This window comes from Peromyscus eremicus, chromosome 4, assembly GCF_949786415.1.
Source record: "Peromyscus eremicus chromosome 4, PerEre_H2_v1, whole genome shotgun sequence".
NCBI classification, from domain to species: domain Eukaryota; kingdom Metazoa; phylum Chordata; class Mammalia; order Rodentia; family Cricetidae; genus Peromyscus; species Peromyscus eremicus.
The window spans coordinates 29,065,311-29,209,489 of NC_081419.1; the positions used below are offsets into that span (position 1 = coordinate 29,065,311).

A 144,179-nucleotide genomic window follows, 5' to 3' on the forward strand; every position below is an offset into this window, starting at 1 on the left:
AATTCAGGGATTCTAGCTGATGGATTCTGGGAGTTACCTAAAGTGCCACGGACCTCACGTAGGACTCAGTATACGGGAAATGGATAAACTTTTTGTGGGTCATTTGCTTGAGCACCTGAGGGACAGAGAGTGACCGAGACCATAGGTCACAATGCCTTCTGGAACAGTCTCTCAGACTAACCGTGTTCTCTTCACTCTTCTCTGAATCTAAATATTTTAAAGAACATGGATCAGACAGGAAGCAAGAGGATTCTGAAAGGGGAGTAGCCATAGCTTTCCACAGGAACTATCACTGTGGTGTGGGCCAGACCCTTTCGGTAACTTTTGTCTTCTAGTTCTTCCAAAGGCCAGGGACGGAAGGTGATATTATCCCCTTTCAAATCCGACAGACTGACAGAGAAATACGTACAAGGCCGTGTAGTGGATGTGTGGTCTGAAACTTGAACCAATGTCTGTCTGTCTTTAAAGGCCACGGTAAATCGACTGCCTTTTATTGTATTGTTAGTGTTTATACACACACATACACACACACTCTGTCCTCTGTCTCTTTTACACACACACATGCAAGTACACATGTGCATACATACATGTGTACACACTCATGTATACATGCATGCACCTACATGCATGCTCACAGATACATACGTATATACATATAGACACGCACACACACACACACACACACACACACACACACACACACACACCCCTCATACACATGCTCACATATGCACTCGCATACAATATTTGGGCATCAGAAAACTGAAAAGGCTATGAAGCTGTGTATTATTTGGAAGGCCCTGTCAAAGGTAAAATGTAATTCTGGGTATGAAAGCACTTTAAAGCTGGGAAGTGCATTATAAGTGCATGATCACAGCATTATTAATCAACCCAGAGAAGGGGGAAAATGAGCCATGCATAATTTCTGTATTTCTTCTTCAGTCAGGTGATGATAGAGCACCTGCCCATTAATCCTTGCCTTATTAAAACAATAACAGCCAATCCAAGGAATACACTGAAATTGATGTGTAGTTACAGCAAATCACCGTTTGCTTCAATGTGAAATGGAAATAGCACTATTTCAAGGCAGAATATATTCTCTATGGTAAATGTTTTCGACAGGAAATCCTGCTAGGCTTAAAACTTTAGAGCAATGTCAAATTGTCAGCTCAACGTTGAGGCATAAAGAGGAGCATGTCTGCGGAAGCGTTTTGCTGTAATGTCAATATGGTGTCACATTTGTTTTCAATGGGAAGACACTGCCTTTGTGACAACCAGTATTTCAAGAAAATAGGCCTTGGGTATGGGGGAAGCACATTTCCCTTGGACTGCCCCTCCCCCCACTTCTGGCTTGTTCTTCGGTGGCCTAGCACATTAACGATGAACTTGAAAACAATCCTGAGAGTGAGCGATGATATGTAGCCCTCCTTACATTGCCTTGGCACCCTGCCCATAGACACCAGCAGCAAGAGCCTTGATTTCATTTTAAAAGGAGTTAGAAGAATGTGAAGAAGGTCATAGCCATCAATCTGTTATCACTGTGCTAGATGGGATCTCTTTAAGGAGGAGTATGAGGCATATCTTAAAGCTTCCAATGAGGGTTCCAATGACAGTCCTCATCTCACCGCTGCCTAATGAAAGTGTGCAGTGTCTGGGAGAGCCCACATACACTGCACAACCAAAATGGTCCAAGAAAATGCTTTCATTCTGAATTGTTCCAGCTAGAGTCAGCAAATAGCCAATATATACAGCCAGACATGAATATGGAAGTAAGAAAGCACATTTTGCCATTCGATGAGGTTTTATTAACTTCACGTCCTGGTGAGTGGGGGCAGTAGCTGCCCCTCTGAGGCTGAACAGCATCTGTAAAACTGAGAGTGGATTTGAAGGCAGAGTGCAGCCTTGAGGGGTCTGAATGTCCCGGAAGGTACCCCCGCCACACTAGCTGTAGCCATGAGATTTCTAGGGAGTGTGTCATGTCCTTTGTCCTATTCCATTTGCTTTATTTTAAAGGATAATTTAGAAGATGAGTATATGGTACTTAGCATTCCAATCCTCCAACACAGTGAGATTTTGTCTCACTTTTAGATACATGCATATGTTTTTATATAATTAAAATTCTGATGCATTTTCAAATATGTTTTATTTATCACTGTTAATATAAACTTCTGCAGTTACAAAGTTTTAATATTAACATTTCATAGTCTTTTAATCTATCAAGTTGATATGCTACAATTTAACTATTATCTTCCTTTTGTATATTTAAGTTGTAAAATTTCCTCTAGTGAATATGACAGTGTAATAAATTCCTTTGTAAGGACACCTTTTTTTTTTATTTTCTAAGATGTTTTCTTAAGCTAAATTTTTGAAGAATAGATTTAGAGGGTCAAGGCCATTTTATTGTTTAAACAATTTACCTTTACAGGTTTGCTTTCCTGAGTGATGTCAAGTGATCTTCTTTTTATTTATCTTGTTGTTCTTGGAGAGTCCATACATGTATTAATTAATAGACATAGTATTGATTTGCCTAACCAAGTGTGATAATTGTATCAATAATGGCTCCAGGAAGACACAGAAGTCCCACTGTTGGTTTTTTTCATTCCTTCCCATCTCCAGACAATAACTCCCTTTTCCCCTAGTGTTAGAACCAACTATAAGTTCCCTGGCACAGGGACCTAGTGGACACTTCCTCAGAGAGTGAAATCATTGCTTGAATATTGATGGGAAATGTTCTTCATAGACATCTGCATTTGAATGCTTGGCCCCTCTTTTGGTCCCCAACAGTTTTAGGAGGTTGTAGAACCTTCAAGGGGGGGGGCTGGACAAGTTCTACACCAGCCCCCCTTCCACTGGAGGCCTCTTCTGCCTCCTGACTGCCCCTATGATGTAAACAGCCAGGCCATGGCCATTGCGATGGGCTGTATTCCCTCGACCCATGAACCCAATTAAATCCTTAAGTGGCTTCCTGTCAGATGTTGGGTCACAGGGACAGGAAAATCAACTAATAACCAGGGGTCACCCTTGTGGGACACAGAGCAGAGAATGGCTGGGGCCCAAGTGGTAAACAAACAAAATCAAAACCAGCCCAGCACGATAATGATGGGAAGTTTGTGTCCACAGCAGCACAGGGCACACACAGAATCTCATTTGTGTCATATTTCACATCTCTCTCCGAAAGGCCTGGAAGGCTTCAAGGGTTGCATTTCCTTTGTTATAAAAACTACGTCCTAATGAAAGAGCTGGAGACTTTGGGAAGATCATTCAGGAAGACGAGAGAAAGCCACAGGTCTGTGGGCTGTGCACTTGCTCCTTGGCAGTCTTGTTATCCACAGCACCTCTGGCTTTAGTGCTCATAACAACTTGTCCACTTCTCCAACCCTCTAACCTCCCTTAAGGTTTGGTGGAATGAAGTTTCCAGTGTCGGGTACACACTACAACCGTTTATCCAGGAAAGAACTTGATGGCCTGATAGCATTCTGGAAGGCGACTGAGGGCCTCTGGGCATTTGTGGATTTGGGGGTTTGTGAGTCTAATATAAACAAATTATTGATCATTAGATTTCTGGCTTAGGCTTGAGCACTGGGGCATGATTTTGGTTCCTATACCTGCATATAGGTTCACATTCAAATTAATGTCAAGTAGAACTGCTTTTAATGTGAATGTTCTCTTCCTCCCTCCCTCCCTCTCTCCTTTCCTTTTCTTTTTCTTCTTGTGGTATTGGGGCCAAACCCAGGCAGAGCATTGCATGTGCTAGTGTTTACTCTACCATTGAGAGCTACATCCTTAGGTCAATATGAAGGCTCTTCCTAAATGATTCCAACGTACTGTTTACATTCGATGACTGTTGCTCACAAATCCAGTCAATGAAGAAAAGTTACATGGGAGTTCTCCCAGGAACAGTGGTGGGCACATCCATTCTTCACTTGGAACATGGAAGGAAATCCTAGCAGATGGCAAGAGGACTCACGCCATAGTGAGCGGTACTGGCTGTATCTCCATTGGACAGCAGCATGTTTGGCTGACGACCATCTACCATGTTAATGTAACGGGACTCATCTGGATGCCACAGACCTTATGCCTTTGTTGGCTTCAACCTGTTCTTTTGTTTGTGTAGGTTCGGGTACTACCTCTACAGATCTTGTCCCTGAGTTCTCGTTGGTAGTTGTCTAGGCAGCACACTAATAAGAATAATTAAGGTTAATACTGAGGTATCCAAGGCAACACTCTTCTTTTATCCATAACTCAAGTTATATAATTGGTTTGCAGAGGTAAGGATACCAAAATGGTGACCTTGGCCTCTGTGCATTGATGTAAGAAAGGAAAGAAGGGAGGGTGTGGGGGACTTTTCAAAACACCCTTAAAAGACCGGATGAATCTTCCTCTGAAGAATTCATGGGAGTTTGAGTGACCGACCTAGTAGTCCGTACCCAGCAACTGTCTGCATGATATTAGCCACCTGGTTCATTTGAGTTATGCTTTCTACTCTTCACTGTGAAATGCAAGGGCCAATCTTTCCATATCTGCATGGCTCATAATGAAGTCTCATAATCACTGATTCTTTGTTCCCTCCCTCCGATCTTCTCTCTTGCTCCTTCTCTTTTTCTTTCTTTCTTTCTTTCTTTCTTTCTTTCTTTCTTTCTTTCTTTCTTTCTTTCTTTCTTTCTTTCTTTCTTTCTTTCTTTCTTTCTTTCTTTCTTTCTTTCTGAGTCAAGGTTTCTCTGTGTAACCCTGGCTGTCCTAGAATAAGGCTGGCCTTGAACCTGGATATTCTCCTGCCTCTGCCTCCCAAGTGCTGGGACTAAAGATGTGTGTCACCACTTCCCATCACCACTGATTCTTTTTCTAATGTTTAAACTCCACTTTTTGAAAACAATAGTCTCCCCTTTTGATTTTTCTCAGTACTACTTCTCTAAGAATGCGGTTGATGAATTCTAGACTTCTCGGAGATTACCAACATGTAATTCTCCTCGGGTACAGAGCAAACTGTAGCTGCCAGCATCATTGTTTTTTTTCCTGCTGGGGAGAGGACATAGTTTCCAGTTTGTTGGTAGTGATTATAAGTACTCAGGGCAAGTGTATATATATGGGAAACTCAGGTAGTGTGCATTGGGCATTCAGTGCATAGGTCTGCTCTATGGGCAGGGGTTGTGAAACTATGTACTTTGGGATCATATGATACTGTGAACAGGTGTGCAAGAGCAGTCTGCTGTTTTCAGCCAGGCAATACCTTTTGTCCTTAGCAACCCACAGAAGTCGAATCATTTCTGATGCTTCTGAAGCTGAAGGAGCAGGGCAGTTGCCAGTTGTTATTATGGCTGCCCACTAATTCCTCTAGTGGAGTTCATCAGGGTGAGAGATAATCCAAAAAGCAGATAGTCATAAATCATGCGGCTCTGTCACAGCACTGTGAGACACAGTTTCTCTCCAGCCAGTGAACTTTCTGCTTGTTTGTGTTAGGATTATGAGAAAAAGAGCCCGGATTCCACAAGTTCAGATACCAGTTTCAACACTGCTCCACCCCTCTCCCCAGATCCACCCCAGCAGCCAGGTAGCAGGAAAGGTGATGGAAGAATGGCCATTTAAGGCCTCTTTAGTAATTTATCCAGAGCTGACCTTGCTGGGATGGGTTCTCTAAGAAGAAAGTTGATGTGGGTTGTGACTGTCATCTGCTAGACTTCATCTGCTGGAGCCTCCAGCAGGAAGTTGGGCCTTTCTAGCCAAACATGCTTTTCACATCACCTCACACCCCACTCCCACCCCCCACCGAAACCTCTCCACTGGCAAAACCCAGGAGGGCAAACACATCCTTGCCTACCAGTACATGCGGCCACTTTACAAATTGCTAATCTTGAAGCCTGTTTGCTCACCAAACAGTGCCCTCCCCAGCAAAGCCCTCCACAAACAGAGCCACGCCCGGCCTGCAGTTAGGATGAAGGGATTACTTTCTAGACTCGGCTGTGGTGTCAGCTGCCAAGAACACCATCTTCCTCCTCCTGGAAGCTAGCTCTTGGCTGCAGCCCCTCCTCCTGGCTCCGGGAAGCCACCCTGCCTCCAGGGGGCATTCAGTCTGCTAAGCTGGAGTGCTGCCTCTGTCTAAATCACAGCTTTGGAGAGACCAGCTTAAGGAAGGCTTAGAATAGGAGGAAGTGGCAGGGTGCCCTGGTGCTGGCTGGTCCAGGTGACTGGGGCCAGGTGACTTGCGTCTTCTGTGAACCCAGGTAGTATCCACAGGGCGCACCGCAGAGTTCTTGAATGCAACCAGTCTCTCGAGTTACATGCTATTCTTGCCAGGTAGTTTTAGGTCAGATCAGCTTAGCACCACATTGCAGATGTTAGTTTCGTTATTTTATAACAGTTTAAAGCATCCATTTAAAATTACCTACTCGGGGGCTGGAGAGATGGCTCAGAGGTTAAGAGCACTGGCTGTTCTTGCAGAGGTCCTGAGTTCAATTCCCAGCAACCACATGGTGGCTCACAACCATCTGTAATGAGATCTGACACCCTCTTCTGGCATGCAGGCAGAACACTGTATACATAATAAATAAATCTTTAAAAAAAATAAAAAAAAAATAAAATAAAATTACCTACTTGTCTCCTTTCCTGTCTACCCTTTTTGTCCGACCTTCCTGCTGAGGTCACTCTTCCCCTTCCTGAAGTATAGTCTTCAGAAGTCCCTTTCCTCAACTTCTGTTGACAGTAAAGCCAGTTCTTGTTTATAAGAAGCTACGTTTGCTTCACTCTCACCTTTGAGACATAACTTTGTTGTGTGTTTCACTAGCAGCTGGGAGGCTCCTAGCTTGACCTCTGCTGTTGCCATAGAAACCACCGCCACTCTAGTTGTTGCCCGACCTGGCTTTTCCGTTGTCGCTCACTGCGCGTTTGGTCTTCTGCAATGTCTGCCCAGCACACACTGATGAGGAAGGAACACTTTTATCTCTTTTGCTTGGGGAAGAGGGTATTTTCCAAGCATTTGGAACACGTTTTTCATCACTTCCTCAAAATTCTCAGTTCTCCCCAAGCCCTCTCCTGCATTCTGACCGCTTCTAGAACACTTACCAGGTTGATAATTCTTCCTTCATCTATTCCAAGCTGCAGCTGAACCCATCTGTCTTATTCACGATTTCTATGCTGCGATGAAACGCCATGACCAAAAAGCAAGTTGGGGAGGAAAGGGTTTATTTGGCTTATACCTCCATAATGCTGTTCATGATTGAAGGAAGTCAGGACAAGAACCCAAACAAGGCAGGAACCTGGAGGCAGGAGCTGATGCAGAGGCCATGGAGGGGTGCTGCTTACTGGCTTGTTCCCCATGGCTTTCTCAGTCTGCTTTCTTATAGAACCCAGGACCAGCAGCCCAAGGATGGAATCACCCACAATGGGCTGGGCTCTTTCCCATCAATAACTAATTAAGAAAATGCCTTACAGCTGAATCTTATGGAGACATTTTCTCAGTTAAGGTTCCCTCCTTTGAGATAACCCTAGCTTGAGTGTTGTGTTGACATTAAGACTAGCCACCACACCATCCATTGGGTTTGAGGGATTTTATATTGTTGCTATTGCTTTACTAAGTTTCCTTTAGCTTGTTTGCAAATCCTCCGGGTAGTTTTTAAACATCAGCTTTGTCTGTTCATTTCTAATTGCATACCTCATTACTGCGTATTTCAATATTTGGTAATCTAGGTGTGGTTCTCATGTTTTTATTAGTTCTTCCAATTCTCATGTATGCTGCTTTGCTTGCTTGTATTTTAAGTTTTTTTTTTTTTTTGAGAGCTTATACTTAGTTAAATTTGCTTTACAGCAATAACGAGGGTTTAAATAGAGAGCTTTCCTCGAGAGATTTGCATTTCTTGTGCTTGGGGCTTTGGGGAAGGAATAACCTGGCATGTGTTAGTGCAGTCAAGGGTCTTAGCTTGCTGCACGCATTTTGGGTTCGCCATGCCTGGGGCTCAGTTTCTGCTTTCAGAAACAGAACGGCTCCTCCACTCAAAGCAAGCCTCACTGCACGTGTTGTATTTTCTCTTGGTGTTCACCGCCCCCTCTCTTTCCCTTTCCTTGTTTTCCTGTTATCCCCTCCTTTCCTTGTATGTGTGTAAGTGTGTCTACAGGTGTCCAACATTTTCCTAGTGCTGAGGCTTGAATGATTGAACACAGGGTCTTGGTGTTATAAGCATGGCCCTGTTGTCAAGCTACAACCCCTCCCCCCAGGTTATGTCTATACTTTCTTGGAACGTTCTCTTTACTTTTTGTTTTTTGTTTTCCCGAGACAGGGTTTCTCTGTGTAGTTTGGGTCTGTCCTGGATCTCGCTCTGTAAACCAGGCTGGCCTTGAACTCACAGAGATCCACCTGGCTCTGCCTCCCGAGTGCTGGGATTAAAGGCGTACACCACCGCCACCCAGCTCTCTTTACTTTTTTGATAGTCAAACATGCATTATAATATTTCCTTAGTGTATTTATACAAGATCTTATTATATCGTAGCAGAAGGGCCTGAGACAGAATAGGCTAAAACAGAAAAATGTATCACGTGAGAGCATGTTTGAGTCCTTCTCTCCTTCCAGATTTAACTAACCTATGCTGCAGAGCCTTGAGAATGTGCTACTCTTGGCTTATTGGGTATAATTGATGGTGTTTTGGGTTTTTTTTTTTTCACTTTTTTAAAGAATTCCATACATGAGTACTGTATTTATACGATTTCCACCCATACTCTCTCTCCCTCCTCTGCTTCTCCCTTTGTCTCCCTACTCCGGTCCCTGTCACATCCACAACCTCTTCTTTATTACTGTTCCCTCCGGTCATGAACAGGACTTTCGTGCCACAGAGAGGAAGACGGTCAGGTATCTGTTTTGAATGCGTGGTTTATTGTTCACACAGGAAAAGAGGAAATGAATCTGACATGGCAAATGGATCTAACAAGCTAAAGCCCAGCTCCGAATGAAGCCACCATACCCAGAGGCCGGCTGCCCTCACAGAGAGTAGGGAGAGGAGTATGAGTCCATTGCCCAGTGTACTGCCACGAGACGCACTGCACAAGCCTGCGTATCTGTTTGTTGCTCCCGTGGTGAAGGCGTGCCAGTGAGGAACACATCACCTGCCTCTGGTTTTTGTCTGAGAGCTTACTTTATTTTCAGTCTTCTCTGCTGTTCTGATCCCCCTGATTGTAAACCAGAAGAAAATCTGATGGGACTAACGGGAGCCACCTGCCTCTAAAGGGGAGAAAGGCAGCACCCACCTGGGTGTCTTGTCTCTTTTCTCTTGCGAAGGGATGAATAGTCCCTGATTGGTTGCCCAGGGATGCCGAGTGGGTAAATAGCAACGGGCAGATGGAACTTTGGTGTCAGATGCCTGCTTTCTAGAACGCTGCTTATTTCAAAGCCAAAGAGAGCCTCTGATGATCGTTTACCAGAGACATAGAAGGCAAGAATGAGCAAAAGCAGGCATTTAGAAGGATTTCTGAAACAGCCATCTTCCTTAGCTTTCTAAGACCGTAATAAGAAAAGGAGCAGGAAGATAATTTTTAAATTCCCAAGAGCTATAGTAGGCAAAATTCCTTAATGTATAACAGGATTTGAAAACAGGAGATAAGGGCCAGTGAGATGGCTCAGGGGTAAAGGCACTGGCCATCAAGGCCAATGACCTGAGTTTGCTGCCCAGAACCCACGTGGCAGAAAGAGAGACTAACTCCTGCAAGTCTCTGAAACCACGTGTATGTCATGGTGTATACATGTAAGCACACCCAATAAATTTTTTAGACAAATGAAATGAATAATATATAAACTGTAACTATTAGGATCTCACTGATATGGTATGGGCAGACTAGGACAAGTACCAGGCCTGGGTGCCTTCTGCTTCCTTCAAAGAATTTTCCCTCATACTCTCTGCAAAGCTCTTTGAAAAGTATGTAGTGAACACCCTCATCAGAAATGTAAATGGCCGGGAGGCTGCTGGGCTCCTGCTTTGGTGTCTAACTGGAGATGTTTTTTTGAGGCAATGTTAGGCAGCTCCCGTGAAGATGGCATATCTACCGCGTGGGAGAGGCTGCCACTGAGGATTGAGTGCTTTCTGGAGTCATGGACCTCTCCTGGGATGTTGGCAGCATCCCCTCCAGTGGTGCTCATCATGGCCAGATGTACTTTATCCAGCTTTCTTCATGGAGCTTAGGTTTCAGAGCTGGAAACTTATACAGGTGTTCCTCAATTCTGATAGGGTAAGTCATAAAACTGTGAGAAATAGAAAATACCATATGAAAATGAGCTTAATATCTCTAACATGTTGATCCTCCAGCTTAGCCATACGGTTCTGAGTCCCAGTGGCTTCCCCTTCTGATTGCAGAGCCGAGCGAGAGCTGCATGCTCGCTGCTGTGGCTCAGCACCGTGACAACATATCTTGCCATATTTGCCTAGTCAGGGAAAGTGTAGAAATAAAACATTCAGAGTGTGGTTTCAAGTGAACATGAATTGCTTTCGCATCCCACAAAGCTGAAAATTAGTAAATGGAGCTATAGTTAGCCAAGATCCCTCTGTTTAAGTTTCCTCATTTTGTCTATTTCCAACTCAGTTCTGGGTGGGAGGTTGGGCCTCTGAGTATCAGCTGCAGAATGGGGCCAGAGTCCTGCCTGCCTGATGGGCTGCGGGGTCTAGGATAGAAGGAGAAAGAGTGGAGAAGATGGGAACCCTGGCTGGAATAGCCGGGGTGTTGAACACCAACATTGTCTCAGACTTTGATAGCGATCTTTCTTTTTGTGTAATAGATGGCTTTCTTGTTTCTTGTTTTGTCTCTTTTTGCTTCCCTAAACTCTTGCTTCGTAAGTCAGGCTGTCGCCTTTGTTCTGCAGCCTGTGGTCCGCTGGGACTCTGCTCAGAGAGAGGATGTCTCACCTTTTCCCAAGCGCTGCCCCGACAGGCCACCTGAACAGGACTCAATGGAAGTCACTCTCACCTCTGCTGGTTTTGCTTCTTTCTTAGATTTCTGGAACACAACCAGAGGTATTGTTCTACCCTGGACCCTGGCTGGAGCCAGTGTGTACCATTCCACTGATTGTACCCCAGGTCCCACTACAAATATGGCATATTCCCAGATGAATTATTTCACATTGTCCTGGAGGGGAGGGTAACTTTAAATGCTCTTTCCAGGGAAGGAGAATGGGGAAATGGCACTATTTGAATTTGGGCATCAGGATAGTTTGGGCTTTGTCTCATAGCTATACCATAGTGAGCATTTAAGGAAACACTCATGGAATAACTTAACATCTGGACATAAATTCTAGATTTTTGTTTAAAATCGAAGGTTTCTGCATCCCAAAGGGATATCTGTCCTGGTCTAGCTGAATCAGTGCTGAGCAGGATGATTAGGAAGGGAAGTACCCATATCTTCCTTCCTGCGCCTGCCCGCACTGAACATTTCCACCTGCATCACGTCACATATGTCCTGTCTACTTTCTACCTGGGGACAATGATATACAAAATCTGCGCATCATTGTACTTGGTATGTGAGTAGGAAAGGCTATCAGGCCTAAGGACCTCTTCAACAACTTGTCCCCAGCCTAAAACCTCCTACTTAAGAGCCTTTTATCCCAAATGTGTACAATATCCGGCATAATGATACCTTTCTGTGCCCGCTTGCTTAGATAGGCCACACTTCTGCCTGCCGTTGGCAGCCCTCCTGGACTTTGGTTAATCACATGGGCGTTGGGAGTATTAAGTTCACAAGTGGGTGCAGAGAAGATATTTTGATTGAATGGCAAATCCTCACCACCTGAGTGAGTCCTGCTTCTGGAGAATGCATTAAACAGTTATGCTCTGCAGTTCCATTAATCTCAGGGATGAGGCTGCTGTTATTGGTTAAATGCCATGGTTTGGGTAACTTCTCCTGACCATATCAACTTCTCATGGCAGAAGTTTCGACACAAAGCTGTGTTTAGAATGTTTCTACAAGAAGGTAGGGCTTGATCTAATTTGCCATCCTGAATTCATTTCATCTCGTGGGCTTTTATGTTTCAGCTCCCTGAGTGCTGTTAACATGAAATCCTTCAGATGCTTTGAGTCCTAATCCTGCGGTTCTGCTCACTGAAGATAAGCAGCAATTTCTCATTTTATTTTATTTCATCCCGGGTTACTAATGGGTCTAAATCACCTCCTTAGCTGTGCCGGCAGGACCAAGCGAGAGGAGAAGAGCCGAGAAAGAAGGGGAAAGAAAATGAAAGGACTCGTGAGGATGTGTGAAAGAACAAAGCACTGATTGCTTCAGGGCTGCGAGTCTCCTGCATAATAAGCCTGGAATTAGAGTCCATTGTCAGATCCTCAAAAGGAAGTACATGGGGATCTGTGAGGCCAGGGCTGCTGCTTTCTTTAAGTTGGAAGATCAAAGGATGGGAATGTTGTCAGGACCCAGGGTGACCAGAGAGCTAGAAATTCCTGAGCCTGAGTGTTCAGGTTTGCATGAGAAGTGTCCACCTCCCAAAGCTCGTGTGGAGGCCTGGACCCCCAGTGCACCCCAGAGCTCGAACCTTTGGGAGGTGATTGGATCATGGCGGTCAGTCCTCTTGAATGGATTGCACTGTGGTTGGGCTCATAGCTTAATGTAAATGTTTAGGGGAGATAAGCTTTGTTATGAAGTTCGTCCCTCCCCTCCCTCCAGCTCTCCCTTTTCTCCATGTCTCCTCCTCTTTCTCCATCTTCCTCTCCCTCTTCCCTTCCTGGCCAGCATCGGCTCTGCCATTTGTTACCCAATAAGTGTCTGCCTCGTGGCAGGCCTAAGAGCAATGGAGAGCTAGCCCACCTCAGCCCACTATGGACTGAATCCTTCAACAAATCAAGTTGATTTCTCTCAGATATTTTGCTAGAGGTGGAAAGCTAACATACTCACTCAAGTTGGTCTCTTACGTGACTTGAAGAGTCACATGGAAAATTGCTCAGCAAGGACATGTGGCCAGCAAGGTCTTTGTAAGAAAATAAGAATGAGAGACCAGAAAGAATTGATAATGAAAATGCTCCTTTCAGAGAGAAAACAGCTCGGAAAAATATACAAAACCCGAGCCTTTGAGCAGCTGCCACTCTGTTTTAGTCCCCTCTCTGTGCTTTTCCTATAAGGAAACTGAGACCGAGAAAACGGAAATGGTGTGCCCAAAGCTGTGCAGTCAGTATGGGCCACACTGCCTGCCGTGCATCCTCTTCACGTTGCTGCTATGTGGACAAATCAGGGCAGACAAGAGTTCGACTCATTGCCATTTTAAAGGCGAGCCAGTCCTAGGACCACGGTGGGTTTTTGTGGTCTTGAAAGCTTCAGCTATCCAGGCCGTGCTTGGCACCCTGTGTGTAGCAAGCGGAGGCAACGTTCTGCAGCCCGTGCAGCCTGATGTGGGGTGGGACTCACTTCCTGTGTGCCATGATTCAGTCTCTATTTGGGACAAAGGGAAGGGATTTAGCAGAGGTTCCTGGGTTTCTAAGAAGCAGAGCATGGGTCTGTGTGTTCCTTCTCCAACAAGGGATTAGATACAACTCAGACACCCCAATCCCTGGCCAATGCCAGGGGGCACTGGGCAAAGCCCCTGCTTTGGCCATCTCTCCTTTGCTGCAGATGAAAATGAACTTGTGGCCACCTGCATGCTGACAGGAGAAAGGCTTCGAACCCTTTCAGAGCTGCTTAGTCAGGAGAGTTACTGCTGAAGAACACGGGCAACTTATTTCCCTCTTACAGAAGTGCCGTTTGTTAACGGCACTTGGCCCTGCCCCGTTAAATTAGCCTTGCATTCTCAGTAGCTTGTTGAAAGAATTGCTGGAGCTCTGCTTCATTGCTCCTTGGCAGGCAGTTTAGTGGAAGACTCTGTTAGCCAGCGCCAAGATGCAATACGGAGACTTAGAATTAAGCCTGCTCCAAGCCCAAGGCTTTTGTAGATGGATGCTTTTATTTATTTGCTTATTTAAAAATTATTTTTCTGTGATGCGTTCTGTTATAGTGACAGATCAAGAACAATTATGGGACCAGAGTGGCCGTGTTTATTTAGTCCTTTTTCCAGTTCTCTTTTACTGGGTTCTTTCTGGAGCCCTGGTGACTCTGGGTGATCACAGCTCCTAAATTTCGATGACTATTGGAATCACTTTTTCTTTAGTCAGACTTAGCAAAACTTGAAGAGTCCTACAGACTTATGTCCAGGTAACAGAATGATATTGACTATTGAATGAACTGGACTGTGCAGTCCGCTTCATGAGGTGTGATTGATAGCTGCACAGTATGGTTGACGTTCGCTGCTTGCCGGGGTCCCTTGCCCCAGCGCACTGGTTTTAGATTCGACAAAGGGAGTCAGTGCAGCCAGGAGGCCTCTGTCATTTTGAGATCATAAGTAGATACTGTACTGTAGCTGATGCATCCTTCTAGTGGGAAACTTCTGAAGAATGTGCTTGGGAGCCATACAGAGTAGGTGTCAGAAGCCGGCATATATTAACCATTTAGTCAAGGACAGAGGAAGGACTATTGTTGGCAAGGCTTCTTGAGACATCTTCTTAGGTTGGCCTTGGCCTTCTGTAGGGAACTGAGCTTTGCAAGAATCAGGGAGACGAGGAAGTCAGAAAAACATTCTTTCTACCTTCCGTGTCCTTTGGTTTCCATGTAGAGATACATAGATGAGGTGTAAGTGAGCCAAAAGAGTAAGGTCTAGAAAAATGCATTTGGCAAACATTTGCTAAATGCTTATTTGACGCCAGATATTGGAGACCAAGTAGTGGAGTAAACACAGCCCTGCTCTCAGGGTCCTGATCTGTGTGGAGGGAACGGGCAAGCAAGCGTTTCCTGGTGATAAGAATGTGCCATGCAAAAGAATGTGTATGTGTGTGTGTGTGTGTGTGTGTGTGTGTGTGTGTGTGTGCGCGCGCGCGCGCGCGCAGTTTGGGGCAGGGCTAGCAGTGTGGAGGAAAGAGCAAAGCCAGTGAGCTGGGAGAGGGTCAGGAGTTACCATTTCGTGCAAAGGTGGCCAGGAAAGTTCTTTCTGACAGTTGGCTTTAGAGCCCAGAGTCCTGCAGACCTCACCTGAGAAGGCAGGGCAGAGACTACAGAGAGGATGTGGCCAGCCTCTTCTGCAGCTCTTCCCTAAAGCCCCATCCATTTCCTGGCTTATTCTGATTGAGAAGTGGGACACTGTCTTTCACCATAGTTTTATGAAGTGACCACTATTCAGTAAGACTCTTGTGTGGAATGAATTTTATTTAAACAGTTGTTAAGCACCAGATTCATTGCATAATGTAGGATTCTGGCTTCTTAGAAAGTCACAAAAAAGGACTCCAATGCTGCAAACTTTTATTGCTCTAAAGGTGTTTGTAGGCCCAGAGAACCGTTCCTTGGGGATGGGAATGCTTACATGAATGCAGAGTTGTTTTACTGCTTCTGCTCTTTGGATCACTAGAGAGTACTCGTTTGAAATAAAAGCAGTTTTGCTCTGGGATAGATTTGAATCAATGATATAACTTGAAATGTTGCCAGCAACACCATTCTCTTACAGCATATGATATGGCAGAGGGAAAGGCTGGTATAGGAGCTAGCAAAGGAATGCTTTGGCTTTGCATTAGCCACATCTGGAAGAAAGCCAGGATCCGGAGGCCATATAGCTAATCTGGGTTGTCAGTCACCATCTACTGGCCCAGAAATGCTCTGTAAAAACCTTTGCAGTTGGTACGTTAGCATCAATGGTAGTCAAACAGACCAGGTTAAGACTCTGCTAAACTGGGGCTGGAAGGATGGCTCAGCAGTTATGAGCACTGGCTGCTCTTCCGGAAGTCCTGAGTTCATATTCTCAGCACCCATGTGGCAGCTCACAACTGTCTAAAACTGTAGTCCCATGGGATCTCATGCCTTCTTTTGGTGTGCAGAATTATATGCAGAAAAAACACCCATATGCATAAATAAATCTAAAAAAAATTAATGTGCTAAACTAATATAATACCTTCATGTTTTTAAACCAGATTTATTTGGAATCACAAGAAGTATTCACAGTAACCAGCAACTATTCAAAAATTATGTCTGGTTATGTCTGATTTTCTCAGAGTCCTTATTGAACGAAATGAGGACATGACCGCTCCACGGTATAGTTGAGAAGAAGGTTCTTATTGTAGATATGATGGTGATTACAGCCAGGGGCATCTGAAGAGCCCAGAGCAGGAGAGAAAGCAGTAGACTAAACATGACAGTAGGCTGAACTGGACCATGTGTGTGGGTGGGGTGGGGGAGGGGGCAAGAGAGGAGGAGAAGAGAGGAGAGAGGGCCCAGAGAGAGGACCGAGAGGGGAGAGGGCAAAGAGAGCACGTGGCCAAAATGGCAGGGTTCTATAGTACTGGAGAGGTTTAGGGTGGGGGTGGGGTGAGAAGAGCAGAGAGGAGCCAGGATGCCGGCACAGGTGCTCGCTGAGCGAGCCTAGAGGCCCGCATGCACTGGTTTATGGGTTTCTTTTGGACCTGAGTGTTACACAAATTGCTAAATGGTCTTTTAATAAAAAATCTGGAGCCTGATATTGGGGTAAATGCTGAAAGATCAGAGAGACAAAGGAACAAGTCACTGCCACGTCTCACCTCACCAACTCCACAAATCCTCTGACTGAAATCCTCTGAGTCCTCACCCGAAAGGCTCCAGCTGAAAAAGCCTCTAGCTGAAAGGGACTCTTCTGTAGAAAAGCCTTTAGTTCCTGTCTCCTCACATCTTATCTACCTTTCTCCGCCCAGCCATTAAAGGTGTGTGTACTTCCCAAGTACTGGGATTAAAGGTGTGTGCCACCAACTGCTTGGCTCTGTTTTCTCTCCTAGACTGAGTCAATCTCATGTAGTCTAGGGTGGTTGTGAACTCACAGAGATCCAGATGGATCTCTGCCTCCAAAGTTCTAGGATTGAAAGTGTGTGCCACCACTGCCTGGCCCCTAAGTTTAATCTAGTGGCTTGTTCTATCCTCTGATCTTCAAGCAAATTTTATTGGAGTACATAATATATCACCACACCTGACACTTTTTTTTTAAATTTAAAAGTTTCATTTGGGTTGAAAAGTTATTTTATGAGTTTTATGTGTATGCTTAAATATGTGCACACAAATACATATGCATTTTCCAAACTTTCTATGGGGATTTAATTTTTTTTTTTAATTTTTAGAATGAGTCTTCTTGTGTTATCTAGACCAGTCCCTTAACTCTGGGTCTAAACTGACCTTTTTAGCTCAGGTTCCCAAGGAGCCAGGACTGCAGGTACATGCCGCCACACCCACCTAGAGGATCCAAGAGATTGAAGGGATTTGCCAAGAAAGAACTGAGAAAGCACTGGGAACTAAATTAGAGATCATTTACCAAAAACCAGCGCTGGTGTCACTTTAAAGGGTCCCCATCCTCTTCGCTTCCTGGGTTCCCTCTCCAGGCCAGGCTGGGAGAGATGCTGCTCTTCTGGATTTCTAGAGAATTCTATGTGTCTCAATTATAGTAATGACTAGCTATGGACTCAGTGTCTTTCCCTGGCTCCCTTGAAGGCCAGCACTGTATCTTTGAGCCCCAAGTCATCCACACCTTACATGGTGTGTAACCTGAAACAGGGATCCCAGTTTGTTGAATGCATAGATTAGTAAATGAGTTATTAAGACTCATGCCTGATTTGAAGCCTTCTGGTAACCCAAGCAAAAAAGAAAATGATATTGGCCTCACAGGTTTTCATAAGCCTGCAGATCTAAGCAGAACATTGCTTCAGATGACATGCCTGTTTCCCACTCTTGGAGCTAAGTTCCTGAAGGTATGTAACAATGACACATAGTGTGACTCTGTTGGGTTTCCTAAGAAACACATTTTCAATACATCTTAAGTGCCTTTGCCTTGACTGACTGAAAGAACCACCATGGCCTTTGGAAGAACCGGGCAGCTGGAGGCCAACTCCAGCATCAGGAAGTTGGGGTCCTTGTTAGCTTCCTGGTACACTCTCTGTTGGAACTTCCCTTTTTCAGAGGGCAGTGAGCCTGGGAACCAGCTTATGTGTGCCACTGGATTTTATTTCCCTCTTTGCAAGCATCTAATAGATACTCTACTGGAAAAGTTTACTGTGCTCACTCTCAGGCTGTGGCGTTAAGTGAAACGGGGGTATTAAGAGAAACAATGGCAAGGGAGGTGCATGTGTTCTGGACAGGGCGTGGCTTCCCTGGGTTTCTCAGAGAAGCTTGCCTTGGAGGACTCAGGCTCTGTGGGAAGGTAATTATTTTGTGGAGACAAATGGGAATCCAGGTGAGGGGAAGCCAGTGCATTCTGCTTCCCTAACAGTGTTCTCTAAGCAGCTATTTCGAAGAGGTGGGAGAAGTGCTAAGAAACACAAAACATCCTGCAGAGGGATGGCAGATTAATTGAGTTCTGCTTGTGTGTATAGGGTGCAGAAAGAGAAAAGAGAGAGGGGAAATTAAAAGCCCTTTGATCTAGTACAAACAATTCTTCATTGGAATGTTTTTGATGGATGTATTTTCTTTTAAACTGTATAATAAAACACTAGACAAAGGCAGTGGGTGGTTAAACGCTGAGAATCAGCAATGTAAGGAGGGAAGTGAATATTTACTTCTGACATCTTGGAAAGAGTTTTAGTATTTTTCTTGTCCTTGAACTCTATTTTTTTTAAAGTAAGTTTTTATCTGTTTGGTTTTTTTTATTCATTTATTATTTTATGTGTGCATTTTGCTTGCATGCATGGATGTGCACCACATTCATGCCTGGTGCCCATGGAGGTTGGAGGAGGCCACTGGGTTCCCAGGAACTGGAGTTACAGATGGTTGTGAGTCATCATGTGGGTGCTGAGAACCAAACCTGGGTTCTCTGCAAGAATAGCAAGTGTTCCTATCTGCCCTGGTCCTTGACTCTTCTGGGAATCCGATGAGCCAGTAGTATCTGGATTGACGGGTTTATTCACCGTTGACTTCCTGAAGTTGGCCTGTGTGTCAGAGCCGGAGTCCCAGAGCTCACACTAGAGCCATTGTCTTATCTTTAGGTAACTCCAGCTTCCCACTTGATGCTGCCCAGAGAAGCTCAGTCTCTTCCCAAGGTGTTCCTTTAAGGCAATCTGGCATTATCTAGACATAGGAACGTGTTTATCTCCTAAATATGTTTGTCTCTATTTCAAAAATGGGCAGCCATTTTGGGATTTATCAATTAAAATTTTGTCCTGGGGGGTGGGGGGGGAGCTGGGCAGTGGCGGCCTTTAATCCCAGCACTCCCAAGGCAGAGGCAGGTGGATCTCTGACTTCAAGGCCAGCCTGGTGTACAGAGCAAGTTTCTGGACAGCTGGGGCTACACAGAGAAACCCTGTCTCGAAAAACCACACACACACACACACACACACAAATTGTTTTAGGGGCTGGAGAGAGATGGATCAGTACTTAAGAGCATTTCTACTCTTGCAGAGGATTTAGGTTCTGTTCTCAGCACCCACATGGTCAGCCACAACTCCAGTTTCAGGAACCGGATGTCCTCTTCTGACCCCCAAGGGCATCAGGCATACATTCAGAGAAAACACTCCTCCACATAAAATAAATAAATAATTAAATCTAAAAAATGTTTTAAAACATCACATCTAGATTATAAACTCAAGAAGGATTTGGATTTAGCGTATCTTAGGTCACTCATGTGCCTCGTACCCAGCTCTGCAAAGCAGATGTTCAGTAAATATCTGCGTACTCAAGAGTAATCATTATAGTCTTTTGAAGCTGGGGTGTGGAGGCACATATCTTTGGTTACTTGGTAGGCAGAAGCAGGTAGATCTTTGTGAGTTTAGGCAAGCCTGGTCTACGTTGGAAAGTTCCAGGACAGCCAGGAATACATAGTGAGAGCCTGTCTAAAATAATTAAGTAAATAAATGAGTCATGGTTCAATTCACAACATTTCTGTGAACAGATATTTGGATTATTTCTATTTTCCCATACATAACACAAAAACTCCCTATATACTCATCTTTATACTTTATGAAGAAATGTTCTATTATTTTGCTAAACCACATGCCTAGGACTTGCTGAGTCAAAGGAATACACATTTAGATTTCAAAAGCTCTTTCTGGGGCTCTGTTTTATGAGATTGCTGTTGAACTTCACCTTGGCTGACGCAGGGACCTGTCATTTCCCTCTTTATAAGCTGCCATTAACTTCCAAACCTCAGAAGGCTGATTGTTTCCTCCAAGGTTCTTTATCCTGCTGAGACCCTGGCACAGGATAGGGCAGTGTCTTGTTTCCTGGACAGAGAATATGTATGTGACATTGTTCAGTGAAGTTGGTGTGTGTGTGTGTGTGTGTGTGTGTGTGTGTGTGTGTGTACCATGTGTGTGCACCGTGAATACCTGCACCATGTTTGAATAAGCCTGAGGCTGTCAGAAGATGGGGTTGGATCCTTTGGAGCTGGAGTTACAGGAAGTTGTGAACTGCCCTGTGGGTGCTGGGAATGGGAGCCTGCTTCTTTCCCTGCAAGAACAGTTAGCACTCTTAAACTGCTGAGTCATCGCTCCAGCATCTAAATTAGTTTTCTTACACTTAATCATACACTCTCTGCTACTCTTTGTAGCTATTTGAAAGTGTAGACTATGTGTGTCTCTTGTGTCTATGAGGGAAAGTAAGTCAAGAACTTGTCCATTGTTAGCAAGTGGTACCTGACCTCTTGCTGAGAAACCACACCTGTGTTTCTAAATCAGTTTAAACTCTGGGGATTTTTCACCACTTCAGCCTCTGGTTCTGTTCTTGCCCCTGTCAGCTATGAGAATTGAGTTCTTAGAGGACAGTTATGAAGGGAGGCAAGGATGCAAGGAAGCCATAGACCTTCCATGCCATGTAAGCAAATATGGGTAGTGTCCTGGTCGTTTTTTTGTCAACTTGACACAAATCTAGACATATCTAGGAAGAGAGAATCTCCATTGAGAAAATTCCTCCGTCAACACTGGCCTATAGGGCATTTTCCTGACTAATGATTGATGTGGAAGGGCCCAGCCTGCTGTGGGTGGTACCTCCCATGGGCTGGTGGTCCTGAGCTATGTAAGAAAGCAGGCTAAGTAAGCCGGGAAGAACAAGCTGACAAGCCGTGTTCCTCCTCAGCTGCTACTGTTTCAGTTCCTGCCTCCAGGTTCCTACCCCGAGTTCCTGACCTGACTTCCCTCAGTGATGGAGCGGGACCTGAGAGTTGTAAGCTGCAATAAACCCTTTCCTCCTCCCCAGTTTTCTGTTGTTTATTTTTTTTCTCACAGCTTTCTGCTGAGGATTTGAGGAATATATGGAACATATGCTCAGCACTCCCCCAGACAACGCTAGCAGCAGCGTGTCTGCTAAGTAATATTCTTCTTTCTCTCATGCACACAGGAGAATTGCACGTGCCAACATTATTTCCTGTTGGCTTGGGTAATCAGGAAATTCAGAACCAAATGTAAATCTTAATAACTCATCCATTCCTTTATGCATTCGTTCTGTAAGCCAGTGTGGAGGACCACTGCTTACCAAGCAAGCACCATGAAGAGGACTGGGTCTGGACTCAAGGACCCAGGTGAACCTCTCCCAAAGTGGTTCCAGTTTCAGACAGGAGCAGTTTATTGCCCTGCGGAGCCCCTTGCTTTAGACGCTCACCTGGGGAGCTTGAGCACACATTTTCCCATGGAACCTAACCCCTTCTCCACTCAGCTTATTAGCACTAGAAAGGAGGCGGCTGGCTTTCCTCTCAGGTGTTGACAAAGGCTGCTGTTGTCCAAGGGCCAAAGGCCTTTGGTGGCTTGATTAACACACAACCTGGCTTGTGCCAGTTTTCATATGGAGACCGGTGGATATCATCTGCCGCCTCATTAGGCCGACACTCTTCCTGTCCCCCTTGTAATAATGTCACCGGAACACACAATAATTCTAGGTAAATGCAGGAAGCATGCACTCTAGAGCTAACCCAGGGTTGGCAGCGACAGATGCTCCAAAAAACAATTGTCTCACTCTGCTTTGTATAGCTGGGCCCGTTTGAATGCTCGAGGAACAACAGAACATGCAGCAATCCAAGACTTCTTTAGAAAAAAGTCAGTTTTTCGAGATTCAGAGGGCCAGTGAAATAAGCCGGACAATCACCTTGGACTTTGAGAAGAGAACTTGCTTATTCTAAAAAAGAAGGCAGAGAGGGGCCCTAGGACACTTCATATCACATGGCATGGACAGCGTTCAGGAACTCTGTGCCATTTCCAATGGCAGTGAGAACCATATATGGCTTATGTTGGCTTAAGGAGGACTTAGGTTACACTTATGTTACCCTGGTCCTTCCTGACCGCAGACTGAAAAAGCCCATGAAGAGGAGTAAAGAACATTTGCCTAGTTTTGCTCCCTTTTGTTGTGGTTATTGTTATTTTCTTTACCAGAATGGATTCTCAAAATGGTTCTTTGGGCTGACGCTAGACAATGCTCTCGTTCACAACTGCATGGAGCCACACTCTCCTTGGCCAGGTGGAGGCAGAAATTGTTCGAGGACTTCTTTCCCACACTGGGGTACTAGGGGTGGTCTGAAGGCCACTGTAGTGGGCATTGCTTCCCTGTAAGGAAAACCACCTTCTCAGTGGGGCACAGCTGGGTGATCAAAGCTGCCAGCCAGCTTGGCACTTGGTGCTCAGCAGGATACACAGCTCTCTCACAGAACCCTAGGAGTTGGGGTCAGGGTTCCTTTGGAGCAGGACTGCCTAGATGTGACATGGGAGCCAGAGTTCTCTTTGTCCCATGATGCTCCCATGTAAGCTGGTGCCATTTCTCAGAGAAAGCCTAGAGAGGATTCATGGAATTCCAACAGAGGGTTGGAATTGGCAAGAGTGGGCCCATCCAGGGTTATACTGAAGGTCAAGGACAGTCTCTGGTTCTAGGGACTTGGATGGGTTTGACACACACCCACTGGGCCATGAAAGCCAAAGTCTGGATTAGACTCCAGTTCATACGACTCTCTACACTTCACTGTTGTTCTAGGACTTGTCTGAAGCATTGTGCTCCACCTGTACCATCTGAGAGAAGGTTTTCCATCACTCTTTGACTGGGTAAACAAAAAACTGTCATTTCCCAATTACTATCATACTGTCCTGGTGAATTTTAAGAAAATGGAGCATTGTGGCATGAGTTCTTTGTCTGTCTTCTAATGCTCTTTAATTCTCCATTTGTCCTGTGCTTGCTCATCAGCTAGACCAGAAAGATGAGAAAAAGCCACAGTTTGAAAAAAATCAAACACTTTGGGGAGGTGCTTAGCAAAAAATGAATTGTGCTGTAGGTTTCTTACCTGCAAAATGTATTCCACATGTAAGAGCATTTTTTTCCAGTGCCTCCTATGTGCAACAGGCTACTAGTAGGTAGTGTTAAACATAGAACGTGCCTTCCTTGCACCCCCTTCGGTTCCAAGTCTTGCTGGGAAAGTGATGGAAAAGAAATAAAGAGCAAAAAGCATTAGAGAGACCGAGAAGGTAGTATATGCTTCAGTATGCTCGTTATAGGGGGCCTCTCTGGTTGTCATTTTGGTGGACTGAGGAATACACAGCATGACTGTGTAGGATGGGGCTTTCCAGGAAACAGCAACCGTATGTGCAAAGGTTCCAAGGCTAGAATGTGTGTAACATGTCCAAGTGAGTAGGAAGGGGAGAGAGATGGGGGTAATCCAGGGTCAGCAAGTGGGTTTGCTGTGAAAGGAAGCCGACTTCCATTGGATTGCCCTTTTCCTGCTCTGCTGGGCCTGGCTGGGCATGTGCCAGTCAAGTACTGAAGCTCTCAAAAACCTTGTTGAACATGTTTTCTGATTAAATTGTACAGACACGTTAGCCAGCAGAGGGATGGGAAGGGAATGCACAAAGGAATTTGGATTTTCTGCAGCGAGTTCATTAGACTTACCGCCAGACAATTCATCTTACTGAGATGTTGTGTTTTAAATGAATAAATAAAATGGCTAGAGGCTTTTGCTTATTTATTATTGGAATAGTAATATGTGAACAGTGTAAAAATGCAAGTGCTAGGAAAAAATACTTAGTGAAAGTGGGTCTCTCCTTTCCTGTGGTTCTTTTTTTCCAGAAGCAGCTAAAGTCAGCAAAGCCTTGGAGTGTTTCTGCACATTCTCCTGTCTGTATAAAGACACAGCATGGCTGCTGTAACAGTTAATCCCTTCCCCACTGATGGCCACTAGAGTGTTCATCTCTTCTGCTTCAACAAATACTATGACAAAAAAGCCATGTACATTCCACATTTTGCTTATTTGTAAGTGTTTCCATAGGAAAAGTTCCCCTAAGTAATATTATAGACAAAAGAGAGATAACTATCTTGTTATATTTCATTTATTAACATTTATTTTTTTCCTTGAAATTAATGTCAGCCACCAAATCACAAATAAAGGAATGTACTGCACAATTTAAGAAACATACAAATGTGCAAAAAAATTATACCTAAGCATCATTTCAGACTTCAGAATATGAATGATAAAGAGAAAATTCTTGAAAGAAGCCAAATGTAAACAAGCAGGTGATCTATCCTGGAGTAAAGAATGATAATTTGATATGCGGCTTCTTAAAAGAACTCTCTCACTGTGCAACATGAAGAGAGTGAGTGAGACAGTCAGTACTGGAGGACAACAAAGCTATAGAAACTCTGTATTCTCATAACTCACTCTATAAAAGTGAAGGGCAATCAGGTGTGGTGGCTCACACCTATAATCCCATTTACCATGCTAAGGGAGAAGGACTGAAGATTTGAAGCCAGCCTGGGCTACATAGCAAGTTCAGAGCCAGTGTGGACAACTTGATAAGATCCCGTCTCAGAATAGGAGAATGCTTTTTTTCCCCTTTGAATATTTTAAATATTTTCTTTTTATTGAAATCGGTTTTTTTTCTCTTCACATAATGTAGTTTTATAGTTTCCCACCTCCCTCCTCTCAGTGTATCCCTCCCTCTCTCCCATCTGGATCCACCCCCTTTCTGTCTCTCATTAAGAAATAAACTTCTAAGGGATAATAATAAAATCAAACAAAACCTAGTACATGAAAGTAGCACAAAACAATCAAAAAGAAAAGAGCCCAAGAAAAGGCACGAGAAACAGATATAGACACAGAGACCCACTCATTCCCACATTCAGGAGTCCCATGAAAACACTAACCTAAGTGATACTATGTAGCTGGAGTTTTTTCCAGTCCTGCCTCCGAGGCAGCCACTCAGACCCAAATAAACACACAGATGATAATGGCTCTGGCTTCTTGTTATCTAGTTCTTATATCTTAAATTAACACATTTCTATTAATCTATAAGTTGCCACGTGGCTTGTGGCTTACTGGTACTTTACATCTTACTTCTCATGGTGGCAGCAGCTGGCAGCATCTCCTGACTCAACCTTCCATTTCCCAGAATTCTCCTCTCTCTTTGTTCCGCCTATACTTCCTGCCTGGCTACTGGCCAATCAGCATTTTATTTATCAATCAATCATAGCAACACAGTCACAGCATACAGATATCCACAACAATACTATATACACAAAGGACTTGGAAGGTAAAAAGAGAGAAAAGAGAGAGGAAAAATATAAATAAAATAAAAATAAAAAAATAATATTTTTTAAAAAAAACCCTGACATGACATTCTGAGAGAAGGAACCTCCAAAGATGCTGTTGAGTTCATTTTCATTGGCATCTACTGCTGGCATGCAGCCTGCCCTTAAAAGTGGTTTGTTTTCTCAGTGAGACTCCCTTGGAGTAAACTAGGTTTTCATTTGCAAGTGGTTATCAATTGGAGAGAGTTTCTGGTTAGGAATGGGGGCAGTGTCCACTTTTCTTTTCCACTCTAGGACCCCCATCCGGTGCAGACCTGTGTAGGCCCTGTGCACGCTGCCAGGTCCCTGAGTTCGTATGTGTATCAATCCTGTTGATTTGGAGAGTCTTGTTTTTTTGGTGTCCTCCATCCTCTCTGGCTCTTACACTTCTACTGCATACTCTTCTGCAGGGTTCCCTGAACCTTAAAGTGAAGGATTTGATGGAGAGATCTCCTTTAGGATTGAGTGTTCCAAGGTCTCTCACTCTGAATATTGTTTAGCTGTGGGTCTCTGTACTTTTTTTCCTTGTCAGCTTCAGGAGGAAGCTTCTCTGATATTGGCTGAGCAAGGCTCTGATCTGCTTCACTGGCTGGAGTGCAAACATTTCCCTCTCTGTTTCTCTCTCTCTCTCTCTCTCTCTCTCTCTCTCTCTCTCTCTCTCTCTCTCTCTCTCTCTTTCTGTGTCCGTGTTCATGACCTAAGATTAAACTCAGATCAACAGTCTTTGTGGCAGATGCCCCTACCCATTGGGCAATCTTACTGTCCCTAGATATCTATTTTAAATTTTGGTGGCTATCACCAAATTATATCAATTCACACTACTAAGATCGAGGGCCCTGTTTTCTTCCACCCTCAGCAGCACACCACATCGCTGCTCTTTTGTGCTTGCTCATTGGCTATAGTTTAATCTACATTCCTTTCCAAGTGAGGTAGACTTCAGACATGAACAGTATTTGGCATTAGTCCAGGAATGTTTTCTGTGATTATTTGAAACTTATTGAGACTTCTTAGAAACCTAATGCATGAGAAGTTTTATAAGCACCCTGGTGTTCTTAAAAACAGAATGTGACTTCTGTTCATAAGGAGTAGACTTTTATTCAAATCTTCCAGTTAATCTCATTGGTTAAGCTGTTTCATTATCTATCACCCTACTCACTCAATTAATCTGCACCTTTTCTCAGACTGTCTAAGAAGAAAATATCTCCCATTTTGATCCCAGGTTTTTCATTCTTCCTTAAAGTTGACAGTTTTATATTTTTGTAGGTTTTATTAGGAACATCTTTGTTTGTTTGTTTGGTTGGTTGGTTTTGGTGCATTTTCAGCACAAATTATTCCTTTAAACACTATTTTCGTGTGTGTGTGTGTGTGTTTGTGTGTGTGTGTGTGTGTGTGTTGTGTATGTGCATCTGTGCACATATGTACTTGCATGTGTGAGAACATGGCTGTGGAAGTGCACGTGGGGCCTAAGATTGACATTAAGTCTTCCTGGATGGTTTTTCACCTTATTCACTTGGGCAGGCGCTCTCTGTTGAACACAGAGTTGGTCACTGGCTAGCCTAGCTAGTTCTCTCACTCTGGGTCCCCCTCTGCCCCCGTGTCTGCTTTTGGAGTCTTAGAGTTGTAGGCAAGCCACCACACACATCTAGCATCATGCATACCGCATCATGCACACCCAACACCACATACACCCTGCATCACATGCACCCTGCATCATGTGCACCTCGAATCTTGTACACCATGCATCACACACCCCACATTTATGTGGGGTCTGAGAATGCTTGCTGCTTGAGAGCACCTCCTTGGCCCAGATTATTTCTTTTTGTCCTGATGAATGTTGCTTTCTGAGCTTTTTGTTTGCTTGCTTGCAGAGTTAATGTGTTGCTCATCCTTTTCCCCACTCTGTAACAGAACTTAAGAAGAAAGATTATTTGGTCTGAAGGTCCAGAGGTTCCATTCATGGTTGGTGGACCCATTGTTCTTGAGCCTGTGGTAAGGCAGCCTGTTGTGAGGACGGCACTGGAGAGTAGATCTGCTCATTACTTGGCATCCAGAAACAAAAGCAGAGGAAGAAGAGGGACCAGCATCCCCCAGGTGTTGTACATGTACACCCCTGGTGACGTAACTTCCTCCAAAAGTCCATCCCTTAAATGTTCCGCCACTTACTAATGTGCTGTGGGCCGGGGACTGAGTAAGTCTTCACTGGGGTCTGTGGGAGATGGAGCCCAACCTCAGCAGTTACTGTTTGTGTCTGTTTTTCATTTTCTTTTTTATATATTTTGTATCATTTTGTTCTGTGAAAATATCCTTTGAAAATCACACACACACTCACACACACACACACACACACACACACATACACACACACACGGATCTAGATAGTATAGTATTAAGTGAGGTGACTCCGAAAGACAAAAATTGCATCTTCTCTCTCATTTGTGGATCCCAGCCTTTAATGTTGCCTGTGTTTGTGTGGAAATGGGTGGAAATGTGGGCAAAGCCGTAAGAACTACAAAGGAAACACAGAGGGTAAATGTGAGTGCTGAGGCAGGAGGTAAAAGGACACATAGAGGGGAAGAGACTGGGGAGTGTCTACGGGAGTGGGGGAGACGAGATGGGGAGAATACACTAAAACACACTTTGTTCAAAAACACCGTGCTATTTAATATCTTGCATGATGATTAAATAAAAAGGAAATCATAGACTAATGAATTATATTTGTAAACCCACTCAGCATTTCCTATCCTAACAAATGGATTTACTATGCCCATAGTTTTTGAATTACTACTGTATTTGATTTCTCTCTGCCATCTTATTTTCTACTTGGTATACAAAATCTCCTCTTTCTTCTTACTATTGAAACTATTCCCTTCTGGAAAAGTACCAGGTTTTCTTTTACTGTTTATCCCGTCACCTCTCCCTGTATTAGCTTCCTCGGTGGCTAACATACATGCTGAGAATCTTGGAACAGCAGAAATTTATTTCCTCATGGTTCTGGACACTAAAGGTCTGGCATCAAGGTGCCCTCAGGACTGGCCCCCTCTGAGAAATCCTTTGCTCTTGCAAGCTTCAGGTGGTTGCCGGCCATCTTTGCATTGTTGGGTTTTATCAACGTGGTAAGTCAGTTGCTTGAGGAAGGAGAAAGCTCTGCTGATTTGGAATTCCCACAGCTACACTGTTTGAATAATGAACAGTTTGCTTGACATCCAGATTTGGTCTGCTGAAGTTCATCTTATAGATTCCTACATACTCAACCATTCCACGCATCAAAACCCATGGTCAGCTTTGTAAAAAATGCCAATGTTCTGTTCCCCAGCCAATACCAGTTGAATAATCTCTTCAGGGAAGGCTCCAGGCCCAGGTGATTGTACAGTGCAGCAGGGGCTGGTTCCACTATGGAGACAATCTGGGTACGTGCTTTTTTTTTTTTTTTTTTTTCAGTTTTTCGAGACAGGGTTTCTCTGTGTAGCTTTGCGCCTTCCTGGAACTCACTTGGTAGCCCAGGCTGGCCTCGAACTCACAGAGATCCTCCTGGCTCTGCCTCCCAAGTGCTGGGATTAAAGGCGTGTGCCACCACCGCCTGGCCTGGGTATGTGCTTTTAAGCACCCAAAGACTGCTAGGGCTGGGGAACCTTTAATGGAGCCCATGAGCCCTACCTTGCTCTTTCCAGAAGTGTGGACCTTTAGCATTTTCAGAGGGTCGCAAACCAAGGGGTCACTTAGCATCTGTTAACTGGGTAATTGAATTCTAAGTCACAGAGAACTTACCAGTATATTATTGGAAAAGCTGAGGAGTGAGTAGAGTGTCAGAAGTTTGAGCCAGAGGTCTACAGTCCTAAAACTCATCCCTCATTTCCAACAGTCCTTTTCACGTTTGCTGTCTATATCGTGTGTTGATAGACACCCTGTGCTTGCTTCCTGCGTTTTTCAGGGGTAAACAAAATACACTTGCAAGAAAATTCCCACCTTTGCCTGATTCTAAAGTACCTATCTCAAAGGTCTGAGAGTATTTTTTAAAACTAGCAAACCTTGTACTTTATTTACAGACAAGTTGAGAAGACAGAGCCGAGGACTCCCCCATACTGCTCAAGTTCTGCTCCTATTAACACCGTGCAGTTGATGGCACTCGGTCACAGTGAATCGCCAGTAATAATCTGCCAACAGCCATGTCTGTCTCTCAGATTTCCCAGGTTTCTCCCTACCATCCTTTATTTGTCCCAGGATTCCAATCTAGGGTACCAAAGAGCATTTATGAACTACACTTTGTTTTGTATATCCCATGAATCCATTGATTTTCAAGCAAAATCCAAGTTAATTGGTAACTTAACAATAATGTAAGAAAATCAACTTCCTTTAGTTTCCCTTTGTCTTTATGTACCAAGTTCTTGCTTAGGAGGATGTATATTTGGGTTCTGGTTTCTAGGACTCTGAATGCAAATCAATGAGTGTGTGAACTGGGCAAGGATATCCAGTCAAGATATGGCTGGAGGCGTGAGTGAAAACCAAAAGTCTGCAATACCCATGGGGGCTATATCATTTGGAAACTTTAGAAATGTGCATTCTGAAGTTACAAAATGATTCCAGAGAGAGGGTGGGGGGAAGAAGGAAGGAAGGAGGGAAGGAAGGAAGGAAATAAGGACAGAAGGAAGGAAGGAAAGAAGGAAGGAAGGAAGGAAGGAAAGAAGGAAGGAAGGAAGGAATGAATAGAGGAAAGAAAACAATCCCCCCTCCCTCCCCTCAGAAGGAAGGCAAAGGAAACTGACTTTGGTGGCAATGAGAACACCATGTCCTTTCGGTTTTAGTGCTTCATGATCTACTTGTCTCTTTTGACAAGCACAAAGACAGAGCCATCGGAGGTGCGGTAAATAACCCCCACAGAGTTGAATTGTTTTTTTAAATTGCAATTATAACTAATTAAATGCTAAGATGGGAACAGCTGTACAAGAATATTTTACTGATCTCTTGGTGTGCCCCCTCCACCTCTTTTGATAGTTCTATAAAAAGACCAGCTGATTGAAACACATTCTCAGTGGTTATTTTATGTTTTGCACCAGAAACTGAAAACTGGCAAAGAAGACTTCTCTGGTTCTTGTCTAAACTGTGCATTATAGGTCTCTTCAGTTAGTGGACAACATGATGTGGGCCTTAGAGTGGTTGCTGGGAACAGCCAATGAGGAGAGAGATCAAACCAGAGGAGAGTTGATGTCCTTTGAGCAGGTTCTTCCGGGTAGCACCTTGAATGTGTACCCCTCACCTCGGTCAAATAAATGTGACTTCAGCCTTGAGGGAGCATGTAGCGTGCAGGGAGGTGGGCTGATCACTAGTGACTGTGGCCTGCAGGCAAGAGCCACCCCCCAGCTGTGTGGGTACTCATGAGTTAACATCTGTAGAGACTAAGCAGGACCAGATGTGAGGTCTCTTGCACTGACATTTTAAGTTTACATTCCTGGGCAAAGGGGAGCGCTAACTGGCCCTTTAGATAATAGGCCAGTGTTTTGTGGGTATAAGTCACAGCATACTTACAGAGGGACAACTAAATCAACAGGAAGTGAGAGAAGTCACCCCCGAAGGGGAGCTCTGTAGAAACAACCATCTATTTCCTTCACAGGCTGGCTCTAGCTTTCACGACTGGGTCCTAATTTTCATTTTCATTAGGAGTCAGCTGCTTTTCAGCTTCTCCTGTGGAATGTGCAACAGGGTCCCCTAGCACAGAATCTGGGTGTGGCCTTGAAGGTTTGGGGTGCCCTCACTGAAAGCAAGCATATGCATGTGTGATCTTTCTGGAGGGAGTGTCATGGCTTGAAGCAGATTCTCCAAGAGGCCCCTCATTTCAAGTTTTTGAAAGGTACATTTTCAAGTTGGGAGGAGCTTCTTTTAGGGGGACTCCAGTAGAAAAGTGTTACATCAGGCTAGAGACTATTTGAAGGGTGTGGTCAAGAAGGCCCCGTTCAGCTTTACAGTCATTGCACAGAGAACAACAAAGCCAGCCTCCAAATGAAGATCTACTCAGAAAAATTTCCCCCCAAAATTTTTTTATGTGATTTCAATGTTCTTTTCCTATTCTTGACTCATCAAACAAATTAGTCTACTTCTCTACTCAGCTCAGTTCCTGTAGAACACACACACACACACACACACACACACACACACACACACACACACAGAGTTGTATCTGCACAGTAATTTCTGGCTGCTTTTTCTAACATTCAGCTTGCTCTTTAGTGTAGTTACTGAGGGTGAGTCCCTGTGGACCAAGTACCTTTCTCTGCCGAGCTTATATTCTAAGAAGATGAGTAGTGTGTGCCGTCATAACTAGGGTTCCTCACTTTTATCTTCTTTCAATCTGACCTCATCACACCCATATTATATGTGGCCACCCTGGACTTTGTTTCATTTCACCCCATCATCAGAAACCATCGTGGGGCCCCTCCTTCCCCTCCTCTTCTTCCTGTAAATGGCTATATATAACAAGAGCCTAGTGGTTCTCCTTCTTAGCTCTGGTCTGTAGAGACCCTTCTCTGTTGCTAGAGTGTTTCTTTTGATATGGTCTCTACATTTCTAACTAACACCCTTATACCACTCTTTCTGGCCCTATAGAATTTAGAGTACTAAAGGCTCCAGAGAAGTTAATAGTAAGTGTCAATATCACTGTAATTCTTCAGTTTTGTCACTCTTCACTCAGATCCCTTTCTGTGTACTGTGTCATTTTTATTGAGTAAACATGCGTGAAACCAAATTTGAGCTGCAGCATGGAGCTTTCAGTGCCCCTGGGCCAGTGAGACTGGCCCCTCTGGCAGGCCTTTTATGCATCTTTCTTCGCCAGTTCTTTGGTGTGTTTAGGTCACTTCTCTGATCCTCTCCAGTGCATCTTTTGATAGAAGCTGGGTTTTTGAGCCATTGCATATCTATTTAATTATGTGTTCACATCGGTTCTCTCTCACACGTGAGGAGAGAAGATTGAAGTCATTTTTTCTGCAGGAATGTGCAGGTATTTCCCCTGCTTCTCTGTGTCTGTGGTTATGGACAAGTCTGATCTTTTTCTTCATCCTCTGGATGCTTAGAATTTTCCCACGTTTCTTTCTGTTCATTTGATTGAGACTTCTCTCTTGACCCTCTGAGTCTGAGGCCCTTGCACTTTCTTTTTGTTAATGCAAGGAAAATTCCTTATTTCTTTTTGCATCTCTTCCTTCTCTACTCAACTTTATGTTCTTCATCTCTTATTCTCAAACTACACCGCCCCCCAAAAAAGGGGGGGAAGTAAATCCAAACAGATAAATTTAAAAAACAAAATCAGTAAGACAAAGTGTACTAAAACAAAAGAAAAAGTATAAAAGACCCCAGACCATGGAGTCTGTTTGTGTGGTGGCCAACTGTTCCTGGCCATGGGGCCTGTCCTGGACTGGGGTTGATATACTAGATGATGCTCCAGTGAAAACTGACTTCGCCTTTCCTAGCAGGTATCTATTGCAAATAGCTTCTTGCTCATAGGTCGGACTTTGTGTTTATTTCCCCTTCTCAATGTTAGGAATACATGACAGCCCTAAAGTGGCCAAGAACCTGAGATCAGCTAGGTCATGGGCCTAGGGGAGAACCTACTATTATTACTCTGCCAAAGGAACATAACACTAAAATGACTGCTAATGACATGGTGCTGTACCCATAGGTCAGTGCCTCACTCCTCAGAGAAGCTGCTTCTTGAAGTAGCTGGTCATTAACGAGCCCACAACTGGACAGCGTACAGAGTGAGAGACTTGGGAGCACTCATCCCTCCATGGAATGTCTTTATCAATCCCCTCTCCTCAAGGCTCAGGGATCTATGGGAAAGGGGAGGCAGAAAGACTTTAAAAGCCAGAGGTGATGGGTGACTCCAAGGAAAGAGTGTCTTCCAGACACAGCAGGACTGATGCCCTATGAACTCAGACTGCGACAGCATGCACAAGACCAGTGCAGGTTAAGCAGTTGTTTCATTGCATCTATGAAACAAGAACCAAGTGTTACTTTTTAATTGTTTTTCCACAAAGAAGACTTGTTTTTTTACTCTTTGGGGTGTGTGTGTGTGTGTGTGTGTGTGTGTGTGTGTGTGTGTGTGGTGTGTGTTTGTATGAAGTCAGAGGATGATTCGGGAGAGTTATCGGTTCTCTCCTACCTTGTGGGTCCCAGGGATTGTATTATACCTAGGTCATCAGGCTTGGTAGTAAATGCCTTTACTTGCTGAGCCATTTCACCAGCCCCTTTTCATCCTTTGAGGAACACACACACACACACACACACACACACACACACACACACACACCTCTGACCATTTTTGAGCTCTGGATGTTGCTCTTTGTCGTGACTCCATTTTTAGTTCAGAGGCTTTCCTTGAACATCTTGTTCATCCTTAGCTAGAAGTCCAGCACCTGTCTAGGCTCTCCTGTAGGTGATGGATGCTGAGTAGGAGTTTATAGTCCAGTCCAGTCTTCTTGGTTGAGGGAGGGTGCACAGATTGTACAGGAACATGTTCTGTAGCTGGACATTGCTATGATGGGTCAGGGTGGTTCAGTACACAGATTATCACTTCATCCCCCAGTTTTTAGTTTTATACTTCATCCCCCTGATTCTTCATCCCTGGTGCTTTTGAAACCGGAGAGTTTTTTCATCAAATTTTGTGAAAGGATGAAGTTCTAGGCCTCAGGGTAAACCACCTTGCTCTATATGGATGGAGAAAGGATTTGGGGATCTAAATATCTAAATTATAATGTCTCTTTTTTTCTTAGGTTTTGTGTGTGTGTGTGTGTGTGTGTGTGTGTGTGTGTGTGTGTGTGTGTGTATGTATGTGTATGTGTTGTCTGCATGCATGTGTGTGCCTAGGGCTGATGTTCAGAAGAGAGCATCAGATCCCCTGGAATGAGTCACAAATGGTTTGAGACACAATGTTAAGTGCTGGGAATCGAACCCAGGTCCTCTGGAAGAACAACCGGTGCTCTTAACCACTGAGCCGCCTCTCCAGCACATGATGTAGCAGGAATCCTAAAAGGTCTTATTAATAAAAACAAATCCAGGGCCAGGTGTTGGTGTGAATGCTGGAAGATCAGAGAGACAGAACAGGCCACAGCTAACCTCACCTGGCCAGTTCCTCAGCTGATCTTGTTTCCTCAGACTGGAAGCCTCTGTGTCTTCATCCAGAATGAATCTCAGCTGAACTACTGCTCAAAAGCCTAAAAGCTTAACCAGGTTCTAGTTCCTGGTCCTCATGCCTTAAATACCTTTCTGCTTCCTGCCATCACTTCCTGGGATTAAAGGCTCTTGTTACCACACCTGGCTGTTTCCAGTGTGGCTTTGAACTCACAGAGATCCAGACAGATCTCTGCCTCTGGAATGCTAGGATTAAAGGTATGAGTGCCACCATTTTCTGGCCTCTATGTCTATCTAGTAGCTGTTCTGTTCTCTGAACCCAGATAAATTTATTAGGGTGCACGATATATTGGGGAACACATATCACAACATACTCTGTCTCTTTTAAATAATCTCTATGTTTCACCCAAAGATCCACTCTTTCTTCCTGATGTCTGTGACTTCCGGTGGTAAACTCTTCAGGGGTGCCATAGCACAGTTAGCTCGTTTCTCAGTGGTGTCCTGCCCTGCACTGTCGTCAGGTCCCGAGGCTGTTAGGCGCCATTTACTATGCATTCTGTTTTCCCAGTCTTTATCCTACGGTCATTTCTTTCATGTTATCTTTGTCTTAATAAAGAAATACTTAACAGAATGAACCAATCAGATATTTTAGTGGGTAAGGGAAGTGAAGGGCGAGTATGTGTGTTACTGGTCTGAGATTTTCAACAGAAAGAACATCTTCTTTTTTCCTGATCCCAAATCCAATATAAGGCTTGTTCTTATATTGGATATATCTGAAATAATCAACTGATAAGAATAAATGATCTATTTTAGTTCATGATGTCAGTCCATGGTCACTTAGTCCTGTTACATTTGGGGGTTTGGTCAGGCAGTACAGCATGGCAGAGAATTCATTGTCGGGGACACAGGTCACTCCATGGCCCCCAGGAAGCAGAGAAAGGAACAGGAAAGGGCCATGTCCTGACATTCCCCTGAGGGCTGCTCCAGTGACTCTTACTACCACCTCGATAACACCAAAGTTGGGGACCAAGCTTTAAAGTTCAGATCCAGACTAGAGCAGAACCTTCATTCATCTGTTTTTATACTTTCTTCCCTATCATAGTTTCTCTAACTCTGGCTCCCCTGCCTCATATTTAGAAAATACAGTTACCTCTTGTTTTAAATTCCAAAAAGCATGCTTTGAATTCTGATGGCTCCCAGGGCTCCCCCTCCTATCCCCGACACCAGTGAGTTGGACATTGCTGCTTTCAATGGTTTTTAGGCCCACAGCACTCCCTGACCTCTTCCCTATTATCATGGGGACTATTTGAAGGGTTGCCAATTCTCTAACGCTCATTCAGTCCCTGCCTCCCTCCCCATACTCCACCACTGTGGGTTTCTACCTTGATTCTTCTGTTACCAGCTGCTCCTCTGCTCTGGCCGAGCCTGTTTCATGAGCTTGTCTCCTGTGCTCACCCCTGAACACATGCATAGCTTCATCACCCCACCCCCACCCCCAAACTGAAACTAAGGCATCCATTGCTGGGTGTGCAGCTGTTTCCAGAAATCCTAGGCCTGTGTGGCAAGCTTACCCTCTTACTTGTGGGAGCCCATTACCTACAGATGCCTGTTAGAAATACACAAACGTCCTGCTGAGACCTCAGATTCACACATCTAAACTCGAATCAGATTCATCTGCCACAGCGGGTTCTTCCTCAGATGTTGGCCTTTCTTACCGATGGTATTGCTATTCCATGAGTGAGTCATTCAACTCCAAATCTGTGGGGCTATTTCTTAGCTACTGTTTCTTACCCCAGAATCCAATTAGTTCCATAGAGTTCATGGAACTTGCCCTCGCCTTTGGTTTTTATTACTGTGGCCTTGGTTATGAATGTGTATCACCTCTTGCTGGAACCAATGGGATACATTCTTCATTCTCTTCCTGTGTCTTCCTTTCCATCTTACCTCTATCACTCCAGATGTTCAACTCTATGTCTTCCTTTCCCCTCTTACCTCTATCACCCCAGATGTTCAGCTCTATGTCTTCCTTTCTTATCTTATCTGCATCACCCCAGATGTTCAACTCTATGTCTTTCCCATCTTATCTCTGTCATCACCCTAGATGTCAACTGAAGCCATCAAAACAAATGGAACTTTTACTTCCTGAGTGTTGTGAATAATTAGATCTGAGCGGGAGGCAGGACCACTGAATTTTGGACAATGCTTTACAGCGAATACAGCCAACTTATAAGTATAGTCCCTAAACTTAGGATGTGCATGGTTGAACACAACAGAAATAGCATGTAGTCTCTGTGGACCTACACTCATCTTTCCTCCTCTTAGTATGGACTAAAAGGGTAACTAACAAATGAGTGTGTTTCTTTCCAGAGAAAGGAAAACAATGGGACTTCAAGTAAAAGTATATACTATTTGTCTTGGAAATTTTAAAACAAAATGCAAAGTATCAGCATGATTTTATTATCAGTTGAGAAGTATTTTACTGTTCTAATTTTTTACATAAGGAAAATTTGAAACCACCCACATGGATCCGATGTTGGGGTCTGTGGTACCAGGTTAAGTGGTCATCTAAAGATGACCTTCTGCGGCTCCCACCTGCCAGACTCAACCTTTTGTCACAGCATTCTAGAAACTCCTTTGCCTTCTATCTGCCTTCTACCGCTCACCACTCCCACAGCTGTGACTTACCCTGGAATGCAGCAGCATTTTCACTTGCTTCGTCCCTCTCCCAGACAGTTTCTTCAGTTCTTTCCCAGACTCGGTGATGTTTGTTTCTTAAGTGCTGTCTATCCCTCCAGATCTATCTTCTGTTGATGCATCCATTTTCAAAAGCTTCCTTTCCCTTGTTTCTCCTAGAAACTAGTTTGTATTTCTTCTGTGACTGATGATACTATGTTATGAATCACCTTTGTGCATATTCCATCCTCCTCATCCCAACGGAAGCTGCTCAAAGGCAAGGACTACACTATTTTCCTACAGCATATGCCTTTTGTTGAGCAACTATTTGTGAGTGCTGGCTGTGTGCAGAGCACAGCTACACCCTGGGGAGGTGTCCACTAGTCAACAGAGCTCTGTCTGTATTGTTTTCATGCTTATGGAGGTAAACACAAGGAGAACTGAGTCCTCTATGGAGGAGACAAGAATCCTTCATCTATGAGGCATACACTTATAGCTTATTTTATTTTGTTATACACATACATAATACAGGATGTGTGGGGGGCACCTGCATGTGTGCTATGTGTAGTGGTACATGTGAAGGAAGACAACTTTCGGGAATGGGTTCTCTCCTTCAGCCACAGGATCCAATCCCTGGCTTCAGGCTTGCATGACAAAGCCATTTGGCTAAGTCATCTTGCAGGCTCTGAGTAATATTAAAAGGAGAATCCAGTGAGGTTAGTGAAGCTCAGCAAGGGAATATATCATATGCTATATATTATCAGTTTGAGTTGGGTCTATCTATGTGAGTCGTAAAGAAGGAGAAAAGGCAAGCCCAGAAAGAGGCAGGCATGATCCCCAGTGCAGGCAGAGGTGATGCCATTGAACTTCGTGACTGTGGCTCAGAGCTAATTGGAATTAGAAAGCAAGAGGTTGTAGGCCCCTGAGGATGGTTCAAGATGGGCCTGAGTCTTGACTAGGGCATTTTGTGTGGAAGGTGATGTTGACAGTGGAGGTGGCAGGGCTCCATGTTGCTGCCCACACAGCCTGAGGATCTCTTTTCAGAGAGTTCTATTCAGGTGAAGATGGAGTTCTTGGCTGCACCTGAGAAGCAAAGTTTGAGTTCCTTAGGAAGAGATTTTAACTTAGATTTAAGCATGGGGTGGGGGTGTGATCAATGGAGATTAGTGGAGTGTGATACGGCACACTCGGGACGCCTTGGCGGGTTGGGCCAAGGTGCCTCGGAGGGTGGGTGAGGGAGACACGCCACCGCCATGCAGATGTGGCGCTGGGCAGGCTGCCCCTTGGAGTAGTGGTAAGTTACTCACATCATGCAGACACAGCATTCGCATGGCAAGTTTTATTGGGGGGAAGGGAGAATGGAAGGAAGGGAAGGAGAAAGAGGAGGGAGGAGGAGGGAGAGGGGGAGGTGCACACCTCATGGGAATAGAGAGAAGTGGGGGGATTTTCTCTTAAAGTGGGCTTTATGTAAGATGATATCAGGATGCTGGGCAGGTCACCAAGGGGTGGACTAAAATGCCAACAGAAGCACCTGAGGATAGGATAAGACACACCCAAATGTGGGCGTGGGCTTCTCAAGGGAGAATCACGATTAAGTGTCTTTATAGTAGCCTCACTTATGGTTTTGGCAGCTTCTGAAATTCCATCTCAAATGTTGCTAAGGAACTTTCCTTTTTTGGTAGATGAGTTCATAGGGTGGTTCCTGATATGTACTGGATGGGATCACAGCTGATAGAGGAAATCCCTAGGTCATAAAGGTTGCAGGGGACATTAAGTCTTGGGGCCTGCAAGATTGCTTAGTGGGTAGGATCATGCACCACCAAGCTTGGCAATGTGAATTCCGTCTCTAGACCCTAAATGGTAGAAAGAGAAACAAGTTGTCCTCTGATCTGTGTGTGTCCATGCAGACACATTCTTTCTTTCTGTCATTCACTCTCTCTAAACAATTAAACAAATAGTGTATAAAAAGATCCAGTCTCATTTGAAATCTTCAGGAAATACCTGACAGTTGGAAGTAATCATACTTGTATGCTCAGGCCTTAAGCATGGTTCATTTAGCATTATTATTTAAAAATATCTCTCTTTCTCTATTGTCTCTGCATAGTCGATCCTCACAGCATATGTTGTTAAATGTGCTCGGATCCTTGGTTTTCAGTGGGTGAGAGGCTTTAACGAGACTCTGAATGACCATTTTTTACTTCTTATATCCCCATAATTTCCCCCATCTTTCTATCCTGCCTCATTGTGTTCTGATTTTAGACACTGTAGTAAATTGAATGGTATCCTGTTGTTTGTTTTTACTCTTTTGGGGGCTCACCACCCAGCTCCCAAATAAATCACACAAGGAAGCTTATTCTTAGTTATAAATGCCTGGCCTTAGCTTGGCTTGTTTCTTGTTAGCTTTCCCTACTTTAAATCATCCCATCTACCTTTTGCCTCTGGGCTTTCCCCATTCTCTTACTTCTGTAATCTTACACTTACTCCATGGCTTGCTGTATAGCTGGGTGGCTGGCCCCTGGAGTCCTCCTCCTTCTCTGGCTACTTCTTTCTCTCCTCCCAGATTTCTCCTTCTATATATTCTCTCTGCCTGCCAGCCCTGCCATCCTTTCTCCTGTCTTGTTATTGGCCATTCAGTTTTTTATTAGCCCATCAGGTGTTTTAGACAGGCAAAGTATCATAGCTTCACAGTGTTAAACAAATGCAACATAAACAAAAGTAACACATCTTAAAGTAATATTCCCCAACAGTATCCCCTCAAAAGACATATTCAAATCCACTTCCTAAGTTCTTATGCATAAGTGATTAAGGGTCTTAGGAAGACATATACTACATTTAGGATGGATCTTGGTTTAATGGTCTTTTATAAGAGGGAGCCGAGTAGTTGGCTAAAAGGCACAGAGGAAAGGCATGCGAATGCTTGATGCAGCTGCACACTGAGGTCTGTGAGATTGCAGCAGCAGTATATAAAAGAGGGCATGGACAGATCCCCCTAGATCTTCAGAGGGCCCATTCTGACTCCCCTTGGTTATATATTTCTGGTCTTCCTGCCAGGGAACAAATTTTTATTGTGTTAAGCAACCCACTTTTTATTAATTTCTTAGGTAGCTCTGGAAAGTAACTCGGGTATGCTTAGATTTAAAATAGAGACCAGGAATCAGCGATCAGCTTTATTTTAACATTGTCATTTTATACGATCCATTGAGAAAATAGATGTTCACTGTGAGGACCTCAGCATCGATGCCCATGGTTTTGTGTTAGGGGCTGGGGATGTGATGCTGGTAAAGGAAGCATGTGAAGTTGATTCGCTTCCCTACAGAGGAAACCTTCTCTAAAGAAGCAGCAGCCAATAGTTGAGCATTTGCAGAGTTTGACTCTCTCCAATGGTGCACTCATCACAGGAAGGGATACAGACTGGATCATAAGATTCCATAAGGACCCTTGAGTGATCACATCCCAATAATTAAAACCATCTAGCAAAGTCAATATAGAATTAATGGGAAAAGATATAAAGAATATTGAATTGGGTAAGGAAGCTTAACTATTTTCCATCTTTTTTTTAATATTTATGTATTTATTGTATACGTGTGGTAAAAAAAAACAACTTCAGTGCTTGAAGTTTTAAAAAGAAATTGTCATGGCATTGGAGATTCTGTGGCAAAGTCACACAGCAGGGTGTGTCCCTTGACCCTTTAAAGTCAATTACCCCTTGGCTAGAGGTCCGGTGTTAGCTGATTTAACAGCGGAGCCCTGTAATTTGCAGACTCAGAAACCATGCTTTCTTTTTCTTACTTCCTTGTCGGAAATCACTCCCAAAGCCTGCACATCAGCAGGGGTGGAAGGACTGTCACCCCAGTAATGGGAATGGAATCAGTTCAGGGACTGTCTTATCTAGAAGGCTGACAAGTTCCCTGTTCACCCGGCTAACTGCATCAGACTTCTCTCCTTTCACTACAGTGAATCGGCAGGCAGGGATGAGTGTCAGCGGTCCCCTGTGGCTGGGATGCGCACCTTAACAAAAATTCCCAACCTATTCATGCAACCTGGGTAGGCTTCCAAAAGCAAAGGGATTGCTCATTTATTTCTGCATTTTTCTGGGCAAAACTGTGCCTAGCTCTTTTTTTTAATTAAATGTTTCTCATTTACTTTACATACCGACCACAGTTTCCCCTCCCTCTTCTCCTGTTCCCTCTCCCATATCCCATCTACAGTTCCCTCCCCTCCCCCTCACCCCATCCATTCCTCCTCCATCTCCACTTAGAAAGGGGCAGGCCTCTCATGGGAGTCCACAAAGCATGGCACATCAAGTTGAGGCAGGACCAAGCTCCTCCCCCTGCATCAAGACTGGACAAGGCATCCCTGCATAGAGAATAGGTTCCAAAAAGTCAGCTCAAGTGCCAGAGACAGGTCTTGATCCCACTGCCAGGAGCCCCACAAACACACCTAGCTACACAACTGTCACACACATGCAGAGGGCCTAGGTCAGTACCATACAGGCTCCCTAGCTGTTGGTCCAGAGTCCCTGAGCTCCCATGAGCTCAGGTCAGCTGTTTCTGTGGGTTTCTCCATCATGACCTTGACCTCCTCTGGCTCATACAATCCCTTCTCCCTCTCTTAGACAGGACTCCAGGAGTTTAGCCATACTTGTGTGCCTAGATCTTATGGGTTTTGTCGGGAACTGTGAAGTCTCTGAGCAAGATCTGCAGTGGAGCCTGGTGGGTCTGGGCCTGAAGACAGGCTACATGGTCTCTCCATTTGCCCCTGGCACTCTGGCTTTCTCCCAGAAGTCTGTCTTACTCTGGTCACCTGTATTTACTCTGGTCCTTAATCTAATCCTCTTTGAGCTTGCCCAGTGTGTTGTATGCATATATTGTCTGTGGAGAGCATAGAAAATTAAACTGTAGTGTTTGTGACTTCAAGTACTAGTAAGAGACTACAGTCAGCGCTTAGTCAGCTCTGCTGTATGAACGTTTCCAATGAAAGAAAAAGCAATTACTTGTGAGTTAGGCCTTGATGCAACTGAGAGTCTTCTTGTTCCTGAAGATGCCTTGCTCTGAACTTGACCTTTGTGCTCTGTAAGGCACTTGGTCCTGGCTTCTTCCCCTATTCATTCAAGGAGAAGTGGGGAGGGGGAGCAGAACAAAGTGGGCTAAGGCGTCTTAGCCCAATCAAGGCAAGAGAAATGATGTGACTTGTGGAGATGGCATCTGGATGATGCTCTTTAAAGGACAATCTCTTAGCAACACTCAGTATTTGGTAAAGGCAAGCCAGTCCTACACATGGAGGCCAGAGGGCTGGATAAATGAAGGGCCCTCCCTGTGGGGGTCTTCTTGTTCACTTTGGAGTGAGAGACCACCCTGGTTGAAGCTAAGGGTGTGAATGATAGTGAACTCCTTGAGAAGTGTAGAAGAGTTCCCCTGAGACTTTTCTAGATTCTTCCCTGGCAATCCTGGCAAAGGAAAAGACAAATGGAGGGCTAATAGTTTTTCTCATGTTGTCAATAACACAGGACCAGAGACCAGTAGCTTAACCGATAGAAAATAATTTTCTGTCAGTGCTGGAGGCTGGATGTTTAAGATGTAGTTGTTCAGCCCGTCCCCTCCTCCTCAAGGGCTCCCTCCTGAGCTGTGGATGCCACATCTTCCCAACCATCCTTCCGTATATACACGGGGTATCTGATCTCCTCAGATGACATTGCCAGTTATACTGTATTAGGGCCTGCTACAATGACCTTATATTAAATTAATTGCCTCTTTAAAGACCTTTTCTCTGAGTAAGTCACATTCTGAGGTGCTAGAGTTAGTACTTCAATATGTGTGTGGGGCATGTACAGTTTACTTCAAAACAAAAGGGAATTGACCTTTGAACAAATTTGAGTTCAATTTTATTAACTACTGATAAACCTCTATTACCTTTAGGGTGACGTTCCCATCCTAAAAAGATCTTTTTTGTTTTGTTTTGTTTTAGTTATGAGTATTTGATTGTATATGGTGTATGTGCACACGGGTGCAGTTTCCCGCAGAAGCCAGAGGAGGGTGTTGGGTATACTGAAGTTGTAGCTGCAGAAGAGAGGCCTGATGTGGGAGCTGGGAATCAAACAGGTTTTCCCCAAGAGCAGTGCAGGCTCATGACTGCTGGGCCATCTCTTCTGCCCTGGGGCTCTTAGTTTTTCCGAATGGATTCAAACCCATGAGACTTGCATTTTGAGTGAGGACACATCGGGCGCCAGATGTAACAAGAATTGCTAAACGGTCTTAAACAAACAAACAAACAAACAAACAAACCCTGGAGCCAGCTATTGTGATGAAAGATCAGAGAAACAGAACAAGCCACAGCCAACCTCACCTCGCCAACTCCTCAGCTGATCTTGTTTCCTCAGACTGAAAGCCTCTGACTGGACCTGAATGGATCTCAGCTGAACCGCTCTTAGTTCCTGTCTCCTCACGCCTCATATGGGAATCTCCACCCAGCCATGTCACTTTCTGGGATTAAAGGCGTGTGTGACTCCCAAGCAAAGGCATGAGATCTCAAGTGCTGGAATTAAAGGTGTGTGCCACCACTGCCTGACTCTGTTCCTAGTGTGGCTTTGAACTCACAGAGATCCAGACAGATCTCTGCCTCCCAAGTGACAGGATTAAGGGTGTGTGCCACCACTGTCTGGCCTCTATGTCTAATCTAGTGGCTGGCTCTCTCCTCTGATCCCCAGATAAGTTTTATTGGGGTGCACAATGTATCACTAGAGCTAAATGAACTTAATGACAGCCAAAACATTGAAATGCTTGTGGAACTTAAAATTCCATCACTCAGCCTATGTACCTTGTATGCCTCTAGAACATACGTTGTTCATTACAGCAGGTAACATACACAGTGACAGGAAAATGAAAGGGGCAGAGTGAGAGAGAGAAGAATGCCAGTGTGCTATTGGCTTTCTCCTTTTTATCCAGTTAGGGACCGCAACCCATGGAATACTGCCACTCACATTTATGGGGATCGTCTCACCTTAAGTAATCTAGTCTAGACAATCCTTCATGGACGTGGTTTGTTTCCATGGTGGTTTGAATTCTCGTTAAGTTGACTATTAGGATTAACCATCATGGGCTGGGGAGATAGCGCCCTTGATAAATTGCCTGGCACAGAAGCATGAGGTCTTGGGTTCAGATCTCCAGGACCCAGGTAGAAAGCCAGTTGTGTAGTGCTGGAGAAAGGGATAAAGTTGGAGGCAGATTTACCATAGCCAAATCAGTGCACTCTGGGCTGAGTGAGAGACCCCGTTCTGTCTCAAAAAATAAGGTGGAGAGTGATGGAGAAGGACCTCTAATGTCCCTTTGGGGTCAGCTTCTACAGCCCATAGAAATATATGTTTCTTGCTTTAGAGGCAGTGAATTATTTACCTACATGTTACAGTGTCCATTTTGTCTTTATATAAAACAAAGCAAAAAACTTTGGCTCAAAAAAGCAAAAAAACAGTCTTTTTTTTTTTTTTTTTTTAAATTTCTGAATTTGTCCTCTGTTTGCTATATAGCTGAGATAGGCCTTGAACTTCTAATCACCCTGCCTCTGCCTCTTGAGTGCCGGGATTTCGGGTATGAGCCACCATATCGATTTCCAAAGTGGTTGTACAAGCTTGCATTCCCACCAGCAGTGGAGGAGAGTTCCCCTAGCTCCACATCCTCTCCAGCATAAAGTGTCTTCAGTGTTTTTGATCTTAGCCATTCTGACAGGCGTAAGGTGGTATCTCAGAGTTGTTTTGATTTGCATTTCCCTGATGATTAGGGATGTTGAGCAATTCCTTAAGTGTCTTTCAGCCATTTGAGTTTCCTCTGTTGAGAATTCTCTGTTTAGTTCTATAGCCCATTTCTTAATTGGACTGTTGGGCATTTTGATGTCTAATTTCTTCAATATGGCGCTTTCTTAGAAAACTGGGAATCCATCTCCCCCAAGATCCAGCTATACCACTCTTGGGCATATACCCAAGTAATGCTCAACCACACCACAAGAGCACTTATTCAGCTATGTTCATATCAGCATTGTTTGTAATAGCCAGAACATGGAAACAATCTAGATGCCCTTCAACTGAAGAATGGATAAACAAAATGTGGTACATATATACAATGGAATACTACTCAGCAGAGAAAAACAATGACATCATGAGGTTTGCAGACAAATGGATGGATCTAGAAAAAAATCATCCTGAGTGAGGTAACCCAGACTCAGAAAGACAAACGTGGTATGTACTCACTCATAGCAGGATACTAGATGTGGAACAAGGATGACTGGACTGCTACTCACATCACCAGGGAGGCTACCTGGAAAACAGGACCCCAAGAAAGACACGGGGATCACCCAATGACAGAGAAATGGAATGAGATCTACATGAACAGCCTGGACATGAGTGGGGGTAGTGAAGGGCGAGGGTCAAGGGAAAGAGAGGTTGGGGGAACGGGAGATCCCAGCTGGATCAACAACAGAGAGGGAGAACAAGGAATAGGAGACCATGGTAAATGAAGACCACATGAGAATAGGAAGAAGCAAAGTGCTAGAGAGGCCCACAGAAATCCACAAAGATACCCCCACAACAGACAGCTGGCAATGGTCGAGATACAGCCTGAACTGACCTACTCTGGTGATGGGATGGCCAAACACCCTAATTGTCGTGCTAGAAACCTCATCCAACTACTGAGGGATCTGGATGCAGAGATCCATGACTAGGTCCCGGGTGGATCTCTTGGAGTCCAATTAGCAAGAATGAGGAGGGTTTATATGAGCGAGAATTGTTGAGACCAAGGTTGGATAAAACACAGGGACAAATAGACAAACGAATGGAAACACATGAACGATGAACCAATGGCTGAGAGGTCACCAACTGGATCAGGCCCTCTGAGTGGGTGAGACAGTTGATTGGCCTGATCTGTTTGGGAGGCATCCAGGCAATGGGACCGGGTCCTGTGCTCATTGCATGAGTCGGCTGTTTGAAACCTGGGGCCCATGCAGGGTCGCTTGGCTCAGCCTGGGAGGAGGGGACTGGACCTACCTGGACTGAGTCTACCAGGTTGATCTCAGTCTGCGGGGAAGGCTTTGCCCTGGAGGAGATGGGAATGGGGGGCGGGCTGGGGGGGAAGGTGAGGGGGGCGGGAGGGGGGAGAACAAGGGAATCCGTGGCTGATATGTAGAACTGAATTGTATTGCAAAATAAAAATTAAAAAAAAATTACATCACATTACCATCTTTAAAAAAAAAACATGCACGAGGAACCAAGGGCTTGATTCTCTGTAGTTTTCTTATTTAAATGACATATTATCAGCTAGCTGACTGCAAAGTGGAGGGTGAACCTCAGCTCAGCCAAGAGCTACGTGATGTGGATGAGAACAGATCCTCCAAGCTGAGACATTTTGCTGAACAAAGTAGCCTGAGTCCTCAACCGCAATGGTTTGCAATTCTGTTTCCAGAGTGCAAAGTTGGTTATTTTTTGTTGACTTCCTGTGGATGTCTTTTCAAGCTTCCTCATGGGCCACTTGTGTGAATTCAGGTGTGTGGCGGCACCCCACTTCACACCACCTGCTCCTCTCTCCACTTTGAAGTAAAAGCCCGAGGAGAATGGCGTTCCTTTCTGTTATTCAATATTCTTGTTGGAGGGCTATGCTCCTCGTGCTTCCCATGGAGGCTACTTACCTTCTTTGTTTGCCATAGAAATGACAGCTTTTGGGTGGGCAGCAGGGTAGAGGAAGACGTGCTTTCTCTTGGACTTTCGGAGGCTGTTCCGTCTCCTGGGGCGGAACCAATGTTTCACGGTTCTGTGGCTTCTGACTTCTGGGCATCAGCCATTTTGATGGAAGCTCATTATCCCAGGAAGAGAGTCAGCAGTGACACGTCAAATTGTAGGCAGTGTGGTATTAGAGTCACAGTGCATACTGACTATAGACTTGGGGATGGCTTAATTTCACTTCTACTTTAAATATGAAGACCATTAATTAAGATTGTGTGGCGGGATTTACCAAACCCTTAGGGAAGAAAAGCTATTTAATGATTTTTGTTTTCTTGCTGCTGCTGCTGCTGCTGCTGATTCGCAGGCTAGGATTTGTATAATTAATTGGCTCCTGGTGGAATATCTCTTCTGTCTCTTCTGCACTCACCATTCTCAGGGTAAAGTTAGTATTTAAAAGAATTAAGACTTTTCACGTTGTAAATGCTCAGTAATTACCTGGTGAGTTAATTATGTAAAAGTGGGTTCCAGGATAACCAAAATACAACATATAGCTGATGAACTATTTATTATGTCTCTGATAGAGTGGCATTCAGAAACGTGCTGTAGCATGGATGAATCTTGAAGACACTGTGGAAGTGAAACAATCTAGGCATAAAAAGCAGGGTTCCATGGTTACAAAGTATCCCAAAGAGGCAAACTTGCAGCGATCATGTGGAGAATAGAACTCACCAGAGCTTCGGATGCAGGAATGGGGCTTAATGCTCAGTGGTTTCAGGGTTCCTGTTTGGAGTGATGGAAAGTTCTGGAAAGGGAAAGTAGCCATACTGCTCAACGTTAGAGGCTTTAAAATGGCTAATCATTACTTACTTATATACATACTTAGGTGCTTTCAAAACCTGATTCTGATGGAGGAAGGGTATAGGAAATATATACAAGTTGCAAAAATAAAAACTTTTTTTTTTTTAATTACTTAGGTGTTTATTACCTGAGTTTCCAGACCTGCTTGTGGGCAGTTTTTCTGTGGATTTACCCATGTAGTACAGAAGACTCTTTCATGTCAAACTCTGGCCAGGATGACAGACTCAGACAGTTGTAGTACAATTCCTTCCTAACTTGGGAGAAATCATACTATCTATGGAGAATATTACAAAACTTTGGAATCCCTTAATCCTTCTAGAAATAATAATTGTGTCCGTGGACCAAGCCAGATGGCCAGGTTGCTTCATGCTTGGTGCTTGGGCGGGTTTATTTTTCTGTGTGTACCCCTTGCTAAATCACGTAGTGACCTGAGCTTGCTGTCCTCTCTCCCATGAGGCATGTGGTATGTAAAGTTAACTCATTAAAAAAAAATAGACCACGTGTCAGTTAGGGTTCTTCAGAGAATCCTGTTTGTCAGTGCATAAAACAGAGAGAGAGATTTAGTTTAAATAATTTATGACAATAGGGCCTGGCAAATGTGAAGTTTGGAGAGTAGGCCAGTGGGCTGGAGATCTGGGGAAGAGCTGTTGTTAACGTGTTGAGCTTCACAGTAATTTAGAGGCAGAATTCCTTCTTGGGAGACCTTGGTCTTGTATGTTAGCATCTCCTTGATTGAAGGGGCCCACCGTGATGAAAGGTGATCCACTGATTCAAATGTTAACACATCTTAAAAAAAAAAAACAAAAAAAAAACAATTTCACTGCAACATCTAGACTGATGTTTAACCATGGGCCCCCGATACCCTCAGCCAAACTGACTACAAAACTAACTCAGAGACAGGGATGTGCCAATAAGAGAATCATCTTTAAATCAGGGGATTTGTTGTCTTTTTCTATTTGCTTATTTGAGTGCATGTAGAGGAAGATTCCAGTTCCCTCCCACCTCCTCATCTAGGGTCAAGTCTCACGTTGTCATTATTTCATCAGCTGGGTAGGGCTGTCTTCCAAACCAAGGTGGGTTAAATGGCAGAGTCTTCATTGTGGATGTGTTGAAGGTGGGAATGTGTAGATGCAACAGCCTGCCAAACAGGCTGGTGTGAGCCCATGCCATGGTGAGTTCTGCCAGCCAGCCCTTTGGGAATCAGCCATTTTTGTGGAGGGATGTGATGGGGTGCATGATTTCACCATTATTGCATTCCCAATTAGCCAGTGCCCAGGTGTGTGTTAATAAGGGCTAGCTCACTCTCTGTTACACTAACCACCCCACCTTGACTTGATTCCAGGGATTTCATGCATTTGATTTGTTCGAGTCATTATGTGGTTGCTGTTCTATCCCGAAAGGTCTTCACACATCTGGAGACCTGCTTTTTTTTTGTTGTTGTTGTTGTTAGAAAACCTTCCAGTTGCTCAAGAATGTAATCGAGCAGTGGCGGCTCTGACTTTGTCCTTTCCTCTCTGGCAGGCTGTTTACTTCCTTGGATGCAGACCTGTTCACTACAGAGTAGAGCCTGGCTACCAGGTTGTCTTTCTTAAGGTAAGAACTTCGCCATCACAGACACCCCTGGGCTTCAGGCAGAAGCTCTGGCTTAGCCTCTTGAGCACCCACACAAACTCCTGCATGTCTCAGAACTCTGTTTTCTCCAGTCTGCCAGTTTTCTACCCCATCCTAGCCCGCTTCTGTTTCTGTTCTGTGGTTCCGGGACTTGGAATGCTAGTTTGGGCTTGTTGTAGTTTTGTTTAGTAAAGGAGGGAGTCTGTAAGCCCAGGGACTGCCTAGTGGATTAAAGGCTTCCCTGGTACTGCAGAAGTCACTTATTTGGTTAATTAAAAGAGAACTCACCTAAAGTGACCTTCATAGATCATTGGGTTCTATGTGGGGCAAGGAGTAATATTTATATATAGTCATATCACAGCTGAAAAAATACTCAGTGTGTATGAATACTAATTATTGAATGTTTTGGAATTCTCAGATGTTTAAATGTTAAGGCTTAGGAAACACATACTGACCCCAAACGGGATGAGAGTGTTATTCTAACGAAGAATCGATAGGCGTAAATGTGAGCATATTTCAAGCTCTGTGTTTACTGACCATGTCGTTCACTCAGCTTTCATATGTTTGGTTTTTAATGTGGTGCTTAACACAGAGACTGCCCAGATAGGTTGCTAGCCCTGACCTCCATTATCCCAGGTGGAGAGATCAAAGCGGAGGGCTGATTTACTGAGGTCAGGCTGCACATGCCACTCAATGCCCTTTTGTGGCTATGAGGAGTAAGCCTATGCTTCCTAGTTATTGCTCCCTGGCTGTCAGTAATGCCAGCCCCTAGCCCCGAGGCCTCTGCCTTACAAACAGACCTCCCACCTTGTGTTTGATGGGTGGAAGGGAGGAAGACAAGCACCCAGAGGAAGTTGTCTGAGATCAGGAAGTGATTGGGCCCTGGCCATGTTTACATTCCTTTTCTTGTCCAGAGAGCAGATTGAATTATTAGCATCAGTGTTTGTTAATGATAATTATACGTTATACATTTCAAGTACAAAGCAGGATTCTGTAAAATATCAGGTAGGATGCCTTTCTCTTCGCCTTTCTGGATAAATGACATTGTACTGCTCTAATTAGGATCAGGAAAACAAGCAAGAGTCGGTATACTATCATCAGATTTCCCCAGGATAAGAGAGAGGGTGGTGCGTGAACTGTTACTTCAGTTTAACAGTGTGTTGCTAGGTGTCCTCCAAATGTGAAGATCAGAGAGTTGAAGGTCCAGCTACGAGACATGGAGGTGGAGAGCCATCTTTCAAGGCAAAGAAAGTTTCTTTTAACAGTGTTAACCGCAGTTATGGGACCACCATTAACCACGGTGGTCACAATGAGCACAAGGTGATAAACAAACCCATAACTCTGATATTAACCATCATCGCCATCACTACAGCTAACATTATTGGCTTTTACTTCCTTAGGTACCAGACTAAGGTTTTATATGCGTGATCTCTTATAATCATCATGGCATTCCTGGCAGGAAGATTCTATTAATATCTATATTTCATAGATAAGAACATTGAGTTACTCAAAGTTAGCCAAGCCCCAAAGTGTCAGAAGTGGAAAGTAGCCTGCAGAACACACCAGGACAGGGCCAGCCTAGTATAGACACTTGTGGACGGCTCATTGGATTGCACTCTTACCTCCCTGCCTTGCAGAATGTCCCCTACCTACCACTTACCATTGGTACTTTATCTCTTCCACACTGGGGAATTTTAATTATGTACATATAAGAAATTTTCAGTCATTTTGACCAGCAGAGAACAGAAGCTATGTGGGACTGCTTACTTTCTTGGTACCACATATCTAGATCATAGCGATTGCATGGATATTTATGACCTGCTCCCTAGACTATCACCTGGTGATACTCACTTTGCATTGGTTTGCACATATTCTGAACATGTCTGCCCACCTCACTAAGACCCATGGAATAAAAAACTTCTATTGGAGCTAGATATAGGTCTGTCTGGCCCTACATTCTGTCATGGCTTACAAGGAACTAAATTTGGTTTCCATCATGTCTTTTTTCAGAGATCTACCTTGGAAAGTTTGTCTCCTTTGCACCCTGTCTGATCACTAACTGGCCTTAGCTTTTCTCAAGTCAATGTGCTGACTTGGGTGTCCTCATTGGCCCTAGGCAGGTGGGATGAGAGCTTGGGAGACTGGAAAACCTGTTGGCAGACAGGTGTCCTGGTTTTGTGTGTGTCTACTTGTGTTAGAAATACCATTGATGATAAAGCCTCATTTGAGCAGGACTATCATCAGTTATCTGTTGATTAATAAACTACCCCATGCTTGTGGCTTAAAACAACAACCATTTTATTTGCTGTGGTTCTATGGGTTTGCAGCTGGGGCTAGACCCAGCTGCGTGGTCCTTCCGCTAGTGTCAGGTGGGTCACCCTTGCCATTGTACTGAATTGGTACCCGGAAGATGGGGTTTAGGATAGGCCTCTGTAAGTTCCTTCTACCTGTGACCACTTTTTCCTGAGTTTTTACATGAGTCTGATCATGTAAGAACATGAAATAGATATTACAAATCAAAGTTACAGGCAGTTACAAAGTTACAAAATCACAAAGAAATTCATTTCAAAACAATCCTTTGGAATACATATAACTTTCCATTTATTAAAAATGAAAGCATATTTGCATACTGGTGAGATGAGATGTTTTTATTTGTCAAACACAATAAAATCCAAAGCCATATTAATTTGATATTTGCATGCTAAGGATGACAGTAGGAAAATATTAAGCCTTTGTTTTCTGTAATTAAATTGTTGTGTTTCTTTGTTCATTTTGAGTCAGGGTCTCCTGTAGCTCAGGCAGGCCTCAACCTTGTTATATTATTGAGGATAACCTCAAACTCCTGATCCTGCTTCCATTTCCCAAGGGATGTGATTACAGGCATGTTCGACCATGCCCAACTTAAATCAGTATGTTTCAGTAAGAGCAGAAAACTTTTTATGTACACTAAAAACACTGCCATTCATAACATACACTAGTCAAGTCGGAGTCAGCGTGTTTCAGTATTCAGTGGTGTTTTGTGGCCTGACAACAGGCTCCGTACAAACTGCACATGATGTATGTTCAGAACCAAAGCTGCAGTGAATTTGGAGGCAGCCCGGGCGAGCACTTGCTACCAGGGGGTCACTATGTGTGTATGAGTTTTCATTAAGTTTTGGTCCTTGAGTGTTCAGAAACCTTTTACCATTGCTCCATTGTTTGCAATCTCACATCAAGTTACGTGGCCCCATGTCCCACAGTTTAAAGCTGATAGGGGACTTATCTGGGATGACCCATGCTATCAGTAGACTCTCCTAGGTTCTGTCACATGACAAACCTGTCCAGAAAGCAAAAGCAGACAGTGCAACCTGCAGGCTTAGACTCAAAAACTGCTCAGCCTCACTTCTGCCTCATTTTATTGTCCAGAGAGTATTTGGGTAGGCCCAGTTCAAGGGAAGGGGCTGGAAATAGACACTACCTCTTCTTGATGCTAGCTACAAATTATCAATAGCCATTTAAAATACATGAAGAGACTCTTAGCTTTGCTAATCAAAGCAACCTGAAATTGGCTTAAAAGCATTTATCTTTTTGTTTTTTGAGACAGGGCTTCTCTGTATAACAAGTCCTGGCTGTCCTGGAACTCTCTTTGTAGACCAGGCTGACCTCAAACTCACAAAGGTCCACCTGCCTCTGCCTCCCGAGTGCTGGGATTAAAGCATGTGTCACCACCGCCCAGCAAAAGCATTTATCTTTACATAATCCTTGAATAAGATGATCTTGGCCAATCAATGAGAGGAAGATGTGGAAAACAGAGGTCTTCAGCAATGTGTCTGTGCATACGGTAATGAAGACACTGATCATCACCACCACCACCAGTAACATTGCCAGAGTTAGGGCACAACCTGTTCTCCAGTGGAGTCAAAAAAGCAAGCTGTGGCCATTCATCTTCTCAAGGCAATTAACAGAGCCAAAGAAATTGTGAACAGCAGAGAAAGGAAATGTATTCAGTTTGGCCATATTGGGAAGAGGGACAGATTCAGGGACACCTAAAATCCCTTCTCAAAATGCAGATAAAATCAACCAGAAGGCAAAAGATGTGCATGGTTAAGCAGTCCTGGTCAAGGATCCCGGCACAGATCCATCATTATCTCAGCTCTGGACTTCCCTCCAAGGTGGTCTAAGTTGTCAGCACCATGTAAAATCCCTTCCCTGTTCCTGGGGACACCCTAACCTCCCTCCAACGCTTTTCTTCTCTCACTGGGGAAATTCTAATTCACAGGGGTACCTGTTTCACCAGCCCAGCAGACCAGATAGAGAGACACAAATGTCTCTTTAAAAATGTCCTCATACCTTCCTGGATGCTGGTTGCAATAACATTGTTCTTACCGTATGCCACCCCAGTTTGAAGTCTTTTACATATCACAACTCATTTCATCATTATAAAATATTTGAAGAGTTATAGATTTTATTCCCATTTTAAACTGGGAAAAGAAAGAGACATTTAGTGGCTTCCCTTATAGCCACTAAGTGGCAGAAGTCGGAGGCTACCCAAAGTGGCCAGGCTCCAGAGACCAGGCATGAGCCCTAGCTGTCTCTCTGGTTAATGGAAAGCAAATCTTCCTGAGTTTTAGTAAAGCTTTCTTGGATCGTGTTTGGTTTTGTTTTGTTTTTCCCAGAGACAGTGGGATTGGCTATTTGGTGAGATTGCTAAATCTTTCTGGGCACACCCTTGTGGCCTCAAATAGGTTGAGGCACACGAGAAGAGTAGAGATCGTAAAGGTGTCTATGTCCCATAGAACCGAAAGCGATTCTTTGGGTCCCGCCAGTGTCTCTCGGAATATGGGTGTTCAGTGTAGGGCCATTCTTGTCTTGCTAGGGAAGCATTTGAAGAATGAGAGTGCTTAAGGACAACCCCCACAGGCTTTCCAGTAGTCTCTTACTTTTAGCTTATGCTCCTCAGACTTGGCCCAAAAGAAAATGTTGTGTTTATTTAGCATTTTGTTTAAAGACTATCCTGGGGAAAGAGAAGGATGCTGATAGCCCTTTTTATACACTATTTGTGGAAATTAATTCTCCAGATAGTATAGGTGGTTTAATGGAGAAAAACAGCATATCCGTCATTTCTGAGGTCATTTTTGCAGCCTTAAAAGTAGCCATTGTACATTTCTTTTTTTCTTTTTTTTTTCTTTTTCTTTTTTTTGGTTTTTTGAGACAGGGTTTCTCTGTGTAGCTTTGCGCCTTTCCTGGAACTCACTTGGTAGCCCAGGCTGGCCTCGAACTCACAGAGATCCGCCTGCCTCTGCCTCCCAAGTGCTGGGATTAAAGGCATGCGCCACCACCGCCCGGCCCATTGTACATTTCTTAGCAACTGACCTCCAGCCACATCCTCACTTTGAGGAGGATAGAATATTCTTGGCAGCCAGGATCAGACTTGTGGCTCAGGGTGGTCTTGTCTCACTTTGCCTGTAGCGCCAGAGTTTGGGGAGAGCCCACCGGTCTAAGGCTCAATGGAAGTCACTCTACCAGCCAGGCTTCTGTCTCCCTCAGATCCCTCTGTGGTGTTTTGACTATTTAGCTAGCCTCTTGCTCTTATCCTGGTCACACTGACTTGGGCTAGCATCAGTGGCTGGTGCCTGTGGCTGGAAGGTACTTGCTATAACCTCTGCATACGTCAGAACTTGCGTGTTTCTACACATAGCCCTTTGAACTAGAATATACTGGAGGACAGGCAAGTGGACATGCACAGCACCACACAAAACAAGACAACACAGGCAAGATCTAGGGAGGCCGTTCTGCTTCTGGCTCACCCCTTCCCCTAACTCTCCCTCCCTCCAGGAACTGCTCCAGAGGACAGACAGCTCTCTTGATGGTCACACAGGAAATCCTAAAGATGTTTTCCTCATGCCAGTGGAAACTCTGCCATCCTCGTCTTTGCTGTCAGCTAATCTTCAGAGTATATAATCCCTTCCTGCATTAAGTAATCCTTCCTCGTGGACACTTGCTTCTTTTTCCTCCCCTTTCCAAAGCACTGGAACAGTGTGCCTCCAGCGTAGACACTGAAAGCAGCCAGGCAGGTCGTCACCACAGGACTTAAGCTGCCACTTCCAAACTGTGTTTTAATGTTGCCGTTGCAGCTGCCGGTTCGACAGAATGGCCCAGGATGGGCCACAGGCCGGAAGCGGCGGCGGCATCTTCTTTAGAGCCTCTGGTGCTGTTAGGGCCTCTCTAACCCCTGCTAGAAACCGAACTGCTTCCTGGACTGCCTTAGCTTCCTCCTGTTTGGCTAGGCGGCAGTCCCTGCATCTCAGCTGTGTTCAGAACTCACCTGTTGGTTCATGCTTTTGCCTTTGGTTTTTTCTAACACTGCCGGTTCTGCAGGGGCAAGGTTCTTGTTAAGTAATGTGAGTGACATAAATGTGTCTAAGACGCTGAGGAGAAGGATGTGAGTGGGCATGTACGTGGTACGTGGGTATGTGTATGGAGGGAAGGCAGGTGAGACACCCCCCAGCCTTCTGGGTCAGTGAATGAACAGGCATGCTTTAGTAGGCTTAGAAAATTGTGGTTCACCACAGCGTGCCCATTGGATACATGAGAAAGTCCTCAAGTCGTCTGAAGGGGCTTTACTAGTCTAATCCCTGTAGAGGATGCTCCAGGCACAGCTTTTCCTTGATGTCACGGCAACGTGACTCACCCTGGGATTGCTATGTTTAATTAGTCCCCTTTCTGGTTGATTTTATGACCAAGGTTGTAGGAAAAGAGTACTTTGGAGTTTTTGGAGTCTCCCCGCTCCCAAGTCAAAGTCATTGCTCAATAATAAACAGAAAGGGTATTAGAGGAAGAAAAGAGCAGAGAATTTTGCTTAAGGCTGGGGCTTGGCACAGATCACTAAGCTGGGGAGGGCTCTGAGTGGTTAGATTGCAAATCAACACATCTGTACATCATCCATCGGTCAGGTTCTGACCCATAGTCGCAGCCACTTTAACCACCTGCTTATCATCCTCAGAGACTCTCTTTTCAGAGATTGTCACCAAGAGTCCAAGCACAGCACAGCATTCTAAATGTACCCTCAAGCTGCTCTTGACATCCATCCCCAGGGAGTCTGAAATAGAGACGGAAGTTTCTCATGTAAGCATGACAAGCCTATGCTTGAGCTGTCTATTCCCATGATCACTCTCCGTATTTAACTCATAAGCACTGAACTTTTGTCTAATTATTAGTTCTGCTCCCTTCTCGCTCTGTTCTCTGGAAAGGGGAGAGGCTGTTAGTCCTCAGCAGCAGATCTTTGCACTCTCCCAGCACAGCACCACTAGAGAGGGATGAAGAGTGGATATGTTTGGAAGACAGGTAGGTGACCTGTGGCCAAGCACCTGCTGGTGGCCACCCCTTCCTTCTCTCCTGAGGTTTGCTTTGGAACCTTAGACATTCACACAGGATCACCAGCATCATCCTGTGAGCCTGTTGGGTGTTGTCCACCCCATAGGAATGTGAGGTAGCGTGCAGATTTCCTTGTCAGCTCCTAAGGCAGTGGATTTTCTGTATTTTGGGAACCCTTTATTTGCAATTAAACTGCAGTTCAATATATTTCTCCCCAAAGAATAATTTCTAGTTCTAAAAATAATTTCTCATAAGAAATTAGAATAATGCCACAAGGAGAATTGTGAGGGTGAGGAGACACAAGGCATCAGGGAATCTCTAAGGTATTCCCTGACCTGCTCTTGTTCTGACTCGGAAAGGGGCAAGGTTCGTTTCACGGTTGCCAAGTCGTAAAACTATACTGCCAGATTTGAAGCTTTTATTTTCTCTCATCCACTTACTTGTTTACTCAGTTTCAATAAGACGTTGTGTTAGCTTTATACAAAGGATTCCTGAAATAACGGAGGCAGTGAGAGCGCAGAAAGCTAGAGTGTGTTCTTACGGCTTTCTCTCCACCAGTGCGACAGACGTTCCCTCTGCTGGGTCTCACCTATCTGCTGTCCATCTCTGTTATCACTCGAGGCCCCAAGGAGGGTTCTGCAAAGGCTTTCTTTGAATTGTGAGCTGAGCTGCACATTTTAAATACGGAGGTTTAAGCTGTTAGAGAAGAAAGTGACATTGATTTATTTGTTCAGTTCTTGGCTGGCCTGAGAAACTTGTCCTGTCAGGTAATGAACAACAGCTCTTATCCTAACGAGTGACTTCAAGAGAACATTACTCATCTGCTCATTACTGTTCCCCTGAGTCATCCAGGATGCAGTATGGGCTTCTACTGAATAGGAATATTCAGACAATGGGCATGTAGAGTCAAAGTTCCTGTTGATTACTATAAACTGCATATGTATCTGGAATATGGAGCTGTGGCTCATCCTGGAAAGATACTCCTGAAGTCCAGTCTTCAGCCGTGTGCCTATTTGAGAAATTGTATTGGCCAGTATGGTCAAAAGGGGCCATGTGAATGACCATTGTACAACCACAAGGGGCACCCGGCCTCTCTAGCCTGCCTGGGATTGCTCCCAAGAATCCAGGGACAGCTGTTAGCATGGAAGGTGCCAGTGAGGGTAGGGGGGACACCTCTTATCTGTGTGCTTAGTATTGTTGTGCACTTACTGGAGAAGCCAGTGGGGATCTTGGGAAACCCCTTTAAGACTTATGACAGTGTTAACAGGGCTGTCACAGTTGTCATGTGCCATCATGGTGGTGTACTACTGAAAGGTAGCCAAGGTAATTTCAATTTTATAAATGCCACCTGTCTTCTGTCATGTCCCTGCTCTGTGCTATCCTTAGGTCTTTCTGTGTATACTACAAATGGAAAAATTGAGACTAAACTATCCGACTTCTAGTTCGGATGTCTTTATAGTTATATAGATCAATATTGATTGGCATGTGTGTTCAGTTCATTTCAAAGCTCAATCCATTTGGAAAGTCCTAATATTTATAGTCACCACAGACCAGAGAAGTGTAGTTTTGATCGGGAGCTGTATTTGCGACTCAGTTGAGCCATTATGTGTCTGTAGGACAGCTCAGTGTTTAAAGCATAAAGACTACATTCAAGGAGGATGCTGGATGCAAGCTTGTGGGTTAATGGAAATCCTACCTCTTCTGCAAATTCTTACCTAATCCTTCTTGGGTTTAAATAAAACCCACAGTTGCTATTATAACAGCTACCCTGTCACCCTTCTCTACCTCCAGGCACTTGAAATACATCGCTAAACAACAGCAGAATTAATCCAAGGCCCTTTAGACAGTAGAATGAGCACCTTGGGGCAGAAGCCTGTCTCCATCTTCAATTCCAAAGGAAAAATAAATGTTTTATAGAAAGTATGATGGAGTCATTAGTAGCTGTGAAAATAGAGGAAGTTGTAATCCAGAAGGCCTGGTGATTGGCAGCCTGTCCTACAGGGTCAGTGAAATAAGAATCCGGTCACTGCAGAAACAGCTACCCTGGAGATGGTGAGTCAGGGCCTGGGAGACAATAATGTGTGCCCTGCAGCGGGTTCATTTTTACCACTGCCCGTGATTCCCGTGTTGAAATAGGAAGGCTCAGCCCAGAAAAATGCTAAGGAAACAAAACCAACTCTTTTATTACTCTTACAACATTTATAGCCAAGTCCTATTCGATGCTCTTATCCTTGGGGCATTCTGACAGTCATTTTAATGATTTATTTTCTTTTTCACCACCAGAAGACAAATAAAATATTTTATCACCTTTTGGGCAGACTTGATGTCTTTCTCCTCACTTCATCACTTCCTAGGATATAAAACTTCCCTTACCTTTCAGTTTTTATAACTCACGGATAGAGATTCTGTTGGTTTCAGTCCTTACGTGGTGCTGTTGTTGTTTTTAACATGACTTTTTTCCTTCTTGGTCCTCTACCCCAGTCTTCTTCTGCTTTGTGTTGTTTCTGTTTGTGAGCGTGGTGATTGAGAGCTGGGGAAGATGGGAGAAGAGGGTTAAGAAAGGCTCCGTGTGTGCAGTAATACATGGATGGCAGAAAGATGCTTTGAGTTAGAAAAAGCATTTTCAGTTCAATTGTCCACTCTTTAGAGATATAATAGGTATATTTTCTTAAGTTTGGGGTAATTGGTGCCGAAGTTGTGTTGGTGGAAGAATAAAATGCCCACTACTAGGATTCTCCGTGTGGTTTCTCTGCTGGGATCTATAAGGGGACCCAGTGATTTGTGGGGGCCTCCAGCACTGTTCTCAGTTGCATGTCTTCAAAGCTCCCCGCCCCACAGCCCCCAAGCTCACGTTCCTTCCCTCTGCTTTCTTGGCTCAGCTCTGTCTCATTGTACATACGCCTCCTTATGTTAAGATTCCAACATCAGGCGTTTCCTCCAGACCAGCGGCCGGAAACCAGAAACAGATCCTGAACACAGGTACTGATTTGTGAAGGAGACCTTGTCTGTTAGGATCTCAAGGCTGAGTTCATGTGGCACGTCACTTATCAAATTCAACAGTATAATCTGGATATCTGGTTTTTCAGGTCTCTGAATTAGATCTAGATGGTCTGGGATTCTTGGATAGCTGGTCAGACATTATTTCTGAGTGTGACTTGAGAGTGTTTGTAATTTGGTGGCTGCCCCTCCCCAAGATGAGCATCATCCCTCCCACTGAAGGTCTGAGTGAAACAGAAGGTAATGGAAAGCTGGGTTTGTCCTTCCTCTGCTTGGCTGAGGTAAGACATCATCTTCTAGCCTCGGTGACCCTTGTGTTAAGGGGCTTTAGGCTCAGACTGGGATTTACACCACCAGCCATGGGCTGTTGGGCCTTTGGACTACACAACCAGATTTTCAGGTCTCCATCTTGAAGATGTGTACAGAATCCGTCTCCTGTGTGTGTGTGTAATCAGTTCCGTTCCTCTAGAGACCCTGACTAAGATATTCATGAGAACAATTGTGCTTCATGGAGACGTTCTAATCTAAAGATGAGGCTCATTTGTGCATCACTTTCTTTGTGAGACAATGCTGTTGCTGGATGTTAAAAAGGCATGGTGTTTGCCAATTAGCCAAACGTTCATCTAAACTAATTTCTGTCTAGTGATGCCGTGGCTGTCCTGAGCTTCCTTGTTTTTTTATTTGAACCAAAGTATGTAACTTCACATTTAGCCTGGTGTTGAATTCAGCTTGATGCCAAGCCTTCCTTTTAGATCTTGATTTCTGTGTGCAATACACTGGCTGCCCTTCCTGGCATGATGCCATCATTGGGCTGATAAGAAGTCTTCTTATCGTGACTCAAGGAGTCTATAAAAATGTTAAACAGAATAAATAAAGATGAGGTTCTACAACTTGTGCTGAGCAGTTAGTGTTGAGGCTTGTCTGTTACAAAACATTATTTGCCAGCTCACAATTTGCCGCTCCTTCCCCAAAGATGCTAATGTTATGGAGTGCCCTGTTAAAACCCAGGTCCTGTGAAACACTGCCCTGAAGTGATAGCTTGGAACTATGTGTTAATGGAAAGGCAATTTGTCAGGCAATATTTTACTTTAATTTGCTGTCTTATACCTCATTACTCTCTTCTTCCTTTGTGTTTGTTCACAAACCAACCATTTCCTAACATGCACTTTCATTTATTAATCCAGAAAAATATTGGTTTGAGAATCTTCAGTATCCTCCATAGTACTCAATATATAAGACATGGTGCTTTCCTTCAAAGCATTAGAGTCAAGAGAAAGGAAAAGATTTACAGTCATATATGTTGGAAATATATACAAGCATGTATTTGTGTGGGGTAGATAATAAATTTGGAGTTTTAGAAATACTATAGTAAATATAAGGCCTAGTAAATCTATGTGAGAACAAGCAGCTGCCTAGCCATCTCAAAGATTAGGACAGAAATGGTAGCTCTTTTCATTACAGAGTTAAGGACTCAGTCATTAGTCTTGGGAAAGGGGAAAAAGGCATTTGAAGAAAGGAATGAAGCCTTCTTTGGTCAGCTACCTTGAGGCGGGATTCTAGACTTGACCTGATTCTGTGACTTGTGTCTTGTACTTGGTCACATTATTTGCCAACCCTCTTGCCCCATTCTCAACCATCCGTAGACCTCCAAACCATGTTTGGTTTACCACTTTGGTGATGTAGTCTAGGTCATAGGGGTTTGCAGGCAGATCATAGGACCTGTCTGGTGGTTACCTACATCCTGACATGACAGCTACCCCATGGATTGAACATAAAGCGATGGTACAATGACCATAAAACACCTTATAGGTAGCCATGTAGGATGCTCATGTAACATATTTTGAAATTAGAGAAGCATTATCTGCAGTAAATACACTTAGAAAATACCTTCCCCATTATACCACCACTCACCGCTACAGGTGACATCCAGCCATCCTTCACCTTGAATGTCTTGTGGCTTTCATCGTGGGGGAGTTGTCTGTGCAGATTTGAAGTGGACCATTATTGGTGAAATTATTAAGGCCACTCCACGTAATTAAAAGGGAGGTTTATTTTGTAGGGTAACTTACAAGTGAAGGGATAGGTTGCAGGGTCTGGGAAAGGTGTAGCGCAATCCAGCAGTGTTCTCTGGAGAACTCTGCTTGGTCTACCTTTAGCGTCCTGGGTCCAGGAACCAAGAGAGCTGGCCCATCCAGACCTTGGGTCTTCAGGGGCCTCTCTCAGCCTGCCTTGTAGGCGTGACAGTTACCAAAGCCTCAATGGGGGTTGGAACTTCCAGATCAAAGCTGGAACGGCTACCCACTACAGACCATAACAGCTGCATGTGGGTTTTGTACAGCATGAACGATGGTGTTTAAGTTACTACCAGAGGCACAGTGTGTTCCGTAGTTGCAGGTGGAATTCTCAGCAGTGGTCTGGAGAGAAACGGCCTCAAAACCTGTAAGCCGAGTGAGTCTGACCAATGAATGTCACAGCAAGAGAGCAAACCTGGACACCCCATTGCCACTGTCTTCAACCACATTCCCAACTACTTCTCTTTATTGGCGGGAAACACGTCCATTTTTTTCGTTGTTGGAACTCTGTTCTTATCAGCTAGGTAGCCAGCTGGCCAAGGTGCTCGCTCACAAAGATGCCTAGGATTCTGCTTCCAGTGTCCTGGCAGTAACAGGAGCTTTATTGTGTTTGCTTGCCCAAGGTCTTCCTCCATCTGGCCATTTCCTGCTGCCTGTTCCCCACTCCCTCTGTTTCTTTGGAGCCAGGGGTGTTGCTCTTTGTAAAGAAAGTGAATGTAAATGACCAGGGGCAGTAAAACCACAGGGTGCTTTGCCATGAGAGCCGCAAGATGGGAGGAGATGGGGCATGCTCTGTGAATAGGTTGCATGCTGGCCAGCTCTTCGTTATCCAGAGAGCTTCGGCGGGGGCTATGCAGAGCCTGTTCCTAGGGTTGATGGTGGCTCAGCTGAGTCCGCCACATCTAACGAAGAACTCAGACAGGGTCATCTTCTTCCACAGCCTGGCCTGTCTCCCTGATGCCAGAGTGTCCCTACAATTGAAAGGGGAAACCTTGGAGGAAAGCTAACATTTGTCCAGTGCTTACTATATACGAGGTATTGCGTAAAACACCTTGCCATTTTCTCCTTTTATTTTCACTGTCTTTTCATTTTCTTCTCACCAGAGACCTGGAGTGTAAAGATCATTGCACTGATGATAGAGGCGACTTTGAGACCCAAAGTACTTAACAGTTCCTAAATGATAACCAATCTTAAGTTCAGGATCTGAACGAGGTATTCCACACTCTACTTAAATTCAGAACACATTTGTCCTTATAGGAGCCTGCTGTGTTCAGTAAGGCTGGATATTTAATCCTCAGGCTTCCCTTCTCTTCCTCCATTAATGTTAGAACTTTAATATTAATTTTTTTTAAGCCACTACATTTCAAGGACAGTACCTCATCGTCCCTGGGCACTAGAGGCCAGTGCAAAATGAAGTAAAAGTGAGTTTCTCTCACTTTCCTCTGCCTTCCCCTGCTGGGAGGCTGAGCGGTGACCTGGCCCTACCTGCAGCCTGTTCACAGTGAGGAGGTCAGAATCAGAGACCTTTCTCCCCAGCAGTTCTAGACAGACACTGCCTCCTAACTCACCTGGTGTTTGAAATGTTAGTTTCCATTAAACATCAGAAATGCCCCCCCCCCCCCCCGTCCTAATACATTGTCAACCTGATCTTCTCAGCCTGGCGACTGTTTTACAGGCTCCTGGAAGCATGCTGCTCTTCTTTCTCAACCACGGTACGTTCCTGTGCTTATTCTAGCCAGTAGGTCTTCCCAATAAATCCATCAAAGGCTGGGCCGGTCTGCACAAAGCATGCCTCCCACCTTCCTTAGAGAACTGCAGTCCAGTCTTTAGAGCTTGCCTGGGTGGAAATTGCTTCTCTGTGTCAGGTGAAGCATGAAAGTGTACATCTGCCCATTCCATTCACGGATGGCTACTGCAGTGGTCGTGAGATTACCTATTGTTTCTTTGTCAGCTAATTAGTAGTTTTCCAAGTTTAGGAGCGAGGAAAAATAGCCTTAGCCTATACACAGTGATGTAAGAATCACTGACCTATGGCAAGTAGGGGATAGAAGTGCATGCTGGGAGTCCCGCTTTCCTGCCCACAGTGATGCTTAAGCGCCCGTTATTTGGGAAGAAGAGAAAAGGGCAGTCGGTGGATTGAGTTGCCAGGGTGGTGATCCAAGAGGCTTATGTTCTCCCCCACAATTGTGGGTCTGTGATGGAAGTCCGAAATCTCTGCAGTGACGCAGATATTTTCCCTCTCAGACCAAGTGCTCTCGTTTCAGTAGCTCTGGGCAGCTAGCTGCAGTACAGATAACTGCTGTGAAATCTGGATCTTTTATGTTGGTGAATTCCTTGTGAAGTCCAGAGAGCTGTGTGATTTATTAAGCAGATTTTATATTCCTAACAGGGAAGATTAAAAAGACAAGCTCTAATGCTAAGATCAGCGCATATGCCACTGAGGTAATTGTTTCTCCAGATTTCTAACTGGGATGTATTTCTGTTAGCAGGGTAGGCCAGTTCCTGATTTGTTATTTTTTAAAACCATACATTCTGGAGATCCAGGCATTAATCAGTTTGCAGAGAGCTGCCAATTCCTATCTTCCAGTCTCTTGCCACCAGTGAAATTGAAAACGAAGCCTCAGTCCCCTGCCTTTTCTCTTCTGAAAGCGGGGAGGGGTAGGCTCTCTCGCTGGGATGCAGCTCTTCCACACCATCAACTCCAACATCCCTTGCTTTCTCCAGCTTTTCTGCATTAACAGAAAACACTTCACTGGCTTCACAATTCTTTTCGTTACTGGCTAATTCACAAAGCGAGTAGGAAAATTTTCAGTGTGAGTTCAGACATAAACAGCTCCATCTTCAGTGGAAACTCGCTACAAAATTTTATCACCTTTATTTATTTTCCCTGACAATGAGAGCAGGGAAGGAGATATGTGTGCTGGGAAGTCTGGTGAGGCGGCAGCTTCTGGTTTGCCTAACTTTTCTCCAGAAGATTTAATCAGTGTGCCGTCAAGGAAGAAGGATGCTCTGGCTTCCTCAAGACGCTTTGTCTGAAATGATAAACACAGTTAAGGTGATGGCAGGCCCCGCATAAAAAGTGAGGGGAACTCTTGTTTATGATTGGAATACACAAAGACAGATTTACTAGGGTCTTTCTGACTTGCTTTTTATTTTTTCTCTCTCTCTCTAAACTTCCTGATTCAGCGGGTAGTGCTGTGGCCGGAACCATCATATATGCTGTTAGACATGAGAAACCAGCCAGGTTGAATGATTCCTCACTTCTAGGTGCTTCTGGGTAGCAATTCTTTAGTAACGGCAGGACTCCACACCTGCCTCACTTCTTCATCTCTCCCAAGAACATGCAGCCTTCCTCAAGATGGTTTTGGGTGGTGGTCTGGGTGTCTTTTATTTTGACATTGGTCTTAGTGTACAGGAGAACGCTAAAGGAAAAAGAAGAAACAAGAGTTGAAAAGTGAATACGTGTGAGAAATGACGAACTAAACTCCCTTCTTGTTAAAAGCAACCTTGGTTTATTTGCAGGCTCAGCTTGAAGCTCCTTCATCCTGCTCAGGGGCCTGCCTAGTGAGGGTGAAGGACGGCTGTCTTCATGTCTACGTATCTCTCTAGAGAGCATTTCTGCCAGAGACACAGAATGGGGACTTAGGAAAAGGAAACTGTCCCTGGGACTTCACCTTCATGAAATTCTTAGTTGCCCATTTAATGTGATCCAAAAGGTCCTTCAACTGGCCTCATTTGTCCTATGGTCTTGGACTGGATCTTGCACCTGTCTGGTCCTTCCCATTTGTGTGTGGCCAAGACTGGCTTAAAAATCATAAGTTTGCAAATGATTTAAGCTATTGAACCTTTGACCCAAGTGAACTATCCCAGAAAAAAGCCATTTCAGTCTTACCTCAGTGGAATTAAGGGGCCAAGAGTAACAGACTTTGTCAGAACCCCTTCATCTGTGGAGGTCTCCCTCTCCCAGCCACTATCGGGTGTTGGGGACAGGAAGCTGGTCTCAGCTGAGGCTTATGAGTGCAGTATTTCCCCCTAGTTCATGCAGAGTTCCTAGCAACAGGGTTCCTAATGAGTTTTAGGTCAGCCAGCCTCAGGTGGCTGTGAAGCGCGGATCACGTGCCCTCTTCTAATCCCCGTTCTAGGTAAGGAGCCTCTTAGCTTCACACTTGCTCCATGACCTCAGACGAGCAGAGAAGCTGACGGTGGGTTCTGTGTAGTGCACTTTCACTGGATTCCAGCCTCCTCATTGGTGTCCATTCCTGTCCCCTCACCTCCAGTCTCCACCCCCTGCTGCATGAATACCATGATGACTTGCTTTGGGTCAGTTCTGATCATGGGAGCCTCCTTTATTATTGTTTGAAAGACCAAAACTCAACTCCTGATTTTCCTCGCGGTAATTGAAGTGTTTTTTGTCAAACCCTCCTTTCATCCTGGTAGCACACAGCCTGATTTCACTGTCCTTCTTCCCCTGGTTTCCTCCTCTAAGCTTGTGGCCATGCTCTTCTCCCATCCCTTCTTACTCTTAGTACATGAACACACACACACACACACACACACACACACACACACACACACACACACACAGAGGCTTGAATGCATGCTTGATTGTTGCATAATGATTGCATCTATTTTGGGGGCACAGTGTGCTACTTGACTGTTTGTACACAGTGTATCAAGGCAGTCTTCCCAGCCGGTCACCACAAACCCAACCTTCCCTATTAGCTACCTTCAATAATGTTTTTTTGGTGACAACTATAATGACTGTGCCATTTGATGCAGCCTTAGGAGGCATTCCTCCTCCCTAGCTCCACTCTGTTCCCATTTCCTGTTTTTCTCCACCCACCACCCCCCTCCAGGCTCACGGAACCACTGGTAACTGCTGATGGACTCTCAATTCTATGAGAAGAATATTTTTTTTTATTAGGTATTATTTTAAAAGTATATACATTTACTGGGGGCCATGTTACATTTTGATGCATGAATACATTGTATACTGTTCAAATCCAGTTAAACATCTGTCTATTCAAACATTTATGTATTTGTGGTAAAACATTCAAAATCCTTTCTTGTGGCTTTTCTGAAATGTGCAGTAGATCACTGCCATCAGTAGGCACTCTACTTAAAACAGAGCACCACTATTATTTCTCCCATCTAACTTAAACTCAGTGCCATTGGCCAGCCCTTCTGTGCCCCTCTTTAAACTCAGTGCCATTGGCCAGCCTTTCTGTGCCCCTCTTTAAACTCAGTGCCATTGGCCAGCCTTTCTGTGCCCCTCTTTAAACTCAGTGCCATTGGCCAGCCTTTCTGTGCCCCTCTTTAAACTCAGTGCCATTGGCCAGCCTTTATGAGCCCCTCCCTAGCCATCAACATCTTTGGCTTCTGCATATTTACTGAGAGAGTGTATCAACTGTCTTTTTGTACCAGCCTTACTGTTGCTCCAATAACAGGATTTCATTTTTCATGGCTGAATAGTATTCTTCTGTATAGCCATCACACTTTCTTTACCCGTTCATCTGCCAATGGGCCCCTAGGTTGAGTCCTTATCATTGTTTTTGTCAGTAGTGTTTCTCTGTCCATCTTGCTCTCTTTTTCCTGTGAAGACTGTTCATCCTTCCTTTCTAAGCCCTGTGTTTCAAGGTAGGTTACAGAGTAGAGCAGTAATTGTGACCCCAGAATTCTACTTCTTAACAAGACTTGTTTGCTAAGAAATGAGCTAATATTGCCATCTCCTTTCCCACCTTCTGGTGTGGCTTTCCTCAAAGTGGGCACTGGGTGTGAATGTACTTTATTTTAGGCACCCTACATTTTAACCTTTGTTCTGTTTAATACGTGTCATTAGAAGGCTTTTTTTTTTTTTAAACTGGTTTTGTTCCCAACAACACATCTTTTCATTTTAAACCACATTTTCCCCCTTTTCACTCTGGTTATTTTAGTAATCAGTCCTTTCAGTCAAAATGCTCCTTATATTAAAACCCCCCACGGTAGGTGGTAGTCTGTGCAGCAGTAGACACACAGAAAGTACTTGTCTGGATTTGTTTAGCAGAAATTGGTCTCTAACATCTTTCATGTTTTTCAGAAAGAGACCTCTTTCCTGATCCATTCCTCTCCTTAGTCAATCTATAACGTGTGTGGATGTGTCCTTTGCAGATGTTCTCATTTTGGGGACCATTCTTGCCCAAGTACAGCACCTGTGAAATGATCCCCCACCTACTCCAGAGACTTCAGAAGAGTCTGCAGTAGTGGTAGCAGGACTCCATTGACCCCAGAGCAGGCTCTCATTTACATGACCTTCATCACTGTATCCAAATCACTTAGGAGCATGGATCATATCTTACCTAAAGTTTCATTTTGAGTTCCTTCTATAGTATAAACTATATACTATATGATCTACAGTAGGTGTTCAAGAATGTTTATTAAATGAATAAAAGAGAAAACTATCTTAGCAGGTGAAGGCGCTTGCCAGCAAGCCTCATACATGTGTATGTGCATGTGCACACACACACAGACACACACACAAAAAATAAATGTAAAGTTGTTTAAAAATTAAAAATAAAAAAAGAAGCAGTATTTTTCTACACAAGTATGTATTATATACACACTTAAATGTATTGTGCTCAGGTATTTTACTTTAAAAAAGCATATTCAATTAATGCTATTTCCACTAATAAAAATACTAAAGATAAACTTGGATGGATGATGTCAAAACACAACACTTCAACTCTAGTGTGCAGTCTAATTAATCACACAACGGGAAGCCAATGGCATACATGCTTTGGTGGTTTGAATATGAGTGCCCCACCCCACTTGGCTCCTAGATTTGAAATTGTGGTCACCAGGGAGTGGCACTATTAGGAGGTGTGGCCTTGTTGGAAGAAGTATGTCACTGGGGGTGGGTTTGGGACTTCAAATGCTCAAGCCAGGCCCAGTCTCTCTCTCTCATCCTGCTACCTGCTGATCTGGATGTAGAACTCTCAGCTACCTCTCCAGCATCATGTCTGCCTGTGTGCCGCCATGCTTCCTGCCAGGATGATAATGGACAAAACCTCTGAATGTACACAAGCCCTAGTTAAATGCTCTCCTTTATAAGAGTTGCTGTGGCCATGGGGTCTCTCCATAGCAATAGAAATCCTAACTAAGACACATAGTGTCAGCAGTGTGTGACCACCAAGGATCTGCAGAACCTATCTGTTTTTTTTCCATCTGTCCTTTTTTTTCTCAGTACCAAGGATAGAACCTAGGGTCTCAACAGTTCAAGGCACATGCTTCACATCCCCAGCACTCTTCCCAAGGGGCTGGAGAGCCGAAATCCCTTAAGGAGCTTGGAAACAGCTCCCAGCCTTCCTCCACGCGGTCTCTTGCTAATAGGTGTAGAATGCTAACTCCAAGCCTTGCACTGTTTTATATCCTGCTGCCTACTACACATTTCATGCCTCATTGCAGGATTAAACTTCCAAGCCTCTGGGATTCTCTCGATGGGTTTCATAACTAGCGTGATTGTTGGTTGGCTGTGGTCGCTGTGGCTGTTTTCCTACTTTGACGTCAGCTTGGCACTTTTGCATCTATCTCGAGTTCATGGTGAGAAACCGGATAAGTGTTGCCTCTGTGTCTGTATGGAGCCCTGGACGTGTGGCTTAGTGTACTCCGTGGTCCCTGTCAGGCCTCGCTGGTGCACAGTGGCTGGAATGGGTGTTCCAGAGCATGCGTTTGTTCTGTTAAGTGCTCCTTAGAAGAAAACGTGGCTTTGTCTTCACACCTCATTTCTTCATTCCACAAACATTTGGACCTTTGTTCCATGCCAGGCCCATTGCTGGGATGAGAAACTTTCGGTGTAAAGAGACCTCACTATGGCGGGCTGAGTCTCCGCTTCCACACCCTTTCTTCTTCCTACTGAAGGAGCTGGTGATGTGCCCTGGAACCACTGTATGGGCTCCAGGGGATTCTGGAGTTAACTGCAAGCCCTCCCAACTCCCCACCCCATTATCAGTGGATTGATTACAGAAACCATCAAGGAGGATAACAAGGGTCTAAAGCCCAGAGTAGGAACATCTCCTTTATCTCTCCTTTATCTCCCTGCACTTGGTAAACAGCAGACATGGTTGCTGTCTGCCGACTCACCCACAGATCTGAGAGCTGTGGGCCAGCCTGGCCGCCTGTGGGCTGGGGACACATCGATGATTAGAACAAGGACAGTGACTCTAGGACCCCTTCAGATTCTCTTTGTCATTCTCACTTCACTGGACTATGGTTTTGCTTAGAGTTTAGAGGGCATCAGAATGCCAAGTTTGGGGGAGTAGGAATTCAAATTGATTCTCTTCCTTTGCCAGTGTGAGGTTGTGAGAGGAAAAGGCAAACGACATCAGTGCCCAGGTGTCAGCATGAAGTAGCTGATTTGGAAAATAGTTCCTTTGAGGCCTGTTTGGATGAGAATCATTGAGATCACAAAAGGAAGCAGCTGGTAAGTTCTGGAAACCTTTTTTATATAAGCCCAGAATGTGAATAATGCACTAAATGGAGTGTATTGCATACATTTAAATATTTATGGACAAATGGCCCGTTTCTTAGCCTGCTGGGCCACAGCCCCACAACTCGACACAATTGTTTTTAAATTCCCATTGTCTAGATGCTGGAAGGTATTGTACAACAGATGATGGAATCATGTTATACAAACAATGAAAATACAGAACAGACCATTACAAACCAAACTGCTTCTTCACAGCAAGCCAGAGGAAGGAATTCTGAAAGCAGTGTCATAAGTGAATTAAAATGGAGGGGTGCGGACCTCACACCTGAATTCACATTGTCTTCTTGATTCACTAGCTTTGTGACCTTGGGCAAGTTGGGATCCTCTCTTTGACCTTCAAACTCTTCATCTGTGAAGTGCAGACAGTAATAGTTCCCACGTCACTATGCTATGAGAATTAGAAGAATTATTCGTGTTGGGTACCTGACCCTTACAAGCCCTCAATAGAGGCTGACTTTAAAAGGAAGTTATTCTGAATGAGGAAGTGGAGAAAATTATTAGCAAAGTATTGCAAAGTAGTATTTGGGGAGGGCAGGCATTCTGTTTTAGGAGATGCCACAGCTGTGAATACAATGGTGTCTGGCACATAGTAGCTGTCTGCTAAATATTGCTTAAAATCCGAATAAACGTGTTTAGAACATCTACACGCATGAGGTAGACGGTTTTATGAAGATCTAAATGTCCGTTCCGCATGAGGAAAGCAGAAGGAGTTGTTTGCACTGGGCAGTGGTAGAACTTCCAGACTTCCAGCCTAGAAACCACGACTGTTCCTTTCCCACTGTGGCACAGACATCGGTTCCACTTTCCGCCCTGGGAGCACGTGATCTAAGGATGTCTTGCCCCGTGGCTGTGTCTTCTTGGGGACAACATCCCAGATCCTGTGTATAGAGTGTGAAGTAAAGATCCAGGAGGGGGGTGATGGGCTCACACTGGGATGACTGCCTGCAGTCCCTGCTGTTCCCCATTTCCATCTGGGCCGTGAGTTTGATGCTCTGTGTGTGGCAGAGTACAGAAGCTAGTTCTGGAGTCGGACCGTTACCCGGAACTATTGACTCGCTGTGGCTCTGTGACAGACCCTACCATGTCTCCTCCGAGCCTCCTCGCGCAGCTGTGGGCAGGTTGCATCGGCCGTCTGTGTACTTTCCCCTCTTCTGCTCCTCCTTTCTCCAAACCTTTGCACCAGGGAAGGGAATCGACATTCTCCACCTCACCCCCGCCACGAGTCAGTACTCAGACAAGATGTGATGAACAAAGCCTCCCTTTGCAGGAAGACCTACAGATTTCCCGAAGAAAGGAATGCAGTTCTGGGACCTCCTGGCTCCAGGGTTGTGTAAATCACTCAGCACAGACAAAGTTATGAAATTTGGTAATTTCCATTCTGTACCACAACTAATTAGCCTAAGGAAAATGGTGACGGGGATGCATTCCCAAGTTTTTCGGGAGGTAATCCTGGATGACTGGCTCCTGACAGTCTTGCACATTGTCACTTCCAAGATGCTGCATGTGAGGAGCTAGCATTTACTAAGGTCTTCCTGTCTCCTAGACATGAGTCTTAGTGCTTGGGGAAAAAATGAACTCGCTCTCAGAGTTAATTTACTACTACTACTACTACTACTACTATTACTACTACTACTACTACTATTACTACTACTACTGCTGCTGCTGCTACTGCTGCTGCTCACTGATTTTGTTATTATGCCAGTTTCACAAGGAGGAAACGGAGACACTGTAACTTGTCCAAAGCTATGTGCCCATGCTGAGAAACAGCTGAGGTAATGGAAACCTATCTAACTCATTCACTAAGCTGAAAAGAGGTCTTTTCACCCCTACTACATGTGTCCAAAGGAACACGGCATCTTTTCCTTTAGGGCAGGTTTTGGATATGGAGTCTTTTTGCTGAGGGTCCAGGTGAGGGATTTCAAGCCTCCTCCTCTTGCCTGCAAAAGTAGATCTCAGAACCTGAAGTCTAGTCAGAGGAGATCTTGAGCTATTTCTATTATGTTAAGGAGCCCCGAGTAAATTACTTAGTCCTGAAAACCTGACCGGGGTGATGGAGGAATAAAAAAGGACAGACACACGTACAAGAAAGCTGGGATTGGGTAGGCTGCGCTCACTGTGATGGAGGGCACCGGGGTTTGTTATGTGCAGCAGGAGACGCATGGGATGGCCAACTTTGGCAGGAGGTCTCGATTAACAAGCTAGATAGGTTCCCGGCTGCATCTCTGTGTTTTGTGTCTCTGGGAGGAGAAAGCTGCACTTGCTAGTTTTTGCATTCACTGGTCAATTGAACATCTGGAATTGGAACAGAGGAATGCTTTGCCACTTCCCACAGGTCTGAGGGATTGGTCCTTGTCAATAACCCACATTCAGTTCAGGACTTCATCTACACATTCGCTTGGGGATACCTACACTCCCCACACTTTTAGGGATGTTGGAAAAATACAGGCCAATGAATACATAAGACAATTGTTTTGCATTTGTTCATATAATTCAATAATATGATAATTTAATCATCTTGTGTGGATTAGATACTGTTTATGGAAATTATGCTTCCAGTCTTACAGTGTGTGATGGTTATCTTTTATATACACTTTAGATGAGCCCTTCTAAACAGAAAATGGGTTTGGAGTGGGAACTAGACAGAGATGGGGGTTGGAAAGGAATGGTTAGCACCTATGGATCTGTAACAAAGAGGAGACTGATGTTGAGTCATCATCAGTATACTGGCAGGGTTTGCCTGCCTGTTCTAAAAGATGGTGGTATTTCCTAGCAGTTTCTCACCTTACCTACGTTCCAAATGTTTTCATTTCACACAGCTGTGAATGGCTTCCCCCACACTGTCCGGGAATGTTACCAACAGACTTTGCAGGAAGAAATGAGGAAGCTGAATTGCTTGTTTCCCTTACACCCATTGCCAAGCAATAGACTCTAAAGCTAAAACAGAACAGAGCAAAACAAAAATGCTAATGTTCATTTTCACTATTTGCATTTTTTTCTTTTAAAATTTATTGCCTTGGTTTTACATCTTAACCAAAGCTTCCTCTTCCTCCCCTTTTGTCAACCTTCCCTTGCCCCCATCCACTCCTCCTCCACTGTTTCTCTTTAGATAGAGGTGGACATCCTATGTATATCAGGCATCCTTGGTATACAAAGCTGCAGTGAGACCAGGTACCCTCTCCTCCACCAACGGTGGATGAGGCATGGATTTTTTCTTTTCTTTTTTTTTTTTTTTTTTTTTTGGTTTTTCGAGACAGGGTTTCTCTGTGTAGCTTTGCGCCTTTTCCTGGAACTCACTTGGTAGCCCAGGCTGGCCTCGAACTCACAGAGATCCGCCTGGCTCTGCTTCCCGAGTGCTGGGATTAAAGGCGTGCGCCACCACCGCCCGGCAGATTTTTTCTTAATGCATGTATGCATACAGGTGCACGGCTATAAGGAAGCCAAAACAAGGAAGGCCATCTACTTTTTGTTGAAACAAAATGTCTCATTGGCTTGAATCACATTGACTAGGCTAGGATGCCTGGCTAGTGAGCTCCAGAGATCCTCCTGCCTCTGCCTCCTCAGAACTAGAATGATAAGCTTGCACTCCATGCCTGGCAATTTTTATATGGATATTGGGGGTAGAACTTAGGTCCTGGTCTCCTAACCTCTAAACTACCATATCACTAGAAAGAACTGTCAGGTTTTTAACTGTGTAATAGGTTGGTAACTGGGAACTGTTAGGCCAATTGCCTTGTTCATTCCACTTGTATTTTTGAATAAGCCATGTGTACTTGTGGATGGAAAAATCAAATGAATGAAATAGGGTACACTTTGAAAAACCTTATTACTTCTGCCCTTTCATTCTGTATTTCTTTAGCCCTATCACTCTAGTTACGAGCCTTTACTTTTATTAATTTTCAGCATATTCTTATTGCATGTATTTATGTATATATATATATAAATAAGTACACATAAAGATTTTTATCCCAAGAGGTGACATGATAGTTGTGTGTGTGTGTGTGTGTGTGTGTGTGTGTGTGTGTATACATGTGTGTACATATGCATTTATTTTAGTGGACATGGTTTATTTCCAATCCTTTGCTGGCACAGACAGTGATGTCATGGGAGGATATTGCTGTGCATGGATGCAGGTCTCCCTGAAGGAAGAAATTTCCAGAATTATGATGTGGTGTCAAGGGTAAATGAGATTTGAATAGTGTTGTGAATGATCTTTAGTAGCTGGAACCCCGTCAGCAGCATGTGTAAAGGCCTAACTTCTGTGCCTCAGAAGAGAGCACTAGCAAGCACGTTGACCTAGGAGATTGACCAAAATCCAGGAAAATAAAAATACAACTTTAATTTCCATTTCTCCTGTTTGGAAATTCTCCTGTTTTCTTAGGATGTTTAAGGACTGCTTTATTTGTGCTCTATAAAATGTTTATATCTCTTGGCAGTTTTCCTGTTCATTGCTCATAGGTTTCACATTGGCAAAATTATCTGAACTTTTGTCTGTGATTTGAGTTGAAAATATTTTCACAGGTTTTTACTTGTTTCTTGACTTTGCTTATGGCACGTATATTTTGTATATGGAACTTTTGAAAAAGCATGATTGAATTACAGAAACTTTGATTTTCCATTTCCTGTGTTTTGAATCACAGCTGGAAGGACCTATTCCCACTCTAAGCACACCGTTCTTATTTTCTTCTGTTATTTAAAAATTATGAAAAAATGTAAACATACACACATTAGAGGAAATAGTATAACAAATCTAGGGTGTCCACCAGTTTAGTCATTTGAAATATTACCCAGTCTTATCTATTGGCCCACTCATATTGAGAATATTAATACACAAATTCCAGACATTGTATGATTTACTTCATAAGCACATCAATATATGTTAATAACTTATAAGAACTTTTTAAAGAAAATACTCTTCATAGCATTATTATGGTCAGAATTCCTCAAGATCATCCGATGCCACTTTGTATTTACGTTTTCTTCTGGAAATTCCTAGCTTTGGATTTTGTGTGTAACATGGGGTATGGATCCAATTTTATTTTTTCCATCTATTCTGCTGTCACAACTTAACTTTTTAAAGTCTGTCTTACCTTGCCAGTATATTTGAGTTTATTTCTGGACTTTCTATTCTGTCCTATGTGTCTCTCTACTTAACAGTATTGCACTATTTGAATCACTGAAATGTTAGAGCATTTTTAATGATTCTTAGGACTACAACTTAAATGAAGTGGTAAGGCTCTACTCAATCCACGCCGTGTAAAGATGGTGGAAAATATGATTCACAAACGGCTCCTTGGGCTGGTAATGTAGAACGTGGCGGTGTAAGAATGGGAGCTGACATCTGTGAGAGTGTACTCCCAAAGGAAAGGGCCAGTAAAAGCAAACTGTACTGAACTGCTTCTTTAAGCTGTAGGTCGCGATAGTAGGTGGGATCCTGTAAACTTGGGCAAGAGTGAGTGAAGGATTTTGAATGTGCAAGAACCTCAGATTAATTCAAGATCAAATACATAATTCACCCAAGGTATTTCTGCAGTGCTCATCTGGGTTGCACCATGCAGCTTCCCTGCAACCTTGGTTCTGAACATACAGCATGCATTCTTGGCACTGCGCATGCCTACACCCTACATGATGTCAGTGAGGACTGCCTGTCAGAACAACCAGCTCAGATTGAAACTATGTTATGCTGTGAATTGCAGTGTTTTTACTGTCAACTCAGTCTTCTGCTCTTATTAAAAACATGTTTTAATTATGGAAACAAGGAATTTTAATATTCTCTACCATTATTTCTCAGCATGTAAGTATCAGATTAGTGTATCTCTGAGTTCTAGTGTGTTAAGAGGTTTGATTTTAAGACTTGCAAATTGTGTTGCTGACATAAGCTTCATAAAAACATTGTGAAATGCATTTTGGCTTGGAATGAGGACAGGATTTCCAACAATTTCTACAATGGCCGTAAACATTGCTTCCTCGTTTTGTGCATCACATTAATGCAAAATGGCATTCTCAGCACTGACTAATATAAAATCAATATCAGTCAACTCTAAAAAGTGTAGAATATTCTCTGTGTCCTTCAGAATCAAATATTCAGCCAAAATTTAATCTCTTGAAAGGTTTCTTTTGATATTTATTTTGTGTGGGGAGGCACTCACAAGACAAGACACTTATACAGAGGTCAGAAAATAACCCTCTTCTTCTATCATGCATGTTCTGGGGATTGAACTCAGGTCGTCAGTCTTGGCAGCAGGCACCTTTAGCCAGAAGGCTATCTTACCAGCCCAAAATTTAATTCTTCATGTAAAAATAACCAAGTTTCTCCATCTTATTAGTATACAAATGTCCTTTCATCCTAAATGGTAAAATCCTATGTATGTCAAGAGTTGCTTTAACATGAAATTTGTTCTGACTTGTGAGTCAGGGTTAGATTTGTATACCTATTTTATATACCTGGGAATGCATAAGAGTTACTCAGACAGAGGAATCATGAGTCAGTAACGTTTCTCTGCTCTAGAGAATAGGAAAGGAAACAGTGATAATGAAAAGGTTTGGAACTTGGAGCAGGTAGAGGGTGATGAGGAATCAACCAGAGAAAAAAGATGTGGTCTTGGAGCTTCAGGCTTGCTTCTCTCTGGGCACTAGCCTACTCCCAGTTCTCCTTCTGCAGAGTTAGAAAGGCTGACAGTAGAAGTTGAAATATTTCCTAGAGACCAGAGAGTGCTGCAGAGCAGGGCCCTGATCACGTGTGTCAAGAAGGCTTTGCCACTGTGTTGCGGCTTTGAGCAATTCACAGTCTTCGCATCTGGTGGCATTGGGTCCCCAGGCTGCCTGCACACCAGTGACTCTGAAGATATGAGGGTGGGCTGGCTGAAGATGTCACTCTCAGTCTTGTTTCCAAAAGACAGGACCAAAGCTACCCAGTGACATATCTTACTGGAGAAGATCTGGCATAGTGATCTGATGCTGTTAGTATAGAAATCACTGACAAAGTTGACCATGTTCTTTCATTTTAATGCTTCTGTCTACTGGACTCTGCCTGCACCTTCAACAAAGTTCAATGAGGAATGAATGGACAAAATGTGGTAGATAGGTCTAGATTCTAGAGTGGGTAGAGAAGCTGAACCAGATTCCTGTATGATGACATAGTTCCCCTGTCATTATCCTTAATGAGTTTAGCACAACCTGTGACCTCCCCAGCCTCAATTCCTTACACCTTGGCAATGACCACATCACGCTTACCTCACAACCTTGTGTGGAGAGATCATTAGTGTCAGACGGGAATGTTCTTTAGGGATGAATCATATTGCATAGTGAATGTGCTAATTTGAGGCTTCTTGAAGTTTGGGTTCAGATAATCTCCTGCTGCTTAAGTCCAAATTCTAAAGAGTAAATGGAAACTGCTCTAGTTTAGAGTCTAGGGAATAAACCAGTTTCCTGACCATTTGTATAGAATATGGATGAGATCTCAATGTGCATTTTAAGCTCAACTTCTTTTGTTTGTTGTATTTTGTTAAGTGTCCTTGATTGAGAGAAGCAGGTAATAGAAGAGGAAGAGGAGGAGGAGGAGGGGGAAGGAGACTTGATTAAGAAAGGTGAGTTTAAGTACACAAGGAAGGTGAAGTAAAGCAGTTCCCTTTACTTGGGCAAATGAGTCGCCTGAGAACATTGTCCCTGGGCAGGGGAGCAGCGGGGCAGGGGAGGCTTGGGGTGTGGAAGATGAGAGGCCATCAGAAGAATGAAAAAGCATGTTGCTCAACTTCTTGTGGCAAAATACTGAAGGGGGGGGGATCAACTTAAAGGGGAAGGAATTACTTCACTTGGTGATTTCAGAGGCTCCAGTCGATGGTCGAGTGATTATGTTGTTTCTGCACCATAATGAGCCCCAACTTCCCCAGAGCCTGACCCAGCATGGGTGACAGCTCACAATGCTGGGAACCTGGAGCACACTGCACAGCCTGCAAGTGGCTCATCTGGTTGGAAAGTGTCCTCTTCAGGTAGCTCAGAGGGCCTATGCCCCTTTGAGGTAGACTGGCTGGTTTCTGCTTCTTTGGGCTGCTGGTTGGTCTCTTCTTCTTCAGGGCAGTGTGGCTTGTCTGAGAGTAATTCTCAAGCAGTCTTTATTTTTTACTCTTGGGAGGGAGGGGCCTAGTGAAACTGATTAGTGAGTTTCAGGGAGTTCCTGAATCTATTTTGAGTTGTTTACTTCCTGCCTTAGGAGCTTCATTAAGAGAGGGAATATTTCAATGCAAGGATTCCTAGATATTGTTCCATGGGCTAGTTCTCAGAGGTTTTAAATCTCGGTATCATATATCTTCAGATAATCATAGAATTTGAGAATTGAAAACATACATAATTGAATTTGAGCCTTATCTCGTCAGCTTCTGAGCAACAATACTGACATTGGCCAGTATGATAACCTGTCATAGAATAACAATTCTCTACAGTTAGCTTTCAAATTGACTTGGTAAGTTGACAGTGACAACATTTTAGTTTCCATTTTCCTTTAATTCCTGAAACTCTGCAAAATACATATATGATATTTTTATTTTACTGGTAGGAAAACTGAGTCTCAGTGCAACTGAGTGAGAAGTAATAGAGGTGACAGTCAGAATTTCTGCTCAGGCCTGGTGCCTCCAAAGGCCAATTTTTCCCCATTATACCAGGCAGCATCTTCACTTGACTTTACCCTTGTGGGACTGTGAACCGTGTTACCAGCCATTAAATATCGTTTTTCATGTTGCAATTAAAACGCTATTTAATGTACATAATTTTTCAGTTTCCTCTGGGAATACAAAATTATGCACATACATATCTTTATATATGTACATTTCCTTCTGCTCCGAGTGGTAATAGTGACGATTTATTGTGCAAGTGACACACTGTAACTTTGCTATATATGCAAGATACAGAATTTTTTTCCTTAGGACTGCTTTTATAAGCTTGTCAGCTTCCAGAGAGTTCTTTGAATAATCTGTTCTGGGTTTTGTGACTATGCAAAAGTCAGCACAGTATTCTTTTGCCATAGCATGCAGTTTATTGTTGGTTTTTAAATGCCCTCCCATTTCAGAATGATATCTGCAGACTTGTTTGCTTGTACAGTTTATTTCTAGATGAAGAACTGAAAATAAAATTGAGCTAGCCAGGGCTTCATAAACAATGGACAGTGACATAAAGCCCCAGGACAGTGATGAAAACAGGACAATGTGTAGTACCATTTGGTTCTCCCCATGGGCAACTGTGGGTGCTGTAAGCTGAGATTATTGGTGCACTGGTTACATTTTTTTTTGTCAACTTGACACAAGCCAGGGTCATCTGGGAAAAGGGAACCTCAACTGAAAAAAGAAAAATTCTCCCATCAGATTGGCCTGTAGCCTGTGGAACATTTTCTGGATTAATAATTGATGTGGGAGGCCCCAGGCCACCATGAGTGATGCCATCCCTGGGCAGGTGGTCCTGGGTGGCACAGAAAAGCAGGCTGAGCAAGCCAAGAAACAAGCCAGTAAGCAGCATTCCTCTGCTTCAGTTCCTGCCTCTAGGTTCCTGTCTTGCTTGAGTGCCTGCCTTGGTTTCCCTCAGTGATGGACTGTCATCTGGAAGTGTAAGATGTAAAAAAGTCTTTCCTCTTCAAGTTGTTTGTGCTCATGGTGCTTAGCACAGCAACAGAAAAGCAATAGGATAACTGGTGAATCAGTCTCTTAAACAGAGTTGTAGGTATGCCTTTACAGCTTGGCTTAAGCAATCGAGTCATCCCGTAAAATACACGTACACACTGACACACGTGCACACACGCACTTTTGGGTATCTCTAGATACACACACAAACATGTGTTCAAATGAACTTATTACCTATGATTTCTGCTTTAGTACATTTGGTCATATTAGACTATGTTCAGAAAAATTAAAAGAAGAAAACCACGTGTACGGACACATTACTTTAATGTTCATTAAAGGTCATCTGAGACAAAGCAAACCGTGCTCCACGCTACACATGGAATGCCTGAGAACGCTCACGTCCCCCCTTGGCAGCACGCACCGCTCCACTCAACAAATGTGGAGTAATGGATCTTTAGCCAGCTGTCAGGCATTTCGGCTTGGGATTCTATTAAGAGAGCTTTGATTGGTTATTAAAGGAAATGAGTGCAGTAAAAGAAGCACAGGTGTGGATTATAAAAGCAGCGCATTCTCTGCCCACCCTGTGTTTCTGTCCGGTTTGTGTCCATGCAGTGACGTAGCAGATCTATGTCAGTCAGTGCATTCTACTACGGGAACTCACAGCCATATTAAATATTGGAAAAAACTGTCTTTTTTGACAGTGATGAGTTACATGTTCTACTGTGTCTCTCTTAGCTCCTAAAAAGTACAGAGCAAAGGGTAACACAGCAGAGAAAGAATGCTGTTCATGGAAGGAAATCCACCATTTCTGGGCCCTTTTCTAACCTGGCATCCAACTTATGCTTTTATTCAGTATGTAAAAAATATTACTACATAAATGATTTGGCATAAGCTTCTTAAAAATCATTTACAGAAGCGAGTTGCTAAGAACTATTCCACCTATATGAAGGAAAATCTCAAATTTAGTCAACACATTTGTATTAGATTCAGCTATAGATCAATGATCATAAATGTCCTTCAGTGGATCACGTGACAGCCTTGATCCCCAGGCCACTGCTGTTGGGACAGAGTGGAACTTGTAAGGTAGGTCCTAGCTGGGTGTGGTGGTACACACCTTTAGTCCTGGCACTCCGGAGGCAGAGGCAGGTGGATCCCTGAGTCTGAGGCCAGCTGGGTCTGCATAGAGAATTCCAGGCCAGCCAGGGCTACTGTATCAAAACAACCAACCAAATCAACACAAAGAAAGAGAAAGAAGAGGTGGGCAGGACCTATTGGGAGGCCTTTAGGTGGTAGGGGAATGCTCTCAAAGGAGATAGTGTGGCCCTGACCCCTTGTTCTTCCTCTCTTCTGCTTTCTGGCCTTGAGGTGAGCAGTTGAGCTCTGCTGTGCAACTTAACCACGTTGTGCTGTCTCACCACAAGCTGCAGACAACTGATCGTGGGAGGAAACTTTCAAACTTTCAAACTTTCAAACGCCAAAGTGAACTGGTCTTTCTCTCTAAGTTGGTTATTGCAGGTACTTGGGGTGACAAAGCTGACTAATGGAGCTTTCCTCCTATTTATCCGTGTCAGTGAAACCTGACAAATCAGTCCGGACCCGTTAAAGGAAACCTCCTTGTCATTATTAACCAGATAAGCCTTTAAGTCTTGTCCATGTCTTTCGTTTTTTACCATCTTCCTCTTCTAGTATCAGGAAAGCCTTCTGAAAGGGCATAAAGTCATGTCTTTGACAAAACTGCAGTTGAAAAGCTATAACCTTGAAAGCATGTTTTGGCATTTTCTTAAAACTTGAATCATCCTTTAAAATTAGGAAGAATCTGAGTTTCATACTTATTGGCCCTGCATTACCTCACAATTAGATTTAAATTGATTTGCATAATGAAATTATTTTAACATTAGCACTGTTTTAGGCATTATCATTGACCTGGTTACATGCAACAGATAATGAATCACATCTCTCACATCACAAAACATTCAGCTTTATGCTTAGAAATGAGGTCACTTATGAGGTTGTCTTTTGTTTGAAATTTTTTGTTTGTATTTTTGTTGTTGTATAGTTTTTCAAGACAGAGTTTCTCCAAGTAGCTCCAACTGTCCTGGAATTCACTCTGTAGACCAGGCTGGTCTCGAACTCAGATCTGCCTGCCTCTTGCCTCCCAAGTCCTGGGATTAAAGGAATGTATCATCACTGCCCTACTGCTTATATTTTTTAAAGCAGTGAGATTCTCTAATGAGAATCTAGAATATTATGGGAATACCATATTATAGTTATGAGTCTTTATGCATAACTGGAATTCTTCATTAATCTACCTCCATAGTGTCATATGTTATTAGAAGTGGAAGGAGTGTTGGTACAAAGTTTTTCACCTTCCTACTTGGTTGCAATAGGAAGAATTTCTGAGTCCTCTTAAGAAATTAGTTCACAGACCCCAACATTGTCTCACTTGTTCCAGCTAATATGGAATAAATTTGCACAATTATATCTTTGATCAGATCTTTAGTCTGGTAATGATGTGTATAGGAAGGAGAGGGAGGGAGTAAAGGGTGAATTTGGCACTTAAGATTCTTGAGGTTAAATAAAAGGTACTTTCCGTATTAATAGTCACTCTGAAGTCATACCACAGCCCGAGTTACCAGCACAATTCTGAGCCCCACTTTTCTTATTGCTAACGGGGACAATACTTCATACTCTGTGGTTGTCTGATTAGTAACTATACAGCTGGGATTTTAATCTGGGGATTTTTGAAGCTAAGGCCATTGTTTTTATTTCCCCTCAAAGAATATTGTCAGCCATACCTTCAGTGGCCCATACTGCCTTTTGGTATCGTAATTTATAGGAACTCAAGGATTTGCTCCTTCTTGTTTACTGTTTTAAACTAAGTGCTCAGCAGAATCTTGCTGTAAGGGAGTGACTTCACATTGTGAATTCTCAAGATGTGGAGAAGCTGAGCCCTCCACAAACATTATGTCCCACAGAGAGCAAACCACCCCACATGGTACAAAGTGAAGCTCTGGGAACTGGCTCCCAAGCCCAGGAGGGCTCAGCACCTAGCCTTCAGCATCTCTGCAAGGAAGCAGGTAGACTGTACACTCCCTGGCATGCTTCCAAAATTCAACAAGACCCTGAGCATCTGTCTTCACCACCTCGCTTTCCCAGCCAGAAGCAACGGGTACCCCACTCTAGCTGGAGATAGTGGCGTTTTCTTCTGGCAAATTTCGCCTTTCCAAAGGAGTGTTTTCACCTAGTCTGCTCTTTCCCAGTAAGATTTCAGCACTCATTTTGAATTTCCACTTTGCTTCCAATCCTTTTTTTTTTTTTTTTTTTTTTTTACAAGCAAAGCCAGGCTTATTAAGATTGTCATTAGTGTACCTGTCTGCAGAGTATGTAGTGCTTGCAGGGAGGTGTGAATGTGAGTGTTGATGGGCATGCTGGACTCAGAAGGGCTGCTTCCCTTCAATTATCTCTCTTCATTTATTTCATTAGCAGTTGCAGGTCCTCGTGTGCTTGCTGACTCACATTCTAGGAATTGTGTAAGAACTGCAGTCTTTACTGCCTGGCTTTGGTTACTTGTGTTTCTGTTAGGAGTCCATCATTGAACAGCTTTGGACTTCCTGCTAGTTCTTTACTGTGAATATCTTTGTTTTACTCACTCTGAAAGGAGCTCCATCTAGGTCATAGATAATGATGATGCTTCCGTTCCCAAACTTATTCAGTGAGTATGTGGTGGGTGCTGAGCATACATCTGGGGAATTATTAAAAAAATGTAGATCGTCTTACTCTCTCAAAAGATGTCAGCAATATGCTGCTTCTTGGGGTCCCTACCAGCTTTGCAGAAGTATTGAGTAGGTGATGACGAGGACCGGGGCCTGGGAAGTTGCTCTGCTTCTGAACCACATGCCCTCCCATGAATCAAGTCTTTTATTCTGGGCAGGTATGGGCCAGTCTCAGGAGGGGGGTTCCTTAACTTACAAATCTGGCTACCTGCCATTCTGAGAGTTGCTTCCTGTATCTCTACAAATAATGCCTGCCAGAAGTCTCTCCCTTCTCCTGTCAAAGAAGCTGTTTGCATTCGGGAGCAAAGAAGGGACTCGAAGCACAGGGAAGGTGAGCACCACACACATGGGGTTTCTGTCCAAGCCTGTCTCTGGGAAACATGGATGAAAGCAGTAAGCTCTCGTGGAGAAAGATGTTTTGAGCTTCCATTGAGTGTGAGGGTTGTAGACACCCATCCACGGCAAATAGTGGAGCTTTTGTCTTAGTGTCAGAATAAAAACATTCTCACAGGAAGCCAAATCATCGACAGCTATATTCTGAAGCAGTAAACAGCACTTTTCACCATTAATTGGGTCTCAAAACCCTCCACCCACAGAGATATATCTACACACACAGTTTTACCAATCACCTTAGGAACCTCATGGGTTACTCCTTATCCTATATGAAGAAGTAACAGTAGTCTGTGTGATGGCCATGGAGAAAACAGCCTGGTTTACTCCAGCACACATTGTAGATCCCACCCCCTCCACAGAACACAATACAAACTCTCCTGTAACCTTGCCTGTGACTGAGACCGAGGTGAGTGTGCCTACTCAGCAAAGTCTCCACAGACTCGTTTTAGTTCAGAGGTTCTGTGCAATGATTCTCAATGTACAGCAACTCCTGGACCTCTATTTAAGGACCTCTATTTAACCATTCCGTGTTCATTACCCTAATGCCCCCTGCTTGTAAAAAATGATAACACAAACCTGTATACCGAAGAAGCTAGAGCTAGGCACTGCTCAGGAGACAGTGTATGGTAATACATTATAAAGCCTGCTCAGGAACTAGAAGGCACTTTTATCTAGTTCATTCCTCATTTGACAGGCAAACCTTTCCCATTTTGGAGAATGTTGCCAGAATAGGGCTTTGCCGTTTCTCTTTGAAGTGGGAATGAAAATACGTTTTGGCTGTGTGTAGATGCAGCACGATGAGACTCAAGCCTTTGTTATGCATTTCTCTAGTTGTCAGATGATACAACGTGGACAATTTTGAGGGGTTACTGTGTCAGTGACGGCATGCCTGTGAGCCTCAGTTCCCTCAGTTGTACAATGGTAATGATCCAGTCTCTATAGTGTTGTTTAGAGCATGGAGAATCCAAAAAGCAAGTCTTATGCTTAGACCAGTTCATTTGTTTGTTTGTGCTTGTGTGTGTGTGTGTGTGTGTGTGTGTGTGTGTGTGTGTGTGTGTGAGGGTACGTAAACATGTACAAGAATGCTTGTGTTTATGAAGGTCAGAAGTCAAGGTCACTTTCTACCTTACTTATAATAGCATCTTTTATTGAACCTGGATGTCACTGATTGGCTAGGGTGGCTGGCCTGTTAGCTCCAGGGATCCTCCTCTTTCCACCTTCCATGCTGAAGTTGTAGACACACACTGCCCTTCCTAGAGTTCACACTCATCAAGCACTTTACCAACTGAGTCACCTCACCATTTCCATTCAGTAGTTTGAAACCTTTGGTGGGTCTGAATTCCACCTTCCTCTGCCTCCACCATCACTCACATCCCTTTTGTTCCAGGAGCATCAAACACAGCTAGGCACTGGGACCAGTGTTTCTAGAGACACAAAACATGTGTGGTTTTTGTTTCAACTTCTTGATTTTCCTGGATCCAAATCTTTAGGCTAAGTGCTTATGTGATGTAGTTTCATCCACTACCTGACTGTCTATACCCCCAAACCAGTACACTGTGTGCTACAGGCACACTCAATGGTACCCTTTTTACTGTGTGTGTGTGTGTGTGTGTGTGTACACAGATGTGTGTGAGGTGTGTGCATGGATGCTCATGCCTGTGTGTGCATGCAGAAGCTAGAGGAGGAACATGGATGCCCTACTCTTCTCTCTCTTCACTTCATTCCTTGTTCAGTGAGAGATCAGGAGCCAGACCGACAGCCAGCAAGCCCCATCTCCCCTCCTGTCTCCACTCTCCCAACACTGGGGTTATACGCATGCATGGCATATACCTGGTACATTTGTGGTGCACCTGTCTTTTTATATGGATCTGAGCTCAGGCAGAAAGTGCTCTTACCCACTGAGCCATCTGTCCAGACCAGTTTTCTGCGGTTTCCTCCATAGGATTGAGTTGCTTTCTGGTTTAGCTCTTGCTTCTTCTCTTCGTTTAGTTCATCTGTTCAAATGTCACTAACTCAGAGAGGTGTGTGCAGACTGTCACGTGTGATGCAGCCCCTCACCCTCCTACCAAGTTATCACCTTATCGCTTACTCAGAGAGGTGTGTGCAGACTGTCACATGTGATGCAGCCCCTCACGCTCCTACAAGGTTATCTCCTTGTTGCTTCACCTTTATGGCATTTATAACTGTCTCAAATATTACCCCCCACACACTTTGTGTTACCTTTTCCCTCTAAAATGCAGTTTTCATGAGAGGAAAAGGCATTGGTGGGGAGTCAATAATAACAATGTATGAGCCATAGCGGGTGTCAACAATGTCATGTTGAATGAATAAGCGTTGGTTTCCAAGGGAAATTACTTTAGGGAAACCTAGGATTTTGATCTGTAATTTTGAACTGGGAATTTGTTCACAGCAGTAAGTGCCTAGGAGAATTAGTCAAACTCCAGGCACATAACTAACTCAATAGTTCAAAGGTTGTCTGTGCTTTAGCTAACTTTATTCCCGCAGCTCTACAAGTCCACGTTACTACTCATTTCATAGGCACAAAAACTGTGCTCTAGAGAGCACCCAGAGGTTAATGAGCTTGAACCAGGCATCACAGGGGTTGAGTCTAAATGCAGGTATTTGAGCCAATGCTCTTTACCACCCAATAGAAAGCATTAAATGAACGTAGCCTCAACTGTGGCTCAGCACTCAGCTTCAAGCTTAGAGGTATGAGGTCATGGAAACCTCACTTCAAAACTGCTATCATTATTGCTTTACAGAGAGGGAAGCTGGAATTGGGAAGCTTCAGCAACTTGTCTAAAGTCCCATAACTCCTTAGTGATGAAAGGGGATCGAAATGTACAGAATGTGAGTCCGAAATCCATGTTCTTAGGAGTCTTGCCCTTATTACACAAACAATGTGGATTGCTGTTAGAGCTCAGTCATTCTGAGGTTTAGTGGGGGTGGAGGAGAGAAGAACTCATCTCCTCATTATAAAGAGTCTCTCTTGGGATATTGGGTTCTATCCTTTGGCTACAGATTCATTTAACTTTGGGATGGACCAATTTAGATGTGTGACTAGGAAAAGCAGAACTGTTTTTCGATGTGACCACTTGATTTGATAGTATCTGTTTCTTCAGAAAGACCCTAAGAATGAAATGTGGAAGCATGACTACTAAAATTTCAATTGTGGTTACTAAAATAAACTAGGAAAATGGATTTAATATTTCTGGGTCTATGTGTTGATATAAATAAAACAAAATCTATAAAGTTTAGCTCTATTGTATTCTCAGAAATTCCATACCAGTGTGCTTTCTTTCACTGACTACATCCATAGTGACTCAGACTTGCCTTCACAAAGGTCCTCTGTAGGGACGGCAAGACTTTATCTGATAGTCAGTTCAGTACCCCTGCTTACGTGTTACATATGTGCAAAAAACACAGGAGATGAAGTAAAGTCCTAGAACCCACACACTATTACCCTGACTTCAAAAAAAGTTAATGTAAAGAACCATGCCTGAATATGTGGATATCAAACCACTTTTCTTTGAAAATTTCCCTAAGCCACTGAGACTGGTTGATTCAGCAAGAAGAAAATGAGTCTGGCTGATTCTATTGAGCTCCAGCATTTCCACAGAACTCTTATTATGTGTATTTCATTCAAAGCTATGTGATCCTATCTGAACCTGTATTTGATGCTCGCAATTATCCAAATGTGTGGGTAGTGTGGGTATTATTAAGCCATTTTACAGATGAGGAAATTGAGGTTAATAGAGTTTAAAGAGCTCGCCCAAGGTCAAGAAGCTAATAAACAGCAGAGCCAGCACCTGAACCTTTGGATTCCAAGTTGCATGCTGTCTTCTGCAGCCCACACTCACCTTTCCCTGGCCAGATGACCTGTCAATGATGAGACTGCATATTTAACTATTTCCACAAGGCTGGCTTCCCAGGGTAGAACCTCTGGGTCCTATGGGGGCCCGAAATATCATTCCCTTTACTCAGCACTGTGTGCCTGTCTCTCATTCCATCGAATTTCAGTCCCATCTGCTCAAAGTTATGAACTCAGTCAATAATGTTTGTGGACCAGGGGCATCATTACATTGTTTCCAGTATTCAACTTTGATTGTTTCCTCTGGAACATCCTTGTGGTGTATCCTTGCACCCAGTGTGACAGGTGCTGGTGGAGCTGGCACCTCACATGATGGTGATGCTTCCTTCTCTTCTCTGCCTCTGTGAGCTCTGGGATCAGCAGAGATTTTAATCCAGTTTTATCGTGCTTTCGTCAGTATTTGCTCCGCAGGCTTTACTTTTATGGTTTCTGCTAAGATTTGATGGAGTTGCAAAACTGATCAAGTGCCTCTGTTTACTCAGGGAAAGGATTTCAGAAGTAAGTGGTTTAGTGACTCCAGGTAAATAAACCAGGAAGCAGGCTTGATTGAAATACAAATGCATGATTCAGCACAGCATCTACTGGCTAGCCCCAGACACAGAAGGAACCTGGTGTAGCCAGGCCAATGCCAGATGCTTGTGTTCCTGGACAGGGAGGGTCACTGGATGTCCTGTTGAGATTCAGCGGGCCAGTAGAAGGCAGTAATTACTTGATTTTCATCTCAATGATACTTGTGGTACTGACCCTTTTCAACAGGTGGAATAATTGAGTTTTCCAAGCAGAAGCCAAACACAACTCGCACCCATGTATAGGAAACCAATGAGCTGACCCAGTCTGTGTTTTCACGGCAGACATACGACTTGAACCTGCCCAATCTGGGAGGTCAGAATGCTGCTTTTCTGCCACATTCTGGCTGTGACCATCCTTCAGATGCTGATCCTCTCAGAAAACTGGGTATTTGCCAAGAACATTAACTTCTACAACGTGAGGCCTCCTCTTGACCGTAAGTAGGGGCTGTGGTCCTCATGTCAGTTTGTGCGAGCACTGTCCCTAATCGTGGCTTAGTAGAAATTCAGTGGTTTCTTCATCAGAGAAGATTACCGGCTGTGGAAAGTTTCTGCATAAATGATGCACCCATTCTTTCAAGTGGCCATTAACACCATTTGAAAACTCATCAGAGAGTTTAAAATTGGGAAGAGACCTGGGTCTTCATTACTGTGATGCACAATTAATGGTGCATAAAAGTTCTGCTGCTATAAGTAGTCAAATAGTAATCCAGAGGGTGAGATGTGGGGCATGCTTTTCTTTTCTTTTCTCCTTTTCTCTTTTCAAATGCTTTCTTGATGCTGGTGGAGATACACAGCCAGGGTAAGGGCTGTCTTCATCCTAGCCCTACATGAGGTGTTCACCATTGCCGTTCTTCACTTCACATTTTCTATATTATTTAGGATGTTCTATCTTCTCTGTCTCTGTCTATCTCATTCGTGTGTATATATATGTATATGAATATATATATATGTGTGTGAATGTATATGTAGGTGTATATAAGTGTATATAAACTCTAATGCCACTATCATTCTTGCACATTCCCTCAACCCCTCTTATTTCAGAAGATAAATTGTAATAGAGCCATTCCATGAATCTTTCAGAGTAGCTCATGGAGCCATTTCCATTTCTCTATGTGGAAGATTACAGTACTTACTAGAAGGGAACAAATGAAATGAACACAAGCCAGATGGGTCGATTGAGCTTTCGGGACAGGGACATAGGCATTCCCAAGAGGATGTCTTGTATGTTTTGTTTCATCTAATAAAGTTGCTAATTTTGTGCTATTTTCAATGTTTGAAAGTTTTGTCTTTTTGTGACCTGACTTCCTTTGTCTTTAAAGCCACCCCATTCCCAAACAGCTTCAAGTGTTTTACTTGTGAAAATGCCGGGGATAACTATAATTGCAATCGATGGGCAGAAGACAAGTGGTGTCCACAGGGTGAGTGTATGAGCTTGGAAGACTCTTCTGGATTCTTTTGTGTGCTCACTTTAATTAGGTCCTTCCCTTAACTGGAAGAGATGGCTTGTGTAGTAGATTAGTGTGCCAACAGCCCAGTGGCATTCTATAGGGGTCCTGGATTTCCTGTGAAAGACTATCCAGACAACAGAATATCGTGGGAGAACCTGGAAATGGCTGACACAGCCTCAACATGTAGTTGATGCATCATGAGGGAAAATTTCTTAACAAGTATTTATCAAGAAGACAGAAACCACAGTGTTGACTAAAGTGTTCAAACAATTCCAGAAATGCTTGATGATACCTTAGAAACATCCTACTTACTGGCTTAAAGCAAAGAAGGGTTTCTGTGCTCTACTCTAGAGATTCATTGATGCTTGGGAAGCTCATTCACTAGCCTAACTAACATCTGATTATCCTTGGTAGTTTACTGACACATCTCTAGTGCCCAATCCAGTGCCTGGGTCCTAATATGCACTCAGTAAATACTTGCTGACAGGTGAATGGATGCCTTTGACTAGGTAGCCATGGGAAACCTTCTCTGAATATACATTACAACAAAGACCCGAATGCCAAGACAAGGAAACCAGATGGAGATCTGCAGGAATAGTGTGCCTGGAAGGAAAATCTCAAATGTAAAGGCCTCTAGGGTCAACAGTTGGTATGGCCTCTTCAATAACAGACTGGCCACTGTGGCACAGCAGGAGAGGGAGAAACAATCTGGAAAGACCCACGTTCAAAGATGTGCAGATGTTTCTTTTTCTGCTAGAGTGTGGAAGTCAGAGCACATGATTGTGATATACAACATTGCCGTGTGGAGAATGCAGAGCTGGAGACAAGAGTCAAAGAATACATCAAGTGGCGACTGTCATCACTTCTGCTTGGAGGGTGGGAACTGGAACTTCCAGAGGTAGAAACAGAGTTGTGAGGAAACAATGTTTTCATACAGAGTTGGAGCTAAAGCAGACAGAATGTGCTCATGAGTTTGGAACTGAGAGAACTATAGAGACTGGGCTGTTCTGATTTTAGGTTATCAGAGGCAATGACCCAAGAAATACAAAGAGCAAAACAGACTTCCAAAGTTAGAAATTGCTAGTTTGGGTCTATTACCATGAATCTTTCTATACTATATTATTTATAATAGTAGAATGGCTTGATTTTATCCAGATATAAAAAAGCTGTGTCCCCCTCCCCCAAAAAAAACCCACTACTGGCTACATTATGGAGAATCACGGCTAAGTTAAGTGTGCATGCCTGTGACTTCTGTATTAATCAAGGTTTTTATTGTTGTGAAGAGACATCATGACCATGGCAACTTTTTTCTTTTCCAAAACAGTTTCTCTGTGTAACAGTCCTGGCTGTCCTGGAACTCACTCTGTAGACCAGACTGGCCAGGAACTCACAGAGATCTACCTGTCTGCCTCCCGAGTGCTGGGATTAAAGGCGTGTATGTGCCACCACCACCTGGTGATCATGGCAACTCTTACAAAGGAAAACATTTAATTGGGGTGGCTTACAGTTTCAGAGGTGTTATTCATTATCATCATGGCTATAAGCATGGCAGACATAGTGCTGGATAAGGAACTGAGAATTCTACATCTTGATCTGCAGGCAGCAGAAAGAGTCTGTCCATACTGAGCAAAGGAGATCTCAAAGGCCACTCCCATAGTGACACACTTGCTCCAACAAAGCCACAACTCCTAATAGTGTCACTCCCTTTGGGGGGCATTTTCTTTCAAACCACTACATTTCACTCCCTAGTTCCCAAAGGCTTGTAGCCATATCATAATGCGAAAATACATTCAGTCCAACTCCAAAAGTCCTCGTAGTCTATAACAGTCTCACATTCATTTAAAAGTCTAAAGTTCAAAGTCTCTTCTGAGATTTATGCAATCTCTTAACTGTAATCCCTTGTAAAATCAAAATAAAAAAGCAGATCACATACTTCCGACATATAATGGCTCAGGACATACATTACCATTCCAAAACATAGGGAAGGGAGCATAGTGAGGAAATACTAGACCAAAGCAACACTGAAAACCAGCTGGGCAAACTCCAAACTCTGCATCTCCATGTCTGATGTCAAAACATTCTTCAGATCTCCAACTCCTTTTAGCTTTGTTGACTGCAACATATTTTTTTCACCTGGACTAGTTCCACTTCCTGTCGGCAGCTTTCCTTGGCATGTATCCTATGGCTCTGGCATCTCCAACATCTTGGGGTCTCCAAGGAAATCCAGGCTTCACATTCACAGCTTCGTTCAATGGCCTTTCTAGGCCTCCATTGTAGGGATACCTCTGACACATGCCTGGCCTCAGCATCTTTCCTTAGTCATGGAAGAAGGTTCCAAAACTGCTGTAGATATCGCTCTGTATATATAAACACTGATTGGCCAGTAGCCAGACAGGAAGTATAGGCAGGACTAACAGAGAGGAGAATTGAAGGAACAGGAAGGCAGAGAGGGAGACTGCTGGAGCCGCTGCCAGGACAAGGAAGATGTAAGGTACCAATAAGCCACGAGCCAAGTGGCAATGTATAGATTAATAGAAATGGGCTAAATATAAGAGTAAGAGCTAGACAATGGTAGGCCTGAGCTAATGGCCAAGCAGTTTAAATAATATAAGTGTCTGTATGTTTATTTTATAAGTGGGCTCCGGGACTGGCGAGACTTGGTGGGAACTGGAGAGAAATTCTCCAGCCACACACAACACCTTTCTTCTATCCTTGACTCTAAAGCCAGAACCATATGCCGAAGCTGCAAAGTTCTGCTGCTTGCTGGGCTTGGAACATGGCTCCCTTGTTCAATTGTACCTTCACCAGCTTTCTCTTTTCAATGGTTTCCTTCAATGCTAAGCTTGGCTGTTCTGAAATTGAATCAATAGACCAGGCTGGCCATAAACTCAGAGATCTGCCTACCTCTGCCTCTGGAGTGCTGGGATTTAAGATGTGCACCATCACACCCAGTTCTAAGCTTTTCTTTAATTCCTTTTCACAAATTGGAAGGATCTAATAAGGTGGGATCTTGCCCTGAGGTCACTACTCCCTTTATTCCATTTCTTAATCTTGTTTATCTCCTTGAACACGGGACTTAGCTCAGTTCTACTTCCTGGTGTCCTCTTTCTCCTCATATTGTATATTTTATATTTTCCTTGCTCAGCTTGCTCTTTTTCATTATTAGTCTTCATTAGAGTTAACATTAATATGCACACAATAGAGTCTATACTAGGCTGTTTTGAGATTTTGTTAGCCAATGACATTAATCCAAAACTTTTCACTTTAGCCTCAGGCAGACTTTTCAGACAAGGGCAAAAAGCAGCCACAGTCTTCACTAAAATACCACAAGAACAATCTCTAGGCAACATATTAAAATTCTTCTCCTCTGAAACCTCTTGAACTAGACCCCCACAGTTCATCAAATCACACTTATCACCACTGTCTTCAATGTTCCTACAAGTATGGCCCATTAAGCAGAACTTAAAATGTTCATCTGCTTTTCTAATCTACAATCTCAAGGTCCATATTCCTTCAAACAAAAGCATGGTCAGGCCTATCATAGCAACACCCCACTCCTGATACCAACTTCTGTCTTAGTTAGGGTTTCTATTGCTGTGAAGAGACACCATGACCATGGCAACTCTTTCAAATCACCATAGCATCCATATGGTCAATGTTTGTCATTACCTCTTTTCTAGAAGAATGAATTACTAGAATCTTTTTTCTTGAGGTTCTTTTATATTTCTATAAAGTGACTACTCTTAAATTGTCATATGTTTGTACATGTGTAATTGTGTGCATTTTTCACGTTTCCACAAAATTTTTTCTTAGTTGTTTTAAAGGATTTTTTCTATTTAGGATTTTTTACATGCATAAAATTCATTTTAATTGAAGCACTCTCTTTTCACTCCCCTCCAATTTCTACCTTATCCCCTTCCCCTATACACACACACCACTATTCCTCCTCAATTTTGTGAGCTTTTTTAAAACTCGATGAGTCCACTTAATGGGGATAGGTAACGGACAATCTATTGGATCATGAGTATCCTCTCAGGGGTCACGTCCTAAAGAAAACTGACTTGACCTACTGGGCAGTCATCGATTGCCAATAGTGCCTCAGCTTGGAGTAGGATTTCATGAGCCCCTTCCCTGCCGGTGCTGGGATTGTGTTTGACTTGATATTGGGCAGGTCTTCTGCATGCAGTCACATCCTCTGTAAGTTGATGTGTGCGATGGTCCTGTCATTCATGTCTGGTAAATGCTGTTTCACTGCAGACCCATTCACCTTGGCTCTTAAAATCTTTGTTACCTTTCTTTCCTTGATGATCCCTGAGCCTTGAGAGTAGGAGCTCTGATACAGCTGTCCCATTTAGCACTAAGCATTCCACATTCTTATCCTCTGCACATTGACCAGGTGTGGGTCACTGTATTAGTCACTCTGTCCTGCAGAAAAAAGATTCTTTGATGAGGGTTGAGAGATGCACTAATCTATGGGTGTAAAGATAAGAAGCACAAATTATTACTATGTCCATTTAGCAGAACAACAGCAGAAGGTTCTCTCTTAGGACTTAGGACCTAGCTAGCCATGGGGTTTGGGCCCAGTTCACAGTACCAGACACTAGTTCCATCTTGTAGAATGGACTTCCAGTCCACTCAGGAAGAGATTGGTTATAACTGTTTTAGTTTTAAGGTTGGTTGATAACTATCTCTCCTAATTTATTTCAGATGGTCTATATCATTCTTTAATAATTTGCTTTAAATTTCCCCTTAACACCAAATGGAAGGGTTAGAATAGCTTTAAAGTTTACTTGCTCATTGGCCTTCCCTTTATGGATCAAGCTATTCTTTGAATGGTCCCTTCAAAGTCTATGATTACTTATGTGCACAATGTTCCAATTTGTTGTTTATCAACCAAAACCTTTGATCTGCTTCGAGTTTTAGAATATCACCTCTTTTGTTTATTTAAATATCTTTTAAAGATTAATTTATTTTATGTGTGTGAGTATTTTGCTTGTATGTATGTCTGTGCTCCACATGCAGCCTGGTATCCAAGGAGACCAGAAGAAGGCATTGGAGTCCCTGCAGCTGGTTAGTTTCCACATGGGTACTGGGAACTGACCCAGCTCCTCCCAAAGAGCAACAAGGGCTGAGCCATCTTTCCAGCCCTAACAACATCTCTTCTGAACCACAGATAAACAAAACAGGTGACCTTAGTCTCCCATCCCCTATCAGTGTCAGCAACAGCAATGGCAGCCCACCTGAGAAGCCATCTCTTACAGGAACCAGTGTGGAATGACCTCACATTCCGGCACAGCATGAGAGCTCATTTTTGACCATCTGCTACTCAAGTCTCAAAGACATTAACCATCTGGAGTTATAACTGAGGTGTCATTTCTGGCTTTTCCCTTTGCTGTTATTTAGGGAAGTATAGTCAACCATTCATCCACGACCAGCGGGCCCGGAGCTATTGTTCGTTGTCCTCTCAGATTTCCTTTATCTCCATAAAGCTCCACTTGTGGTCTGTCTCTGGAACAGAACACGACAACATGGGTGATTCTTGTTTTATTGGCACTGGCTTTTGTGCTGACTTGTTAGAGGATGCTTTCGTGTGTGTGATGCGTGCAATGCTCTGGATAAACACAAGCAGCCACTAGTTTCCAAGTCTTCTGAGTTTGGACTATACATTTAAATGCCTTCTCCAAAACATCTAATGGCTCCCTTTCTTTCAGACTCCAAAAGTCAGCTACTTTTGTCTAGATTAATGCTGAGTATCTTGGGTAGCAGCCAAGTGTACTGATTAGGAGCACAAATCCTTGAAACCTGCCTTGGTTAATCCTACCTTACCCCTGTGTAACCCTCCTACCTGTATGGCAGTGGGCAAGATGGTGGTGCCTGCCTTTAACCCCACACTCAGGAGGCAGAGGCAGGAGGATTTCTGTGTGAGTTCTAGGTCAGTCAATGTAGGGAGCTCCAGAGCAGCCAGGACTACATAATGAGATATTGTCTAAAACAACAACGAAAAAGAATGTTAATATGGTCTATGGCTTTCCAAAGGCTCACGGTAAGGATTGAATGAGTGAACACAAGTTAGAAGGTAACTGATTGCCAATCTACAATATGAATATATTTGCCATTGTAAGTATTATTAAAGTTATCAAAATGTCACTCTATGTATTAGCATTTCATTAAAAACTACAATGATAGCCGGGCGGTGGTGGCACATGCCTTTAATCCCAACACTCAGAGGCAAAGGCAGGTGGATCTCTGTGAGTTCAAAGCTAGCCTGGGCTACAGAGTGAGTTCCAGGACAGGCTCCAAAGCTACACAGAGAAACCCTGTCTCAAAAACAAAACAAAACAAAACAAAACAAAACAAAACAAAACAAAACAAAACAAAACAAAAAACCACTGCAATGATCTCAAAAGTGCTAACAAGACTTAGTTGCAATGGTTCTGAGAACTCTGTCTCTCAATTCTGGTCCATTTCCCCCCAGTCAGTTGCTACTGGGATTCATGGTGACTAAATTAACAATGATTTCCATGGTCTTGGTAGCAATAGAGGAAACACAGAACCAGAACAGAATATCCTATGATGTCCCATGAACCACTTTCTTAGAAGTATGCTGTCATAAAATGGATGTTTAAAGCAGTGAGGAGAACAATATAGAAATGAGCTAACTATACAGAGCAGGCATGAGTGGGGAACAAGAAGCGAAGGGGAGAGGAAAAGTGGAAAACATTGATGAAGAAGAGTCAAACATGTTAGAAAGCATAGAATATGAATAAGCAAGATGAGGAAGGAGGTGAGCTGATGTTTAGCTGGAGACCCGTTCGCCACTTAGCCTCTAAGAAACAAATGTTGAGTGAGGCTCCAAGTCTTCAGAGGTATTGTTTTCATGCTCACAGTTTCTGTCTTAATTTAGAGTTCTAGAACGCATGCTTCAGAGGAAGAAGGGCCAGACTAAGGGCATAAATCCTTGATATTTGGTGAGCAGACCCAAGGATGGATGAAAACTCTGCACATTTTTTTCTCAGCTTCAGCTAATACCAAAGGGACTGGATGCTGTGGGATGTTCTGTATGGCAAATGTGTTGCTCTGATTGGTTGGTAAATAAAACACTGATTGGCCAGTAGTCAGGCAGGAGGAAGTATAGGCAGGACAAGGAGGAGAATAAAGCTGGGAAGTGGAAGGCTGAGTCAGAGACACTGCCAGCCGCCACGATGACAAACAGCATGTGAAGATGCCGGTAAGCCATGAGCCACGTGGCAAGGTATAGATTTATAGAAATGGATTAATTTAAGCTGTAAGAACAGTTAGCAAGAAGCCTGGTATGGCCATACAGTTTGTAAGCAATATGAGTCTCTGTGTTTACTTGGTTGGGTCTGAGAGGCTGTGGGACTGGCAGGTGAGAGAGATTTGTCCTGACTGTGGGCCAGGCAGGAAAACTCTAGCTACAGACTGGATACCCATTTATATTCATTTTCAAAACACACATGTAATTTACAAGCTGATGTCTTTGCAGAAATACCACCTACAAGCTCTAGCATTCACTGATATTAAATTTCTCACCTGGAAGCCTAAAGATTATCCCGAATTTCAGTCATTTCTGGCATGATGGTCTAGAGGTCTCTTTTGCAATATGGAAAATAAAATTGCTTTTTTGTTGTTAAATTTTCCTAGACACACAGTATTGTTTGACAGTTCACCACTTCACCAGCCGCGGAAGAAGTACATCCATCACTAAAAAGTGTGCCTCTAAAAACGAATGTCATTTTGTCGGCTGCCGTCACAGCCGGGACTCGGAACACACGGTAAAGAGCATGTGTGTGTGGAGTTACTTCCCCAGGTTTCAGGGTGATGGTGGTAAGTTATACGCCATGGGAAAACCAAGAAGGAGAAGCACTGTGTTGGATTTGTTTGTATTCTGACAAATGGATGCGTCACAGTGCCAATGAGGAAAGCAGACATTTGAAGATAACCTGTCTTCCAAAGGAAATGTTCCTAAGAATGAATGAGAATCTCCAGGCTCCAGAGCTAGACTCTGGGCTTCAGAACTTTCATGAATAGTTCGAAGCCTGCTCTAGAAGCTCAAGAACAACCTACCCTCCAGAGAGTAAGGCACACTGGAGTCTAGATGACACGTTCTCATCCTGGCTAAAAATCAGCGCACCCCCTTCCCAGGGTAACTAGGTGGTAGAAAGGAGAAAACAGGGGTGACTTTTGCCACTGAAACTTTGTCTCACTCTCCATCTCTGCTCAGAGGAGAAAGAGTCTAAGAGAATAAGATAAATAAGATAAATTCTAGATGCATGTTGGATCAGTTGATCCTTTAATACCTTACCTCATTCTATCATCTGAAACTAGAATGTACTCTTATATGCAGAGATCCTAAGACTTCGGAGGAAAAAATGACTTTCACATACATGTTTCACGAGATTTTAGAATATGATCTAGCGTGTAAGTCAGTGACCCTGACATATCAGTGGCTGTTGGCTATGATCACACAAGGGGCATGTGAACAGCAAGGGCAAGGTGTCCTGGTGAGACTGGAAGGGGGCATCCTAGACTGATTGAAATGGAACTTCACATAGACGTCCAGGGCATCAAGAAAGTACCCCAGGCTGGGCACCGTGGCTCACACCTGCAATCCCAGTGTTCTGCGGGCAGAGTCAGGAGGACTGTGAATGTGAAGCCAGCCTGGGCTACATAGCAAGATTTGAAAAGCAGAATCAAAACTTTCCCCTGGGTGGAGCTGATGGATAGCTGGCTGGACAGCCAATGATGGCTGTGCTGGGCGTTGCTGCCTTTCTGCTTCCTCATTGGCCTGGAAGCCTGTGTGAGTGGCTAGTTCATGAGGCCATGGCTTCGGCGCGGCATGCGTTGCTATTGTGATCAGAGATTGCTTCCCTTGAAAGCACTCTTAAGGACTTTTCTTTTTAAACTGTCACTGCAGTAATAATGGGACTTGGGTGAAGTCACAGACAATAGCAGGCCACCATTATTAGCTAACAAGCAACACTGAGAAAGAAAACCAACTCCAGAAAGTTCTTAACTTTTACTTTGGTTTCACAGTTTTCTAATAAACCTGTCAAGATTTGGCAACTCAGGTAGTCTAATTTAGCTTCCCTTCTTCACCTCACTTATGCTTGGGTTTGACACAGAAACCTCAAGAGTTAGGACGAAGCCCCTCAGGATGGTCTTTGCTCAGCCCTTGACAGGGGAAGGTATCCACAGGCCCAGGCAATGGACAGGCTGGACTAGCAACTCAGGCATCTGTCTCTCTGTCTTTTTCTGTTCCTTCCTCCTTCCTGCTGGTCACTCTCACCCCTTTCCTTCCTTGTACAGGAGTGCAGGTCTTGCTGCGAAGGAATGATCTGCAATGTAGAGTTGCCTACCAACCACACAAATGCAGTCTTCGCTGTGATGCACGCGCAGAGGACATCTGGCAGCAGTGTCCCCACACCCTACCTCCCGGTGCTGGCTTGGCTCATCATGCTTCCCTTGCTATGATGTTACTGCTCCTAGGACTGGCTGAGACCAGCACTGTACAGCACGAGGCAGAGACAGTGGACTGGTGAACTTTGGAGCGAAGGCCCATCTTGCACTTGATAAAGAGGATACATTGGACCCCAAAGCAGAAGGCAGAGGTTTGCTTTGCTGAACTGCTCCTGCATGAGGTCACAGCACTGAGCATGAGGACTTGGTAGGAGCCAAGAGGACTACATAACCTCCAGTGTCCTGGTCTAGGGGCGCTGCATTCTGTTACTTCTGTCAGAAGATCCACCAGTATTGTTGATGGTAACAGTAGCTTGATAAACCCCAGCCTGACCAGACTTTCACCTGGAAGGACTTTTTGACCTCATGGACTCCCTCAGAGGCTGCGGGATCAGACTCTCTGGCTTCTGTGATTAGCTCAGAGCATCTCTGTGAAATTTAATCCTCCTAACCACAGCAGTTTCTCTACTGTGTTAACTTTCCATTATTGGAACAGGAACCTAAGATGATCCGTTTATAAAGATGAATGGTTTGTTTGGGCTCACAGGTTTGGAGACTGCAGTACATACTGTTTGGGGGCTTGTGTTAGAGAGTGAATAGGTACTCACTCATAACAGAGACTTGAGAAGGAGGAAGTATGGGCTAGAGAGATGGCTTAGCAGTGAAGGGCACTAATTGATCCCCTAAAGGACACAGGTTTGATTCCCAGCACTCACATGGCAGTTCATATCTGATAACTTCAGTCCCAGGGGATCCAATGCCCTCTTCTGGCCTCTATGAGTGCTGCATACATATGGTACACAGACATATATGTAGGCAAAACACCCATATACACAAAAATAAATAAAATGTCCTTTTTAAAAGGGGGAAGGGAGGAAAGAGAGGAAGAAATGGAAGTGGAGAGAAAGCGTGCATGCAGGTTTTTACTGTACCCTTCAAAGTTATGTTCCCAATGTCCTAAATCCTCCCACTAGTCTCCACTCCCTAAAGGCTCAACCACCCTCCTTAATGGCCCCAACAGGCTGAGAACCAAAACTTTAACCTTGTAACAGTCAAGATCCAAACAATGTACCCACTTACTACCTTGTCAATGGAAAGGGCAGCTGTAGGAGGGAAATTTCCAGTTGAAATTTATGAATCTGTTTGCCAATTATGAGGTGGTTGGGAGTGAGGTGGAAAACTTTGAGTTATATAGTGTGATGCATGTTCTGTGTCTCTTGACAATGTGAAAGCCTCTGATGAAGCACATTTACCGATTGATGTCACTAAAGTTGTGTTTCCAGGCACCCTGGGTGATATATGCTGTCTGAAAGAATAAAATTTTATGCCAAAGTGGCTTAGTTTTTGCTTGTTTGTTTTTCCTTGGGGAGAGGGTGAGGGAAGAGACTCCTTGGGGAGGCTAAATACAAAAAGTGCATTGAGAAGGTCAGGGATCCTCCCTGACCAAGAGGGACGGATGTCACTATATCATGTCCACCCTCAGTGGTAGCCTACCAAGGAAATCACAAGAGTTCTTTCCCCCAGTTCAGTCACCTGCTCATCTCTGAATGTCAAGTCCAGCAGAAGAACTCTAGTATGAAATGAAATGTTTGGTCTCGTTTTCCCCCTTTCCCTTCTATAGCACAGTTTCAGAACATCAAGTGAATATCTCTTTGCTGTTTCTAGGATCCTGATTTCTTACCCTCCCACTTCTGTTCTTGTATGTGTTAAAAATGGACTTCTCCCCTCTAACTTAACATGGGCTGTTAGAATGAGCTGCTTTGTTAGAACTTAGCAGTAACGCTGTCCTTGCTTGGGCTCATCTGTGACTCAGGGTCGCATGGCTTATAGGTCCAATTCATTCCACCACATAGATTTTGTTAATAAAGTTTTATTGGAACACAGTTTTGTTTCTGCATGCCTGTGTCTGCCTTCAATCCAGGATAGCTGGGTGCAGAAGAGAGAGTGCAGTCTTTGGCAAGACTCCTGTACAGGAAAAGCTTTCTGATCCCTACCCTATAGGAAGACTGAGCCAAGAGAAAGCCGTGTTTCTGCAGGGTCCATGGTGTGAATGATGGACGCTGAGTCTGGAAAGTGGTTTGCCAGATACATCTTTGACTTCTGCATTGGTGAGTCTGTCCTCTCTGTTTTGATTTGGTGTTCCATTGGTCCATTCTGATGCTGGTTATGGACTCATGGCAGACATGGGCTGTGCTGGTCTCTTCTCCCTGATGCTTTGGGAGTATCTTATCTTAAGTAAGACTTTTCAGTTTCCCATAGAACAAGGAGTGGGAAAGTATATTATCTCCTATATGTCTGTAACACAAATTCCTAAATGGTCTTAGTAAAAAAAAAACAAAACCCAGAGCCAGATATTGGGGTAAATGCTAAAAGATCAGAGAGACAAAGGAACAAGCCACTGCCACGTCTCACCTTGCCAACTCCATGAATCCTCTGACTGAAATCCTCTGAGTCCTCACCCGAAAGGCTCCAGCTGAAAAAGCCTCTAGCTGGAAGGGACGCTTCTGTAGAAAAGCCTTTAGTTCCTGTCTCCTCACCCTTATAAACCTTTCTCTGCCCAGTCATCACTTCCTGGGATTAAAGGCACGTGTGCTTCCCAGTACTAGGATTAAAGGTGTGTGCCACCACTGCCTGGCCTCTATGTCTAATCTAGTGGCTTGTTCTGTTCTCTGCTCTTCAGGCAGATTTTATTGGGGTACACCATACATCGCCACGTCTGTCCCAGCCTCGGACTCACCTGGAAGCATCAGTTTTGAAGCCTGATGTAGATTCACCCTCTTTTCACTCAGCACCTTGAACTATTTGTGACTTCAGAGCTTCTACTTCTACATGGCTTCCTTCGGGACATTGAAATAACATCTTCAGTGTCTCTTTATTCCCTAGTCTCTTCCTCTGCCCAGCATGTTTTTTGACTATGCAACTGACATACTGTCTAGTAAAGTTATAATCAGTAGTAGACTGTAATTTTTTTCTGATTTTGTTTCTGGTGTCTAGATTAATGAAGATCTGTGTGTGTGTGTGTGTGCGCGCGCGCGTGCATGCATGTGTTTGTGCTCACATGCATGCACACTCAACAGCATGTGTGGCGGTCAGAGGGCAACAGGAGTTGGTTCTTTCTTTCACCTTTGTTCCTTTGAACTCACATCATCAGGTTTAACCAATGAGCCACCCCACCAGCCCAGCCTTCTATGCCTCTGATGCTGACTCTGTGGTCTCTTCCGAATTCAAAAAGTAAATTGGAGTCGATCACATGGATTTTTTTTTTCCATTTCACAAAGCTATGGAATGACCAGGTATCCAAGACTTCCGATTGATTTGTCTTTGGTGATTAAGGAAATTAGATAAAATTTTGGTTTCAAAATGTTCGGTGACAACTGGAGTAATGAGCCAGGAAGAAAGGGGAACGTGTAGATTTGCTGTTACAAAGGAATCATGGGGTACGCTATTAATATGAGTGGAGTTTAAAGAAAGAAGCTGTCAAATTGTGTGTTAAACAGCTCTGTGTTGTAGCACGAATTGCTATAAAGTCATATTAATAAAATCAAACCTGAAGCCAGGTATGGGATGAACGCTAGAAGATCAGAAAAGCAGAACAAGCCACAGCCACCTCACCTTGCCAATTCCTCAGCTGATCCTGTTTCCTCAGACTGGAAGCCTCTGAGTCCTCATCCAAATGAATCTCAGCTGAACTGCTTCTCGAAAGCCTGAAGCTTAACCAGCCAAAAGCTTCTAGTTTCTGGTCTTCACACCTTACATACCTTTCTGCTTTCTGCCATCACTTCCTGGGATTCAAGGCGTGAGTCACCATGCCTGGCTATTTCCAGTGTGGCCTTGAATTCACAGAGATCCATGCCTCCAGAAGGCTAGGATTAAAGGTGTGAGTGCCACCATTTTCTAGGCTCTGTAACTGGTGGCTGCTCTGTTCTCTGACCCCCAGATGAGTTTATTAGGGTGCACAATATTTTGGGGAACACAATATCACCACACTGCGTTCCAGAATAAACTTTGAACTCCAACCCATCAGTAAGATTTTTGAAGAAAAAAAAGGGGACGGTGTTTGGCAATCATCCTCCCTTCCCAACATTGTCTAAACTCTTTAAATTCAAATCTGACTGAGGTTAGCAATCAGAAATTCCAGCACTGTGTTCCATGAAGTCTGCATTCCATCATTCAGTCCCTGGGTAAAACATACACAGTTCGTAAGAAAGGGGAGGGGAGGAAGCCTCCACAGCACAGAGCAGAACCTGAGCATTGTGGATTAACATGGCCTTGGGAAGTAAGCTGTGTCATGGAACTGGAAAGATGTATTTCACATGTATGAAATGAGTTCATGCTTAAGCCAAATGTTTGTTACTTGTAGATTATTAGCAAACAGAAACATATTACTGCCTTTGGATCCTGGACATTTTCTTTCTTGTTCTTTGTTGTTGACTGTGTAGCTATCGGGGTACAAATCACGCTAGAAGAGGAGGAACCATAGATGTATGGGCATGGTTAAAGAAGCTAGAAAACAAACGGCTGCAGTCGTTTGAGGATGTCTAGGTCTGATCCTATGATCGCCCATCTGACACAGGTCAGCATCTCTATCACACTTCCCAATCACTCTTCATCTCTACAGCTCTCTTCTCTGCCCTCTTCTTCATCGTCTGGCTTGTGGTCCAGGAGATGCTTGCTAAGGCTGGAAGCTGAGCTGACTTCAGGAGGACACAAAGGATGAGATAAGCATGGTTTGAGCAGAGAGAAACAGGACCTCTGCATAGGCTGTGGAATTCCAGCACAAAAGACATCATAGACCACTTAAACCTCCACAAGGGATCTTCACAGTTCATGAAAATCAGTGCCAGCTGAGAGGTTTGGAAGAACCTGGCAGACACCAGCAAGGCGGGGCTGCTGTGTTGAGACTGGTCCAGAGAGCTCTGGGAGGAGGGATAACACTACAGAGGCAGTGTGGGGCCCCTTCTGGAAAGTAGATGATGATAACTCTAGCCATCAGCTGTAGGCCCTGGTAGTCATGGGGGTGGTGAGAAGCAGTATGAAGCAAATGGGAAGGTAAACCTGTGTCCAGAGGCTGAATGCAGATTAAAAAACAGATCCACTGTAAATGCTTTTCAAGGAAGCTGGGCAAAATGTGGCAAGCACTTCTGGGAGACAGAGTCCAATAAGGTTTTAGAAGGTTTCCAGACAGGAGTGTGGTCTTTGTATTTAAGTGGCTGTATCCATTGGACGATTTCAATAACAAGTTAAAAGAACCTCAATCAAGTTGGCCCAAATGAATTTCTTGCTTCAGATATCAGAAAGTCCAGAAGAAAAGGAAGTTTCAAGATGGGCTTGATCCAGTGGGGCCAACTCCTTTTTTCTCTCATGTCCTTCACGGCGTTTGGTAAGTAGATGCCCCAGATATGACATCCTGTCCACTCAGTGTCCTGCAACCTGCTGGAAGCACTCCAAGAAGAGGGAAACTCTACACTCAGGTCCCAGTAAAACACAAGCAGGCAGGAAGTAGTCACCATCAGGTTACTGCAGCCAAGAGGCCGTCAGTGACCCCTCAGGAGCATGCAATGCATGGCAGAGGGAAGACACTTGAACCAGTCAGAAAACCAGAAAGGAAGCATGAAGAAATAGATCTGAGTGGGCAGCCAGGAACATCTGCTGCTGGCCCCCACAGTGAGAGGTTGTGTGGAGAGGCAGGTGTCAAGATGACTAAGACAATGCTATGAAGTTAGAGATGGAGAGCAGAGCCTACTGAAGGAAGCCATACAGATTTGCCTAAGCACACAGCAGAAAGCAGAGTGGACAGAGGCACTCACTGCAGAGTGCAATTCCCTTAGAGCACTCCTTGATCAATACGCATTGTAAATCTGCAAGGGAGTGGAGGGTGTATACAGTACTTCCCAAATTACTCCATCAGAGGACGTTTCCTCTGCCAGTAGTCTGGAGTGCAGGATCACACATGTCCTGCAAAAGTACAGGAGTGCATAAGACACTCCTCAGTGTACAGCATGTCCCGAGTTCTTACTGAATGCACGCTAAGTCAATGAATCAGAAGCATACTCCAAGACAGTGGGCTCCATCCATCATTCTGAGGTGAAGGGTGACAGAAAATGTGGGAGCCCGCCCTTTAAAAGCAAAGGCTTCCTTTAAGTTCTTTTTCTTCCTATTTTTGTTGACTAGTTGGTGTTAATTTTCAACCAGTGAGCAGGACCCCCAATGGCTCCCTGTGATCCTCAGGAAGGCATGTCTTCTAGATTCCTTTCTTCTTTCCTCTCCTGTATGTCCTTTGACTTCTCAGAAGTTCCCATTTGTCCTCTCTACATATTTCTAAATCTAGTATGAAGTCACTATGTAGTCAGAGTGAGTCCTGAATGTTATGTATGCTTCCTTAATTTAACTAATGAATTCAGACCAGGATTCCTTAATGGCCTGGGAATGCATCTTTGTCAGCTGCCTGGACATACCCTCAAGGATGTCCTTTTTTATCGTAGCCAGAAGAAGAAAATGAAGCTATAACTAAGTGAAGAGGCACGCTATAGGAACAACACAGTATTTCCCCCAATTTAGGTAAAGCCACATTCGTTCAGTGGGTCTTTTTTCACAACCATAAGTCCAAATGTCCACCACTGCTTTGAAAAGACGTTTTCTTAGCTGTTTTGGAGCCTGTACTTTTATAGGGCCCTGGGTTTTTAAGTCTGAGGAATTTGAAGAAAGGCAGGAAAGATTTTGGTCCTATCTGCAACAATGTTTCACCTTCACCCAGGGCAGCCAGCAGTTTGAGTGATGAGATAGATTGGTGGGATCATTCTACACCACGTCTGTGTATTCTTTTTAATGCGAAGCTTTGAAGTGAAAAGTGAGTTTTAGTGGAAATACAATTTAAGCTTAAATAAGATCATGAAGTAAAGGAGCATGTTCTAAACTGTAGAATTCACGGTTGGGAGGTAGGGGAAGAATCAAATAGTTGGAGACCAAACTTTCTTGCCTGACTGTTGGGGAGGGCAAGCACAATTCTGCTATCTGCTTTCTGAGCGAGGAGGCAAGGGACAAGGCCAAGCCTTTCCCGTTTCATTATCTCCGGCTCTGGAAATGCAATTACCTACGGTAGTTTGATGTCGCTTGTCAGCTGTGGATAAGCGTTTGCGCTAACAACGCAAGGACAGCATGGGAATGCAGGATGTGGTTCCCAGGACGCACATGCAGAATCCTAATGAGCATTTATTTCTCCAGCTCGGAGAAGCCTGCAACGCCTTGCGGGGGAAGTGTCATAAGAGACTGGCGTAGCTGCATAGGGAAACAGCACAGGCAGAGGGCATCCTGATGCCTGCTCTTGAAATCTCTGAATATAAGGGTCAAGGTCGACAAAACGAGGATCTTGAGTTGTTGCAGCATTGGTCCAAGAATTGATAAGCAGTCACTGTTTGAACGACTCTGTCATCCCTTCCTCAACACCGGGCCCAGAGTGGGCACCCATTGGTGAGAGTGGCGTTTATTGCTTGCAGTTCTCTGGAATGGAAGGTACGGGGATGCTGCTGTGTTGCTCAGTCAATGGGAATAACTTATAAGATGGCCCTGGAAGTGGTGTGGCTTCATGTGCCGTCCCACTTGAGCACCAAGTTCTTCTTCCCCACTCTCACTTTGTCCCCACACAGCTACAATCCTGCCTTTTGATGCTAAATCTCTAAGGTTGAGTGATTGTCTTCTGATGTATTCATGCTTTGTTGGGAGCGCCTAGAAACTGGCTGTGATAATGTTACTCGTTAAGTAGACAATTAACACTCTAAGTCTAGTATGGAATCAGTACTGAGTCAGAGAGTGGCTTCTGAATGTTTTGTACATATCTTTAATCTAATAAATTCAGACCAGGATTCATTAATGAACTGAGAATGCATCTTTGTCAGGTGTCTGAACATACCTTCAAGGATGTCCTTCTTTTATCTTAGCCAAGAGAAGAAAATGAAGCTACAGTCACCTCGAGATGGGCCTCTGGGCATACCTGTGAAGGATTATATTGATTATTTTAGTTGATGTGGAAGACTCTCCCACGGTGGGCAGCATCATTCCCGGACAAAAAGAGAGGGAACTAATGAGCAGCGGCATGCATTCACTCTTCTCTGCTCCCTGTTTGTGGCTGTCATGTGACCAGCAGACTCCTGCTGCCTTGACTTCCTCACCATGATGGACTGGACTTTGAACTGTGAACTCAAATAAACCCTTTTCCCCTTAAGTTGCTTTTGTCTGAGCATTTTATCACAGCAACAGGAAAAAAATAAAGACTCTAGACTCTAATAAAAGCACAAAAATGAGCAGGCAGAAGGGAGGAAGAATAGAGGGGCCAGCAGGCCTTGGATCTTACAGTCTTGAAGAACTGAGCACAGCCTGGGCAAGCACAGGAGATGATTATAAATGAAAAGCAGAGAATCTTTAATGCTCCGCCCCTCCCACCTCCCACCTCACCCACCTCTGCCCTCTGTAGTAGGACTAACAGCAGGTGAACTGTGGCTCTGCCGTAAATGCCCATTGAGTTGAATCCATGAAACACTTTCCACAAAGGGCTTAGCCTCACCGCCACGTGCTTTCCTACTTAAGTTTATTATTTATTCCTCATCTGTTTCTGTGGCATTGCAGGAGGACCAATCAGTGACGTTTCTTAATTACTTGATAGAAAGTACAGTAAACAAATAGGAACGTGCATTACCTCAATTTTAAGTCAATAGTTTCCTGTACTATGCTTTATATTCTCCACATTCCTAAAGTCACAAAAATGTCCCTTCTGCATACCACCAAATTGGCTTTGTTTTCCTAACAAAAGGGCTTTCATTTGGTTTGTATCTGCTGAGATTTCTTTAATTTCCAATGCCTCTTTGTTTTTTTTTTTCAAAAAACATTAGGAATTACCTGATTTTTATTATCTGGTGTACATAGCTTCCATTTGATGAATTGTTTGGCTGATTTTCTTTTAGGCACATAAGCAAATTAATTTATACAAGCTATTAATACCAATTATTAATGCTTTTCATTTTGTTGGTTTCAACAATCTCTGCATGACAAACACTGCTGCAAAATGGAAATTGATTTCGCCAACTTTGGCAACACTGCAGTGTTTTGTAACCTTTGCAAGGATGCTTATTTGAAAAGCTGGGTTTAATTATCCTCCTTTTGCCTGCATCTCAAGCTGCTGATGGGTACCAATTCTATTGCACTTGACAGTTAAAAGTGAATCCATCCCAAGTGTTTCTACATTGTTCTTGGCATTTGTCACATGAGAAGACTGTAACGTACCCACCAGGAAACATCAGCCTCACTTATTTGCAGCTTAGATTTGTACATGGCTGTGTTGGTTAGGTTTGGTCAATTTGACACCAGCTAGAGTCGTCTACGGTAAATATTCAATTGAGAAAATGCCTTTATCAAATTGCCTGTAGGCAAGTTGATAGGAACATTTTCTTGATTGATGATTGATGTGGGTGGGCCCAGATTATGGCAGGTGGTACCACTCCTGGAAAGGTGGTCCTGGAAGTGGAAGGTGGTTAGGTCCTGGAAGATACAGAAAAGATAACTGAGTGTGAGCCTAGAGAATAAGCCAGTAAACAGTGTTCTCTCATGGCCTCTTCTTTAGTTCCTGCCTCCAGGTTCCTGCCTTGAGTTCTTGCCCTGGCTTCTCCTTTGTGATAAACTATAAGCTGTAAGGCGAAATAAACCCCTTTATCTCCAAGTTGCTTTTGGTCAGTGCTTTATCAGAGCAGCAGAAAGAAAACTAAGGTCACAGTTTTAAAAAAAAAAATTGAATGTGTGTTAGCCATGAAGTTGTGTAGGAACCAGTCCTGAAGAAATGAGTCTAACTAGGTCTTGCTGAGATGACCAAACAGCCCACGAGGATTTGGGGACTTTATAAAGCAGAATGCTTGGGGGCTCAGCCTAACAAAATATCTTCATTTATGACTCTCCAATTATACCTCCTTTTGGTGTCTTCTCATTTTCTCCCTCCTAGGAACTGGCTTCTTGACATTGTCTATACTTTTGGATACCCAGAGGTGTAAATCCCCAATAACTGTTGCTGTCTAGTGACAGTCGGGTCTTCATCTTATGACCTCTCTGTGTTTCTGCCAATTACACAATTTGCTCCATGCTTTCTTATATTTGAGCATCTGCAGGTCTAAGCTTTACATAGGCCCCCATGCAGCCTTGATCTTGGCTTCTCTGGACCCAAGGAATTCTGGTCACACAGAGCAGAGCAGCATGGCTCACAGGCATGTGAGCTTGGGTCACTCATGTTTCCTTGCATGGACTTGAGGCAGGACATTTCCCTTAGCAGTGGCCATGGATGGAGGAGTAGGGTACTGACTGCAATTAGCTGGTACCCCAAACAGTGTGTGAGAATATCCCTTTGAAGGTTTTTTTAAAGCTAAATGTAGCAATACAGGATACTTTTCTCTCATGGTCTCCTCTCATTTCCAAAATCCAACCCTCCCCAGCACCAATTTTTTTTTTCCCAACGGCACTTGAATTTCAATAAACATGAGGATAGCTTCCCAACTCTCACCTCTGTGTCTTGGAACATTGAAGGCAAGTTCTGGTGGGAGACCCTCTTTGCCCCTGTGTTCTATGAAGGAGAATTATGTCTATAGAGGAAGAAACTTCACAGGTGGGAGACGGGACAGCCTGACATGCTTGAATTTCTTCTCCCATTAACTGTTCTTAGTTTTCCAATCAACACCCAGAGACAGAGCAGAGCAGGAGGCTCTGACCCAAGGGACCATGGCTGGGGTAGGAATTAGAATGTGTGGTATTTTTTATATGAATAACATCTAATTAAGTCACAGGGAAGTGAAGTCCACCCTGAGTGCCTTTGAGCTGTAACTCTGGCATTTTTAGCTGCTGTGATAATTGATGGACCATTCATTGATTGGTCTCTGCAAGCATCCTCACTGAACCAGCAGACAGATGTGGATCTGGTTTCAAAAAAATTATGTTCCAGATATCCTAATGTTGCATTTCTAATTTCTTGCTGACCTTGCTGAATGATCAGTCTATGCAGCAGAGGCTAAACTGCTTGAATTTGCTTGAAGAAAGAATATTAAAGTAAGCCGTAAACAAGATAGTTTGTATTTGGTCAATATTCAATTACATCTTTTTTTCTTTATCATGACTTTTTTAGGTGGCAAAGTTGCATTTCTTTAGCATTCATGTAAGATTTATCTTTCCCGAGGGTAAGTTTCTGAGTAATGCTTGAGATTGCAAGATGGCTAGATTTTTAAAACAAAGCCACAGGGGTAAAGCTGTTTAGTGAAATGATAGAAATAGCAAAAACCAGAGTCTGATTAAAAATGCAAGTATGCTTTAGGAAGTCTTCAGAGTAGAGCCCTAGGAGACAGCCTAGATGTGAGAAGCCTACCTAGTTTTTGCCACAAATTACCTAATCAGCAATCCGCATATCACGTGAATGTGGTGGCTTCTTTCTGTCCCTTGCTGTGACATTACAAGGTCTCTATGTCACTGGCCATGTGGTATGCCTGGTTGGGCACCTTTGTGTCCTGGCTCTGCTCTCCTTTACAAGGCAGGAGGGCTCTCCCTGACCTTGATGTTGGCCAGTGGGCAGGGGGTGGTAGCAGTTCAAGTGGAGGTCTCACATAATATCAGTTTTCTGGATCATTTGATTTAAGTACCTACAATGCCAAGGCCCCTGGGCATTCATCCAACCAAACAGCTTATGTTTCCATAAATAACATCAGCTCTGGGACTCAGCTGAATTAGGCCAAGGGCTGGCTACGGGGCTTCCATCTCATATTCCCTGAAGGTCATGATATTCAGACTATGAGCATACAGGAGTGCTTTGCAAACAGTACCCCAAGATCGAAATTTCTGACCAATCTTGTTCAATGTTCATCTCCAGTACATTTCATCAACCTCAGTGCAGATTTTGTTTTGGCTAGTATAGAGACAGAGGTCCTTAAAAACAACATGATAAAGGCTTAGAACCTATCCCATGTTGGTTAAGCCTAACAGATTTACATTATGTGGCAAAGTACAACATGCTGGTTCTTCTTTGGCAGAAAAGAATTTGGAGAATGATGAGTTGGGTTTCCACATGCCAAGGTCAAGGAGAATTTAAAAACTCAAATCCAGGGCTGGAGAGATGGTTTGGCAGTGAGGAGCATATCCTTCTCTCACGGAGGACCAGATTTTTGGCTCCTAGCATCTACATTGGGCAGCTCATAACCACCTGTAACTTCGCCTTCAGGGAATCTTATGCCTTCTTCTGGCCTCCATGGGCACTGGCACACACATACACATACCCACACTAAGACACACATACATGTATACAGATTTAAAAACAAAATAAATCTCTAAGAGTTAAGAATTCCTTAAAACCTACTCCTGGACTGTAAGGATTAAAGTGACCCATCATGGTAGTTAAGATGCACAATTTATTAACTTTGATCATCACAATAAACCAGAACTGTAGCTGATAAATGCTGTTTGTTCCTTCCTACCAAAGCTGGGAGATGAGAAGCATCTGAGAAATGTTTGCTATGGGCAGTCAGGAGAGGGAGTCACCTCTGGCTAGTCCATCACAGGGCGACTCTAGGGGAACTGGCATGCCTCAGCACCATGTAGAACAGGCTTTCACTGTGAAGAGCAAGGATGGCCATGCAATGTTCCTGAAGGGAGAGGACCTGGACATCGAGTATCACCTAATGAGTTTGGTTATTTTTGGATCTTCTCCTGACATGCTGGTTCTGTGGAAACTGGGTCCCTACGGCTTTCTATTCTGCCTCTTCCCCCTCATTAAGACAAAATATTCTAATTTTTTTGTTTGTTTGTGTGTATGTTGGAAGAGAGAGAGAGAGAGAGAGAGAGAGAGAGAGAGAGAGAGAGAGAAAATGGCATTTCTGGGTAAATGGCATTTCTGGGTAAATGGCATTGTTCCAAGGAAAACCTCCATCTCCTCATAGAGTTCTGCTTCTCAGAGTAATGTGCTGGGGAAAAAAAGTTTGCTGAAGTCAACTTCACCCACTTCCAAGCCCATCCTTATTCCTCCTTCTGTGTGGAATGCTTTCCCCTTTGCTGAGTAAAGATCTAAGCCTATGAGTGAGCACAAGAACTCAGGGGGCGCATGAGGATGTGTTGTCAGTAAGAGGAGAGATATGCCCTTGAGAGAATATACAAAGAAGAAATTACAGAGGAACTTAGGGAGACTGACAGAAGAAAGCAGAGTGACAAGAGAGATACAGAGAATAAGGGGTGGGGTATGGGGTGGGGAGAGGAAGCAAAGAGAGCAAGCACATCCTTTATAAATCTTTAGTATGATGAGAAAAGTAGGAGTCATGTGAAAAATATCTTACCATTCATTATAGTAGGACAGGCCCATAGGGTCAGGGAAATTGGCTCAAACCAGTTGCCAAGGCATTCCTTATGAGCCAACCTGAAGTTTGCCTGAGGGCCTAGCAAGAGGTACTGTCAGAGTTCCTGACTTCTGTTAGAGTTCCTGATCATGCCCAGCCAATGAGCGATGACCACAAAATGCCACCAGATTGGGACACAGCTTAGGTGCCAGGAGGAGGGTATATAAGGCCGTCCCCATTATTGAATAAACAAGTCCACTGTTTGCCAGTCAACTGACTTCCAGTGTCTGTGTCAGGGACACCACACCTTCTCACCCCTTCGCCCCGAGGGAGCCATTAGGATCCAACAACAATTCACAAAGGGAATCTATGAAGTACTGTAATTGCAAAGGGTCACAAAGGAAGAGGAAGGATCAGCAGGATATGATAGGGCACAGGAAGGCATCTACTGCTGCGACTCCCTGGGCAGATCAATATGCCATTTTAAGAGACAAAACAGTTGGCGTATTTCCCATTAAGATTTCTGCTGCAATAATTTCTACAAATGGAATATATTACAATGCACCTTTCCCTTTTAAAGTGTACATTCATAGACCAGTTCCCCATTTTCCTTGAACTGAGATTCTCTTTGTTACTTTTATTTGCTGTTTTCTATTAATGCACCCAGGGAAAGCTGCTAGTATTTTCACAGCCATTCAAAACAGCAGTTCCAGAAGTGTTGTAGCTGGTTCCAATTGTAGAGCTGTTTCCTTGATGCTGTAAAGGGATTGGTGGTGTCAAGGCAGGGTATGTGCAGGTTAATGTCACAGAGACCACCAGCCAATGCCCCAGTGTCTAGATTGACCAGTCTGCTAATCTAGTCGAGTCCCTGGCACATTATTGTGAATCAATGAATTCTTTTCATTTTCTCTGTCCTAAAAGCTTTTAAAGGACCGCTTTTCAGGACAGTGCTGTTCCAAGCTCAGTTTAAAGAGTGAACCTAGTCATTTTATTATTTGTGGCATTTTATTAACTCTTCTTCTTTATGAGAAACAGGATGGAAAATATGGACAATAATTCTGTCATGGATTCCAGATCCAAAGAGCTACAGTGTCAGCTTCCTTGCCAGACTCAAGTGGTTGTCTGTCATCCTTTGCTACCCACATCAATTCACTCAACATATCTTTCCTCAGTACCTGTTATTGAGAGCATGAAACAAGGTTTTAATGACCTTTATATCCTAAACAAATGTAGGCATCAAAACACATACGTGTCGAAAGGTTCACAGGAAGGACATCTAACGTTACAGGTGTGACTGCCTTCAACTTCAGAAGGTCACCTGTGGTGCATGTGTACGGATTGGTTATCTTATGACATTTGCATAATGAGGGGAGTTTTCAAGTAATGCTACAGTTTACTTGTGTGGTTTGCAGGCATGAAGACTTGGGAGCTTTTTTGAGATGAGCTGGTAAATTGAGTTCAAGTCCAACTATCACATCCCTTTTCCATATCAGTCCATATGGTCCAATCGGGAAGCATACAGGCAGTCTATCCACCATATTTGTAAGCCGCATTTACATGCGGTAATTCTACTCAAAGGGGCCTCTGTATTCACAGTCCTGATTTGTTCATGAGCAAACTCAGTTCATCCTAACCAGCAATAAGATTGAGTCCATCCTTATTTATTTCAGTATTTTCCAAAAGTCGCACTCTCTTTTCAGGGATCCATCATCTCCTGCCTTTCTTCTGCCTGCTGGTTGGAAATTTTTTAGTTTCATCTTTCCTTCTAAAGCCCTTTCTCTAAGATTAATTTCTGTGTTTACTTGGAACAAATATCTCTACCTATGTATTTTGAAAGTTATTGTGTTAGCCAGGATTAGGGTTTGTTGGTGAACTTCTAAGCTGGATAGATATACGGCATGATTTCCACAAAAAAGTATTTTGGCAGATTAGATATTGCCAGTGAGGTGGAGTTTATCACCCACTTACCCATGTCTGTGTCACAGACCTGCAGAAGAATTACAGGGAGCTTTCACAAATCATTTTCCTGCCAGAAAGCTTTGAGGTGGGAGGAACTAAATATTCAGGTCCATAACTCCAGCACTGAATTCTCACCTTCTAAGAGACCTTCAAGATTTGCTCTATCATGTTTCATCCCTATTTATTTTAGAATTTTTCAGAAGTCCCACTCTCTTTTCAGGGATCTGTCATCTCCTGCCTTTCTTCTGCCTGCTGGTTGGAAATTTTTTTAGTTTCATTGTTCCTTCTAAAGCCCTTTCTCTGAATTCAGTTTGCCTTTTGGTTCATGGGCATTAGGTCCTCCCTGAGCCATATAATCTATTTGATGGCTCCATTCTAGTTAGATGTATGATCTCAACCACAAATAACCTCTCATATTTCTAGCATAAAGTTTTCTTCACTAGAAAACTTGCCAAGTTGAAAATCATGTTACAAAAAGATTTTAAGTATGTGTGTGTATATGTGAGAGCACACATGAATACAGGTGTCTGTGGAGTCCAGTAGAGGGCATCTGATCCCCTGAAGCTGGAGTTACAGGTAGTTGTGAGCCACCTAATGTGGGCGCAGGGAACTGAACTCCGTCTTCCAGAGCAGCAAGTACTGAGTTAGCCCATCACCATATTCTCAGTTTTTGACTCACACCCTTTCATGGATCCCAACTCTATACTAGGCTCACTGATGTGCCAGCCTTCATGGCCACAAGCCATCAAACTCATCATGACCTTCTCTTCAGTGGCCTCAATCCTTTCTCAGTGGTAGGTTCCTTTGTGTCTTCAGTTTCCTCGTCTATTTATTTTCATCAGTTATGAGGATCAGGTTCACTCATGTGCTTTGCCACCCTCACTAGTCTGGCAAAGCTTCCATGCATGTCATGCGACATAATGAGGAAGTCTTGAAAACAGCCTTATATAAGAATCCCAAAGAGTTCCTAATCATCTCCCTAATACAGAAATTCCCAGCTTTGAAAATTAAAATTCATTACCACCTCTGTCTCCACATATATGTTCAGTTGAAAACATGCTTCTAATTTCCAGTAAAAGTCAACTTTTATGGAGCAGAGTTCTGAAAGTCGGTCTTCATCTGCACCCGCCATCCCATCCTCTTCCCTTTCATTGCAGATTTACTCAACCTGAATCCCTTGTTTTTTTGGCTAGGCACTTCTTCTCCCATATTCTGGATCTTCTATCTCTCCTTCTGCACCACATAAAATTTAAAACTCTTGAGCTGAAAAGTGTATTAATTGAAGTGAAAACTTCACTTAATAGCAGATTGGAGATGGCAGGATAGGGGTTTAGTGAAACTGAAGACAGATAAATAAAAAAATTTTTATCTATAGAACTCAAATAACCAATATTCATGAAAAAATGACCAAAAGGAAATTTCAAGTCATCTACTTTAATATTTGAGTCCAACGGGAGGGGAAATGTGATAGAAAAAAAATTGAAGAAGTTATGCTAAACTTCTCAAAGTTGATGAAAAGCTTTAGTTTAAATACTGAGGGATTCAGTGGTTCCCTGAGCAGAAAATCATAACCTGACATATCATCATCAATGTCCTGAGAGCCAAGAATGCATAGACAATCTTTTTAAAAATTGTATTTTTTATTAGCAAGTTCAAACATAAACACTGTATCTATATCAGTACCATCCCTTCCTCCTCACTCAAACTTCTTCTGTGCCCCTCCAGAATTCATGATCTCTTTTTTCAGGTATTGTTATCTGTATATACATATATGTGCACATGTGTAAATACAGCCTGCTGAGTCCATTTAGCATTGCTCATATGTAGCTGTGTGTATCTGTCTTTTTCTTTTTGGACCACCGACCAGTTCCCAAATAAAGATAAGGAGACTTAACTATTAGTTTTGAATGCTAGGCCTAGCTTAAGCACATTTCTGGCTAGCTCTTTTAACTTAAACTAACCTGTTTCTCTTTATCTACCTTTTGCTGTGGGGCTTATTACCTTTCTTATATCTTATATATTCTGTATATCTTACTTTCACTGCTTCTCTGTGTTTGGATGGCTGATGGCTGCCTGGATTCTGGCCCTGGGTGTGTCCCTCATTCTCTCCTCCTTCTCTTGTTCTTCTCATTCTTCTTTTCTTTTTTGAGTCTAGATTTTTCCTCCCATTTATTCTCTTTGCCTATCCTTTCTTTGCCTAGCTATTGGCTGTTCAGCTCTTTATTAGACCACTCAGATGCCTTAGGCAGGCAAGGTGAAACAAGATGCAGCATATCTTTACATACTTAAACACACATCCTTACATCATTAAGCAAATGCAGCATAAACAAAAGTAACATACCATTACACAGTCAAAGTAATATTCCACAGCATAAACAAATGTAACACAACTTTGGCTAGTTAATATAATATTCCACAACACCTGTGTCCAGAGCTAACTACTTGACATTGGACATCCTGTGTAGGAGGTTGCCCCTGGAGGAAACTAGTTCGCCCCCTTTCAGCAGCCATTGACCACCCATAGCTCATGAAAAGACAGGTGTGAAAGCAGTCAAAGTGTTACATGACACAGAGAATGATGACATGACACTCTACCAAAAAATTAAAAAAATACAACCCCCCAAGTAACGAAATGACATGAGAAACTGTTTGTGTGTGTGTGTGTGTGTGTGTGTGTGTGTGTGTGTGTGTGTGTAAACATTTTGAGTCTGGAAAATACAGAGGAACTTGCAACACAGAGGTTTATGTGGCCCATGTTTATTGTCACTTCACCCTAGTGGAGAAGCAGCAATGGAGTTCAAGGTGGCTCAGGCCATGGAAGCAGGATCTTGCAGTGTGGTTTGTTCAACTCTGGCTGGACTGGAATCTAGGCAGGTTGCACTTCCAAAGGCCAGTTCCTGGTAGATTACTTCTTACATCTAGGCCTATGTCCCAAAGATCTGTAACTTCCCAAAACAACATTATTAGCCAAGGGCCTAGTGTTCAAACCCATGAGTCAATGGGGGACAGTTCACAATTAATGCATAGCCTGAAGTACAGTCATAATGTATGATGCCATATAACCTGGGGGAAAAGTAGCTTATGAAGTCACTGTTTCAATGCTACTGTGTAGTTACGTAAAATAAATATATAAAAGTTAAAAATGAAGATTTAATATAGATATTTTCTGATAAATTAGAGGTAGGGAAATTTGTTGAGAGCAAAGCTGTACCCTAAGACGAGCTAAAAAAGCTGTGTCTGTCAGCTTTCTGTCACTGTGACAAAATACCCAAGCAGAACAACTTGAAGGAAAAGAGGTCCCTTTTGGCTCAGGGTTTCAGAGGTGTCAATCCATGCTACCGCAGCTCTGTTTTTATGGCACACCATGAGGCAGACATTATGGCAGGAAGCTTGTGGTAAGAATAGCAGTTTACCGAAGGTAAACAGAAGTATGGGGAAGGGGTTGGCAATAAAATAAATCCTACAGATGCACAGTCCCAATGACCTACTTTCTCCAGGTAGAATTCATCCCCCAGCTACCCATTCTGTAAAACTAAACAGATTAATCCGTTGATAAGTTTAGAATAGCACCACTTGCTGGGACTAAGCCTTCAACCCAACAGAACTTATGGATATTTAGTCTAAAAATGTTGTTATTGTAGAAGTCAAGAATGGAATAGTGGTTGCCAAGGGATTGGAAGAGGAAGAGGAAGAAAAGAGAAACAAATGACGGTTGATGGGTCCAGCGTTGCAGTCAGGAAGGAGTAATAACTTCCAAAGTTCTCAGGCACAACAATTAACTATAGTTGATAACAAGTAGCTACATATTTCAAAATACCTAAGAGTGTTGCAAGGCAGGCCCACCAGAGACCACCACATGGACCCTTGTGAGCTGAAAAGAAAGTCTTTATTGCCAGCCGGTGGCTGCATGGGGAACTTGCCCGAATCATACAGCCCCAAACCTTATAGCCCTTTGTCTTTTATGCACAAAAACCACATCTTGTTGTTACACTTCAGTTAGCAAGAAGCAGAACTACAGAAGCCAATAGGTTAGTGCGTTTAGGGACCTTCCTGGAAAAATGGACTAGGTTTCTGATGGACTAGATCTTTGATGGACTAGATCTTTGATGGACTAGGTCTCTGATGGACTAGGTCTCTGATGGACTAGGTCTTTGATGGACTAGGTCTCTGATGGACTAGGTCTCTGATGGACTAGGTCTCTGATGGACTAGATCTTTGTTCCCATTTTGGCAGGTGTTGGGGCCTAAGTGCTGGGTTCTAAGGTCAGAACGGTGCCTCTAATGTGGCATCAGTCATGCTAAGGCCTGGGGACCTGTTAGAGAAGAGAGGATTTTGGATGTTCCAGATAGAATAAAAGGATAAATGATTGAGGTGATGGACATAACCATTGCCCTGACCTGATTCTTGCATATACCAAGATATTATAATTACCCTATAGGTATTTATGATTAGTGTGTGCCAATTGAAAAAATCAACACAGAGAGGGAAAAATAAAAAATAAACTTCAAGTGGAGAGAAATAAAATGGGATTCACACAGGAAATGGAAAGTGTGTAAACATACAAGGAGTCTAGTTTTGTCCTCTGAATATTCTTGAAAGACACCGAAGTGTTCAAAAGCAAGGATGGTAACATTTTAAGGGGTGGTGTATAATGTGTGTAAAAGTAGGAGTTTTGACAGCAGCGCCTCACAGACTGAAGGGGAGACCAATAGACTTGCGCACTCGGAAGCTTTGCTTTGTGAATGACCGATGGGCAGAGTGAAAGAGGAAGGAGGAGAAATGTGAGGTGTCAGGGGATGGGGGTGAGGGATAGGGGGGTGAGGTGAGGTGAGGGGTGAGGGTGTGTGGGGGATGTGGACTGTGACAGGATGGGGTCCAAACACTAGTAAGCACGGAAGTGGAGGGGCTTTCCTGTTGTGAAGTCCTTCGGCGGTGCCGTGGTTCCAAAGCCTTAAAGCCATCTGCGTCTCGGTAGACTTTAAAAACACACTTTCAAGTGCACTACCGAGCAGGCTGGGCCGGCGGCCACGCTGTCATCTCTTTTCTTCCTGGCTGCAAATCTTCTCTCTTTGCTGTTGGAGAGAAAGAGATCTCCCCCGAAACAAACACCTTTGAAGTTTTCTCTAAAAATAAAAACAAACCAAAGCCACACAAAGAAAGGCTATTTGGAAACCAGACCACAAAAGCAGTAGGAGAGAAAGAGGAGAGGTGACCTCAGGTCTCCCTCAAATTTCTATTCGCTCAGGTTTATGAATTAGTAATCTTTTTCTGTGATTGCACAAGGCTTATTTTCATAACCACTAAATCCAGTTAACATCTGAGACTATTTGGTGCATCAGAATTTTTTTCTTAACATATAACATCAACTCTTAGTATACAGAACCCGGCTTCTGTGTGTTCGCTTTAGGTGCCCAAGATAAAATATCTAGTAGTAATGACGTATTCATTCAATGACTATGTATTGAAGGCTTCCCACAATCTAATCAGTGCTTGCCAGTGTGGGCCACAAAGTAAATCAAAGCCAAAGTCTATGCTTTGGGGAGTTTGTCCTCTAGTATTGGGAGCCAGTGAGCAAACACCTGGGAAGAGGTATTCTAGGCAGAAAACCACAGCAACAAAAGGGAAATGCAGGACCACACAGGTGTGTGAATGGCAGAAGGGACACATCTGGAGACAGGTCGGCTGCATTTTCAGCTCTTTCTGGGAAATGTGACACTTGATCAGAGACTGTTCAGTTGCTTTCGTTTGAAATCTGCTTCACCTTGCATTTATTTTCTTCCCCAGCTGTCATTGAGGTGGATCCACTCAGAACAAATGCCGAAACAGACTTAAAGGGGGCTTGGTGCTAATTACGGAGCAATACCTGTAACAGGAAGGAGGGGAAGCCGGGTCAGGCAGAAGAGGTAGAAGTGTTGGGTTTGGCTAATCCATGTCCATAACACAGATCCTTAAGAAAACAACCAACCACAAACCCATCTCCTCCCAGGGATAGCTTTGTTCAACATTGGATCAAACAATCCATATAATCAAACGAGTCAGTGAGTCACCACACAAATATTTAATACATATTAACCATTCGATAAGCACTCAGATAAGGACGGGCTGGGAAGGGGAAGTATCCTGTCCTCTTCAAGGCCCATGTTCAGCACTGTAGAGGTATAGGTGAATAATTTCATCTGAATATGGAAATTGTGTCGCATGCAGGCTCATGGTGTGTCTGGGGGGATTTAAGTGATTAACCTGGGGATATATTTTATAGCTATCTACCCCGGCAGGCTCACTGGTGTACAGTCTTCTTCAAAAATCAAGTATATGGAAGAATAGTATATTCTGGAGAAGGCAGAAAGTTGGGGAACTCATCTTCAGAATCTCCTGTATCTAGGACATCTCTTCCACATAAGACTCTGATGCTTCAGCCGATTATTTTTTTGGAACACCTGAAGGAATAATGAATACATAAAACTTTCTTCCAGATAAAAGAATAGGAGCTATGTTGGTTTGCACGTAAACTCTCACAGTTACAGCTGTTTACAATGCATGCGTACATAGTTTCACCACACTTAAGGCATTTCTCCACAAAGGAGCAATACACACACACACACACACACACACACACACACACACACACACACAGAAGGTATTTACGTCACAGCACATTGTATCTAATCTATCTGTATTCCACTAATATCTCCAAGTTCTGTTAAAGAGGACCAGGGTGAGAGTCCTACCCACCAAAACCAAAAGAAATCTGGAAATTCTAAAGAAATAAGGACAAAAATGAAGAAAGAAATTGAGTTGGAAATAAACTTGCTAAATACAACTGCATCCGATTTGCATTTAGAAAAATCCAGAATTTTTTTTTTTTTAGAAAAATGTACAGCAACAATATAATTACAATGACTGTTCGTTTTCTATGTGCTTACTTTTTATGAATAGTACAGATATCTATGGAAGGATTCTAGAAATAGTTAAAAATATAGAAGTATTAGTTCTACTCACGCTTTCACAAAATTACTATTATCTTTTATCTGTGAACCCTTTCTTCACATTGTCTATCAAGAACAGTTCTACTTATTTAGGGACTTTAAGAGAAACATAGGAGACTGGAGGCAGTTCGGGAGTGATCTCAGTGTTGCTGGGGTGGTTTGGTCTTGTAATCCTTTCCCGGAGTGCCTTCCAGTCTTACATGTGCCTTCATGAGAACCACTATAGAGCTTCCGTGTCTTGGAAGCTCGGGGCAAATCCTCCATTGCTGATGAAATCTGTCCTCATTCTAAAGTTACACACCCATTCCTCAAACAATGTGCATGATTTTCAGGTAAGTGGGGTGTGGTAAGTGCAAACAAACGTGTGCTAGTGTCTTTGGGGGAGCACAGTTGAATAAGAGGGGTTTCCCTGCATCTGTCTGACTGTCAGTCCGTCCTCTAATCCACTTGGATGAGGTCCAGAGACTGCATTGTGCCTTTGTGCTTTTCTTGGGGCGACACGCTTGATGAGAGATCTTTGGGTGAGGACTGCAGAAGAAATTCCAAGGCTGAAGCTGGGTTTTGTATAGTGATAGTAGGTTTGGAGACCTTAGAAGGAGCCTGTGAAAGTCACCCAGCCATAGGTTAAGGAAAATCCCTTTGCCCGCTTGGCACACAATTGGATTTTTATTGTTTTGTTTTGATCACTTACTGACAATTGATGTCAGAAAAATTGTTTCTCCTGGGAAGTGCCTCAGTTTCTCCCTGGCAATGCCATTTGTTTTTACATAAGAGAGGGACAGAGAGAGAGAGAGAGAGGGAGGAGAAAGAGAAAGAAAGAGGAAGGAAATAGAGACAGGGCTGGGGGAATATCATGCAGGACTGCGAAGCTTTTCGTTTTTTAAGAATGGGACGCTTAGATATCATGAAGCACTACTTCACTGGCGTGACCGGGAGAATGAAACCAGGAGGAAGTCTTAGAACCTTTGTTCTGGAGTGACCAACTTTGAGAAAGTAAGTGCTATTCACCCGGGAACTCAGCTGACAATACACACCTGACTGTGCAGCCAGCTGGAGCTCTCGCTGGCCCTGGGTCTGCTCTGCACCCTGGCAGAAGGCTAACTCAAAAGGGACAGTGAGTTTGGAATCTGACAATGGGATGGGTGAGGGTTTAAGTTTGGAGGTAGCGTGGTTCCCACCATCACAGTCTGATGTCTTTGCTGTAGCTTTTCCCTCAGGCATCTTCCATTTCTAAGACCAGCAGGGCACAGTCAGGACTGGGGGCTGAAATTACCACAGATGCTGAAACGACAGCTCAGTCATCTTCTTCGCTCACAGAATCCTTCACAGGAGGCAATGTGTTCAGTGACAGGGAATCCCCTTCCCAGCTCGCTAGGATTCTGGGAAAGGCTTTTGTCTGGAAGTTGAGCGAGCTAATTGCAATGAACACTTGCAAGTAAAGACGTATGGACTAAACGGTGTACTGTGTGACTCACTGTGTCACACTACAGCTTCCACGACAAGATCTTTTTTCTTTTGAATTTTATTTTGGGATGTGGGGATGTTGCAAGGTGCAGAGGGTGGATACAAAGGGATGGGGAAATGAATGGAATTTGGGTGCATGATATGAAATCCACAAAGAATCAATAAAAAGTTAATAACTAAATAAATGAATAGATAAATAGATAAATAAATAAAAACCTGGCAGTTTTTCCTGTTTTGATCTTATTTTTTTAAACCATTGAGGAAGACATTTTCTTACTATTTCCCTTTTTCTTTTGAATTACCTGTTCCATTCTTTTCCCTTTCTGTTAGATTGTTTTCTTGTTTTAGCTTAAATTTCTATCAGAATATATATTTTTTCCATTTTAGCTTGAATATAGTGTGTACATCTGTATATATACTTGAGACCATGGACCCAAATCTTGCTGACGATTGGGAGCATAACATCAGTACTGTCCCACTTCTATGCCAATATTCGGAGTAAACAAAATATTCTGATACCTCCAGCTAATAAATCAATTAATTAATCAGTCCCTTCATAGATTACATGATCATGCTGTGTGCAGATTATGTGACCACGCTGCGCACAGATTATATAGGATGTAAGGCCCTGGAGTGACTAAGCATTTTGCCTGACTGTGCTGTCATGTGGCTAGGAAGTGGCTAGAAATAACATTCCACCCTTTTCGTTATGATAAAAAGTAAGGGGTTGGGGTGGTGGGTAAAGGGGAATGGGCACCATGTCTCTGGAAATGCTTCCAGCTGACTCAGTGGGTATCGGTTAATTTTGGGGGGTGCATAGGGGACTTTTTTCGAGGTAGCCAGTCCTCCTGAGGTAGCTGATTATTTCTGCTGCTGTCCTGAGCCCTGTGGAACCATCCAGTGCTGTTTGGATCTGACAACTTGGACCCGAGGAGGTGAAGCAGAAGATGAACTTTAGAAAAAAAAACTCAGATCTTGGTATTTTTTGCGGGAAAAGGGGAGATGAGATGATGGGGGTCCTTGAGGGTTCCCAGGATGAGGGGGTGTCCCGGGACCAGGAAAGTTTGAATGATAGTTATCTGAAGTGGATCTGACCTGTCCAGGTGCATCCAGGCTGTCTCTCTGGAACTTGGAACTTTTAAGTTTATGAAGGAGACAAGTTTTAAGAAGCAACCAAAGGGAATTCAAAATCCTAAGCCGGTAGATATGATATTATAGTGTTTAGTACTCTGCAATCAGAATTTTATTGGTTAGTGTTAAAGCTATAGAGTCATATAGCAAGAGAGAGAGGGAGAGAAATCTGGAACATGGTTTCTTTTTTCTATTATTGTCAATTAGGCTTCCTATCTTCACCTGAGACAAACCTTAAAGCACCTGTTTCCTTTCATTATCTCGGTATCAATTCAGCATCCAGGAGACACAGGTGATTGATTGCTGATGGCATTTAACAGTAATAAACTGTTATATTAAAGTCTGTTTTTGCAGAGTCCAGACCCTTTTGAGTCTGGGGGTGTGAATACCTCTGGAGTGTTACTGTTTCTTACCACCTGGGTGTATTTGTTGGTCCTTGTGCCTCCTACTCTATGACTGACAGTGGTCCTGTAACAGTCAGCTGAGTAGTTAATTAGACATTTGAATATGTTATTAGAGACACAGAGGGAAACTGATGAAGCAGAATGTGATCAGCAGAGACAGGAGAACTCAGAGGGGGAATCAGGAAGAAAAACATATGGGGTTCCCAATCCAGCGAGATTGAATACAGTTGTGGGATGAAACCTCATTCTTCTGGAATTGGAGACAAGGCGGTTGATCCCAGTGACCTCTAGAACTTAAGAGAGCAGGGCCCTGTTTGTGTCACTGTGTATGAGAAGGAATTCCCCTGGGTTGGGGGTAGGGTAAAAGACTTTAGGTGAGATAGGCGAGTCCAGTGAGGGGAGCCCTTGAGCTTAGCAGCTGTGGGGGTTACAAGAATTACCCTGAAGGGTCCCCGCCATTTAGGGGAAATGGGTGAAGGGTGCTGGCCTGGGGGCAGGAAGAAGGACCTGATTCCTGATGCTGATTGGGGTGGGCAAGGGTTGTCACATGGCTGGGTTAGGGAAGGGTCAGCAAAATTCCATAGGTGAGAATGGAGGTGATAGAGTAAGGGAATGTACAAGTTTTCAGGGAGGGGTGAAGGTCTGGATAGAAGGTCGAGGGTTAGAACTGGCCTCCCATACATAAGTTCAAACGGCTTGATTGAAAGGGGTGATTGAGAAGAGCCCAGAGCCTAAAAGATCCAGAAGCAATATTTTTACCCAGCCAAGATGAAGTTCCTGTGACATCTTAATAGGAATGTTTTTTAAAGAGCGGTTGGTACGTTCCACCTTCCCTGAGGACTGAGGATGGTAAGGGATATGGAAATGCCAAGGAACGTTAAGAGCTTCAGATAGGGTTTGAGAAATCGGGGGTGGGGTAAACTCCGGGCCATTATCAGACTGGAGAGAGGCAAAGGATCCAAAATTAGGATAATTTCCCAGAGAAGGAGGTCAGAGACTATCTGAGCCCATTTTCTAGAAACTGGGAAAGCCTCCACCCAGCTTGAAAAAGAATCCACGAACACCAGAAGATATTTAATCTGCCTGACAGTGGGCATACGGGTAAAATCGAGTTGCCAGTCAGTCCCTGGAAGGGAGCCCCTAGCTCCGTGGGTGGGAAAAGGTTGGTTCTGATATTTGGAATTGGGATCTGACTTTTGAAAATTTTACAAGAGGCAGTAATAGTTTTTAAGAACTGTAAGTCCTCGGCAATAGGCTGTAGGTGGGCCTTGACAAACTAAGACAGAGCCTGACTATTAGGGTGAAAGAGCTGATGTAGATAGGATAGAATTTGCTCAGTGTCAGGGGCTGACTGTGAGGATGTGGGTTGTACTGTATGGATCCCTGTGGTGGGTAGAGTGAGTCTGGGCCCTGGAGGGCCACTGCCCTAGCTGCCTGGTCAGCTCTGTTATTTCTCTTAGAGATGCTGGAGCTGTTGGTCTGATGAGACTGGCAGTGAATAATTCCTATAGCTTTGGAGAGATGGCAGGCTTTTAGCATGGCCATTACTTGGCCTGAGTTAGATATGGATCTTCCTTTTACTGTAAGAAGCCTGAGCTCTTTCCAGATAGCAGCATGGGACAGGAGGATATGAAAAGCATATTTGGAGTATAAACATTTAGGGACTGTCCCTGTGCCAATTGGAAGGCATGGATGAGAGCTATTAGTTCAGCCTGTTGGTTAGTTGTGTGGGCTGGTGATGCCTATGCTTTAACCACCCCAGTAACTGACACTATGGCACAGCCCACTTTATGGATCCCTTCATGTAAAAAGGAGCTGCCATCTGTATACCAGGTATAAGTGGCCTGAGGCAATGTGCCCTCCTGTATGTGTGAAGGATGGGGCAATAGTTTCTCTAGGGTTTCAGTGCAGGAATGAGATGGGGGACAGTTAGTATTAGGTTGAGGGAGGAGACTTGAGATACTGAGGGATAGGCAGGTTTGGAAAGTGAGTGTGGCATCTTCTACTAGTGCCACTTGGAGAAGGAGGTAAAGTCTGTAAGCCTTTTTAAGTTAAGAGATGGGACAGGTTACGGTGGGAGAAGATAGTGGTGGGTGACCCAAAGGTTAGTTTCTTTGATTCAGGAATAAGGAGCTCAGCAGCTGCTAAAGCACAAATGCAAGGTGCCCAACCCTGCGTGGTGAGGTCTAGTGTTTTTTTGACAGGTATGCTACAGGCACAAAGGAGGGTCTCAGCTGGTGCCCTGGGGTCCCAAGGGCAAATCCCTCTCTTTCTGTTACATAGAGGGAGAAGGGACGTGCTAGGTCTGAGAGATGAAGTGCTGGGGCCTGGAGGAGAGCCTGTTAGAATTTCTGGAAGGGTTTAGTAATGGGGTGAAGGAAGGGTTCATGTGGGGAGCCAAGAGCTGCCCCATATAAGGGGCAAGCAAGAAGAGAAAAAGTTGGAACCCAGGACCATAAGAAGTCAGTTGTTCCCGGAAAAAAAAAATCTCCTGTTTAGTAGAGGGGACTGCAAGAGACTGGATTAGATGCTTTCTCTCTACAGTAATAGCCTTGTGGGTTGGGGTAATGGTTAGACCCAAATAGGTGACCTGTGGAGTGGACAGCTGGACCATGGAAGGCAAGACTCTATAACCCTGGCTGGACAAGAAATTTAGGAGAGCAAAAGTGTTAGTTTGGCTAATTTGTAATGACGGGCTGCAGAGTAGAATGTCTTCTACATACTGTATTAGTTTAGAGTCAGGGAGGGACAAAGAGAGCAAGTCAGAGGCTAGGGCCCAACCAAATAGGTGTGGACTGTCCCTGAATCCCTGTGGCAAGACAGCCCAGGGTAGCTTCACAGACAGGTGAGTGTCAGGGTCAGTCCAGGTGAAAGCAAAGATATTTTGATACTGAGGGCTGAGAAGAATAGAGAAGAAAGTGTCCTTGAGATCCAGAACTGAGAAATGAGGGGTTCCTGAAGGAATAGTGGAAAGGAGTGTATAAGGATTGGGGACCACAGGATAGAGGGGACCACTGCAGAATTAATGAGCCAGAGGCCTTCAACCAGGTGGTAGGTTCCATTAGACTTATTAACTGCAAGTATAGGGGTGTTAAAAGGAGAAGAGGCTAGGCAAAGTAGATTTTTTTTAAGAAGGTCAGAGATGACAGGTTTAAGTCCGCTAAGGCTCTGGAGTGAGAGAGGGTACATCTTAGGTGATATACTGGGTAGAGACCTGTAATTGGATAACGATGGGGAAATAATGCCTAGCAATAGAAGGGTTCTGGGTGTCCCAGACTTGGGGGTCCACCTGAGAGGCTGGCAAGGGAAATGATATGTTAGAGCTAGTGGGCTGGGTGGCTAGCTGGGTGGCTCGAAGGAGGAGGAGAGGAGCTGCTGGTGAGTCTGGGGTCAGGTGAATGGGGTGGGTAGCAAATGAAATAGAAGCTTCTATCTTGGCAAAAGAATCTCTTTCTATTAGGGGCACAGGGCAGGTTGGCATGACTAAAAATGTGTGGGTAAGTGGGATACCCCTGAAAATACAATTAAGTGGTGGGGTCTGATGAGGTAGGTAAGGCTGTCCCTCTACCCCAACAATAGGGAGATGAGAAGAGGTGGGTCCCCGAAGCTCCCTCAGGACTGAGTAAGTGGTCCCAGTGTCCATGAGGAAGGAAATGGCTTGCCCTAATACTGTAATGGCTACCTGAGGTTCCCTGTAGGAGATGACTGTTATCGGGTCAGAACCTGGGCACCTTCAATTGTTCATGGCTAAGCCTAGGAGATGGGCTGGAGGGTGGTCTGTGTTTGATGTCCCCATGCCACGAGGTGCACGGGGGCGTCAATTGACCAATGTCCCTCTTGGTAGCACTTTGGACATGGCCCAGGCAGCCCACACAGGGCAGGGCAGGTACGAGCCCAGAGGTCTTCTCGACCACATTTAAAACAGGGATCTGGGGGCCCTCGGGGGCTGGTCAGATGGCCTTAGACAGCATTTGGCAGTTTTGTCTATGGGCTTTCTCATCTCTCCCATGGTACACCTTAAAAGCCAGTGCTAAGACTTCTGCCTGTGGGGTCGGGGGCCCTCTCTCCAGATGCTTAAGTTTGGCCCTAATGTTGGGGAAACTGTGAAAAGAAATGGGTCATGAGGAGCTGCCTTCCCTCTGGACTCTCAGGATCTACATTAGTATACTATAAGAGGGCCTTTGTAAGTCATTCTAGAAATTGAGACAGATTCTCTTGTTTGTCCTGAACTGTGTCTTGAAGCTTTTCATAGTTTACTGGTTTGAGGGCAGCTTTATGAAGACCTGCTAGGAGACAGGTCATAAACTGATCCCTAGCTAGAAGGCCATCTGGGGTGGTATAATCCAATCGTGGGTCCCAGTCAGGGACTACCTCAGGTCCAGGAGGATGAGCTGCATTAGTCTGGTGGATTTTGTCTGAATGTATCCTAGCCTGTTCCCAGACTCCTCTACACTCCTCAGGAAGTAGGTGGTTAGTGAGGATCCTGTATATATCATGAAAAGTGAGACCACAGGATAGGGTGATATATTGGAATTGTTTAATAAAAGAGGTAGAGTTGGATGTATAAGAAGCCAGTTTTTTTTTTCTATCTGAGAGAGTTCTGACAGTGAGAAAGGGACACATACTTTTAACCAGTCCGTCCACCCCACTACCTCTTGCAAAGGGAGGGTGGCCACCAGGTTGGTTTGACTGGGGTGGGGTTCCTTAGCAGCTCAAGAATGAGTGATAGGAGGAGTAAAGGTGAGGGCCAGAGTTGGGTGGTTGAGGCAGGAGGAGGAAGGGGCTGGAGGAGCCGAAGGAACAGTCATTGGAGGAGAGGAAAGAGCAGGAAATTGGGAAGGTGGGGGTTCATTAGCAGGGTCTAAAGTAGTAGTGAGAGGTTCCTCAGGTTTGGGTTGCACAGCTAGGAGCACACGGGCAGGTGAATAGGAGTCAAGGAGAGAGGGTTTGGAGCTGAGACAGAAAAAGGCCTGGATATAAGGTAACTCTTTCCATTTACCTGTTTGCTTCAGACAATTCCTGTAAAATATTGGGGTCCAACGAGCCATTAGGTGGCCATTTTTTATTGTTATCTAAGGGATATTTAGCCTATATTTAATGCAGAGGTGGATAAGCTTAGAAGTCTTAAAGTAGGGCATTAAGCTGAGAGGTTTAAGGGTTTCTAAAAGGCATCCCAGAGGAGATGTGGGCCTATGGGACTGGAGGCCTTATTTCCCATGGCTGCAGCAGAGAGAAAAAAAAATAAAAATAAATGAGATCCAATAGCTGTAATATCTCAGGCATCCCAGAGATCAAGTGAGGATCAATTAACGGCATAAGTTGCTCAGTGTTCCATCAAACAAAGATCAAGGGCTGGGATGGTAGCCTGAGGACGAGGGTTCAAGAGACAAGAAAAGAATGAAAATGAGACCTCAGACCATAGTCATGGGGAATGGCTGGGGGTGAGAGTCAGCGATGGGGGCTGACTGTAGCAATAAAGACCATGGACGGGGTAACCCCAGTTCCAAAAACACCAGAGGGACGCTAGACGATCAACTGTCATTCCCATGGGTCCAGGGAACTGTTTGCACTGACTGGTTAAGGGAAAACTCACCAATCGAAGTAGCTGGTGTTATGTGAAGTGATTTGGTGGCCAGGCAGATGGAAGGCGGGTAGTTGTAGATGAACCAACCTCAGTTCAGGACCCCAGCACAGGGCGCAGAGAGGGCCTGCTTGGTCAATGCACCAATGTTATTTATTTGTTGGCGTTATTTACCAGATGTAAGAAAACACAAGGTACAACGGAACCTACTATAAGAGTTTTATTAGGGAGGGGAAAGGGGGGTGAATGTGGATAGGCCTACTGAAAAGAAAGGTGTGGAATAGAGCAGGGGAGTGGTGGAGCCTACTTTTATAGGTCACCTCACACATGTGTATATGGGCATACATATATACATATGCCATGCATGTGCATAGATTATGTGATCATACTGCATGCAGATTATGTGACCATGCTGTGTACAGATTATGTATGATGTAAGGCCCTGGAGTGACTAAGCATTTTGCCTGACTGCTGGACAGCACATGTGTGCTCATGTGGCTAGGAAGTGGCTAGAAATAATAACAGTGATAACGACTACCACCAACCAATAGCAATTTGAGGAGAAAGAGGTTTGTTTCAGCTTACAGTTCCACATCACAGTCCACCATGTTGGGAAATCAGGCCAGGAACATGGAGGCAGGAGCTGATGAAGAAGCCACGGAGAAACTCCTTACTGGCTTGCTCCTCATGGCTTGGTTGGTTTGCTTTCTTACAGCACTTAGGGCCACCCACCCAGGGATGGCACCGCCCACAGTGGGCTGGGCCCTCCCATCTCAATCATCAATCAAGAAAACACACCACAGGCCTATCTGGTGGGGGAATTTTCTCAGTTGAGGTTCCCTCTTCCCAAATGACTCTATCTTGGGTCAAGTTGCATATTGCATGTCCTCAGATGATTTGCATTAACAGGCTCCATCGACAAGCCTTTTCTTGGCCTGTGTATATTGGCTTATCTCCATTTCTGAGTAGATATATAATTAATTTTCAAGTGCCTGAACTTGGTTCAGTCATGGGGTTAATGATGCTGAGGATAAAAATACTTCTGGAATGAAACTCATGCCAGTCACTGGTGTCCAGCACTTCTTCATGACCAGGTTTCCTTTTGCAGCTCACTTCAAACTAAGCTGAAAACTTGCTTTCATTGGTGCCTGTTTTATTTTTGTGTGGCTGGTGACTGGACCCAGGGCTTTGCATGTGCTAGCCAAAATACCTACCCCTGAGCTATAGCCCCACCTCTTGTACATTTTTGAATGCTTAGAGAAATTCATTCATGATGGCCCTAATTCATCTTACCTATTAAGTGAAAAGCTTCCAATTTCTTGTACGTAGTTTGTATGTTTTTATGTATTAGCATGATGTTTTCAGCAATCCCTTGACCGTTAACCTTTTCTCCAAAAATTTAAGTAGGGCTTTTCTGAGATTTCTGTAGAGAGTATCTGCCATTTATCATGGTCCTTGAAAGGTAAAGCACAATTCACTTTATTAACCTTAAGTAAGTGGCTGGACGCTAACCCCATTGTTTCCTTCCTTAAGACTATAAGATCATAGAACAAGATAAAGTAACAAATGCAAACACCCTATACTGCTGCCTACATGTTGATTTACTAGTAGTGCCTTCAGTACTATAGGATCACATGTGTCCATAGCAGCAAAGCAGAAACAAGACAAAATTCTTGCTATGGTTTTCTTTGCATCAAGTATCTTTTCCAGCTGCTTTTATAATCATTCCTATTTACAGTTAGACATTGGCCACCAATCACCGACTATACAGCGGCAGATAATTTGAGAGTATTCTTAACTCAAGACGGGTATAAATCTAACTTAAAAATGGACTTTGGTGTTTTTGTTTTAACATGGAGTAATGAGGATTAATGCTGTTTTCCCCAAATCTGGATGTCTAATGCAACACTGTAGGTAGCTAAGCTGAAAAGAGCAGTGATGTGGGAAGAGTGTAAATGTCAGGAGATAGGCATGTCTACGTTCACATCAACACTCTTCCACCTGGGAGAGTCATGGTGACCAAGGCTCACCCTGAGGTCACGAGGGAATCACTGCCAGGCTCATTCAGTTTTGCAACTGTTTTGGAGGTAGGAGTAAACACCAAAGTTTTCAAGTGTGCAGACAGAATCAGAAACTCTAGGAATCATTGCTATGTATTTGTGTTAGAAAGTTCACATAAGATTACATGTGTTATAAAGATGAGGCAGATAGGCCTTAATTGGGCAAACAGAGGTCACGAGGGAATCACTGCGACCTCAGACTTGGAATGGTGATAGTACTTATCTCGTGGGCCATTTGGAAAGATGAAAGAGTAAGAACCCACTTAGCAGGTACGGTATTCCCTCGATGCTGATTATGATGGTTGTCATTATCGGCTAGGTGTCATTTCATAGGCATTGGGTTTTTGAAAAGTCATAGACTAGATTTCATGCCGATATATTTTGAAGACAGCTGATTTCACACTTTGGAAACTGTGTTACCAAGGATAAGAAATCAGATAATTGCTGGGATATATAAACTAAGAATTACATGCATACTTCTCTGGATGACCAAGGCTCACCCTGAGGTCACAAGGGAATCACTGCCAGGCTCATTCAGTTTTGCAACTGTTTTGGAGGTAGGAGTAAACACCAAAGTTTTCAAGTGTGCAGACAGAATCAGAAACTCTAGGAATCATTGCTATGTATTTGTGTTAGAAAGTTCACATAAGATTACATGTGTTATAAAGATGAGGCAGATAGGCCTTAATTGGGCAAACAGAAGTAATGTTTTTTACAACATCTGTGAGAAGTGAGCTAACAGTCCTGACCCAGACCAGGCAGACCAGTGATGGCCATCTTTCTTGACAATGCCAATGAGGCCATGGTAGGCAGTGTATGGGAAGGTGCTGTCTGACACTCTTCCATTATTTACTTCAAGTAGGGAACCAACAACAGATCAAAATATGGATACCACCAAAGTCCAACATGCTAAACTGATTAGCTTTATGGAAGTTACAGGAATATGGTGAGGGGTCACTCACAGGAGCAGAAATGACTCAAAGGCATTGTCAAAAGCCCACCCCAGCATGGGTGTTAGTTCATGAAAGCTGGGAACCTGGAGCATAACACATAATTTGCAGGCAGACCAACAGGTTACAGTGTCCTTTCCAAGTAGTTCAGCTTGTCTGAGCCTCTTTCAGGCAATTCAGCAGGTCTCTGATTCTTTAACGCTGTTCTGCCTGTTTGAGAACCTTCTAGGCAGCTCAATCTGTCTGAGAGTGTCTATTAGTAGTCTTTACTGCTCATATATCCTTAAGAGCGGATGAGCCTAGTGAATCTTGTCAGTTTCAGTGACTTCCTGAAGCTAGTGAGTTGTTTTCTTCCTGAGCTTAACTGGCCTACTTGCAGGATGGAATGTTTTACCTTCCCTTATGACCCCTTGCTTGATTCACCTCCATGTAAACATCCAGTATCTTAATGAACTTCTCTATAAGATGGTAGATTTTAACTTCCAAGCAAACTGCTACACAACAGAAGAGTTGGTCAGTGAGGGGTTGTCCTTCCTGCATAAGCACTACACGGAGACTTTAGGAAAGATAATGGGTCTGGCCCATGTCTAGAGAAAGCAAATAAGATGATTAGATAGATCAAGACACAGATAAAATGAAACACCAATTAAAATATTGGAACTATTGAATCTGGAAATCAAAGTTTGCAGAAAATATTTCAAACATATTGATAAGTTTATGAAACATGAAAATAGATTTGTGAATTAAATTTGGGTTTGCTAGTAGGCAGCAGTCAATCCAGAAACTTGTAACTGATCAAATTTATGGAACTAGTAAAAACTGGGGAATCTTTCAGAAGAGGAGACAGGAAAGACTAAGAGCAGGATGCGGAGGGCTGTGAAATGCTGTCTTCAGATATGGCATGGCTATTTAACTCACAGATTCATAGCAATTGCAGTTACTGTACAAAAAAAGCTGGCCAAAATTCTAGCACAGATCAGAGAAGAGCTCCTAAGGCTCCAACCCTTACTGGGGAGTTATTGGCAATTAATAGCTGCTGAGGGAGCCAGAATGGTTCTTTGAGGGTATGGGCATTGGTAGGTTACCCACATTTCAGGGTGATAGGTATTTTTGAATCCTCCCCATAGTGGGTTTCTCTGCTGATACCATAAGCCAGATCAAGCTGAATTAAAAGGGCCAGGTTTAATGATCCAAGCACTCTCAGGTGACCTTTCCAGCCCCCACCCCCAGAAGTGAGGGAGTGAGGAGGAATCACGTGGTAGGTCTAGGGACTGGAGCTTAAATACCCTGGAGGTGCAGTCTTGAGCTTCAGGGTAGAAGCCTGTGTTGCGTCTGCCTCAACCAGCAAGGAAGACGCAACACCAGGCTCTTCTCCAAGCAGTTTATTCAGGAACCTTGAACAATCTTCTGACCCTGGGGAAAGCCATCTTCTCACTCTGGGTAAAGCCAGCCCACGCCCTTTATAGCCGCTGGGCAACCAACCCCACAGTGCCATGTGGACAATGCCGATAGGGTCAGACCTACGCAAGCAAGCCAGATTCTACGCCCAAGCCAAATAAGGAGTTGTTTATCCCAGAGAACACCTGCCATCGGGAAGGTGGAAGCTGGACGCCGGCGCCATCTTTGAGGCGCGGCTGTGCACGGCTCTCTACAGTTCCCCCTTTATTGTTTTAAGCAGCAGGCAAAAGCAGAGGTCTAATCTCTGCCAAAATACAACTTGGACATTGTACTGGTGTTAGTCCAGGTGTCATCCACCCAGAGAACACTTGACCCGTCCGATACCCCTTTTTGCAGAGGTGGGAATTAGGGTATCAACCCACATGCAATTAGACTTGCTCTTCTTGGGTTTTGCCATACAGCTAGACCCAAGTGCAGTGCACTAGCCTCGCCATCCTGCGCGATCAAGCTTTTAATGCGGCCAGCCAGGCCTGGCGAGACTGTCCAGTCTCTATGGCTGTAAAGGCTTGGATAATCATGGCTGCTGAGAAACCCTTAAATGAACAATGCACCACAGGCACATCAGAGAGACAAGTACCAGTAGGCCTGCCAGGGCACCTAATCCTGCCCACTCCTTTAAAAAGGTGATAGAATTTCTCAGCCAAGACATCATTTCCGCTGCGGAGGCCAGGTGCACACGGGTGGAGTTGACCGTAATGATCTCATTGCGCAGGATCTGGGTTCTGCTCCTGCAGCAAGTCAACTCAAAAATAAAGCAATATACTAGAATGTGATGTTATAGGTAAAGGGTATGGCTAGGCTTTTATGAGAGCCCTCAGCTGCTCCTGCTGGCACGCTTGTCAGAATCAGGGCTATCAGGATCAGGCACATCAGCTTCCGGGGTGTCTCCCCTTCTGAGGGGCTCATCGCACCAATTGTTCAGGTACCCAGATAGGGTCTAGCCGGTCCTGTGGGAAAACACAAACAGAACCTCCCGCCTTGCTCCTGATTCTCCACTGCCCCATATATTTGCGGGCCCTGAGGCTGAGGGCCCAGTTAATAAAGGATATAGTTTTATCTCATTTTAAGTTCAAAAAGTTCAAACAAGAAATAAATTCTGGTATCAGGCTTTCACTTCCAAATATGAAGAGATGTTTTACAACCAAAACTTTCTGCAGTTAATTTTTGTTCAAACAAGCATCTCTGAACTTTTATTCTCAAGCCAGAGACCTTTTTAGGTACAGTAGTATTCTAAACCGCACCGTTTTTGATGTTAGCTTAGGTTTTTCTATGTTGCGTTGATTTTCCACAGATCTCAGCTGCGGATGCCTTGTTGTGCTGGTTCTGGCGTCCGCCATTCTTAGCAGCTTTTGGAGCTTTTGAAAACCGCTCAGACTGCCTGCTTTGCAGTCTTCTAGGACACTAACTTCTGTATGTCTCAGGTTCTTTCACCACATACATTAAGTTTAGATTCACAATCAACATTTACACCTTTTCACAAACTCACATATAACATGTGCTTAAGCCTAAACTCACACTCAACATTTACACATTTTTACAAACTCACATATAACATATTAACATCTACTTATTTTTACTCTTTAATGAAACTATAGAACTACTTTAGCAAATATATTTCTTATTACTTCTTATATACTTCTTATATTTCTTATTTAAACTTACATTTACAACTAACATCTTATTTAAACTTACATTTACAACTAATATCTTTACTTTTTACAAGCTTATTACTACATGTCTTAAGACTACCTTAGATACTTCTTGCAAGCTTATATTCTTAAAGGAACTCTATGGATCTGTCTTACAAACTTATATAGGGCTACCATTAGCATATATTTAACTTAGCAAACACCTAAAGATTTCTTAACACAGATTTAACAAGACAGAATTTCTACAAACTCACATATCTTATTTTCATCCCTCTAGAGACTTGATGACCTTAAAATCCAAAAGTTCATGGTATCTCTGTTGAGTCTGGGCATTGAGAAACACTGGGCAAGCTAGCTGCATTTCAGTTCTAACCTGTCTCCAAACCTCCGGGTTACTCTTCTTAATCTTTAATTTCTTTGAAAGGAGCAACTCGTTAAGAGCCAGAAAAATTGGGTGCGAAGAAGTTGCGCCCATGATACTAGCAGCACTTTTGCCTTCACCTGCTTTCACTTTCTTTAATTTTTCTTTAATTTTCCCGTCTGCTTTTGTCGCGGCTCTACGTTTTCTTTTAATTTTCCCGTCCGCTTTTGTTGCGGCTCTACGTTTCCTTTTAATTTTCCCGTCTGCTTTTGTTGCGGCTCTACTTAATTTTCCCGCTTTTGTCGCGGATCCCCACCTTACCTGGGGACTTACCAGTGCACTGCCCTGACTGCGAAGAGTTCTGAGCCTTAAAGATTTCCCCGTACGGGCCACCACTTGTCACGTCTGCCTCGACCATCAAGGAAGACGCAACACCAGGCTCTTCTCCAAGCAGTTTATTCAGGAACCTTAAACAATCTTCTGACCCCGGGGAAAGCCATCTTCTCTCTCTCACCTCCTCCTCGGGTAAAGCCAGCCCATGCCCTTTATAGCCACTGGGCAACCAACCCCGTAGTGCCATGTGGACAATGCCGCTAGGGTCAGACCTACGCAAACAAGCCAGATTCTACGCCCAAGCCAAATAAGGAGTTGTTTATCCCAGAGAACACCTGCCATCGGGAAGGCAGAAGCCGGACGCTGGCGCCATCTTTGAGGCGCGGCAGTGCACGGCTCTCTTTAAGTCTGGACTTTTGGTGGTCTTTCTGAGGAGGGCAGGGTTTGGAGAGAGAGGAGTGGGGCTGAGTCGGAGCTTCCAACTGAACACGGGGGTCAACCCCACAGTCATGCACATTTAGGCAGTACTAATTGGACTCAGTGGGTACTTTAAAAAAGACATGAAGTTGGGAGGGATATGAATTGGTACTGGAGGAAGGCTGAAGGGAGTCAGAAGGGGTAATGTGGGATTGGTCTTACCTCACTGCTGTCCTCAGCCTCCTGACATGGACAAAAGCCTGGCAACTTTAAACAAAGGCCTTATAGGCTTCTGTCTCCTACCAACAGGCCCCTGCTGATGGACTGGCTTTACAAGTTCAAGGCTGCTAGGGACAACACACCATCACCCGTCTTGGCTTTCTTCAAACTGATCAAGCCTAAATTAGGAGGGGAAAACTTCAGAGATTTAAAAACCTCAGCCCCAAGAAGAGGCTTTGCAGGTCTTTTTCTCTGTGTGTCTGCTGCATGTGTTTTTTTTTTTCACCCCAATAGACACTTTTTGTCAACTTAAAAAAAACAAGCAAACAAACCTCAAAGAATAAGAAAAGAATAAGAAATAAGAAATAAAGCATGTTTAAATATAGAAACAAACAAATGAATAAATGAAGGAATAAATAAACAGATACATAAATTTGAGTCTGTTAAGATTGGTAGGGTATTCTTTGCATCTTAATGGCTATATATATATACATAGATGTATATATATATATATATATATATATATATATATATCTCACATATAAAGAAGGAAAAAGTTTCATAGCTATAATGAATAGACATTTATTTGTTAAGCCAAATAAAGTAAACAACCTCAAGGAATTGATAATGAATTATTGGATTTGAGCTTCAGAATAAGTTATCTGAACAAAAAAAATGAAGCATATAATAATGCTGAGGCCACAGTTAATAAGTCCAGCATGTCTCTTAGTTTCATTATAAGAAATTAGAGTGAGGACCAGTGAGATAGTTTAGTGGGTAAAGGCATCTGCTACCAAACCTGACAACCGGAGTTCAGTTCCCAGAATGCACAGGGTGGGAGGAGAGAACTGATTCCAACGAGTTGTCCTCTGCATTCCACAGGTCCCAAGAACATACATCAGGGGATGAGAGCATATATGCATCATTCACATACTCACAAAGAAAATAAATGTAATGCATACATATGACATATAATATATAGTATATATATGAAATTAAAGGAAACTCTACATTAGTTCACTCCAATATAGCCGTTTCTCCCCTGCCAGCTCCATCCAGAGAAACATTTTAAGACGCCACAGAAAACTTAAGAGATGAACAAAACAGTGAAAATTCATTTTAGTAAAAACATTTAAAGTGACTATTGGAAAATGAGGAAATAAAATTGACAATCTCATGAAGCAGATTTAAGTTAACATGGGTATATTTTGCCTACATGGAGAAGTAAAATATTCCCAGGGTATCAGAGCTGGCTGAGACTAACTCGGGACCTATTCCCTCATCCCCAATAAAGGTGACTAGGTCAGTCCACTTTTTAGGCTTCCATAAAGGCAGCCATAGAGTATATTTTCTTGTGAAGACACTAGTTAGAACAAAGAGGTTTTGGGTAAGCCCCTTTCCATGTATCATCGCCAATGTGCTTTTGTTTTGCTTTTATCTGTAGGTAGTTGTTGTTTATGTCAACCAAAGCAGAGATCCAAAGGCTGTTGTTCCTGTGTCAGCAACGAGAGGATGCACAAGGGTCCTAAGGCTGTGGGTCATGGTATGTTGAGTAGTGAACTTTGAGTCTCACGCTGCTTTTATACCATTTGCCTTCCTCAGACCACAGAGTTCACTTTCACGAGTGGCTAAGCTTGCTTCTTATTAACAACTTTGGAAATGTTTGCCATTCGTTGGGAATCAGTAATGTCTAGAGTGGACTTTGATATTTTCTTTTGTCAATAGATGGATACCTAATGAGGGATGAATTTTACCCTGACAGTTTCTGAGACTCATGTTTTCTGAGCAGAGCTATCAGGGATGCTGTTATTAACGCTGAGTGATCAGACCCTGACAGCCAAACATCCTTTCTTCTGCAGCAGGGGACAGCATGGGCTCTGAGCAGGAGGTAGGGCTTCAATACTGTCACCAACTCTTTGGATGTGATTTAAGCAGTGTTTTTATAGAACACATCACATCTTGTCAACTTGATCAACTGGCAGTGCATTATGTGAGCTTGTCCATCCAATCTCAGAAGATTGGTAAGCAGTTGACAGTTTGTAAAGACCTCATTGAATCTCTACATTGTATGTGGTTAAGAAGTAGAATGATGCCATAATGCCAAACTTTATTTTCTATCCACAGTTCTTTACCTTGTCTTGCCTCCTCTCTCCTCCCCTACCCTCTGTTCTCCTTTCTCTGCTTTTCTGTTCCTTTTTCCTCTCCTTTGTTCTCCAGACAAGATCTCATATATCCCAAATAAGCCTCAAGCTTGTCATCCTCCTGCCTCTGCCTCTTGTGTTAGAACCATAAATTTTGAGCTCTTGGTAAGTATTTTATGTGTGTGACCTCATGTTCTAGTTTTCTTTCTATTGCTGTGACAAAACGCTCTGACCAAGATCAACTTGGGGAGGCAGGGGTTCAGGTCAGCTTACACTTGCTGTCACAGTCCATCATGAGGGTAGTCAGGGCGGGAACTCCAGTGGGAACTGAAGCAGGGACCATGAGGAATGCTGCTTACTTGTTTGCTCCCTGACTCATGTTCGACTAAGAGCACTTACCCAGGGATTGCACTGCCCACAGTGGTCTGGACCCCATCATATCATTAATAATCAAGATAATGCCTCACAGACATAGCCACAAGCCAATCAGATACGGACAATCTCTCAACTGAGACTCCTTTCTATAACTCTGGATTGTGTCAGGTTGACAACTGAAGCTAACTAGGAAACCTCATAAATTTTGCCAGCATCTCTATGAGTTATTTGATTTAGATATTAGGATCTGGGTACATAATGCCCACCCTCCTTCCCTAGACTCATGTTGATGAGTCTTGATCATTACCCAGCTGTTGAGGATTTTTGGGGAGGTTCTGGAAACTTTAGACATGGGATCTAGTAGGGTAAACAAGGTCACTTGTGGTGTAATCTTGTCTCTGGTCTCTTAGAGTTATTTTTTCTCTGCTATCTATCTGGCCTGAAGTGAGAACCCTCCTTCACCTGCTGCTGCTGCCATGATATTCTTCCCAAGCACATGGGGCCACGTGATCAGGGGCTTAGCCCTATCAAACCATGAGGGAAATAAATCAATCCTCTCTCAAGCTGTTTTTTCCAAGTCCAACTTGGTGTCAACAGAAAGCTGACACAGATAGAAGATTGACAGAAGAGACACATTCTAACCAATAATAAGTCAATGCCAACAGTTGGTGGCCAAGTCAAAAACTGAAACTGAAGATTTCATGGACTCTCCTGCTGAATACTGTGGGGGACCAGCTTCCACTTTTTTCTCCTCAGGGTACTCTTGAGGAGTGAGGGATAAGGGATTAGATAGAAGGATAGAGGGGAGAGACACACATAGAAACACAGGATAGCCTTGGGAGGGTCTGGATCATTATCCACTGGCTCTTTCTGTCTTTTTTAAAGGGCTTTTTATAGAAATGCCAAGGGGTGGAGCAAAAGACTTCCCCCTAGCACAGCCAAGTGCAGACCCTTTCAAACACCGGGTAACTACACACGTGGTCAAGCAATCCACTAACGCAGCCCTGCTCGGTAAAGCAAGCTCAGATCTCACTAGGAACCTTTGTGGGCCTCCACAGAATACATGTGCCATTTTCAGACTGGCTCTCTGTTTTCTGCTCAGCTGTTGGCCCCTTCACTTGTGACAAATCTACCTTTGCTTCTTGGTTAATAACTTGGCAGCCGGTAGGTCTCTCTCCTGTAGGACCATCATTCACCAGCTTCATTACTGCTTCCTTGTTTATTAGTTCAGAATCTTCTCAGCCAAGGAGGTTAATGCTACCTGGGTTCCCAACTCCATCAGATAATACCTGGTACTTTCAGATAAGGATATGTCTAGCACACAAATTCTCCTCTAAACCTTCTGGTTTTTGCATGGTTATTTTAAGACCAGAGCCTATTCAAGAATAGTGTTGTAAACTATATCATGTTGATACTTTGCAGTAACATGGCTATTTTACATGGCATGTTGATGCTTGAGGATGGTGTATGATGTGAGACAGATAAGGAAGAAAACAGGGAGGTAGGCAGCAGCTAATTACAATATGGAGTGGTGTGCTTGCACATCAATAAAGATGGAAAGATAAATGCTTGCACAAGGCTGCTATTAATTGTTCATGTATTCTTCATTGTGTACTAAATTGCTTGAGTTGACAGAATGAATAAATAACAGGTTGACTTGGAAAAATAACATAAAAATAATTTCAGGAGGACAAGAATTCTAAGTGGGACTTACATTAGCACAGTTTGGGGATCACATTGATAGCCCATAAAGTTTATCTGCATACATGTTCAGATGGAGTCTTGTAAAAGGCATCACAAAGTAGAGGAATAGGCATTATCTACCTCATTTTTACAGATGAAGGACTCAAGGTTTAGAGAGTGTTTTTGACTTTCAAAAGGTCGCAAATTCTATGATAATTCATAACTAGATTTCCCAACTTAAAAATTCAATTACTTATTATTATTGAAAAACAGACACACAGAGAGAAAAGAGAAGAGAAAAAGAGAGAGAAAGAGCATGCACAAGCATGTGCATGCCACAGTGAATGTGTGGAGTGGAGGTCAGAGAACAACTCACAGGGTCAAGTTGCTCTTCTCCTGCCTTGTGGGTCTGGCAATTAAACTCAGGTCATGAGGCCTGGGCACCCTGGGTACAAGTGCCTCTACCAGCTGAGTCACCTGGCTCCAAACTCAAATTTGGAGTTCCTTTTATCATAGACCTCTTCTATTTCCCCTTCCCATGGAAATCCATGTGTCTCCGTCCCTCTTTGGGCCCTCCTTGTTACCTAACCTCTCTGGGGCTGTGGATTGTAGCATGGTTATCCTTTACTTTATAGCTAATATCCACTTATGTGTGAGTACAAATCACGTTTGTTTTTCTGGGTCGGGGTTACCTCACTCAGGATGATTTTTTTCTAGTTTCATTCATTTGCCTGCAATTTTTCTGATATTATTGTTTTCCTCTGCTGAGTAATACTCCATTGTATAAATGTACCACATTTTCTTCATCCATTCTTTGGTTGAGGGGCATCTAAGTTGTTTACTGCAGTAGACTTTATATTTTTAAGAAAACATTTAATTTAATTATTCATGTGTGTACATGTGAGTGTGTGTTCATGTGAGTGTAGGTATGGACACGTATGAAGGTCTGAGACAACTTGGGATTTGGTTCTCTCTACCATGTGGGTCCCAAGGCATGGGACATCCAGCTCGGTGACAGGTGCCTTTACCTATTGAGATGTCTTGCTGGCCCTGTGTTTTTGTTTTTAACCATTTTTTAGTTTGAAAGATATGTGTTTACAACACATTTAGTATCTTAACAATTCTTAAGTGTAGAGTCCAACCGTGTTGCATGCATCCACAATACTATGCTGCGTGCCTTCATCTCGCACAGCTGAAACTCTGTCCTCTTAAACAACTATTCATTTGCCTTTGAATGTGGCTTTGCCTGGTAACTCATTAAAATGGAAGTCTACAGTGTTTGTCTTCTTGTGTCTGGCTAACTGACTGAGCATGACGTCATTAAGTCTCATCCACTACATCCTTTATCAAGCTGCCGTTCCTTTTTAAGGTGGAATAATATTCCATTGTATGACATATTGCATTTTGTCAATCTATTCAGTGTCAGGGACACTTGAGTGGTCTACCTCCAGCTACTTTGAATAATGCTATTGTGAATATGGGTTTAAAATATCTCTCGAGATCTTGCTTCCTTTGAGAATATACCCAGAAGTGGAATTGCTAGATTATGTGGTAACTCCATTTTCAATGTTTTGAGAAACTATCATACTGTGATACTGAACACACTGTTTGACTTCCCTACCAACAATGTATATGCTTCTCCACATCCTTAGGAACATTTGCTATTTTCAAAGATTTTAATAATAAATATCCTGTGGGTGTGAGTTCCATCTCACTGTAGTTTTGACTTGTGTTTTCCTAATTTTCGTGATGTTAAACATTTTTTTTCCAATGGCTTCATGGCCATTTATATGAGAAATATCTATTTGATTCCTCTGTTCGTTTTTTTTCTCATTTTGAATAATATGCATTATTTGTATTTTTTTCATATCAACTTCTTATCAGATATTATATTGGCAAACATCTTTCTCCCATTCTGTAGGTTGGGTTCCTCTCTGTTGCTAATTGTGTCTTTTACTTCACAGAAGTTCTCAGTTCTGATGAAGCCCCTTTTCTCTTCACCAGTGTTTGACTTGTGTTTCTTCTGAGAAATCAGTAAAAGACATAGATCATCTCCCAAGGAAAATAAAATATATATCCATTCAAATTCCACCTCAAATGCTCATTCATGAGGACTCGTGAGTCCTCCAC

At 43.6% G+C, this 144,179-nt stretch overlaps 1 protein-coding gene and 1 long non-coding RNA gene across 2 annotated transcripts; one reads left to right on the plus strand and one right to left on the minus strand.

The window, feature by feature from the left end:
• Window positions 1-8,836: 8,836 nt before the first annotated feature.
• LOC131909134 (uncharacterized) lies at window positions 8,837-25,342 on the minus strand. The gene is made up of 3 exons (XR_009378783.1): window positions 25,280-25,342; window positions 23,237-23,361; window positions 8,837-10,216 (listed from the first exon to the last, which is right to left on the minus strand). It is a non-coding gene; the product is annotated as an uncharacterized LOC131909134 (long non-coding RNA).
• Window positions 25,343-49,375: 24,033 nt separating this feature from the next.
• Lypd6b (LY6/PLAUR domain containing 6B) lies at window positions 49,376-100,873 on the plus strand. The gene is made up of 5 exons (XM_059259135.1): window positions 49,376-49,447; window positions 88,899-89,050; window positions 89,936-90,034; window positions 97,727-97,857; window positions 99,392-100,873. The coding sequence occupies exons 2-5, from the start codon at window positions 88,936-88,938 to the stop codon at window positions 99,554-99,556; spliced, it is 510 nt and encodes a 169-aa protein (XP_059115118.1). The 5' UTR covers window positions 49,376-49,447; window positions 88,899-88,935; the 3' UTR covers window positions 99,557-100,873.
• The last annotated feature ends 43,306 nt before the right edge of the window (window positions 100,874-144,179 follow it).

Bases quoted from the DNA above. Each gene is read 5' to 3' on its own strand.
- Lypd6b (XM_059259135.1), top strand. From the start codon at position 88,936: ATGCTGCTTTTCTGCCACATTCTGGCTGTGACCATCCTTCAGATGCTG. The intron at 89,051-89,935 runs GTAAGTAGGGGC...TTGTCTTTAAAG, and splicing joins CGTGAGGCCTCCTCTTGACC to CCACCCCATTCCCAAACAGC. The intron at 97,858-99,391 runs GTAAAGAGCATG...TTCCTTGTACAG, and splicing joins GCCGGGACTCGGAACACACG to GAGTGCAGGTCTTGCTGCGA.